Consider the following 128,349-nt stretch of genomic DNA (forward strand, 5'->3'; position numbering starts at 1 on the left):
TCAGCTACCGGAGTAGCAGCCTCTGATCAGTAGTACACACCCGACCTATTTAGGATGACCATACAGTTCATGTTTTCCTGCCTAGTGCAGGTCCTGGCAGCACTGTGCTCACACAGCCTCTGCACCACCTGCTTCCTACAACCGCTGCCCTGGCCCTGACAACAGCAGGAGGAGATTATGGTGGCAGTAATACGCACCCATCCAACATCGACCATTGCACACTATGGTAAAAGGTGGAATAGTATATAAGCAAAATAGCTCAAACCCATAGACTGAGTGAAAACATTCATATACTATGTGATCAGAAGCATCTGGACACCCCCAAAATCATACAGTTTTCATATTAGGTGCATTGTGCTACCACCTACTGCCAGGTACTCCATATCAGCGAACTCACTAGTCATTAGACATTGTGAGAGAGCAGAATGGGATGCTCCGTGGAACTCACAGACTTCGAACGTGGTCAGGTGATTGGGTGTCACTTGTGTCATATGTATGTACATGAGATTTCCACACTTCTAAACATCCCTAGGTTCACTGTTTCCACTGTGATAGTGAAATGGAGGCCGACCTCGTCTGTTGCCTGACAGAGACTGCCGACAGTTGAAGAGGGTCGTAATGTGAAATAGGCAGACATCTATCCAGATCATCACACAGGAATTCCAAGCTACATCAGAATCCACTGCAAGTACTATGACAGGCAGGAGGTGAGAAACTTGGATTTCAGGGTTGAGCAGCTGCTCATAAGCCTCACATTGTGCTGGTAAATGACAAACAACACCTTGTGTGGTGTAAGGAGCATAAACATTGGACGATTGAACAGTGGGAAAACATTGTGTGGAGTGATGAATTATGGTAAACAGTGTGACGATCCGATGGCAGAGTGTGGGTATGCCAAATGCCCAGTGACTGTCATCTGCCAGCGTTTGTAGTGTCAACAGTAAAATTTGGAGGCGGTGGTTTAAAGGTGTGGTCATGTTTTACATGGAGGGGGCTTGCACCCCTTGGTGTTTTGCATGGCACTATCACAGCACAGCCTTACATTGATTTTTAAGCACCTTATTACTTCCCACTGTTGAAGAGCAATTCAGCGATGGCAATTGCATCTTTCAACACGATCGAGCACCTGTTCATAATGCACAGCCTGTGGCAGAGTGGTTACACAACAATAACATCCCTGTAATGGTCTGGCCTGCACAGAGTTCTTACCTGAATCCTGTAGAACACCTTTGGGATGTTTTGGAATGCCATCTTCGTGCCAGGCCTCACTGACCAGCATCAATACCTCTCCTCAGTGCAGCACTCCATGAAGAATGGGCTGCCATTCCTCATGAAACCTTCCAGCACCTGATTGAATGTATGCCTGTGAGAGTGGAGACGTCATCAAGGCTAAGGGTGGCTCAACTTGAATTCCAGCATTACTGATGGAGGGTGCCACAAACTTGTAAGTCATTTGAAGCCAGGTGTCCGGACAGGGTTGTCAATTTCACATTCTAGCCAAACATTTACATACTGAATTGTCTTTCTGTTTAATAATTAACTACTAAATAACATGAAAAGCTAACTCCAAGACAAAACCTATAGGTAGTTTATTAACCCGTAAAGTCACATTTCGCAGCAGTTTACCACAAAAAATCATACTAAAAGCGCATTTTGGGGAGATCTTTAATGCAATGTATGTTAGCTTCCTTGTATGCTTTTAGTTTTTGGTATTTTCAAGTCTCAATTTCAGATGTTTAATGTTTTGTGCAATCAAACTGCAGTGTTTATGAGTTCTTGTGATGAAACAGTGATGTTTCGGTAATGTTAGGACTCGTATTTATTTAATTTAATTTAATTTATTTATTTATTTAGTGCCTGTATTATCACATTCATGATATTGTACTTGTCAAAGTAGAGAACAGTATAAAATATTCCATATCTGCATCATGTACAAAATCTTATCATTGGTATCAACACATCTTTATAACAAAAACATTATTCTGCTTAATTAGATTGCAAAATTATATATGTACATACAGATAGAATAAAAGTGAAACCCCTTGGTTGATTTTACTAAAACTATTAAATACCAGTACTTAGTTAACTAGGCATAGCAACATACGGCACAAAAGCTAGATGAATAATTAGATACATACATGGGTGAAAGAAGTTTGGTTTTATTTAGGAATGGTTGATAATTATGAAGCAGACCTACAGATTTGAACAAAATTCCAGGTATTCATTAATGCTGTAGAAGCTGTTGTTTATTAGTACATTTTTTAGTTCTTTCTTTAATGTATTGATGTTTGGTATTTTGTTTGGTGGTATCTGGTAATGCACTGTAGAGAATTTTTGGTTTGTAAACAGCACTGTCCTGATATATTGATTTTCTGTCCATATCCCTATGATAGTCATCCCTGTTCCTTGTTTGATAATTGTGGATTTCACTTTTCAAAGCTGAAACTTAGTTGTTTTTAATGAAGCAGATTTTTTCAAATATAAATACTGATGGTAAGGTCATGACTTCTTAATTCCTGAAAGATACCTCTATATGGTGCTCTGTTAGCAACATCACTTATTAATCTTACAGGGTTCTTTTGGGGCTTAAAAGACTGCTTTGCAAAAGAGGTATTTCCCCATAACACTGTACCATACTTCAGTAAACTATGCATGTATGCATAATAAGCACTTACCACTGTTTCGGTATTGCAGCAATCTTTAAGCACTCTTAATATGTAACAATACTTGCTTAATTTTTTGTTAAGCATTTCTACATGTTTTCCCATCTTAGATGCTCATCCACCCATAATCTTAAAAATATTATGTGATTCTCTTGCTGAATTTGGCTATTCGATAATGTGAATTTTACATTGGTCCTATTCTTGTTCCTTCTTGAAGTTCGTCCATACAGTTTTCTTGTCATTGACAACTAGACAGTTATCTTTAAACCATTTTTCTGCCACTTCTGCTGTTTTGTCGATTTTTTGCTGCATCTCAGAATCATTCTTCCCTTTTGTAATGAAGCTGGTATCATCAGCTAATAATATGGTATCAGCTGTCGAAAAGTGTTGTGGTAGGTCATTAATAAAAGTCAAGAATAACAATTGTCCTAATTCCGAGCCCTGGGGCCCCCATAATTAACTCTTTTTATTCAGAATGGTATACATTTCCATCCTGAGAAATTTGTACTTTTTGTTTCCTATCAGTTAAATATGACTTGAACCACTCATAGGAAATACCCTGTGCCAGTTTCCTCGACTGTTGCTTCATGGTTACACCACGACTGCCTTCTGCCCGCCCTCGTAATGGGGCCAGCTGTTCCACCTGCAGTGGTTACTGGGTTAGCCCCATCATGGATGCACCATGACCACCTTCTGCCCACTGCTGCAGTGGCACCGGCTATTACACCTGCGCCATGTTCACATTGTCAGGCATGTAGTTGGGACACACCATGCTGACTTTTGCACCTGCACACTCCACACCGTGTGGTACATGCGGCCGCCCCCCCCTCTCATAGACCTCAGGCGACGCACCATCCACTGCTACTGCACTCCCAGTGTCAGGGTCTTCCTGCTCTGCTGCATTACCCAGCAGGTTTCCTATGCTGCCTGCTTTCCAATAAGATAACCCAAAGACTTGTTTCGCATTAGTGGATCACCTATTGGATAACCACGGTATTTCAAATGACAATGCACATTTTGTCTGCCTGGTGAGTCACCTCCACTCTTATCTGGACCTCATCAGTGATCTGCTTCTCTCACCGTCCACCTCGTACAAGTATTTGACGGCAAAAGCACTGCTCATTGAGTGCCTTTCTCACCCCCCGGCAGAGCCTATCCACCACATTATTCACGACGAGCACCCTGACAACCGCTTACGCATGGCTGTCATTCGTCACTGATACCGCCTGTCACAGATGACTCCTCCATCACCGTCAGTTGGCACCTTCGGTTCCATGCTCTGCTGGCAGAGGCCAGCTTGCTCACCTAGGAACCTCAGCTGACAGTCAGGTTGGTTGAGTTGTTTCAGGGAGAAGACCAGACAGCGAGGTCATTGGTCTCATCGGATTAGGGAAAGACGGGGAAGGAAGTCGGCCATGCCCTTTCAAAGGAACCATCCCAGCATTTGCCTTGAGCGATTGAGGGAAATCACGGAAAACCTAAATCAGGATGACTGGATGTGGGATGACAGTCAAGAGCTGCCACCCAGCGCCCCACAGGAGGTACTGCCTGTGGCCTCCCGACAGCAACCGACCTCACCCGAGCAGCAGCCTGAGCAGCTCCCAGCCCCAACGCAGCCATCTACGGCCCCCTCCCACTCCACACTGCCTCGCCTCCCAACCTACCCACTGTGCTGGTACCATGCTACTTATGGGGACAGCGTATGCAACTGTTGCATGCCTTGCGCCTACCAAAACGATTCTGGTGGGCACGTTTATGTGCCACGTCCTGCCACGTTCCTCCATAGGGCCTACTGTCTAACACCGCTCCACTGACTTCAGCGGCATGACGCCTCTACACCACTGACTTGTCATCTGGCACTTGCTTTCTTGTAGACACTGACACCGACGTCAGCGTTAACCTGGCCAAGCACGCAGCCAACATACTTTCACCTGCTGACCTCATTTTGATCACTGCAAATCATTCTCCTATTGTGGTCCTTGGCTCCGTCAAGATGTCGCTTCGCCTATCACCAGTCCACACCTTCCCTTGGACTTTCCACATCGCCGACGTGGATGAACCTGTGATCGGGTTGGACTTCCTACACCCATCACGAACTTTCACCAGACTTGCAGGCTGCTGTGCTCTGCCACGCATCTGGTTCTACTGTTCTGTGCTCAAACGAGTTCAGCACAACTTTGCTCTCGCCTCCTTGGCTACGCTTTCCACATGTGCATCTCTGCTCGAGCACATTACTACATGGCTCTCTGGTTTGTCGGATGTGCACACAAATCGACGAACTCTGCACTCAGAATGATGTGTTACACAACCACATTGCCTGTGCTTCCGCTGAATTGTCACACAAACAGTGTACGATACGTTGCCTATCTGCAGAACCACAACAAGGTGATCCAGCACACGTCTCTAATGCGTCTTCTCACCAATCTGCTCCTGTCTCGAGCATTCCTCTGCCTGCTGTCGTTTTCTCATTGCTGCAGAAGAATATACAAGCGCGACTTCATGCTCTACTCCTGTACTGCGTCTTCTAACGCCACCCCAGTTCTGCAAGGTCAGTGAACAGACGTTGCCTGCGGACCCTTTCCTGACCCCTCTTACCAACCTGCCTTCGCAAGTATCAGCCATCAGTAATGACACTTGTCACAGGATTTGCACCACAGACCTGTACGTTATAAGGCCAGGTGCCTTAATGCTTCCAAACTTCTGTGCACCAAGGAAATCGTTCAAGATCTGTTGGCTTCGGGTGTGCTCCGCCCCTCCAATAGCAACTGGTCTTCACCTATTCACATTGTTCCTAAAAAGGACGCCACCTTACGCATGTGTGGGGAATACAGGTCCCTTAATGCTCACACCACTATCGATAACTTCCTCATGTCTCATATCCAGGATTTCACACAATTACTACATGATTCTAAGTTTTTCTCTGTTTTAGGTTATTCCAAGGCGTACCATCAAATTCCTATGCATCCTCCGGAAATTTTGAAGACGGTCATCATCACACCCTTTGGCCCATTTGAATACTGTTACATGCCTTACGGATTAAAAAATACCTGTCCAGATGTAGCAACGGTTCATTGATTCCATTTTGCTGCCCCGCCATTTGCTTATGCTGACTTAGATGATATATTGATCTTTTCCTCCTCTTCTGCGGAACATCAGGTTCACCTTGATGCTGTTCATTCGGCCCTTACTGCCAACGGCGTGGCGATCAACCATGATAAACCTCAATTCTGTTCCACATCTGTTACATTCCTATGCCAAACTGTCTCTGCCAACGGCCTCCGACCACCGAGTTCTCATGTCGGTACCATACTTGATCTCCCTCTTCCTGAAGATAACGCTCAGCTTCGTCGTTTTCTGGGTATGGCAAACTTTTACCACCGCCGTATTCCTCAGGCTGCCTCCATGTAATTGGCCCTCACTGACACCCTCTCCGGCAAAAACAACACAGGGAAACGGAAGTTGGGACTGGACCAAGCCCATGCTCGACGCATTTGTTAAGATTAAAGCTGCCATTGCCAAAGCCATTACACTCGCCCACCCTGACCCTGAGGCCCGTGTTTCAATCATGCCTGATGCCAGTGAATCAGATGTGGGCGCTGTTTTACAACAGCACACCGTTGACTCAACCCAACCGCTCTGCTTCTTTTCCAAGAAACTGACTAAGAGCCAGTGTTAGTGGTCGGCTCTCAAACGTGATCTTCTCGCTGTGTACGAGGCAATTAAACACTTCCGTAGTGACCTTGAGGGACGACCTTTCACGACCTACTCAGATCACAAGCCTCTTATGGATGCTATTCGTAATACGGTTCAAATGGTTCAAATGGCTCTGAGCACTATGGGACTTAAGATCTATGGTCATCAGTCACCTACAACTTAGAACTACTTAAACCTAACTAACCTAAGGCATCACGAGGCAGAGAAAATCCCTGACCTCGCAGGGAATTCGTAATCCGGCTAAGGACCTTCTGACGCATGGTATATCTGTGGCATGGAGAATTTTGTGGCAGACTACCTATCCCATATCTGCATGCTAACCACACCGGTCAACTTGGAAGAGTTCGCCTGACTTCAGGCTGAAGACAACGATATACAGCGATTAATTTTGGACAACGAGTCATCGCTCTCTGTCCAACCCCATATTCTACACGGGTCAATGACCCTGGTTCTTTGCGATATCTCGACGGGCACTCCCCACCCCCTGGTCCTTACCACTCTTCAGCACGGGGTCTTTACTGCTCTGCACAGCATGGCCCACCCAGGAACACAGGCCACGACGGGGCTAGTTACTGAGCACTTTGTCTGGCCCGGCGTGAAGCACGACTGCTGCACTTGGACCTGTGCTGTGTACCTTGCTTTGTAGTCTAATAAATGCATTTACGATATTTAAAGTGTGTTATTACCGATCTGTTTTACGTGATAACCACGGGTTGTTTCCGAACTCAAGGTATGCTGCTGATAACCGCCAGACTGTGAAACTCACTAAACTCATGTATAATACATTCGTAAAGAGAAACTTGCTAATAACGCTCGTTACCCGGAGTCAGCACGCAAGGAAACTAAAGAAATGGGACGTATTTCGCGCAAGGGGTATATTACGCTCGCTTTTTCCTCTGTCATTCGTGAAACTTTCGTTACATAGTGATACATATGTTATCGTACGCTAGTGCACTCCGGCAAGACATTTGCAAACTTATTCCAGCAGCGGATAGAATAGTCAATGGCGGAAAACCTGTCTGAAACAATGTCGAAACAATAATACTAAGTGTCAAGCTTAATAGAGACATACAGAGACAGGGATTCGTTAGTGAAGTTTCAGCAACTCTGATTATTTTCTTTTGATGCGAGCAGTTTAACGTGAAAACTGTGTGCAAGTTGGTACGGCATCCTTAGGCTGAAGCACCAGAGCCTTCGGGAGGCCCATAAGAGCTGAACTTCGAGGAAACCTCCTCAGAACCTTAATTAAAGGCTGCACAGACTGCGTTCATCCAGTGCCCTCCCTAACAGAAACTTCAGTACACACCTTTAGCCCATTTTCCACTTCTTAAATCATCATATATCTCCAAAACAACCTAATTCCATCAGATTTAGAGAAAACTCCAGTTCACTAGTACAAATGTTCCCCACTCAAGGCGTCATCATCCAGGGTTATGTTAATCATCCAACAATCGAATGCGATAGTTAACAGTCTTTAAGTGGTGGGCGTGACAAGACATCCTGTGAAACATTACTAAATGCCTTCTCTGAGAACTACCTAGAACAGGTCATGATGGAAATGTATTAGACCTAATGGCAACAAACAGACCTAAGTTCTTTCAGTATTTTCACGATGTAACTGGGATCAATGACCACGAGGCAGTTGTGGCATCAGTGATTACTAAAGAAAAAAGGTCAACCCAAACAAGTAGAAAGTTTTACACGTTCAGTAAGCTAGGTAACGAGCCAGTCATATCATTTCTCAAAGAGAAAAAGAAACATTTATCTCTAGGCAGAAGCAGGCAGGAGTGTTGTGACCCAAATACAAAAAAATTGTTGACCATGCACTGAACTGTTTATGTACTCAGTCGTTCATGATGGGAAGGATTCACCATTCTATACAGCATCTATAAAGTAACTTCTTAAGAAACGGTGAGTACTGCATAATAGGTGAAAACAAAGCTGAGAGCTATAAACAAAAAGACTCTGAGTGAAACGAGTTTTGCTGTTAAGAGTATATTGTGTGATATCTTCAGTGATTACACTGGCAGAATCTTATTGAAATATCTCTCAGAGAACCCGAAGAAATTCTACTCGTATTTATACCCTGTCGGTGTCACCAAAGTTGGTGTCTAGACACTCACGTGTACCAGAGGAACTGAAATTATGGTAGCAAGCAAATGCAAAAACGCAGAATTCGATTTTCAAATGTTCCTTCACTAACGAACACACAAGAATACTGACCGAGTTTATTTCTCACAACGCCAGAAAGACGAGCGATAACAGATCTCCACGTCAGTGTCGTTGGCACCTTGAACAAGGTTCCAGGGCCAGATGGAATCCCTGTCAGATTCTATACGAATTTTCAGCTGAGATAGTTCCACTATAACCACAATATATCGTGGATCCCTCGAAAAATGGCTGTGCCAATGATTGGAAAAAAAGTACAGGTCATAGCCGATTACAAGAATGGAATCAGAAGTGATCGAGAAATCTATTGTTCAAAGTATTGATTGATGTCTATATGTTGTAGGAATCCACGACGTATTCTGAGCTCAAACATAATGGGGTATCTCAAAAAGAATGACCACTTCCATATCTACCGGCTCTGATTTCGAAAACATCGATCAGACGTAACTCAACTTGCACTTCTCACATGACACCCTGAAAGTCATGGATCAAGGCAATCAATGGATGCTGTGTTTCTTGACTTCCAAAAAGCATTTTAGTCGGTACCGGAACAACGATAATGAGCAAAAATTTTATTGTGTGGAGTCTAAAAACAAAATTTGTGCCTGGACTGACAGGTTCTTGGATGCACAGTGATCAACAGAAGTAGAAGTAGTAACTTCAGGAATATCCTAGGGAAGAGTACTGGGATCCTCGTTGTTCATACTGTGTATCTACATCGACATACATACTCCGCAATCCACCGTACGGTGCGTGGCGGAGGGCGCCGTGTACCATTACAAGTCATTTTCTTTCCTGTTCCACTCGACAAGTAGAGCGAGGGAAAACCCCTCCGTAGAAGCCTTAATTTCTTATACCTTATCTTCGTGGTCCTTAAGCGAAATGTATATTGGCGGAAGTAGAATCATTTTGCAGTCAGCTTCGAATGCCGGTGCTCTAAATTTTCTCAGTAGCGTTCCGCGAAAAGAACGTCGACTTCTGTCCAGGGATTTCCATCTGAATTCCTGAAGCATCTCCGTAACACTTGCGTGTTGTTCGAACCTACCGGTAACAAATCTAGCAGACTGCCTCTGAATTGCTTCGATGCCTTCCTTTAATCCGACCTGTTGCCTATCCCAAACACTCGAGCAGTAGTCAAGAATATTTCGCACTAATGTCCTATATGTGGTCTCCTTTATGGATGAACCACACTTTCCCAAAAATTCTCCCACTAAACGGAAGTCGACCATTCTCCCTCCCTGCCACATTTCTCACGTGCTCATTCCATTTCATACCGCTCTGCAACGTTACGCCCAGATATTTAGACGACGTGACTGTGACAAGCAGGTCACTAATAATGTTGAATAATGTTGTATGCGAACCTTACGAGGTTGTTTTTCCTATTCATCTGCATTAACTTACATTTTACTACATTGAGAGCTAGCTGCCATTCATCACACCAATAACAAATTTCGTCTACGTCATCTTGCATCCTCCAACAGTCGCTCAACGACGACACATTTCCGTGCGCCACAGCACCTTCAGCAACGCTCGCGGACTGCTACCCACCCTGTCAGATCATTTATTAATATAAAAAATAGTCACGGTCCTATCACACTTCTCTGGGGCACTCCTGACGAAACCCTTGTTTCTGATGAACACTCGCCGTCGAGGACAACATACTGGGCTCTATTACTTAAGAAGTATTCGAGCCACTCACATATCTGGAATCATATTCGATATGATAATCCCTTCCTTAACAGTCTGCAATAGGGCACCGTGTCAAATGCTTTCCGGGAATCTATAAATATGAAATATGCCTGCTGCCCTTCATCCATAGTTCACAGCATATCAAGTGAGAAAAGGATAATCTCAGTTTTGTCACTGTGGAATATGAGTTTAAATGTGGAAATCATCACCTTCAGAGAGCTATTTGGAAACACTCCACAATGCTGTAAACTCTTCCAGCTGCCATGTGTTGCGATGTCGTCCACATTTTTGTCAACAGGAAACATCAACTCTGTTTTTTATTTCAACTGTCCTGTATGTTGTGGGAGCAGCTTACTTCACACCATGCCAAGTCCAGCATCCTGTGAGAGCCATGGATCAAATCATGTTAATATCGGTTTCCCACCAAACACAGACCTCAAAGTCATGGTAGAAGAACAAAATATATGGTAGTGTTCAAAGCTATAGCCATACACCGCTTGGAGACGTTACATCAAAAATAAAAAACCAAGGTATCTAACTGCTTATGAAAGAACAGCACAGGAACCCTCTCTTGTGATTGATAGTCTGTGGGGTATGGTCTTACTACAGTACAGATCTGTGGAAGTGACTTTAATCACTGGTCACCTACTCCAGTGGACCAATACGTGTATATTTAATGGGATCACCACATATGCTCGATGTCAACATGCAGACATTATGTGTCTTTGATATATCAGAAGAGAGGGTCTTGGAGAATCTTATTGCGTTCTCAACCAGGGGATGTTAATGAAGTTTTTATAGTCCATAGATTTACTCAGTTGAGTGCTATAAAAATAATGGCAAAGGGGGCGGCGGGGGGAGCGAGAGAGAGAGAGAGAGAGAGAGAGAGAGAGAGAGAGAGAGAGAGAGAGAGAGAGAGAGAAATTCTGTCGTATTTCTAAGGTAGTAAACATAAGAATACGATAAAGGAGGCTAGGGGATGTACAGGGAGCATTTATGGATAAATGTAAATGTCGTGTGACCAGGGCTTCCCGCCGGGTACACCGTTCGCCGGGTGCAAGTCTTTCGATTTGACGCCACTTTGGCGACTTGCGCGCCGCTGGGTATGAAATGATAATGATTAGGACAACACAAAACCCAGTCCGTGAGCGGAGAAAATCTTCGACACAACCGGGAATCGAACCCGGGCCCTAAGGATTGACATTCTGTCGCACTGACCATTTTTTTTTCCTTTTGTTCGTTATTGATCGTTGTGTTTGGTCGTTGCGGACGTCGCAAGACATTCTGTTCAAGTTCGGTGGTTGATCCTTCCACTCAGTTTTTTATTACAGAGGCCAACAGGCTCTCTGACCGAACACGCTGAGCTACCGTGCCGGCATCCATTCGCTACTGGGGGCGGACATTTATAGATAGTCATTCGGTATTGATGAATTGGAGGTGTTATGCTTCGTTTCTCTGTGCAGTCTGCGTATATTCTGCATTGTTGTGAACTTCCTCCTGTACGTTTCCTAATTTTCTCATTATGATAGCTCTCTACCTAGTCAGCGACAGGTGGAGAACTAGGCAGCCTTCTAACTAATGGAACAATGCTGTCAGAGCGTAATGGGATTTCGAGAGAATTGGCAGGGTTCTCTGACTTGGCGGGAAACATCTATTACTTCTAAAATGAGGTGGATGCAAATGCTGTGTATCAAAGACTGGAAGATTCGTGAGATTATGGCAGGTAAGCAATACTCTGGCGAAAGGGCAGCTGAGAAATGAGCTCTAAACCGCTTCTTCTAAGTTTTATAGTCAAATATGTTACAGCCTCTCACATATGTCCCGCGAAGTGACTGCAATAAGAAAATTTGGGACTAATCCGAAGATTTTCACTGAGAGACAATCAACATCAGGAGTTCCATCTTTTAATCTCTCGATAAATAATAGACAACATCCTTCTATGAGCGTTGTGTACATATAAATGGATGGCTGGATTAACAGGTAGACTAAATTTACATTTACTTCTAGGTACTTACTTCACAAGCCATCATATGGTGTGTGGCAGAGGGTACTATGTACTACTGCTAGTCATTTCTTTTCCTATTCCATTGGCAAGCAGAGCAAGGTAAAAAGACTGCCTATATGCCTCCATATGAGCGCCAATTTTACGCATCTTATCTTCATGGTCCTTATGCGAAATGTATGATGGCGGCAGTAGAAGGCTTCTGCAGTTGGCTTCAAATGTCGGTTCTCTAAATTTTCTAAATGGTGTTCCTCAAAAAGAACATCGGCTTCCCTCCAGGGAGTGTAATCCGACTGCAGGATAAAATTACTCACCATGCAATGTGACTCTCATGATCAATTTATTACTCAATCAATATACCAATGACGTGCCGCTAGGCACATGGAAGCCAGGGAGAGAGTACCACTGATATGATTCCTAGGTTGGAGCAGTAATCAGGCGTTTTTTTTTCGATGTGACGAGATCTTTTAATATCATTTCAATCTCCCTCCTACACAGGGAGGGATGAACATCACAATAAAATCAGCTATTTTGCCGAATTTATAAAGTGATATGTATCATAAACCTGATATTTTCAACTACCTGAGGAGACATCGTAGGTGACGAAGCATTTCGTTACTTTAAGAGAGTTCGAAGACGAGGAGGCATATTGTGACAGAGGTAGTGCATGCTCTCAGCACTTCTTCATGAGCCAGAAATGAGTTTAATATTCTAGTCCTATGACGCAGGACACAGTAGATCTTAAGCTGGCAACAACACATTTTCTTTTACCTGATGAGAGAATACTTAGAGGAAGCACAACCTAGGCCTTACTATTGTACAGCACTTTCACAAGAAGTAACAATACTTTAGTGATGTGAAGACACTTGTATGCTCCAATTTCTTCTGTCTTCAAGTTTAAATGGCTCTAAGCACTATGGGACTTAACATCTGAGGTCATCAGTCCCCTGGATTTTTTAAACTGGGGAGAATACACACTGAACTTCATTCTAATCCTCTCACAAGCACTGAAGATACACACATTTTTTGATGTGCTGCATGTTGAATTATTATGCAGTGTTTATTGTCATATCAGTTATTTTTTTTTAACATGGAAGAGACATGTGTGTTTTTCGGTGTGTTGTGATTGAATTATTGTGCAGGAGAAAACCCATGACATCATCAGTGTAATGCCACATCTACACCAGAGGGTGGGGGTGGGGAGTGTGCTGGGAGGAGGGACAGAGGTTTGACAACAATGTAGCTGGGGCAGGAGACAGTTTACTCCATTACTGATGGAATTTTAAAATCTCTTCTTGCTTACTTCTTTCCTTCTGAGTTCTGATGGTGGTATGGTTGCTTGTTGGAGGTTGCTGTTTAGCAATGAACTGGTGGGTGATTTGCTGTGCTGCGATCAATACACTGTTGAATAAGTTTTTAAATCCTACCATCGTAGCATGCTGTTGTCAAAAATATCTGGAATACTACTGTCACATCGCTCACGAACGGTGCTCTGCCTTGTCTGCAACATTTTCTTACGTCTAGGCTCTATACATTCAGTTAACTGATGTTCATGTCCAATTCAGATTGAGCTTTGACCTGTGCAGTGGCATTCCTAGGATAACTTCGACGTTGCATCCCCTCTCCACGTCCACGCCGACATCACACCACATTTTTAATTTTTTGTTAAATTCTCAATGACGCTTAGTCGATTCATTGAGATCAACTAATATTATTCTGAAGTAAAAGGTATATGTTTCAGCAATTTTGTTTTGTATGATACAGTTAAAAATACGTAAGAGTACACAGTCCAAAGTCTCTGTTTTCAACAATATCGCCAGTCATTTTCATTGCCAATCAGTGCGAAGCTGTACCAAAAAAATAACAATCAGACACAAAATAAACTATTTACACTTTGTTTCTGTTGTATCTTTTGACATAAAGAGAGTGATGTCATGTAGTAGCCGAAAACAAGGAAGAATCGTGTCTATACAAAGAAGAGGTACAATTACAGTGCATAAAAACTAAACTATAGCATCTGGTACGTAATGTTTATGAATGAGGCAACGATATGAATAATATCTCTTTCCCAAAAAGCCAGGCCAGCAAATTATGCCTCAAAACCCACCTTCTTGAAAGAACATGCCTTAATTTTATGATTACCCCCATATTCAGATGTTTACATTTAAATACACATTGTAAACATTGTTTCGTCCCATACAACGTTTGGCAATAGCTGCCTTAGGAACTTCTGCAGCGACTTGCTCTCTCTCTCTCTCGAATTTCTTCCGCAGGCCGGACTGAAACCAGTCGCGTGGGCCACCGGTAGCTCCCCTGTGGTCTACACTGTCTCGTCCGAATCTCGTTTGATTGCCTGTCACATGCTAGTGATGGGGACAACCGAACGAAAACTATCGATTCATTCGGTTGTTGGAAAACAATCGACTCATTCGGTTACAGTTCCAAGAGTCGGTTGAATTATTCATTCATTCTTTTGAGTGAAACCAGTCTGTGAGAGCAACTGAAAGAAAACATTCGACTCACATTCGACTCACATTCGACTCCGTTGTAGCTTTGCATATTAACAGAATTATTCAGTCTTTCTTTTCAAGTGAAAATGTTTGGTAGTTTTCCTGTCGGTTTCTTTCAACAGAAATCACTCTGACTGAGCTGGCCAGTCATTCTTCTGAGTGAAACCCGCCTGCAGTACTTTCATTAGTTGAACTAAACAATGCTACATTATAGCTCAAGATGCTGCCTCTATCCCCGAGGGGCAAGTGAAGAAACATCTCAGGGGATATGCTAAAGTTAAAACAAGCATTGTACATGTTCATTTAATTATGCGCTGGCTAGAGTAATTTGTCTTCTCAACGTTTAAAACTGATTCATATATTGTTGTTGATTAAGTTATTCCAAGCGCCATTAACGCTTAACTAATTAAGCTGGGGTATCGCTGCGGTAGGCCTTCCATAATTAAATTGATGACCCCAGACAAAAACTTCGAAAACCCCGACATCTGGGTCAAATCGGATTATTTTTCCGGACGCACACAGACTAGACGATAAGCTGACGGCCACGATCCCAGATCACAGGATTTTTATGTGATCTGGGACACAATGTAACGCCCGTTTCAGGGACATGAGAGGGGGAATGTTTCCCCGCCTGCTTTTCAGTGCTGACAACGCCAGCGGGCGCGTGTATTCTACAGACCAACAGCCGCGAATTACACACGAGAGTAACAAGGATTTGTGCGAGTGCAGTATACAGACCTTCATGTTCAAACGTTGTATTCATTTCCAGTAAGGAATATGAACGTAAATTAAACCAGTTTTAATACAGCTCAGTGAGTAAAAGGCAAATGACAAATATTCTGTTGTCGACGATCGCCGATTATTGGCGGTTTCTCATTGTCTCCATCAATAAGTATGGATAGTACAGGGTGTTCCATAATGATCTTTACAACTTTCACCATATATATTTTAGAAAAGGGAAGAGGCAGAAATGTGCAGTTTGTGACATGTACATAAACACCTGAAGCTCTAGTAGGCCCTTAACAGGACTCATTGTGTTAAGTGGGCAAATTTTCTAGACCAATATTCGGGCCACATTAAAAAATTTTGATATTGCAAAAAAAAAAAAATCTTAGTTAAATGTAGAAAATTCAGACTATCACTTTAACTTGTTACAAAAAGTACATTAATTTATATTTTATTACTACTTCCTAAGATCGAGTCGAATAGACAGACTGTATTTATCAGTGCTGTAAACTGGTGTCCTGAATTACTTTTGAGAAAAATTAGTGAATGTCACGAAAAAAAATGTGAGGTGAGGGGGGAGGGGGTGACAGATTGTCACCTTAAATGTGTGCGCCATCTGTAGCACACAGAATATCTGAGTGATATTTCACTTCCATGTCCCTTCCATGTTCTGGCGTGGCCTCGTTAATGTTTGCTGTTGCTCTGAAGGGAGCTCACATTTCCTGCAGGTCCCACCCAAAGAAGAAAATGTAGTGAGTGTAGCTCAATATGCGGTTTCGCCACACTCGTCTAGGTGAATGCTGAGCAGGTCAACATTTCAGACTCATTTACATGATACAAAAACGCTTACAACACGAAAAACATATCTACATATTAACAGCATCACGCAGACACATTTCAACACACGTTAAGACTGCCTTCCCAGGTAACCTTGGGTTCCGCCGTCAGGATTATTGTGTTTCGGTTGTTGTAAGAAGCTGCAAAATTTGAAATTTACAAATCTCTTTTGTTCATTTGTGCCGCTTAAATGGAAACAAATAATACTGCAAGTGGTTCTCATATACCAGAAGCCTGATGAAAACAAAGTAGCCTTAACTGTTGCATGAGTACATGTATATATGAATCAAAGTAATATTTACGAATGGGAGAAATCATATGACTGAGTAAGATACGACCCTTACGATAAATTTAATACTACAGGAATTACCTACAAGGGTAATTCACATTTATGAAACTTTATTAAGCAAAGAGATTCAGAGGAAATTAACGAATGATGACAAATATTTTTTGCGAAAAAATACTTCCTATAAGTGGCGGTATAAGTTTGAAATGCAACTGTTCGTCACCAATACAAAAAATTGTACCATATGTGACTTACGTTCACGTCACCTCAGCCTTTGCCGAAAAAGACTTATTCATATTGGGTACTAACGGGCGGGAAAAGAGAGATAGCTCTTCAGTAGATTTAAATTAAAAATAATTATTTAATTGAAAAACTTTTAAATTTTACCCTTTTTGTGAAACGAACTGGAATCTATCATATAAATTCTCCTAGTCCCATACAGATTCATAACGCCATGCAGATAGTCTTGAAAATTTGTGCTTGTGAATTTTTAATAGGTATGACAATACTTGTAAAATTTAAAACTAAAAACGTGGGGCATATGCAGTAGATAATGGATGCACGAATAGTTGACCCAAGCCGCTAAGAATTTTATTGCACTTCAAATGATATAAACTGTTCTGTGATTTCTCTCAACTACAATAACTATCCTCATTACTATTATCTGTTGCAAGCGCCCCACGTTTTTCGTTTTCAATTTTACGAGTATTGTCATAGCTATTAAAAATTAAAAAACACAAATTTTCAGGACTATCTGCATGGTTTTAGGGATCTGTATGGTGCTAGGAGAGATAATTTAATTGTTTCTACTCTATTTTAAAAAGTGTCATATTAAAAAACTTTTTATTTGAGTAGTTGTCTTCTGATTTTTATTCATGAGTGCATAAATTTTTCAATTGATTTCAAATATTCGGATGAGATTACAACAGACACGTGTTAAATTTCACGTTTATTACAGTTTCTCTTCAGTTAGGTCAACCAATACATTGCTCCCTCCTACGTGTACCTTGCAAAAAGGCCGCGAATATAAAAATTAGAGAAATCGAGCTCACAGGGCAGCTTAGCAGCAATCGTTCTTACCCGTGAAACCTTCGAGACTGGCTCAGGAAAACAGGGGAATAGCAGTGGTACACCAAGCACTCTCTCCCACACACCAGAAAAGAAGGTGAGTTAATATTGCATTGTAATTCAGTTTTGAGCTAAGTTGAAAGTTTCAAGTCTTCACCTTATCGGGGAGTTAGTCTAAAAACAGTTGCTAAATTTGTACCGAACAGACAGACAGACTGAAAACCAAGGTGCTCCCCGACACGCACCAGATTCGAAAGCGAATTAATATTAGTCTCATCTAGTTCTCAGCTGCTTTGAACGTTTGAAGTGTCTACCTTACTGGGAAACCAGTTTAAAATCAATGCAAAATTTGAACAGAAAAGAGACAAGAAACCGACCTAATAAAAATGTGTTTAAAATTGATTGTTCATTTATATATACAGAAATTTACAATGCAGCACCTGATATTAAACTTTTAAAACCAACCAAAAATTAATGTTTAATGCCACAAATACGAAAACTCCTATTTGAGGAAGTAAATACCACCATTTTGAAAATACTTTATTTTTAGATATATACTTTATATTCACCTCTCCTCTAAATAAGATACGTTATTTGCCTGTAAAAAAGGTTGTCAATCCTAGTCATGGTTCATGTATAACCGAAAGGCTGAAAAACCACTTAAACCCGGGGAGTGGGTGAAAACATTCATGTAATTGGCGCGGCTGCAGAGACTAGTCACATCCGGTTGTTTCATAACAATGAAAAAAAAACAGCTGAACGAAATAACAATCGACTGACCAATCGATTGTTAAAAACAGTCGGTTGTCCCATCACTATCATTTTTCTGCCCCCTTCGTATCTCAGAGCCTGCCAATCCTTGCCAGTCTTCTTTGCGGTGTTTCCAGATTGAGTTTCCTAAATCCCCCCATAGCAAACATAAAATTCCCCAAAATGATACTGTTTTGGCAGTTTTCCCCCAAATATCGTAAATAACAGTTACGTAAAATTATCATACAAATAAAAAAATACTATATAAACTAAAATTTTTAATTTGTAAATAAAAACAGATAACCTGACAAAAAAATACAAAACATGCCCTATGGGCACCACACTTACTTTCTTCTTGTTTTTTTTTTCATTGTCATTGGTTTACCGTTAGACGCTATGGAAACTTCAGAAATAGATAAAAAAGCTATTTTGTGGCTTAGTGAGTGAGAAAAGTACAGTAACCGCAGCATAATTTAAATTTTTTTAATCTTTGAAGCATTGACTATTACAAAATATAAATTTTCTCTGCCGTAAAAACTATATTACATTGATGTATTATTTTAAAGATATAATGGTACGTGGTACAGTTAATGAAATTATGACATGTAGGCCTATTATAATTATACTAATGCAAACACTGTTTATTATCATTTACATTGGATTCAAACAACAATAAAACCAGTACGATAAACATTTTATGCCAGAAGTGAGATGACATCGACATCACTGGAAGTGTTATATACATCCTCTGACTTAAATTTGGTAAGCATTTTAGTGCTTGGCTCGAATTTATTACAGCCTTGATTCTTGAAACTGTACTGCACTCTAAGTAAGTGATCTTCTTGTGTGCATTCCTTTCTCAACTTGTCTTTTACCACATTCATTCCACACTAGCATTGGAGAGTGGCAGGCTCAAAACTCCCGTCACCAACTTGCTGATAGTCGAGAATTTCCGCTCTCTAGCAGCGTCTTCAAAGGCCGGTACTTCGCTCCAAAGTGCCACTGTTGTTGAATTAACCTTATTCCGTCGTTGGAAAGGGAGAACTCGGTATTGATTCAAAGTGCTGTCAACATTCTCAGCGCCAAGCAATTCTTTAAAATTGGCCATTATATCCCCCTCATCAGGCTAATAGCTGAGTCAGGTGTGAAACTTTAGATTTTTTGGAATTGTCCTCTGAATTTCTTGGCATAATTGACAAAGAAATGATACACACCGCTCTTTTATAACTGTTCAGTCTTTTTAATCAATACCACGTGTTGCTTCATTGTAACTAAATAAATCCTAAACTGATTAATTCAGTATTCACCACATAATCCCTGAAATTGAAGCCTTTCAAATCTTGTCTCTTGACTTTGCTTAATCGTTCTGGGGGAACTAAAATTGACAGATAGTTCACCAGCAAAGTATGTAGTTCTGATAACAGCTTAAGATGTTTGACATTATCAGCCTGAAACGTGCGATTACAATCGGCGATTGCTTTCAGTGAGTGTTTGAAAAATATAAGATGTAATTTGTTGGGTTTCGATGATAAGAATCTAATTGATCAGGAGTATAGCATCTTTCTTTGTCATTGGCCAATTTAAAGTGAAGCTCTAAAGTATCCCACTGGTCTAAAATTTTAGTAATGGTTACTATGCGTGCCAGCCAGCACTTCCACGACAACTTGTCTATTTTGAGCCGTTTCTTTCTGGTCAATGTTTCATGCACCAGAGAATATTCAGTTTGCCGTTCGGTACTGCACGAAAAGCATTGTCAACTTCTGTGACAATGTATTCTAATGAGAAGCAATACTTCACAAGCGTTCTCTGTTCCAAGATGCAGTGAGTGTGACACACATTTCACAGCAGTAAGATGAGGCAGAGATTCTTTCAAAATTGAAGAGGATGATTGATACTCTCCTTTCATTACATTAGCTCCATCCACGCCTCGACGTATTAACTTATTTAAATAAAGGCTATCTGTAGATAGTTGCTTTTTAAACGCAGTAGATAAAGAGTCAGCATCACCACCTTCTATTTCCAACAATCCATTAACATTGTTATTATATTTTTTGTGTTTTGACTTAAATAATGCACAGTGACACACAACATTAGCTTGGTGTCAAAGCACGCACTCTCATCTATTATCATCAAATAAGAACTGTCGCCAATGTCTTCAAGGAGATCCTCAAGCAAACACGGTGAAATCACGTCAGTAATCAGTCCTGCACATAATAGTGTGACGTAACTTCACTCCACTGATAACAGTAGATGACTTGTCCAAAGCTGGCAACGGATCTCCTAGGTGGCCCACTGCTGATACCGAACACTGCTCCGCAATGAATGCCGCCACTTCCAGCTCTGCTATTTTTCTTTCTCTATGTATATTTGCACCATAAAATGTTGTTAATTTTGATTGCTGCAACCGACTTGTGAAAGTCTGAGGGCGTGTAAATGCTTCTAAAAATTTGCATGGCTACACAAACCTTTTTTATCTGCTTGTAGTGTGCATTTGCACAATTTGCAAAATGCTTTGCTTCCATCACCTTTTGAACTTGTTAGCCTCCCTGAAGCAAATATCGAAATTCACGTTATACTAATTACCCAGAAACGGTCAATTTTTATTTAATGGCCACTAGGATGTCCCAGAAATTTCTAAGTGGTTTTTGTTGAACGCATATCCTCTTAATTTATTTATAAGATGCGAGAAACAATTGTAAGTAAAACTTCGTAAACACAAGACTACGCTAAGCCGTGCCGACTTGTACTGAAACTACACGTCAGTATTCGCTAAGTAGGGCGTACGCGCACTAGTGCGTTGATGTGTTTTTAGATATTTTTGACATTGTCAGTCAGTGAACATGTCTGTGGAATTACAGTGCTGGCGCCATAAACTATGGTACATGGATCCGTGGAAGCAGAAGTCATGCACGGAAGTGAAAAATCACTGAGATGCTGTTCGTAAAAGGAACTGAAATCGTCATACGTATTAACGTATTTAATGCAGATTCTAACTGCAGCAATTATGCACACGTATCACAAGAAAAGGAAACAGTACTAAATACATTGAACTGCAACGGAGTAACACGGCAGACAACCTTGGCTACCTCATTTAGTGCCGTCATCTAGCTAATGTTGCTTGCAGCCAAAAACTAATGACTATCCGCCAAAGCCGTCCGACTGCACATGCCGATGCGCTTCTATTAATGAAGACAGGCCAGCCTGATCACTTGGCTGGAGTGAACAAAAAATTGGCTAATAAGGAGGAAAGGGGGCGCTCAGATCTATTAACTAAAACGACTCGCTAAATAGTTTTCTTCAGCATCATCTTATGAACCGTTGCAAAATAGTCAGCTTCTGATTCTAATGAAAATGATATGCATTTAGAAGAAGATTTTCCAACTCCGTTCGAGAACATACATCTAGGAACCTGTAAAACAACTATGCGGTGTGTGGTCAGTATATTCCGGTGCTATTGTATGTAACGTAACAAAAACTGCTTTTCTTCTTCCTCAAACGTGATTAAACGATGAGAGTTTTGTACAGGACTTAAATTTCGGCCGGTACCTCCCTGGGAGTTTATTTTGAACGCGATGGAGCAGGTCCACACCGGAGATATAAAATAGTATACGTGTATTAAATAGCAATGTAACTATAATTTACGGTTGCGCCGGCACCGGTGAATGTGAGAATGAGCGACCAACGCAATGTGATGAAATATCTTCAGTGTCACTCATCGCTAAGTGTTTTATTAATTAACACTGGACACACGTTAACCGAGCAGCAACAATGCAACTAGGCGAACGTCGTGACGGCCGCAGTTGAAAGCGTGATCTTGTAGCCACTAAGACTTCTGACTTTGGCCGATATATCGAGCAGAAATAACAAAGTGAGACCGCTTTGGACACCTGTTGTTTGTGTTAAATTTTGTGTTTTTTTTTATTTTGACTATAAGAAATTACCTTTTAGAAAACTGAAACTGAGAAAAAAACGATTTCTCATTGTAAGTTTTTTCAAAAGTGATTTTTATTTGTCGGTGGGGAGGGGGGGGGGGGGAGGGCGGGGAGGAGGGTTTGTATGCTTGATGAGGTGCGTTCAGGACCTCGGGCACCTAAAATTTTAAAATTAAGCACTGCTCTTTATTGTATCGTTCACTGCCGTCATCGTTGAATCTTTCTTCCTGACTTCTGGAAAAAAACATTATTTGGTCACGTAGTAGATCATTAGTGGAGAGAAATTGTAATCAATTTCAAGACGATTGAACAATAACTTGCTTCTGACTTGAATGAATTCGTAGATGTAATGCCACCCCAAAACAGCAGGGAATCTCCACCTTGCTGCACTCGCTGTACACTGTGTCTAAGGCGTTTAGCCTGACCGAGTGGCCTCGAAACACGTCTCCGACGATTGTGTCGTTGAAGGCATAAGCAACACTCATCGGTGAAGAGAACGTGATGTCAATCTTGAGCGGTCCATTCGGCATGTTGTTGGTCCCATCTGTACCGCACTGCCTGGTGTTGTGGTTGCAAAGATGGACCCCGCCATGGACATCGGGAGTGAATTTGCACATCATGCAGCCTATTGCGCACTGAGTCGTAACACGACGTCCTGTGGCTGGACGAAAAGCATTATTAAACATAGTGGCGTTGCTGTCAGGGTTCCTCCGAGCCATAATCCGTAGGTAGCGGTCATCCACTGCAGTAGTAGCCATTGAGCTGCCTGAGAGAGTCATGTCATCGACAGTTCCTGTCTCTCTGAGTCTCCTCCATGTCCGAACAACATCGCTTTCATTCACTCCGAGGCGCCTGGACACTTCCTTTTGAGAGCCCTTCCTGGCACAAAGTAACAATGCGGACGCGATCGAACCGCAGTATTGACCGTCTAGGCATAGTTGAACTACAGACAACATGAGCCGTGTACCTCCTTCTTGGTGGAATGACTGGAACTGATCGGCTGCCGGACCCCCTCCGTCTAATAGGCGCTGCTCATGCATGGTTGTTTACATCTTTGGACGGGTTTAGTGACATTTCTCAACAGTCAAAGGGACTGTGTCTGTGATACAACATCCACTGTCAGCGTCTATCTTCAGTTCTGGGAACGGGGGGGATGCAAAACTTTTTTTGATGTGGGTATGTGACTGGATCAGTTCGAAGTACGTCACACTAAGGTAATCCAAGATCACTAAATCCTTTAGTTTCAAAATAAGGTATGACACCTGAGACCTTTTTTTACGTGCATGATTGATATTTTCCTCCCATCGGAATGCAAAGTCAATATAAATACCTAAAAGTTTTGCAGACTTATTTTCTATTTCATTTGACGTTACCGTTATGAGCTGATGGGGCTTATTGGGAGTTTTTATTATTATTTTATTAATTCCTCTAACTCCTTATTCATAGGGCTGTAACAAAGGATCCCCAGCTTGCTCCTTCTTCTGCTAGTGTTTTCACTTCTTCGCATCCTATTCCTTCCTGTTGACCTTCTGCTTCAACTGATCGTATGCATTACAGTATATCCCTTATTATGTCTGTGTACATTGTTGTACGTATGTGCCGATATATTGTACTGAAGTGCAATTAATCGTGAAAAGAAAACAATTAAACTTGAAGTAATTATAACTTGAAGCTAATAGAAATGCATCAATGTCTAAATCTGTGTCTACTGCTCTACGCTGAAAAAGTTGGTGTTGTGAATACGCAATAACTCTCTTGCTAATGCTTGAAAGTCTGAATTAGTAGAGCACGAATTATTTTTCTTGTTGTACCTCCAAAGTCTTACAGAACAAGAGCATATACCCCATACTCCACGTCCGGCAGTAAGATTCTAACCTAGAAACAATATGAAATCTGTAGTGGTGAAATATCGTTGATCCCGTAGAGCAGAAGCAACTGCCGTCATCCTGCCGTCGCCTGTAAAACTTTTACTGTTCATAAATAGGAAGATGTATAGGATCCTCGGATACTGGTTCTGTGAGACTCAGTCCGTATTTGGTTTTATGACTCGTAGACTTTCGCAGATTTCTGTTAATAATAGAAAACACTTCCAAATTTCCCTTGACGGTGCTTGCAGATCCACCAGCGGAAATTATCAGCCAAACGTCCAATATTGCTATTGAAACCTAGTACAATTTACTTCCTCAAAATTCTCTTCAGATATTAACTGACATGAGTTGAATTACTTGTTTTATATATATACTCTCGCACAGGTTTTCAGTGATAAAATCTCAGGTATCTCTCTCTTTCTTTATACATCTCTGTACCAGTTTATTTTTTACAGAGTGGTGCTCAACAGTCGACAGTTATGCGCACCTGATTGCCATAGGTCTATATATTAAAACCATTTCTCGGTATCGAGTTCCTTTTTCCGATCGCAGACTTTTTGCTATAGCCGACCGCGCGCCACGGAGCGACTCTATTTCTCGGAGTAAACGCATCCCTTCCACAGGCGAAATGCGCTGACTCGACGTATTTTATGTTTCACTTTTAACAGTATGTGAGTTAAAAGAGCATTGCGCTCTCCTTTAAACATATGTCCGAAAGAGTCAGCCTACAGGAATTGTGAATCGAACCTTGTCGTCCAGGACCGCGTGCCACAAAGGGCGCAGATTCACCACGAGATGGGGAAACTCACAGTCGTCTATTGTCTATTGAGGCGTAAGCGCTGTAGCGGGCGAGGGAGACAGACGAGAACATACGTCATAGGGAGACCCAGTAGAAGGCTTTTGTGGCCAACGAGACGTAGCAGTGTTAAATATGGCGGACCTAAGATCGGCCATAAAGGAGAAGATTTATGAAAACTATTTAATTCTGTAGTAGTGCAGGGAGTGAACCCACAGTAATTTTAATCTGCCATCCTCCATAAATTTTCATGGTAATCCCAATAAAACTTGAATATTGATCATATCTACAACAGTTTATGATTTACTGTTAAAGTGAAATTAATATGTTTTGTAACAAAGACCTGAATACTAAAGTCTGAACGCTTTGGTCGATCTTAACGATCGATTTTTCATATGGAAGAGCATCGTTAAAATGAGAAACGTTATAAATATCAACTCTGTAACTTTATTTCTTTAAAAGATATAGTAAATTTAAACTGCCAGTATTTTCAGTTAAGCATCAGATCATCATTTCCTCCACACAAAACACATTGAACGATGAGAGCAAGACACATTATTGAATCATTAGGTAATCGAATATCTGTTGTAAAGTTTAGTGCATAATAGTTACTTTTGTTCTTTATTTATTTATCAGAAAGGACATTGGTGCAGGGCTACTGGCTGTAGCATTCAAAGCTAAGAAGGAAATTGTATTGGTTTTATATAAAAGAATTTAACGTTTATTATGTAATGGATATTATTGTTACTTTATTTAGAACGTGAAAGTGGTCAAGCTTTGATTATTTAAATATGTTAAAATGTAAAGTAATGTAGAATAAGCTGCAGCCAATCAGATGGACGGCTCCAGGAAAGGGAACTGCCCTAGTCAGTTGAGTGAGGACATTCGGTGGGCGGGAAACGCGGCCGGGGACGGGCAGATAGAGAGTGCTGGAGGAGACGAGAAAGCGGACGGTCGGTCTTTAGGTAGCTAGGAAGCGAAACGACTTAGAAAATTTCGCGTTGTGTGGTATCGCGGGACTTAAGTCTCTAAACGATGAGCAGCCGCGCGCAACTCGTGGTCGTGCGGTAGCGTTCACGCTTCCCACGCCCGGGTTCTCGGGTTCGATTCCTGGCGGGGTCAGGGATTTTCTCTGCCTCGTGATGACTGGGTGTTATGTGATGTCCTTAGGTTAGTTAGGTTTAAGTAGTTCTAAGTTCTAGGGGACTGATGACCATAGATGTTAAGTCCCATAGTGCTCAGAGCCATTTGAACTGTTAGCTTTTCGTGTAGTTTTGGAGGCTGAGTACTGGACTTGTGTTTCGCGATGAGATTGTGAAAAATCGAACTGGATCAAATAGATATGCGCTCGAGTGTAACAGTAACTCTAAATACGACCACTGTCGCTATTAGTTCGCTTTCTGAATAAACATTATTCTAACCAATTCGCAACTGTGTGGCCTACATCATTTATGGGTCGTTAATTTAGTTCCCGATATTATTATCATTGTTATTATATGTTATGTTAACATTGTATTTCGCAAATTTGCCATCAGCCAGACAATTTAACCAGAGGGTCGCAAGTGTCTAATTTAGGGCGTGTAATGCGACACGTGCGGGTCAACCCGTAGACGAGTTTGAGCCAAGACATTTCGACGCAGAGGAACCGCATGTGAGCCCGAACATCTGTGGGATGTTAGCTCGCAAGTAGAAGGTTCATTGATCCGTCAGCTGGTCGTGCCAGCTTAAAAAGGATAACCAATAAAATATCTCTGTCTAGCGCGGATTTGGTCGAGATATTATACCACGTCATTGTGGGCCAGCGGTATCTCCGTCGTCACTGCAGGATCCAGTACAGTTTTTCCTTCGCAATATGTTCATTTGGTCTCCTAACCGTATGCCCCAACCATCGCCAATTCCCGCTTGTTATTTGCAGTTCAGTTGGCTTCTGGTTGGTTCTTTGCCAGGGTGTTTCGTTAGAGATGACATTTGGCCACCATACCGCAGGATGTTCCTCAGACATCGGTTGTTGAATGTCTGCACCTTATGGATTAGCTGCTTTGTCGCTTTCCATATTTCACATCCATATAGAAGCACAGACACTACATTAGTTTCAGATATCCGCCATTTGGTCCTCAATCTCATTTCCTTTGATCTCCAGATAAAGCAGAGGATTGTAAAAGCGCCTTTTGCTTTGTTGATGCGGCTGTTAATGTCCTCTGTTTCACCACCATATGGTGTAATCATACTTCTAAGGTAACAAAACGTATCCATCCTTCGATTACCCGACTTTCAAGCTTAAGCATTGAGATGTTGTTACCATTTTCCCGCATGTCTTTTGGGCATTAATTTTCGAACCAATTTTCTTCGCCGCAGACTTCAGTATTTCTGGTCTTTCTTTCCTGTCTCTGAGGCTGTGGGATAGAAGGCAAAGGTCATCTGCAAAGTCTAGATCTTCTAGATGGGCTCTATTACGTCATTTTGTTCCTCTCACTTTATCCATTGTTTGCGTCATTACAAGGACAGTAGTTTATCAGCTGCAAATCAGTCCAACACCATATCAAGGGCTTCTATTATTATCCTATTCAGATCTGAAATTCTCTGATGCGTGCTAAGTAGAGTTATATTATCAGCATAACATATGACAGTGTTAGCTATGTTACTAGGCAAATCACTGATTGCTGTAATGAAGAAGTAGGTTCTGAGAACAGATCCTTGTGGAACCCCTGTCCTGGTTTTCATTAAGGAGGAATTTAAATTTCTGACGGAGACAAATTGCTTTATGTAGCCTGTAATCCTTGTGTCTTCACTACAAAACGGTTTATAATGAATTAGCAGTTTAACCAGCGAAGCTTTGTACGCATTACTCAGTAAAAGAAAAATACAAAAAAATGGTTCAAATGGCTCTGAGCACTATGGGACTTAACATCTGAGGTCATCAGTCCTCTAGAGCTTAGAACTACTTAATCCTAACTAACCTAAGGACATCACACACGTCCATGTCCGAGGCAGGATTCGAACCTGCGACCGTAGCGGTCGCGCGGTTCCAGACTGAAGCGCCTAGAACCGCTCGGCCACACCGAAAAATACACAGTATGAAGTTTTGGAAGGTATTCTTTCAAAGAAATAGGTTTCCACAGTTTTTTAAAAGCATAGGTTTGTACTTTAAAGTACAAAATACATTTTGTTCTGGCAGATTACTTTCATTTTCTTAAACAGGTTTTAATAATCGGACTAATGCAGTATTCAAAAATGTAGAGGTCTTCATCCGTTGCTTTTATATTCAGTAGCCGCAACATACACTTTAATCCATGCTTAAACTGGCACGTTTAAGGAGTTGTAAGTGCCATTGAAATATATGATGTGAGGCATCCAGAATGCTCCAAAATGCGGTTTTAGGTCCTAATTTCGTCAACTTTTTCAAGGGCGTCTCTCGTTTAGACCCTCTTCTGAATTATATTGTATCTACTGAATCGCTCCCCCCACCCTCTCCAGTAATTCAGTGCTTGTGACAGACATGTATCTGTATAATGAATATAGAGACTTCAAAGTGGCAGTTATATTCTGGGTAATCTGATTTTGCAAAACAGCGATCAAGAGTATATATCATGGTTCTCCGAAGCAGTTTGTGGTCGACAAGACAAAATTTTATAGATGTTATAACTGAAGGAAAATCGAAATACTACAAACTTTTCGTTACGCGAAAAGTTTCTGTACCCAGTGCACTTCTGCATTCGCTTATACAATGTTCGACAGTTCGAGTTTGTTACCACTGCGTCTTGAAGCACACATTTTCCAAGCATGTCCTATGAAAAGTAACACATTTTATAACAATTTCTAACGCAGTAAGCTATGTTTTTTGTCTGAAAACTAATTTGTCATTGAATTCATAGGGATCTTAAAAAGTTTCAAGATATTAACGGAATGAAATGCAGTTTGAAATTGTATTTTTTATGAAGTGTAATATATAAAATGGATCAGCATTGTTTTCTTAGTGGCAGCGCATTGCGCATCCTCAGTCCCTTTACAGTGCGCCTGTATTTACTACGTTTCTCGTCTTTCTTTTACTGAATCGGTAGAGGCTGCTGGAATTAGAGCTGACAAAATTTTGATTCCTCTCGCTGCCAGCTTTCGTGATCAAACAGGGCAAAAACTTGATAATGGCTCCCCCCTCCCCCCTAGAGCGTTTGAGATAGGAATCCAAAAATTAAAAAAAAAATCGATTTTTTAAAAACATGTTCATTTTGTAGCGCATATCTTCCACAAGAGTTTGATATATAAACAATTGTTGGAGGAAATGTAAGACATGTTATTTGGTTTTAAGTGTGCCAACGTGCAGTGCCACGCTTCTTCACACAGCATCCTTCTATCGCACGTCACTATATTTCGCTCTGTGGATGGAAGCCATCAAACCTGTATTCGGGACAGTGGAAATTACAGTGTGCTGTGGTGCCTCTCCTGCTCCAAGTTGTTCGGTTTACTATCCTACTCCCTTAAAAAAAACCATAATTAATACTGGGTGGGTTTATTTGTGATCGGGAGAGTAAGAACGCTTCAGAAAATTTGCACTTTCCATTGCCTGTTAGCTAATAACTATCTCTTTTGTGTGACACAAAATTATATATAGATAACAAACAACCAATAAAGATTAGAGACAACCAAGACAGTACACATTTCTTCAAGCCTTTCTCAGCATTTTGTCTCTCTGGCTTGTTACAGTTCTACGCTGTGTGATTTCCTTTCTTCGAAAGAATCAGTTACCTCATTAAGGTTCGCCACACATCTTGGTACGTGAGAAATCAAAATGTTGTTGTCTGATACTGAAAAAGCTGTTAATACGAACAGTACCCAAGACTGGCGTGGTTTCTCGATCTGAGTACGTCTATTTTGTCACTGTCAACAAGATAAAACGAAACAGGCCCTTCTAATGTTGAAGAAGTTGTGACACACGCCCAATAAGCTAGAATGTTTTGGCACAAATGATCATTTTTATGTACCTCATGTACATTAATAACGCAACAGCAAATAATTCACGAAATACCAGTATCAAATGCCTATTAGACCTACTATAAGCAAAAAGTTTTATGTTAGGAAATAGTTTCACATTTCATTTGTACGCTCCACTTTATCAAGCATGAGGTCGAAAAATAGTAATACAAAATTTTTATATACATTTGCAGTCGTCATATCCTTCCATATAGTTTGTTCGGTGTACCCGTTTCATCTGTTTCCTCGTTCTAACAAACAATCTTGTCATCACTAATTCTGTAACTACTCCTGCCGTTGTCACAACTTATTCTCCCGTTAATTTTACTAGCCCTACCGGAATCACCATTTCAGTTGCCCCGTGTTTATTCTCCGGCTAGGCGTTATTGTGTGTGCGTACAACGCGTTTTCCGCGCTACTCCGAGAACAGAACTTAAGCGATAACTAACCGGTAGCTGAGTGGTCAGCGCAACAGACTATAAATCCTACGGCCCCGGGTTCGATTCCCGGCGGGGTCGGAGATTTTCTCCGCTCACGGACTGGCTGTTGTGTTGTTCTACTCATCATCATTTCACCCATATCGACGCGCAAGTAGCCGAAGTGGCGTCAAATCGAAAGACTTGCACCAGGTGAGTGGTCTACCCGACGGGAGGCCCTTGTCACACGACATTATTATTATTGTTACCGACGACTGTACAACTGGCCCTTGGTTGTGTAGCGTTCTGGCAGAAATTTTCTGTCAAAATTTCATTTTCTTGGATACACCGAGAAGATAATGTATAATTTTACTCACCCGTTATTCCAGCCAGTCGTTCATTTCCACTCTGGTAGTCTGAATTCGTAGATTTCGCTAGTAATTACAACTACGCTGATCATTCGTAGACCCAATCAACCCCATAAACAAACAGCGATCGGCTTTCTCCTCTTCAGGTATATTCGGCGTAACTTGTATACCCCCTTCCCCTTTTGTCCGCGGGAAAGTTTTTCATTTCTTGATGCGCCGTGGATTCCCCTGGCAGAGACATCACGTACACTATGCACGCATTCAAAAATCAACTTATGATTCGTTCAGAAATTAACTTAAAATGTGTTCAAAAATGTTCAAAAACAAACTGGGATGCGTTTCAAAAATATATGAATAATCGATGGACCAACGTGCGCCGAATGTTAGACGCTTTTAGAAACAAGGTTTTTTTCTTGAAGAATAAAAGTTTCGTGCTCCCTGGAACTGCCGCCCTTGGCAGATACCCCGGTTTGTCCCCCTTCCCTCCTCCCCCCCACCCCCCCTCATAGATCCGTGTCCGGGCCTGTGATCAAATCAAATCATACTGCGAGCATAAACCCTATAGTTGCCATTGCTTAATGTTGTATTTCTTTTTGGTGATAAATAATTTATAGCAATCAGTATCATTTGTAAATGGCCTGTTATGGCGTTGCTTTTCCCCGGGGCTGACACAAGAAGTCCCACCGATTATTAGTTTATTATAAATTACGATATTTATTAATTACAAGGGCCCCAAACAAGAGCGACTTATCGTGGGAAATCTTGGGGCGACACCCCTGCAATCGGTCGCTCTGATCGACCTCACCACATACGAACGTTTCATCAAGCAGTTCAACCATTATTTTGAATGCCATTGTGTCGGGGAGTTTTGTTAAGATAAACTGCTACGATCAGCAGCAGTAACAGCTCATGAGCGTATGTCAGTCAGTTAACACCCAAAATAAACTATTCGGACCTATTATCTGACACCGACAAAAAAAAAGAAAAATAACAGAAAGTGTCTACAATTTTGGAAATGTGTATCTTCTAAATATTATTTATTTTGTTGCCGGAGATTTTTTTAAACAAAATAAACACACTGAATGTATTCGGAAAGATGGCTATTCAAAACATAAATTACGATATTTATTAATTACAAGGGCCCCAAACAAGATCGACTTATCGTGGGAAATCTTGGGGCGACACCCCTGCAATCGGTCGCTCTGATCGACCTCACCACATGCGAACGTTTCATCAAGCAGTTCAACCATTATTTTGAATGCCATTGTGTCGGGGAGTTTTGTTAAGATAAACTGCTACGATCAGCAGCAGTAACAGCTCATGAGCGTATGTCAGTCAGTTAACACCCAAAATAAACTATTCGGACCTATTATCTGACACCGACAAAAAAAAAGAAAAATCACAGAAAGTGTCTACAATTTTGGAAATGTGTATCTTCTAAATATTATTTATTTTGTTGCCGGAGATTTTTTTAAACAAAATAAACATACTGAATGTATTCGGCAAGATGGCTATTCAAAACACCATTCGGGGGTTCAGATTTAGGTTTTCCTGATTTCCTAAATCGCAAATGCCGGGATGGTTCCTTTGAAACAGGCATTATCGATTTCCTTCGCTATCCTTCCGCATTCCGAGATCTTACTCCCTCTCTAATGACCTCATCATTGACGGAACGCTACACACTTCAATTTTTGGACGTTTCAGTATTTAATGATTTTGTTTAGAACTTTACAATATATTTTGTTACGTAATTTAATCCTCTAACCATCCATGCCATTTGATGCTTATTTTACATGTTATTCTGATTCTATCTGTAGCGCGAGGTTTAGCATTTAATCCATTTACACAGGTTTACTTTGCACGATAACACTTTTAAAAGTAGGTAGACTGTGTCTAGGTTAATTAACACCACATGTGTTCTGTACGTCTTTGAATTATTTATTTCGCAAATACATTTTGAAACCGTAATTCCTTTTTCATTTACTAGCCTTGTGGTGTAACGACGAGTATTTACACAATGGCTCTGCAACTCGAAGAATCAACAGAAAGTAATCAATAGACTTGCTGCCCATTGCCACAACTGCTGCGGTCTGGATGGAGGAGAGGTAGACTATATAAAGTGAAAAAGGCTGAGGTGCAACTTTAGAATAGTAAGGCACTTAGAATTCTGCTATACTGCTCCAAAACTAAACGTGAATCCTTCTGAGATCTGGTCCATGGGGGCAGTATGATGTTTCATTTTCTTCTTCGCCCCCGGACTGCATGTGTACACCTGTCACAGAGACGCGAACCTCTGCCCACGTGCCAGGGCTGCACCACTCCTGGCCAGCAGCCACTGTGCCAGACAGCTGTTAATGATTCCAGACTCGCAAAATTGTCCTATCCTTCCCGGAAGGACAGGGCACTTAAATGTCACTGGGGTAAATACTGGGATGTTGAACGTTATGCTTCCCCTCATCCCTCCTTCAAACCGAAATGATCGGTGAGGGGTTTTCCAAATATCCCAATAAAAAAACCATTACACAGACTGCCACATCCCACGAGTCTGCAGACTTAGTTTTCCGTCATAATACAGCCCTGTAGAAACGTTGCTATTGCCTCCTGACAAATTAGTGGGCAGATGATTCGAGAACTCGAACGGGAATCCCTGGAGGGAAGATGATGTTCTTTTCGAGGAGCACTATTGAGAACTTGTGTTTGAAGTTGACCACAGAAGGATTCTTCTGCCGCCAATGTACATTTTGCATAAGGACCATGCAGATAAGATAAGAGTGATAAGCACTCATAGAGAGACACATAAGCAACCTTTTTCCCTCGCTGTATTTACGAGTGGAATAGGAAACTAGTAGTGTTACAAGATACCCTCCACCACACACTGTACGACAACTTGTGAAGTAAGCATATAGATGCAAATTTAGTCTATCTATTTACAGGTATACAAAACTCATGGAAGAATGTTGACTTATATTTATTGCGAAAACAAAACACGGAATTTCTGCTGCTGACTGTCTCTCTTTTGAGACCTTGATGTTAACCCTTAATTTTCTCATTGCAGTCACTTCGTGAGACATATGTGGGAGGTTGTAATATGTTTGCCCACAATACTTAGAAGAAACGGTGTAGAGCTCACCTCTCAACTTCCCTTTCGTCACAGTATCACTTACCTGCCATATTCTCACGAGTCTTCCAGTCTTCGACATATAGCATTTGAATAAACCAGGTTTAGATGAGTAAGTGATGGCCCCACCAAGTTAGAGACCCTGCTAATTCTCTCGGAACTCCATCACACTCCAAAAGCACTGTTCCATTACTTAGAAGGCTGACAGGCAAAGCTGCCGCAAATAGCATGCCAACCCACAGGAGGAAATTCATAACCCTTTATCGTATTCCTATGATTAGCACGCTAAAAATACGACAGTGTAATGGTGTCCGAGTCCTTCCTGACAGCAGAGTTTCTCTCTCTCTCTCTTCTCGTTATTTTTGTAACACACAACTGAATAAAACTACGAATTATAAAAACTTCGCTAACTTCACCCGCTAGAGAACTCGATAAGATTTTACCACATCTCTCTCTTCCGATACATTCGGAAACGAATATCCTGTGTGTGTTGGCATCAACCATACGTGGTGATCCCACTAAATATACATGTATTGGCCCACTGGAGCAGACGACTAGTGGTCGAAGTTGATTCCATGGACCTGTGTAAAGTTTTGTTGCCTGTACTGGAGGAAGACCATATTGACTATCAAATATACAAAATCCTATCACCAATACACTGGATTTTCAGATCTATAGTGTTAAACTTTCTGGTAGAAATGTTGTAAGCGATTTGGCATCATGTCTCTCCATTCCTATGGAGATGTCTTTTAATGATTACAGCCACTGGTGAATCATATTCGTGGCACTTTCATATCTCGAAACAAGTCACCTTTTTGGGACCTATCTCCTAAGGTCTCCTTACGGCAAAACTCCAGCGTGGTTTTAGACAGTCCCTCTGCATCTTGTAACTGTTCCTCAGTCTCAGTCTCTGCCCTGCCCTTCCTGCCACTTCGTCCATGTGATCATTTTAAGTCGTAACTGAGCAGAAGTCGGAGACCACTGTATCTAAGACTTCCTGCGTTCCATGAAGAAACAGGATGAGCTGAGCCAATGCGACAGGACTGTGTTTTGACCACTTGGCGGAAACGAGAACATGTTGTACTAGCTCTGCCATTCGTAATGCAACAGGAGCGTGTTTTGACCACTCAGTGGAAATGAGGACATGTTGTCATAGCTCCACGAACTGTGTACAATGTATAAAGCCAGTGCCACACGAAGCTTTCTCCTGCAATGGGAGGTAGTACACTAGTATGAACAGTTACAATAGTATTTCCTATTGGGAAAATTAGGAAGACTCCACATCATGCAGGAACTGGAAGAAGGATGAAGATTTTGCTACTGCATTGTGGTGCATCTCCAAACTACAGTAGATAAGGGTACTACAGTCCAAAGGAGATCCGCATCCCTAAGGGTGCATTCATGTCTGTCACCCAAACATATCTTTATTCTTGTTATTTTGTACCATCCAACAGAGAAAAACTACAAACTATAATAGCTCCACTGACGTCAACCAGTGGAGAACTTGATAAGATATTACAGAGTCCCTCTCTTCTGATATATTGTAAACAAATACCGTCTGTGCGCTGACATTGAGCATATATGGCGATCCTATTAAATATGTAGGTATTGCTCCACTGCAGTAGGTGGACAGTGATCGAAGTCGCTTGCACAGACCAGTGTAGAGTTTCGTCAAATGTACTGTAGGAGGACCATATTCCACTGACTGTCAATTGCAACAGAGCATACCTGTGTTGTTCTTTCATAAACAGTTTGATACGTTGTTTTTTCTGCTGTAACACTTCCGAGCAATGTATGACTGGAGCTTTGTACACTGCCGTATATTTTCTTTTTCTACCACGGCTTCAAGGTCTGCGTCAGGTACTAAACTGACATTAACAGATTTAAATCTATTGGCTCTCACAGAAAGCTGAGCATCAGATGGTACAAACTATGCTGCTCCAACAACACACAGTATGGTTGAAATAAAAGACAGGCGGTGTTCCTTATTGACAAAAATGTGGATGACATCACAACATATGGAAACTGGAAGAGTTTGCTGCATTATGGAGCGTTTCCAAAACGCTGCCCGAAGGTGATGACCTCTTCATTTAATCTCTCTCTCTCACAGTTGGGATAGCAGATGTCTAGGTGTTCCATTTTGAACAAACCAAGAACACTGATTCCTTATACTGCAGCCACTTACACTATCACTATTTCAGTGCTGACCAACCCCAGAAAGTCTTGTTCCTGCCAAGACTCTCCATCTCAAACGAGTGGTATCAGGCAATCATTATCTGGTAATCAACAGCGCACAAATGGATCGATGGGATGGAGAAGATGGTGTCGATTTTGCACAATGCACTGTAATAAGCACCAAAGTTGATAGTGTGATCAATTTTTGCTGTTTTAACCAGTTTTTCTGTAGTTTCAACACCGACCAACGACACAACAGTGTGGCTCCCAATTTCTGAATATCATTTATCCACCAATCCACTACTTTGCATATATCATATAATAGATTGCGAACATAGATTGATGATTGTGCAGCACGTCCATTCATGGTTCATTCTAGAATATATACACCAAAGTATACCAGATAGCATCATATTCCGATACAGTTAGGTTACCTACATATTTCTAGCACTTCAATCATAATGCGCAATTTACGATTACGATTGTCCATCTTTTCCTATGTGGATGGACTCACAGAGCATTCTCGCATTCTGATGATAAAGTTGGAGATTGGAAGATCTTCTGACTTTGGACCAACCCTCCCTACAACACTGTCACTGATTTAAGTTACAGCTGACCAGAAGTGGGAGGGTACTATATCCACTACATTCCACATCTCATGAAGGAACAGAGCAAGCCGAGTCCATTACTGCTGTTCACCGAAGACTGTTCTGCACTAGTCTTACTCACGGCACCCATACAAGTGCACAAGATCTCTCCCGACGCACTATAACGTTTCCTGGTAAAACATGCTTTATAGCTATGCAATTACGATTTTATTTATATATATGCATTGATTACGTCTGTGGACTATGAATAATTATAGAATAGAGACAATTATGTTATACTTTGTATTTGTAAAGGATTCAGTAGTGGATTTGTGAAATAATATCTGTGTCGGCGTGTTCTCAAACTGCCACAGAAAAGAATTCATAAAGAAAAACTCAAAGATTTCGTGACAATCAGCCATTGCGTAAATTGTAGTGTAAGAATAATAATGTCGTTGTCATCTTCTTGGAGCCACGTAGAGAAGAGGAACCTGTGACGCTATGTTTAACGCATAGGTAGCTTTCGTTTGTCAATATTGTAAGCAGGACGCCATTAGGCGCTGATTATAAAGAAAGGTGTGTGAACTTGTTATTATTCGAGTTTTAAATATAGTTATTTAATGAGAATTCGTATGGTATTATTAGGAAGCTTGCCTGGTATTTTATCCATTTATTGAAGACATTTTCAGCTTTTTAAGTAGAGTTCGTCGTGCAGAGCTGCGACACGCCGGAGCGAGCCGCCGCCGCGGCAGATTCAAATCTGATAATGAGGGCAATCAGGCCGCAATAAGCGGTCAGGTAAAAAGTGAATTTACAATTATTTCTTACAGAAGTTCGAGATCTGAGTACAAAGCAGCAGATTTTACGTTGAGTTTCACAGGCGGGCGCGGGCTGCTAATATTGTAAACTTTAACAGTGTCAAAGCTAAAATACTTTCGTGTTTCGAAAGGAAATCTTGCTATGAAAAAATTATGGGCTGGTAAAAGTTATAGAAAAATCATTTTCTGCTTAGCAATGATAGTCTCATGCTCTAGTGTTAGCCGTGGCACTGATTAATAATTAATTTTGACGAAAATCCACTGCAAGGTTTGAGGTTCTTTAAGCATTGCGTACGGTAACTTCATTATTTTTGATAACAGAAATAATTTCAAAACATTTTTACGATAGTTGTAGTAGAGATGGATATGTTGTGCATTCTATTGAGCTACAGTAACAAAACTGTTCATTTAATAAGAAGACAGCTGCAGTATAATAATAATTAATCTCATTTGTTCGCAACATACAATTAACCAAAGTAAACCAGTGTACAGAAGAAATATTGCAGCGCGAAAACACACATGTTGAGGAGGTTGGCACCCCTTATCGGGGTGTTGTAGATATGAGAGTGGTGTGATGAAATACAGTCGCCGGCCGCGGTGGTCTCGCGGTTCTAGGCGCGCAGTCCGGAACCGCGCGACTGCTACGGTCGCAGGTTCGAATCCTGCCTCGGGCATGGATGTGTGTGATGTCCTTAGGTTAGTTAGGTTTAAGTAGTTCTAAGTTCTAGGGGACTGATGACCACATCTGTTAAGTCCCATAGTGCTCAGAGCCATTTGAACCATTTGAAATACAGACAGTTAAGAACAAATCTGTGGTTTAATCATGATGAAGCTCCAGATGGAGGGAGTTTGAAGCATTTTACGTAAATCAACTGCGCTATCAATTGTGTTGTTCTAGTGTCTGGGGTCAGTACCAAGACGATACTGGAAAGAGAGAAATGAGCATAGAAGATAAATACACACACTCCTAAGGCTACATGTTTCTGCACTTAAACATACTATAACTTTGAAGCCATGTGCTTTTCGAAATATTAGTCATATGGAGTGCAACGCTCTTAATACTCTAATGCAGGATATATATGTCCAACATCTGACATACACCAATCCTCCAAGTTTTCTGTCCCACTCACTACAGTGACAAATTTTAAGATGGTAAAACTACTTCCTTCTAGACCAAAGAAAAACATCTTTGTGATACATGGACAGTATAGCTTTCCAGAGGTGTATAGCACCCACTGTTCACATCCAATCATGGTTCAGAAATTATACTATGCTCACATCAGTTATATAAAATGATTGTCAGCAGTGGAGAATGCCTCTTACAAGGAAACAGACAAAAGCATAGCAGCAGTGTCTGACACGTGAAATTATATGCCATGCAGCTCTAACTCCAGGAAGAGAACACAGTCTGTTTCACATACACAACAGCTATCAAGCAAATGTATACACAGGGATTGCAGTACCTGACAAAAACCTGCCACTAATTTAGAATCACTGTAAATATGAAACTGAAGACTCGATTTATGTCCCAGATGCTCCAAGGGAATCGAGTACATTGCATATATCTATGTTCATCTAGAGGAGGGTGCTGAAACAGGTTTTCCATTGAGGGACTTATTTCATCACACATGCGTTGGAAGTCTTCTGCTGACTGTGACATGGAGAGGTTTGCTGTTAACGATCTCAGGTAGATGGTGCCCTAAGTCACACACAGAACAGGCAGTTGTATTCAAGTTGATTACAGACTATACCACACAACGGATACACCCTGCGAGAACAATGGGAAAAAATGCTTAAACACATGATAAATGACCTGCAGCAACATCTCCCTCTCACTATAATGCATCATCAGTCTAACATTAAATCATATCTTGTTACAACCCCATCTCAACTGATTACTCCATCCATTTCCTATCATCCTTTAACGCACATCCAAGTCAATTTCGAGGCAGATGGTTCTCTTCGTTAAGAAAGCAGCAAAGACAGCAATCAACACTATTATCTCCATACACATACAGCAGAATGTTGTTAAAAAGCATACAGCAACTGTTCTGTAACGTATTTGTTAGCTGACACTGGATGGTTGTGATTGGTGGCGAGTACAGTGTAGCACATAATAAGTACTTTTTGTTAGGATTTAAAACACCTACACAGTCCTGCACAGGGTCAAACACGCGATCAATTCTGTAGTTGCATATTGCAGTTCCACAGCTGGTAATACAACACTCTGTAGCTAAGGACATTTAATAAAAATCTGTAAGGTAGTTGCCGATAACTTTGGTTTCACACCTGGGCTTATGATACGACATATATAAATTTATTACTTTACATTTGATGCTCATCCATGTTAAACATTCTATACCAGCTGTCGCTGTCAACGAAAAAGTCCGTTTCCATGTCAACTTTTTTTCATATTGGTCTTGCTGCCACATACTCATCCTCACGTACAAGAATTTTCTTGTAACAAGCACAAGACATGCAAGTACACCCTCATTCCGTCTCAGTTTCCCCTTATTTTGGTGTATTATCTCTCAGTTTATATCTATTTTCCGCCGATTTTCGCAATTTTATTGATTTTATGTCACTTCTGCCCAAGCAATCATGACATCACTTCTCGCCATGTATTCTAAAATGGTTTTTTTAATGTACGAGGTGCATTCAAGTTCTAAGACCTCCGATTTTTTTTCTCCGGACTGGAAAGAGATAGAAACATGCGCATTGTTTTAAAATGAGACCGCGTTCATTGTCAATACGTCTCAGAGATGGCAGCGCCGTACGGCAGATGGAATTTTACCGCCAGTGGTGAGAATGAGAACTGTTTTAAATACTTAAAATGGCGACGTATTCCTTACTTGAACAGCGTGCAATCATTCGTTTTCTGAATTTGCGTGGTGTGAAACCAATTGAAATTCATCGACAGTTGAAGGAGACATGTGGTGATGGAGTTACTGATGTGTCGAAAGTGCGTTCAGCGGGTGCGACAGTTTAATGAAGGCAGAACATCGTGTGACAACAAACCGAAACAACCTCGGGCTCGCACAAGCCAGTCTGACGACATGATCGAGAAAGTGGAGAGAATTGTTTTGGGGGATCGCCGAATGACTGTTGAACAGATCGCCTCCAGAGTTGGCATTTCTGTGGGTTCTGTGCACACAATCCTGCATGACGACCTGAAAATGCGGAAAGTGTCATCCAGGTGGGCGCCACGAATGCTGATGGACGACCACATGGCTGCCCATGTGGCATGTTGTCAAACAATGTTGACGCGCAACGACAGCATGAATGAGACTTTCTTTTCGTCGGTTGTGACAATGGATGAGACGTGGATGCCATTTTCAATCCAGAAACAAAGCGCCAGTCAGCTCAATGGAAGCACACAGATTCACTGCCACCAAAAAAATTTCGGATAACCGCCAGTGCTGAAAAAATGATGGTGTCCATGTTCTGGGACAGCGAGGGCGTAATCCTTACCCATTGCGTTCCAAAGGGCACTACGGTAACAGGTGCATCCTACGAAAATGTTTTGAAGAACAAATTCCTTCCTGCACTGCAACAAAAACGTCCGGGAAGGGCTGTGCGTGTGCTGTTTCACCAAGACAACGCACCCGCACATCTAGCTAACATTACGCAACAGTTTCTTCGTGATAACAACTTTGAAGTGATTCCTCATGCTCCCTACTCACCTGACCTGGCTCCTAGTGACTTTTGGCTTTTTCCAACAATGAAAGACACTCTCCGTGGCCGCACATTCACCAGCCGTGCTGCTATTGCCTCAGCGATTTTCCAGTGGTCAAAACAGACTACTGAAGAAGCCTTCGCCGCTGCCATGGAATCATGGCGTCAGCGTTGTGAAAAATGTGTACGTCTGCACGGCAATTACGTCGAGAAGTAACGCCAGTTTCATCGATTTTGGGTGAGTAGTTAATTAGAAAAAAATCGGAGGCCTTAGAACTTGAATGCACCTCGTAGTACAGCTGTCAAGTACACGTTTTTCTGGTCGGACAATGTAGTATAGCACTGTACTTGAATGCATCCAGTCACTTCCAGTCGCATATTCTACAGTTGCAGTGCATTTGCTCTGTTTTCTGTATGTCTGTGTCTGTATGTGTGTTGCAAATGGCTCAGGGAGGAAGTGAGCACAGCTTCTGGTCTGCTGCCAGCTCCGTGTGGCGTGATCGGTGTGTAAGAAAGTGGTCAGGGTGGTATAACGTCCCCAGTGCCAGATTACGAAAAGACAATATTTATAAAGAAGACATTCATAATTTGTAAGAGATTTTTTTTTCATGTAGCCGTAAAATAATAATTTCTCTGTGTAGGTTTAGATTGCAAAGAAATAATTTATGACAGAATGATCTAAAGAGACGCCCAGTTACACTCTTTTGTTAATTTTTTAGTCGACCTTACTTCTTCGCTTGTCTTGAATGTGTCTAGAGGGACATCTTGTGTGTGCTGACAAATGTAAGCATATTTGTATGAGTTAAACATATAATATAACTATTTAATATCATTGTGAACTTTTAATTTGTAAGAGGTGATCCCGATTTCATGTCCGCCTTCCTTGAATTAACCTGCATTCAAGTAATTTACAGCTCAACAATCGCAGCGGCCGATGCAGCCAACGACGCCATTACGTGGCGATATTAACTTATGAAAAATTAGCGGAAGCGGAAAACTCGCCCGCTATTAGCATAATATTAATTTTTCTCCACAGCCGCACGAAGTTGCAGAAATACTTAGCTTTAAGATTCTTATTTTCAGTACCATAGCCGAGACCCAGAGCCAGGACTCTGACTACAATACAATGGTTAACGGAGGTAAGAAAATACTCTCGCGCGTGTGTGGGCCGCAATTGTAATTAATAACTAAAGATCTTTTGCTTTAACGTCAACTGACTAGCCGAGGAAATTTATATGAAAAGTTTATTACATTGTTCAACTTAAATATCATTTTTATTAAGGCCCACCACGTAAGTCGGCAACAATAAAAAAAAATAATAATAACAATAATAATATATACATTAAATTACGACGGCCGACGGACGCGAGATTGGCGCCGCAACTTTGGGGCCCGATTAATATGATTCTATTGTAATGAATGTAATTATGTATGTGTATAATAATTGTAAAATATTAATGCTTGTATGAATTCTTTTACATGTACAACAACAAAACCACACCCTGAGGAGATCTGGAGAGGAAAAAGTGTAGAAAAGAAAAAGGATTGCGAGAAAGAAAAATAAGTAAGGTAAGGCCTATTGTGCAAGCATCCTGTGTAGCTCTGTGCGGAATATCGAACCCATGTGCACATGAGATACCTTCGGTGTTTTGTGTATTTATGTGTTTATTTTTGGAGGGATAATTATTCGTTTTGTGTATTTATGTGTTTATTTTTGGAGGGGATAATTAATCGTGTGTGTATCAGTGTTAAAGATTCGTCAGTGGCTTAAAGTGAATTTAGTATGGGTAAGATAGGACAACCTAAAGCATCCGTACCAGAAGAACAAAATTCTGTTAATATGGAAAGTGAGGATCATTTGCAATACGTAAACGAATCCCAAGCCACCGCCTCGGATAACATAATTTCCGGAGCGGGGGGCGAGGATCTGTGGACGGTGAATGACGCTCCACAGCAGAATGGGAATAGAGTAACAACTCCACTGCCTGGGCAGGGGGGCCAATCGAGTGCTAGATTAAGTGGGGCACCAGTATGCTCACCGATTGCAGACCCATTTGCAGAATTTCTGCGCAGGTTAGAAGAAAGAGATAGGGAAAGAGATCAGAAACTGGCTCAGATGCTACGTGAGCAAGAGCAGCGCAATGAAGCGAAACTAGATAGGATCCAAAGCGAACTTGCCGAGATGCGGGACGCGTGCAAAGAAATACCCGATCTTGTGCAAAGCTTAGCCGGAGAGATGCAAAAATTACAGATATCGCAGGCTAGGCTTGAAGACAATGTCCAGACTTTAACCAACCGCGTGGATAATGTGGAGATAAATGCACGGAAAAGTATTGACGCGTATTTGGAAGTGCAAGCTCAAAAAGTAGAAAAAGAATTAAATGAATGGCTAGAAGTAAAGGATCGCGAGATATCTGCAAAGATTGAAAGCGACGTAAAAACAGCTGTAGAACAAGCGACTGCGGCCGCGAGTGTAAATATTGACGCTAGTGCTGCAGCACTACATGCCGAATTAGCACAGATCAAGTCCCGTGTGACAGCGGAGTTGCCAAATTGGCAACAGGAGGTCGCGCGGAGACTGTCGGCGTTGGAAAGCAATGTAAACAGTGGCGGACAGATCATGAATCCGACTCCGCGCACTGATTACTGTAATAACGCTGACGGTATGCAGGGTACGAGTGCGCAACCGCAACCTAATGCGAATTATGAGCACGAACAACATGCGATACCGTGCAGCGCACATCACGAAGTGATGAATGTCCCAGAATGTAGCAATCAGACATGCAAAAAAGAGGACAATGTAATAAAACACAGGACATTCCAACCCTTCAATAGCGAAAAACGAAATGTCCACCCTGTTGTATTTATTAAGAGCTTCAGGAATGTGTTTCCCAGGACATGGACGGAAAGACAAAGAATACAGTTCGTGGTCTCCTTTATTCAAGGTGACGCGGCACTGTGGGCCACCGACGTGTCCGAAAAATGTCTAACGATGCAACAGTTTGAAGGTGCATTCTTGCAAAAATTCTGGTCCGATAGCGTCCAAGAAAGACTACGAAAGGAGTTGTACAGTCCAGAAATGTACAATCCTAAGATGGGAACGTTACGCAAATATTTCGAAAAGTATATAAACAAAACCAGGTACTGGGACGAGCCAATGTCCGATCGTGATATAATCAGATTAATAAAAATGAAGTTGCCCAGTGAAATTAAAAGATATTTCATCAATGTGCCGGAATACGATATAGAACAGTTCATGGAAATAGTGGATTCTGTTGACTTATTGATCGAAGATATGAAAACCGAAAACAAGTGGAACCATGCAGGCTGTAATCAACAAAAAGCCGATTACAATAGCAGCCACAGTAATGGTAGTAACTTAGTACCAAATGGTAACGGGAATAGGCAAGAGCACCGGCAACAGAATCGAGGCACAAACTATGGCAATGGTTATAACGGCAACGGTTATAATCGTCAAAATCGAAAGAGACATCATGATGGACGCATGAGTAATGGATATAATGGTAACGGCAATCCGCAATGGCGGAACAACCGAAACCAGTGGCGTGGTCGTAACGAACCGACACCACAGTGGCAACAAAACACAGCGCCACAATGGAACGCCAACCCAGGTCCGTCACAGAATATGTCAGGGAGTTACAACCGACCACCACAAAACCAGAGCCATACACAATATCAAAATACACCATCGGGGAGGCAGGGCGGCCAACCCAACAGTAGCAACAACAACAACCAGAACCACAATGTGAGGTTAGTGGAAGTGACAGACAACTGTCAACCCACTGATGCTCATCCGTTAAACTAAAGACAGCCACAATACGCTCTCCGTTGTTGGCTGCAGGATGGTGTAGTGAGGGCACATTCACAAATGACAGCCATAAACTTTGTATGCTGAGATACAATGAAGGAACAAAAATAGAAAAGGAACTTGTAGACATACCGCAGAAATGTAACCGAACCGACAAAAGTGTTGTGCAGGCTATATTGCAAGCAGATATGTATGGAGCACCAATACAGATAATAGTCGATACCGGTGCGTCAACCAATGTCATGAGTGCAAATTTTTACAAGTACTTGAGTCAAAATAATAGAATACCAGTATTGCCAGTGAAGAATTGTCGTGTTACAGGTGCAATAGGTGCACAATCTCATATCATAAAGCACCAGGTGCAAGTCGAGTTTACGGTAGGAAATGAAGCAATGAAAAGCTCGTTCCTAGTAGTTAAGGGATTAGGTGTTGCTTGCATCCTGGGGATGGAATTTTTACGCCAGAGGGACGCAAAAATCGACCTCTTGTGCGGGGAAGTAAGCCTTATGAATGAGGATAGACGTGTAATTTTGCCGTTGTTGAGGACACGGGAAGTGCACGGTAAATATTGCCGGAACTTTCAGTCGAGATTCGAAGGAATACAGGTAATGAATTTATATTCTGACTTAAGTACAAGACAGGTATATTTTAAAGATTTTATTACTGAAGACAAAGAGAAAAAAAAGGAAACTGATAGCCATGAAAGTTAGGGAGTCAGAACATTTGACTGAAGCACAACAAAACGAATTGACTCAGCTACTTACAGATTACGAGAATGTGTTTTCGGAAAAACCCGGTGTTATCGAGGGCTACACCTATAACATCGAAGTGGTACCTAACGATACTTTCTGTCACGCAAACTACACCATTCCGTGGTCAAATAAGGAGGCAGTTACCAAGGAAATAAGAAAAATACTTACAAAGACTTAAAGAAGTTTGCTCAGTAGAGCAACGTTTACATTTGTGTGTAGTAGGTTAAGTTTATAGTGTATTTTTTCTGTGTGTAAATGTTCCGATTTTAGTGTAATATTTAAAGACAATGAGGCACACAAGATTAGTGCGATTCAATTTTGTAGATGTTAAGCATTTTGAAGAAAAAAAAATGAACGTAGGGTTAAGAATATGTTAAAAATTTCATGTTGAAAAATGCTTTAAAAATATTTAAAAAAAAATCAATAACATGTAACGATGAAAGAATTTTTCATTAGTGTGTCATGAATATTTTTGAACTGTAGTAGTAATGCAACTTATGAAATTCAATATTATAGTGTATAAGTCGTTTCATGTATTTATGTCTATACCGATCTTGAAATATGCTCAATCATAATTTACTAAACAACATGAGTGCAGGGTGTACATCACCCAAGGTACCTCATGTGTTGTGGACAAAGTACAAAGCAAATCAGTAAACGCGCCTACCGCTAAGCACTGTTAAAATATATTGCCATCTGCTAAGGCAGAGATTTGCACGAATTTGTAGTGTAAACAAAAGTCACAAATCTAACATTAATCTAGGAACTTGCACGCTAGGCCTAGATTATAAAATGTCTACAATAATGCGAGAGGCAAAGTATTGTAAAGTCGAGCCTGGCTCTGGAGAGCAAGTACGCAATGAGTGGGCAGACATGACATGGGGACTTACCTCAGATGAGACGGAAATACAATTGTATAGTCAAAAAATCTGAAGGCAAGTACGACTCTAAGTGGAAAATAAAAAGAGATAATTAGTGCGAGAGACTGGTAAAATCCAGCACTAGCCAAAATCCAGTTCAGACTGAATGAAATACATTAGTGTTTGTGAACTAATCGAAACAGTTACTTTAAACAGTGTGAAAAACTGTGAAGGTGAAACTGTGATATGGACAGTGAAGTGCTAGTATTGAACGTTCAACAGCGGTGAGGACGCCAAACGCCAATATTACGCACGAAAAACTGTGAATTTGCCTATAAATGTGAACTGTTAACGTGAAGTGAACCCACAGTCAATATTTTTGGGACAGACTGTAGTTTCAGTGAGCACAATTATGCGAGATTGGAATGCGATGCGTGGACTGTTGCAAAACAGCGACCGCAGAAACGGCGAATGTTTGTGCTAAGCTCGTATTGGGACACTCACCAGTGCTTGCGAGTGCGGCGAAAACATAAATAATTTTATCAAGACAAAAACTGACGTGTAATGGAAACAGTATTGCATCAAAACTGCATTCACGGGAGAAGGTCCATGTCATGTTTTCTGCAAGACAGTGCTAGCTTGACACTCGGAAACTGGCGAAAACTTAACAACAACTGCCGCGCTAATAAATTCTTCTTTCCCACTAGCGTAACCATCTGCGGCGGGAAACAAATATTACGTTGGTTGTGTGTATGTTTCATGTACTACGTCGGAGATCCGTAGCAGAGCTGACTCCTGCCAACAAGAGCGGGGGGCGGATATCATCCCACTCCGCCACGCCTGGCCGAGACAGAAGCGCATCGCCAACCGTGCAGCCGATCAGCTGATTCTGACGTTCCGCGACGGCGAGACACACGCTGGCGTCGGGCGGGCGTTGACCTCTCCGCAGCCGCCGCGAACGCCGAGCACCGAACACACCAACCGACGTCGTCGCGAGCCAAACGCCGCGGCGTAGATCATCAACGACACCGCAATCAATTGTTATAATGACCTCATTTCTTTGCGTAGTGCAACAAAACATTATTTGTAATGTATGCACATCCTGTACTCCAATGACATCCCAGAAACGTTTAAGTGAAAGTGACCCAAGCAGTTAGTCTGTCGCTCCGCCAAGGTTTTCCCCAGGTTTTCCTACGGCCGCGCCAAATGGGGAGCGAACAGTTGACACCCCTGGGACTTCAAATATTCCGGACTAACTCGTGGTTGTATACCTTGAACCTCATCTGTATTACACTTTGTGGACAACACACCTCAGTAATTCAACGCTTTAAATATACGATGTGACATATGTAAACTGTGAAAGAAAAATCTGCGTGTGGACACGGTGGACATGAAAGAGGAAATATTTATGTCAAAAACACGAACATTTTTTATGACATAAACATTTCGGGGGGCAATATAACGTCCCCAGTGCCAGATTACGAAAAGACAATATTTATAAAGAAGACATTCATAATTTGTAAGAGATTTTTTTTTCATGTAGCCGTAAAATAATAATTTCTCTGTGTAGGTTTAGATTGCAAAGAAATAATTTATGACAGAATGATCTAAAGAGACGCCCAGTTACACTCTTTTGTTAATTTTTTAGTCGACCTTACTTCTTCGCTTGTCTTGAATGTGTCTAGAGGGACATCTTGTGTGTGCTGACAAATGTAAGCATATTTGTATGAGTTAAACATATAATATAACTATTTAATATCATTGTGAACTTTTAATTTGTAAGAGGTGATCCCGATTTCATGTCCGCCTTCCTTGAATTAACCTGCATTCAAGTAATTTACAGCTCAACAATCGCAGCGGCCGATGCAGCCAACGACGCCATTACGTGGCGATATTAACTTATGAAAAATTAGCGGAAGCGGAAAACTCGCCCGCTATTAGCATAATATTAATTTTTCTCCACAGCCGCACGAAGTTGCAGAAATACTTAGCTTTAAGATTCTTATTTTCAGTACCATAGCCGAGACCCAGAGCCAGGACTCTGACTACAATACAATGGTTAACGGAGGTAAGAAAATACTCTCGCGCGTGTGTGGGCCGCAATTGTAATTAATAACTAAAGATCTTTTGCTTTAACGTCAACTGACTAGCCGAGGAAATTTATATGAAAAGTTTATTACATTGTTCAACTTAAATATCATTTTTATTAAGGCCCACCACGTAAGTCGGCAACAGTCAAAAAATAATAACAACAATAATAATAATATATTAAATTACGACGGCCGACGGACGCGAGAGTGGAGAAAGGCTGGGTTTTTCCCACATGACAGGAAGTTTGCTTTTGTTTGGAGGGAAGCCCGAGCACTCTGCTACTTGCAGCATCTCTGGCCCTGGCGGCTGTGGAGCGGCCCAGCAACTGACACGTCACAACCTGGCAGATGCCGAGACAGATTGCCAGATATATTTTGTGCAATATGTGACAGTATAATTATGTGTTGCGGAATAAAAAATGTGCTACAATTCCACAAACTACTTTGCATCCCATAAATTGTTTAACCTGTATTCCACACACTGCAATTGATTTTCTACCAATCAAACAATATTTCCAGTATCCACCAAGGAAAACTGAAGGATATCGATTTAATTAATTAGTCAATAAATTTGATAGAGTTGGAGGTTGGCTATTTGACCAACCTGAAGCAGCTCATGAATACCAAAATTGGAAAAGTAGGCTGTTCCCTGCAACACGGATGAGGGGAGGCATAATGTACAGAACCCCAGTATTTACCCCAGAGACATTTAATCTCCCTTCTGGGAGGCGTAGGACAATTTTGCGAGTCTAGAATCATTAATAGCTGGGTGGCACTGTGAATGGTGGGTTGTCAGCTGGGGGTGGTAGAGCCCTGACATGCAGCCGGAGGTGCCAGTGACAGCTGTTCACGTGCAGTCCACAGATGGAGAAGAGAGGGAAAGATCATACTGCTGCCATAGACCAACAGATCTCAGCAGGATTTAGGATTAGATTGGGTGTAGTATACCAGAATTCTAAGTAACTTACTTCCACCAGCATTACAAGACAACCTAGGACTGAATGTGTATAGTGTAGGATCTCTTCAGCTATTTGATGATGGTTACTACCCATTTTAGTATCAGAGGATGTGTTTACATAGCCTGTGGGAGGCTTCCATGGATGCCACAGAAGTGCCTGTAACTGTTGCCTGGCGAGTGTAATCCGATTGCAGGAAACAAAATTACTCACTATGCAAAGGGTGTCTCATGATCAAATTAATTAATTAGCCTACCAATTTAATATCAATGTCGTCGCACTGGCTGGGTAAATCAGGCCCAGGATGTCAAACAGACGTTCTAAATAAATATGAACCTGGCCCTGCAAGGCAGCTAATATCAGATGCAGATCATAGCAAAATGCTGCAGTCACGTACCTAGAATGCATGAATTAATAAAAGTGAAAGTTTGCAGTCTATTCTAGAAATACAAAACAACTATTCTCTTTTTTATTCCACTTATAATTTTTCAACTGTTGCTTCAGGGGTCAAGTGCTAAACAACAATGATGTTCAATTGCTTTTGACACTCAATAACAAAATATTTAGTTCTTGGACATATTGAAATGACGATTATTAAAATCGTTATCTCTACACATGAAAATTTTATATCACAGGAAAGAATGATTATTAAATCCTCACCTGCTCATTTAAATCTACATTGTCGTAGCTAGTCAGTGACCTGAATTTGTGGAAAATAAATTTACTTTTTTGAACCAATGAAAAAACTCGTGTACTCAATGTGAGGGTATGTTAGTATCCTAGCTTTTGATATTCAGTGGTCAAAGCGTACTCAAGTTGCAGGGAGCCGAATTTAGACTCAACATTTACTGTCACCTAATGCATGATGGTACTTTATCAAGTGGCATCTGCAATGGCGTTGTCTCCATGCCGGATCTGAAAAGTTAATTCCTCGTTAATTCCTTACTCTGGCCTTGACTGAGTTCACTCAGTCGCAACTTTCCTGCATTCCATAGAACGTTAATCTTTCCCTAGTTGAAATAATGGCTATTGCACACTCGCTATGGGCTGGAGCAACGTGCACAATTTCTTTGTCTGCAAAAATTCCCGCAGGAATAATTAACTTACTGCTTTGCTATCTGTTGCCACGATATGTGAAGCGTATCATCCTCACTTCGCAGAAAGCAAACTCTCAATGCCTTCGCTTATTTCCACACACTTAGGCGGTCTGTTGCAAGACAGAGATAGAAATATTAGGTCTCAAATTGCTTTTATATAATGGGGATCTCCCCACCATGTCGCGTCTACATCGCCAAGTATGGCTGCAGCCAATCCCAGTCCCACTAGATGTGAACACATTTATATTTTTCTAGCTGGGTCGCAGCCTAGCTCTGTCAGTGACATGCAGCCACTTACCCTCAGTCCCGGCCTTATTTACATTAAAAGGAACACTGTATTATTCTGGCCTTATCCCTTTCTGCACTGAAGCTCACCATTCTCTTGCTAAATGGGAATTTTGCGATATCATTAACCATCTGCGTGGCTCGCCTCCAAAATGCATTTCACTTTAACTTGTTTGTTCATGCCAGTCCATATATTGGTAGATATTGTTTTGTTAGTTTTCGGTACATCAGATTAACTGCAATTGCCTTTTGTTGATATAATGTAATTATTATTTTCTGAGGATCTCATACTGTATTGTCCTGTCATTATGGATCAAGCTCATGTAAGGTCTGTGAAATTCGGACGCCTTACACTTTAAGAGAGTTCAAAAATGAGGAGGCATCCTCTGACAGAGGTAGAATGAGCCGAAAATGGGTGTAATATTGTAGTCCTGTGATGCAGGATGTGGTAGATAAGGTCATATTTTCCTACCCAATGAGAATTTTCACAACAGGTAACGATACTTAAGTGACATGTAAACATGTGTATGGTCCAATTTCTTTTATCTTCGAAAATAACTTGTATAAACGGGACGAATCCACATTTCATGTGAGAAGTTTGAGGTGTACTGACAAAACAACATCTGTGTTTCAGATATTTTTTTAGACTTAGGATTGTATATTAGGTATGGGGCTGCAGTTAGCCCGAGTCAGGCTGCATTGTGCTGTGGATGGCAGCAGCAGTGCTCAGGTGGCAGGAAGTAGAGGGTCAGCTTGGTCTGTCGTGGGCGGCAGCTCCCCAGCTGGCTGGCTCTTTGGGTACGCAATACACCCAGTAGATGTTGCTGGACTAGACTGGAGGTAACAGGTAAATTGGATGGGGAATGGGAGTGGATGTGGCAAACAGTGCTGTCTGGTGTTGGTGTTACAAATTGGGTCAGCTGGTCTCTGAACTGCATGGTGAACACACAAAATTTGATATTCCTGCTAGTAAATTTAAATTTTCCGCCATTTGTTCTCAGGCCATTATTTTGGACATTTCATGGGAGGGGAGGGGTAGGAGTGGGTATTGAGAGTTCGCTGAGGGTGACTCATGTGCTGGCTAGGGAACACCCATGATGTCATCAGGGGATGGAGTAATTAATTGACCAATTATTTAATTTATACAATTAATTTGATATTAGAAGTGTGTCAGAATCCACATTGACCCACTACTGTCGTAGTCTTCACCATGATCACAACTTTCTTACTGTGAGCAAATGAACTAGGTTTCTGCTACCGACTTGCTGTCTTTCAAAGTAGAATGTTATCCACATTTGAAGTAAGTAATGGTATCTTCCCATTGGTAATTTGATTATTGAAACATTTTATAAGTTGAGGGTAAAGTATATACCAAGGTGAATATCGTGATAACCATATTAAAAGTTAACGTTCCTGGTGTGCAATCCATAGAACACACATGAGTGTAAGCAACTGCAAACTCTGGACAATATGTACCAAGGGGCTCTGTCATTCTGGCCACGAAAGAACTGAGTTAGAACCATATGTTAGCTGCTGATAGTTTAATAAAGACACACAAAATATACAGGTTTTTAAAAGAATTTATTACAGTGTTAATCAATACAGAGTACAAAATTGACAGTATAAACATGGACCAGTTTATGAACATCATGTCGTTCGAGTGCTGTTGAAATACTCCAAGGGCACAGTCCTGGTCGTATAAATGTTGCCCATGAACTCTGACGATGCCTTCGGGCTTCTGGGTAGGTTTGGATCGTCAGTGTCCACTTTAAAAACTCCCCACCTTGGCCTGCAAGCAAACAAAATTACTCATGCTGACGTCATACAAACATAGTGTGAATTTTGGAGGCAGAGAAAGATAACACAGTGGACAATTATCATTACAAACAATATAGGTTATATACTCTTAAAGTAATATAGTAAAGTTTGTGATATTTCTGAGTCCAGTGTTACAGTATTGGTGACTTCGACAGCAGATATTCATCGGATTTTTTCAGGTTTTTCTTTTTTGAATATTTTGGCTTATGTAATTTATACAAGGTGGTTCGGTAATTATTGCAAAGCAGAAAGTACTTGTTAACGAAATATGGAATTCAAATGTTAGAGAACAGTTTTAATGTTACGAAATGGATTCCTAAATTGTGAATCTTGTGTGCATCTTAATGACATGAAAATTTGTGCCAGAGCTGGACTCGAACTCGGATTTCCTTCTAAACACAAGAGGTCGCCTTAATAACTTTGACTATCCATGCATACTTCCAAGACAGACACAAACCATCATATGTCATATTGTCCATATTACCCACACTCGCACTCTGTGATTCCTGCAGAAGAAGAGAGAAATTTTAGTATGCCTTTGGAGGCAGATAGACCAATGTGTTTCAGAATGTTTGTCTTTATACAGTTTCTGTATGTAACATTACGATGTCTTTCAGACGTGCAGCATGCATGTGTGCATGTTACAACGTCCTTCAGACATGAATTGTAATGTCACCTACAGATGCTGCAGAAACAAAATCCGTCTTTAGTGTGACGAAGCAGGCTGAGATTTTTAGGGTATACAGGAGAAGCTTGCATGCTTCTTAGTCTGGTAATGAGAGATGAGAGACTGTGTTATTTAGATAGAAACGTTCTTTTTTTTATTGTGGCCTACCTGAAAAAAGCTATACTTTGATTAGAATAATTTTGTGACTGAGTTTGAATGAGTGGAGTGGTAGGGGCCAGACAATAGGCAACTGCATCTCTTCTTCCGAAGAGTCCACGTGTTCACAGTGTTGCCATTACTGGGCGTAGGTGCAGAGCCTCGTCTGGGACTTTTTCCAACATCCGATTGGACAATCGGTTGTTATTTTCTTTCAGGTAGTTTTTTCTGTCTAATGAAAAAAAAAAAGACATCCAAAATGAATGGACACATTCTCCTGGCTTGAGTGGTTTCACTTAATGTGAGACAACTGGTTATTCCAGGTATATGAATGTTAATTATATGAACGTTTCCACTGAGCCTCTGGGTTTTTTTTCATTCATTCACCCTTTTTCGTCGAGTGTTGCAGGCGGGGCCGCGTGGCGCCGCCGCCGTAGCCTCTTCCTGCTTCTCCCTGGGCCAGAAAGACAGCCGGCGCGAGGAGGTGGCGTGTTGTCCGGCTCGGCACAGCAGTGCCGGGACCTACGCCAGGGGCGACTGGCCACCTCCTCGCGCCGGCTGCTACCCTGGCCCAGGCAGCAGCACGAGGCGTCACTCATGCGCTTGCTTGCTTGCTTGCTGGATTAATTTCTTTATCCTCACGCTTTCCTTCAGTAAAACAGAATGCAAACAGTCGCAAATTTTGGCAATATTCCTTTTTTCTTTGTGTACCCCTTTATGCTTGCTCAGCTTTTGTACTTCCAACGAAGCTGCTTTATTAGTTATGCATGCATTTCATTATTAAATAGCACCTGGAATACACAACAGTCTGTAAGTTTTAAATGGTGAAAACAACAATTAATCTTTCAGTGCATAATGAAATAAATATTTACATTGTTTACTTCAATCTTGACGTACCCATTGAAATGTCTCCTTGTGTACCCCTGTTTCTGTTGTATACCACTGCTTTACTTCACTTAAAGAAAGCACAACAGACTTCACTCAGAAGAATAACTAGATAACACAGTCAACTAAACTACTAAGCACTGCTTTCAGCTGAATGAACGAATGAATACATGCTTCAACCGACAGAAAAAGTGAAGACTGGTTTCACATGGAAAGAAAGGATGAGTAACTCAGTCAGTACTCGTAACACCACCGGATTGTGTCAACTGTTTGTTTTCATTTGGAGCATCTCCTCGCAGAGACTGCTTTCATGCGAAAGAAATGAATGAACTGTAATGCAACAGATACGTAAAACGACAGCCAACTGATTCGATGGTTTTCATTGGGAACCATCACTACCTCGTCAGTTGAGGTAGGTTTTGCGGTGTGCTGTCGGCAGAGAGAGCCTGGCTAAGCAGCATCCCGTGACTGGCGTGTTTCAGTCACAATTTTATTCTAGTACAGCTACAGAACGCTCATAAATCGAAATAGATTTCCAGGTAAAATTTCTTTTCACATGAAAAAAAAAAAAAAATGAAATGATCGTATGGCTTTGTTGGCCGGGAGGCCCCTTGCGGGGCTTGCTTGCCGCCGTATTGCAAGTCCTTTTTGTTGGCGCCACTTCCGCGACTTGCGAGTCAATGATGATACAACACCCAGTCATCACGAGGCAGAGAAAATCCCTGACCCCACCGGGAATCGATCCCGAAACCCGATGCGCCGGAAGCCAGAACGCTACCGCAAGACCACGAGCTCGGACTTTTGACACGAGAATGGGTGGAAGTCAGATAAGATTTTGTTCATTCGCTCCCAAGTGCCAAAGCACATTTGTGATTGAGTGCATTGGCCTAAACAAAGATGTTTTCAGTTTCTCCTTCGCTTCACAGGACTCTTCTCAAGTACTGTCTCATCGAGTGGGTTCAGAAGGCGTGCATACCGATCCTGGTTTTCAGTTTACCTTGTTGTCATGGTCTTCGGACCACAGACTGGTTTGAGACCGCTCTCCAAGCTAGTCTGCCCTCTGTAAGTCTCTTCATCGCTGCGTAATTATTGCAGCCTGCATCCACATGGACCTGTTGTTGTAACCAAGAGGATGCATCCCTCCACAATTTCTACCCTCCATCCCTCACACATCCCTCCACTGGTTGCTCACGATGGAACTAGTATTATTACTCTTCTTTTAGTCAAATTCTGCCACACATTTCTTTTTTCCTCCATTTGATTCAGCACCTCATTCGTCGATTTACCCATCTAATTTTCGCCATTCTTCTGAAGCACCAAATTTCGAAAGCTTTGATTTCCTTCTCTCTCTACTGTTTATCTTTCCTTTCCACATAAGGCTACAATCCAGACAAACACTTTCAGAAAAGGCTTCCTAACACTTAAATTTACATAACGTGTTTGCATATTTTTTTAAATTTTTTTAAGGAGTGTCTTTCTTGCTATTGGCAGTAGCTATCTATTTTATATCCGTTTTACTTCTGAAAACGTCATTTATTTTAGTAGCGAAATAGCAAAACTCATCTACCAATTTTAGCCTCTCATATCCTAGTCTAATTCCCTCAGTATCGTCCGATTTAATTCGGCGACACTCCATTCATTCCCCTTATTTTGCTGCTCTAGAGATTCATCTTATAATGTCTCTCCTTGACAATATCCGTTCCACTGAGTTTATCTTCAAAGTACTTAGCGTGTATTAGAGAATTATGTTGTCATTGGCAAACCTTAAAGTTTGGCATTTGAAATATGTCTATACAACTGCTGAAAATGTACTTCGTTTTATCGGTCAGTGGTAGCATTTCCATCCGTTTTCTGCTTATATCAGGTATTCTCGTCTGTACGACATTTCTCCAATATTCCCACCTTCGGCTCCGTTGGCTTTGGTGTGTTATCTTCTGATATCTACACCCAATTCCATATTTACATATGTACGCTGTGAACCACTGTGGATTTCATGGCGGAGGGTATGTGCCAGCTGTTAGGGTTTTATACCGATCCATTTACACCTCGAGCACGGGAAGAATTGTTTAAATGCCTCTGTAAGCGATGTAATTAATCTAATTTTGTCCTCAGGATCCCTATGAGAGCAAATTGTGGTGTTGTACTACTTTCTTAGAGTCATCGTTTGAAACCGATTCCTAAAACTTTGTTAGTGGAGTTGCCCGGGATAGTTTTCGTCTATCTTGAAGCGTCTGTTGGTTCAGTTCTTTCAACGTCTCAGTGACACTCTCGCGCGAGTCAAACAAACTGTGACCGTTTGTGCTGCCCATTACGTTCAATATCTTTGGTGTGTGTCCCACAAACTTGAAGAATATTCCATGACGTGTCACGCGAGTGATTAGTAAGCACTCTCCTTTCTAGACTAATTGTTTTTCCCTAAAGCGAACTCTACTACCTCATTCACCCACGACTGAGCTCATGTGATCATTCCATTCCGTGTCTCTGTTAAGTGTTACACCTAGGCAGTTGTAGGAGTTTATCGATTCCAACTGTGACTCCTTGCTATTATATTCATAGGAAACTATGTTTTTTCGTTTTATGAAGAGAGCTATTTCATATTTCTGAACATTTAAATCTTATCAAGGTCTGACTGAATATTTGAGCAATTTTGTTCAAACTGTACTTCATTGTAAAAAAAAGCATCATCTGCGAAAAGTCTGAGGTTACTATTAATATTGTCCGCAAGCCCACTAATATACGGCGTGAATAGCGAAGGACCAGATACACTTTCCTGGACTACACTCGAAGTTGCTTCCACACCTGTCGATGTCTCTCCATCCAATATAAAATGCTGCGTCTTCTCTACCAAGAAATCCTCAGTTCAGTCACAAATTTCGATTGTTGCCCCGTACGAATGTGCTTTTGATAATAAGAGTAGGTGTGGTACTGAGTCAAATGCTTTTCGGAAATCGAGAAATACTGCATCTACGTGACTGCCTTGATCCACGGATTTCGAGATGTGATGTGAGAAATGTGAGAGTTGGCTTTCACGTGATTCAAGTTTTAGAAATCCATCCTGATTGGCGTGGAGGAGGCGGTCCTGTCCGAGATACCTCATTATGTTTGAGCTCAGAATATGAAATCGATGTCAAGGATACTGGACGACAGTTACATGGATCACTTCTGCTACCTTTCTTGTAGTCAGGTTTGACCTGTGCTTTCTTCTAGCTGCTGAGCACCCTATTTTATTCAAGGAGTTTACAATAGATTATAGTTAACAGAGGGTCAAACTCAGCCGCAAGCCGGGTGTAGAGTCTGATAGGGATTACATCGGGCCCTTGGGCTTTGTTTACTTTTAACGACGTGAGATGTTTCTCAGCACCACTGACACTAATATCTATTTCACTCATGTTTTCAGTGGTACGGGGATTGAATTGGGACAATACACTGGATTTTCTTTTGCAAAGGGGAGTTAAGGATTTCTGCTTTTGCTTCGCTACTCTCAATTTGAGTTCGCTTCTTGTTCATGAGTGATTTGACATTAACTTTGGTGCCACTAACAGCCTTTATACACGACCAGAATTTCTTTGGGTTTTGTGAAAGACCTTTCGACAATAGTTTGCTACGGTAGTCACTGAAGGCTTCTCGCGTTGTTCTTTTTCGACTGCCACACACGTTTCATTCAGCATGTCTCTACCTACAGTCCTTTGCTTTTATATCTATTATGCAGTACTCTCTGTTTATTTTAGAGGTTTCTTTACGGTTATTGTATGCCATGCAGGATCTCTCTCATCATGAACTGTTCTATCCAGTGCATGGTCAACTAATCTTTTAAGCTTGAGCGATAGTTCCTCTTCGTGCTTCTGTGTTGAGGTAAAAGTTTCAATCTGCTCATTGAGATTGTTGCTGGTGCTTTTTTATGTAGTTTGTTGAACATATAAATCCTTCTATTTGTTTTTGTTTATCTTTCGTACTTGGTATTCATTGTCGCTACAACTGCTTTGTGGTCACTGACGCCGGTTTCGATGTGGACACCCTCAGAGAGGTCAGGTCGTTTCATGCCATTAGGTCTGAAATATTTCTCTCATGAGCAGAGCACCGAACTACCTGCTCTAGGTAGTTTTCGGAGAAGGCATTCAGTAAAGCTTCACAGGTCCACCTCTCACAGAGCTGTACTATCTCAAATGACTATCGGATGAATAAAGTCTCCCGCAATGACTGTAGTATGATTGGGGGCTTATCTACAAGCGAAATGAGGTTTTCTTTAAAGTTTTCGGTTACATCAGGAGGTGAGATTGTTGGTCTATAGAAGGATCCTATTGTAAGTAAGTTTATGCTCACCCTTTACACTGAGTCTTGCCCAAACAATCTAACATGCAGCTTTAATTTTCTATCTTAGTGGATATGAGTTTGTTGTCTACTGAGAGCAATACACCGCCTCCATTACTCTGACCTCTATTTCTCCAAAAATCTTACTACTGTCAGCTAAACGTTTTAACAAACATTCTGTGACATTCTTGTAAACAGGAGACACCTGTGCTTTCTTCCACTTGCTGCGCTCTCTCTTTTGTTCAATGGATTTACGATGGATTATAGTGAACAGAAGGGCTAACCCAGCCACGTCCTGGATATAGAACCTGATGTCCTTTAGGAGAGCTTCAAACTCTGCCTCTTTGTTGCGGATGATAGACAGTTAATAACTAGGACTTTAATACTCTCACCAGCGGGAAGGCATTTCTTTGGATCTCACTCCGTTATTTCCGGGATTCCTACAGCTAACGTTATCTGGATAGGATGAAGATTCGCCTGATCTACAAAAAGAGCCTTGTGTGCGCTCCACACACAGTCAGCTACCTGGACAGCTGTTTCTCATGTGTGTTGCATACCTGACCCATTTAGGTGGGTCCTACAACTCTCCATCCTATGGCACAATTCAAGGAACTCACAGAACATCGTCAATCTCTGGTTCAACCCTTCCACTAGCTTCAGAAATCAGGGGGCCGTGAGCTGTTCTGGGGACAACGCTGCAGACTGTGAGCATAGCTGAAAGTCCATGAGCAAAACTGGTATTCTCAACCTTCTCTACTTGTCGCTGGAATAAAGATGCAAGTATGACTTATGAGTGAAGACAACAGGCATAATGTGTTTCAACGTGCGTCACAGTCTGCATTTCGTTACACCCTGTCCCTCAACGGCTGCCGGAATAGCCTCTTCAGCATGCTGAATGAGGCCTCGAGGCATACACACTGAGCGAACCTGGTGCTCCCTCCCATCTCTTGCTGCCATTTCCCTAAATGGTACATCTGAACTGCCGACGGTTAATAGGTCCCTACCCCTTTGCGTTCGCTGGCCCTTGGCGCAGGATGCAGCAGGTTTCCCAACAGGTGAATCGAGTCTCACTGGTTCAGTTTCGGTTTCAGTGAAAGACACCACCGCTAACTCATTTCTTAGTCCTGAGTCCTTCCTGACCTCTGTATCCACCATATAGGATGCCCAGACCTACCCCTGACACGCCATTCACAGTCACATGGACGAGTGATGATAGGCCCCACATTTCCTGCAGGAGAAACAGACTCAGCAGGAGAGGATAATGCCGGGTGGTCCTAATTAAAGTGCAGCTACTGACATAGATTCATTGTGGGCTGTACTTATAGTACGGCAGAGAAGCTTGGTAGATATTCTAATGTGTTACTGTGGAACCACTTTACGCTGGAAAAAAAAAAATTAGTTCCAGTTTTGACCACCAGATGCAAATCTGGCGCTGTGAATGCAACTATTGTGACACGATATGTTACTTATTCACAGTAACTGTAAATCACTAACGCCGGCTTTTTACGAAACAGGTTATGCAAATCACTCATGGCTTACGAAAAGCTTTGCAAACGTCTGAACTTTTTAAAGATGTAGCTTTTTCTCCCAAATGTGTAATGGAATTTCGGAACTGTTAGTTGCGAACAGAAAAAATACGTTAAAATTGTACGTCAGTTTGTTATGTCTAAGTTTTCGAAATTAATTTATGTGAAGACAAAAGAAATACCGGTAGTTATATACACTCTCCCAGCCGTTATCGGTTTTCTGAACCTAGTAGCGCTACTCCTCGCTACTAGAATAAAATAACATACTTCAACAATTTATGGACATTAAGACACAGACAAGTATATGATTTTTGTTTAGCTTCATGTTATTGCGCAAGACCCTAAATAAATTTATGTTCCTTATAGACGGTATTTGCTTACCTGAAACCCTGACCCCACTCAAGATTGTCAATAATACTCCACGCCATGTACCCAATCACGTTACTCCCGTCAATATTGATTGCATTGAGTAGCTCGGCCAAGTAGTGCTAAAAAGAGAAGAAAATAAACAGGTAAGTCATACAGTGGCGGTAATAATAATTCTTGCAGGTCTCAATTTCTTAATCTTTTGATGGAACTACTACACACTGGACACAGGGGAAGAGAAAATGGTCACTCACGCCGTGGTAACTTATACGCTGGTCGTCCTGCGTTTCGCCCAGGTCGCTGAAGCCGTTCTCAGTCACGATGATGGGGTACTGCGGGTACGTGTTGGATACCCAGTTCATCAGCTTCCTGAATCCCCATGGCACCATCTGTGTGTCCAGAAGAGACAAATGACGGCGATAAATAAATATACCGCTATACAATGACCGATATACTCTTGGAAATAAAACTTGCATTTGCAGAATCCTTATCTCATTTACAACTACTTAGCGGTGTTAGTTTCTCAGATGAAATGAAATTTTTTACAGTTCCAAATGGTTAATAGTTAATTTAATAGGAGAGGCATAAATGGCATTGATAAGAAATTAATATTTTAATCTTTGAATCTTTGAAAACCTCACGAGAAATTAACGGAGAAATTATTAAATCTTCATCAGTTAGTTGGAATCTATAATTTAGTACACTGTTTATTAATGCCTATTTATTCTGTATGTACATCGTAAAAACCACGTATGTGACTTGTATGGGTTACTGACAAGTTGTGATTAACTGACTTCCACATTTGTGCAAAGCATGCAAGGTCCTTACCGAAAGCTGTACAATGGTTATATGTTGCGATCGGTGGCGTGATCGCACGCAATGCAGAAACACGGCAGCCCTCCGTCAGTCAAACAACTACAAACGTCAAAAAGCTAATGGCGCGCGATGAGCGGTCAGTCTTTAACAGCCCACAGTTAATTGTGCGTTCGATGATAGTCGACAGTGATGGTTAGCTCGTTCTTCGGAGTATCATGAACTTGAAAAATAGAAATGAGGGAGTCACAAAGGACTGTTACATTCTTGCCAAGAAGATGTTCTGTTCGAAGATGTTGTCACAATGGAAGAATGACACCGCTGCCTGATGAGTAAGCCAATCCGATATTTTTATGAAAAGTAATATCAGTTGACGTGCTGAACGAGAATAGTCACCAGTTATAGATAATAATTTATCAAATAGTAAAAATTAGTTTACAGACACAATTAAGACTACCTTTATTTACTATTTGTAATACTTTATTAAAAGTAATGCGGGTATGTGTAACACGCAACTCAGATGAAATTAAGATATTCATTAAATACGTCTCACTGATTTAATTTTGTTCCAAATCTGTTTTGTAAGTTAACGTTGCTGAAGCAGCCATTAATGGAAAAATAAAGAGTTAAGGGTGTTTTTGGAGGAAAGGTGTCATTTTCCCCGATACGTTTGTGTTTGCGGAGACACGATACACGGTGTAACAGGTTTCGAAAATGTTTACTTTAAAAATTAGATCAAATAATTTCTTTTGATTAAGAAAAGTCACTAGGATTCGTACTAGATGTGATCTCGTTCTACAAATTTGAACGAAACAACAATTACTGAAGTAAACTGACAACGTTTTCGATATTTAACGCTGTTTCAGAAAGACTGTGTTGAATGTTTTCTGGTTTTGAGGAAACACAGTGAACTGTTTGCTAGAGAGTGATTGTTGTTATGCCTGTTTGCTATTGGTACTGTATCGACCGTAAGTGATTATCGTCGTTCAGACTAACGGCTGTCCAAGAAATTAACATAGCGGAAAAGGCACACTTTTTTTTAGAGAAGACTTGTCACTTATCGTTAACGCAGACCAATCGGGCAAATTTGATAATACCCCACCATAAATAATATCAAGTGCTTGCTTGTTCCACTTCCGCTTTTTGTACATTGGAATTTTTGTCCTTGATATTAAAGCATGTGTATCGATTTAACGACACTGTTCGAAATAATTAAAGGCAGCTTCCGACACTGAAATAGGCAGCTGTATTTGCTTTTAGCCGAAATATAAATTAGCAAATTATGGTCTCAGTGGAAGTTCAAAATAATAGTAAAAGCCTGGGCAAAGTTCTGTTTTTGTGTAAAACCGAGCGTCATCTCGTCCAACATAATGTCAATGAACTTACTATGTGCAAATCGCATCCAGCGATAGGAAGCGCTGAGTGAAGCCGATCAGGACGTGCGTGGGCTGCAAACGAAATTGGCGGTCCGTCGATCGGTGGGAGCGTGTTTATGGCACGTGTTGTCATTAGGCTCATCTGCTCAAGTACTGGTTACGGTTAACAAAGCCAGTAGAAGACGATCCTTGCGCTTGATAACCTAATTGTACCGATTCGTGTTCGCTGTTTCTCTGTATGACATATTTCATCTACGTAACAGAGTGTTTGGATCTAACAGCGAAAGTGCACAGAAAAGTGGTAAGGCTATTACGATTCTGCAAAGGAAAATGAGTACTGCACGGCAACACGGGAGCGCGAGGGACGAGTGTTTGGTGCAGGTCACGTTTGTGCGTTTTTCTTGAATAACTCGAAAACCGTGGCCTCCAGCGAAAACGTATCCCGGTACAAAACTTAACTATACTAACTTTCTTACAAAAAGTAGCTTTCGCGTAGTAATCGAGAGAATAGGAAAATCCCGCGACTGGTTTATGAAGCCCAGCTATAATCATATCGGGTTGCATAAAAGGACGGTGAAGGTGGTAGGAGAAGCTGAAAAACGGTATATATATATATATATATATATATATATATATATATATATATATATATATATAAACGCACGTAAAGGAAAAAGAAGTGTGTTCCAATGCACTGCAGTGTGCTAAAAACCGAACACCTGTGTGCAGAAGAAGGAAGTGTGAAATAACGTGCAAGCCAAGAAACGTAACAATGGTCATTTTAAAGGTAAGAATTGTTTAAGACCTCGATTTATCAGAGAAACACAATCGTTACACTGACCGCTGAAAATTCTTTAAACAAAGCGCTACTCTTCTGGTCCTAATAATGGTTTATTACAGTCACTGAAGACGGAATAAATTTCATATTATTTATAAACTAATCGGTGTTTTCTAAATGTTGCTAAAAAGTGGTGTAAATGGAATGTGCTATAAAAGTGAAGGACAAAAGAAATTATTTACCGGACGCTTTTATTGAAGGTCAACAGCATATTACATGCCCTCGAAAATCAGTTCAAAGACTTATCTTGCAAAATGGTGAACGACACATAGAAAGCAGTTATTATTTGTTTTACATATTGTTTTTCCACCACTTCCTATTCTCATTGGTGAAGTTCCATCTTTCTCGTATTTTGTATACATTGCATTTTTTTTCCTGAAGTTTCTGTGAAACCAGGAGATAAAATTATTTGTTTATGTGACTGCTCTTTTGGTCTGTTTCTAGCCTCTTTAATTGAATTTTCTGCAAGGGAAACCATTACCCCTTTATCACAGAATGTGAGTTAGATGCATGGATCGGCCCTAAGTAATTCTCTGTTAAATGGTACGATAAATAATGATTAGTTGCCATTAATTGGTACAATTTTGGAGTTTCTCTGAGAACACGTTGTGATTCACACCATCAAATGCTTTAGGCTGGCCTTAGATCGATGATATTTCACATTTATATATTCAATTACTTGAGTGATGAATTAATATTTGATGTGTTCAGAGTTATGATCCTTATGCGAACTTAACTATGACAAAAAGTTACTCTGACAGCAACAACTGCGACTGTAAAATAAGTGTTGAAAGTACTGTGTTTCTGGGCTAAACATATAATAATGTAAAAAGGTAATAACTTGAGAAGTAATTCAGATATTTACTGACGGTATGTTTCTGCAAGTATTGTAATTCAAAATGCATTTTTACAGACCTAATTACACCTCGATATGCCACTGTTAGTGGTGCGACAGACATCTAATTTGCATTCTACTTCACTCCAAATTACTTGCAGCATTGCAAGCATAAAATTTGCGATAGCTGCACGAATGCGATGGCGCAGATCTGATGGACCTCGGCCTGTTCCTGGTACAGTTAATTCTTGGGGGGCCAAGCAAGCGATAGACTACATTTCCTGACCCAGCAATCTGCGATCCAAGAAATCCCTCACAGACTTCGCAAAATGACTTGGTGCGCCACCTTTTTGAAATACCAAGTCACGAGGATGTTGTGGTTCTCTCCGCGAAAGAAAGCACGCAGGATACCTTCTGCTGTGGACACCACACGGATACTGAAGCGCGTTTACGTGAACAAAGCAGGTGCTCGCATGTGCACACGGTACCAAATGCCGCAAGCAAACATAGAAAATATTCTGAGTTGCCATACTTGTAGAAACAAACCAACAATAAATACCTCAATTATGCCTCAACTTATTCACATTTTATACTATTAATTGTCTAACCCCGTATTTCGAGCACGTCCGGAAAAAATACTTGAACGCCCTCAGGGCATAAGGCGTGCTGTCTGCAAGCGAGAGACTGTGGTTTCTGGCATCAAGTTCCGCAGCAAAAAGTGTGTGTGTGTGTTTTGGGGACTGTCTTCGCCATTATTGACATCAGCTTTCGCACAAGTGTGCGTAGTTTATTGCCCGTGTCCATAAGACTCCAACAACACAATAACAAGCTGCGGAAATTATTCTGCAGTGCTCCGTTTGTCCAGTCTGCAGCACTATCAACGACCGTCATCATTTATTCGTTCATTTTCATTTTTTATCAGACGTAAACATAAACAAACGCAGCATTTAGCAGAAAGTTATTGGCATGTCTACAGTTACGTTTAATCAGGTAAGCAAGTCTAGCCACGTAACACAACACGAACAAGAAGATGGTACAAGCAAAGTATCTGTTGTGCACTTTGTGTTGTAAACCTGAGAAAGCATGATTCCTTACGTAGACGTAGCCGCTGGCGCCGACAACCCAGGAAGGATCCCTGGACACGATGACGCCCTGGTCGTGAGCGAAGGACGGAATGCTTCCCGTCTCGCCCAACGTCACCAGACCGGTTCCGTACGTGTTGATGCCGATGAAGTCCGTCGTTCCTGTCAACACAGCCACAAAAGTTGCAGTTCCTCTCCAGGCTGCCTGTTTGGAAAAGCAGAAGGCCTTCTCCGATGCTTTCGTTATTAATTAATAATATTGTACGTTAGTGCTTCATTTGAGTAATTAGAGCAGTAGAGTATTAAAAGGTTTACTCAGGTGATCACACAAATAATTAATCTTTACAACACACATGTCAAAATGAGGAACTTCTTTCCGATAGTGTACCAATTTTTTGTGTAGAAACTCGCCAATGTTGGATATAATGTTCGGTTGATGTTCTTATGGCGGTGGTCTCCATTTCGAGGGCTGGTTTGATGCCCCTCGTTACGGTGGTCTATACTTACGAGCCTCCTAATCCGCACACAACCACAGCAACCTGAATCCACCTACGGTCACCTCCTACAGTGTTTACTGCACACCCTTCCCTCCATTCCAAGTGAACTATTCCTTGATGCATCAGGATGTCTATTAGTCAAGTCAGGCTACAAATTTCTTTTCTCCTCTATTAGATTAAGAACCTCTTCATTATCAACTGACTTTGTCCACGTAACCTTCAGCATTCTTCTGTAGTACCAGAGTTCACGTGTTTCTATTCTTTTCTCGTCTGCACTGCCTTTCGCCCACGTTTCATTTTTCTACAAGGTTAAGAAGGAACGCCTTGAGTGCGAGGTCACAGGTTTTACCTTAGAGTAACGCTCATTTGAAAGCGTTGTGTTAACAATTATGACAGGAAAAATGTTAGCTGCTAATTACTCGCCATGTGCACCAGGAGGGCGGCAGAAAATGGACCGAATGAAAAATGGCGCGACACAGTGACCACAAAGGTCCGTACTATGAAGATCGAAGCCGAACCCCTTGGGAGTTACGAACCGTGCACGACGTTCAGCTGGGTATTCGGTCTTAAAAAATGGATATAGGATTATATTGGTGTAATGGGCTGATGAGAAATCGCGGAATGTGATGGCATGCAATCGAATGCGAAACACACTGTCGGGAGCTTATCGTGAACTGGCTATTCTGTAAGGTGTAGCTGCAGATAGTGCGATAACATGTTTTATAGGTACGGGAGAAACAAACATCGAGAGTCTGAGTTTGTCCAATGGTTTCGGGTGCTATAAACAGCAATGTCACACAAACATCGAGAGTCTGAGTTTGTCCAATGGTTTCGGGTGCTACAAAACAGCAATGTCACACAGTTTTCAGGAAGAGTAGTTTGTCCTAAAGGAGTATTTTCATACGCAGATCAGCAACCAAGCAAAGGCAAGTTACATTGACCAGCTATTGGCCAAAAGCAGTACTGCTCATGCCTGTGGCGGATACACATGGGGAGCGCGCCCTCCCCCTCCCCCTCTCCACCCCCCCCCCCACCCCCCACCCTTGCGGGGCCGGCCGCATTGCCACCCGCGCCGCCGCCCCCACCAATCAGCCGGCACGCTATTCGTTCGTTTCTTTCGTCAGTCGACTCGACTAAGTTGAGTTATCGACTAGTGTACTTTCCTATGTAACACGCGTGTCAGCGTCATCGTATTTTATACGTTTCTGTCTGGCACATAGATAACTAACACATACCTACGAGAAAAGTCGCGGCCATTCTAGTGATCTCGACACGTTATTCTGTCTGGCATTTGTTCGAGAAAAGACGCGAATATTCTACTGTTTTCTTCTACAGAGAACCTTCGATACGTAGCGTTATAAATACGGACTATTCGCCGAATAGGAAGCTACTTAAATTGATTATCCTATTGACGATGTAATTAACCAATTTGCCAGGAAGAATAGGCGTATAGAATTCATCATTTATGGAAAAGAACCGCATTTGTAACTTTCGTTATGTCATAAGATGGCATTGTCTTGTATATGTGTATGGAAAGCAAATGAAGTCAGATGCTTCTTGACAGAGTGTAGGAGAACGATGCGGGAGACCATCACCGCCGTATTAAACAGTTTAAATAAAACTTTCGTAAATTTTGCATGTGACTTTTTATTTTTCATTAAAGTAAAAGGAAAGGTAGCTCAAGCAATCTCTAGCGCCCCCCTCCTTGAGGTTTTTCTGTATCCGCCACAATGCCACAGTTGTAGTTCTCTTACGCCCGTTTCGCCACTCTTGCTTGCTGTGACCTAAATGTTCCCTACTGCCCTTGCAAGAACACAAACACGAGAAACAATCGTGGGGGGCAGAACACCTCCAAGTTCTGGTTGTACAGTAAATAACTTTCCAGCCAATTCACCATGCAGATTAACAGTCGATATAATTGTTTACAAATGCATTAAGATACTGATGTTAGTGGTCTCGATACAACTGTCTTGGTTCATCTAATCTCCAGGGTTTCTTTGATATGCTTTTCTTCTTCAAACCTCGATTGATCGGACTTGAAAACAAATTATTTGCTGAACGATGGGATGAGTTTGTCTATCTCACCTACAGATTTTCAGCTAGATTCCGCAGTTTGCCGTGTATCATCAGTTGGACGCGTTGTTTGAAATTTCATTATCTTACATATCGCAATTCTGTAGCTATGTTTGAAGTTATGCAATCGTCCACTGCTTCCCTTCAAATCATTGTAACCTACGCCGCGTGCAGTTTGTTGTGCATAACGTAGAAGATCACAGTCATACACATCCTGTAAACTGTATCGATTGTCCTTCAAATGCTCAAACATCGGTTCTTTGTAACAAGTGTATCTTGTCCTCCCTTGAATATCCGTAGGTTTTCTTATGCACAACACGGTAATATTGCTACAATCTTATTCGGAAACTGTTCATAATTGTTTTTTTACTATGCTGTGGATGATCTTCCGTGTACGTAATTATGTTTAGCACCCGCTCCTCGGACAACAAATGTTCTTTTTGTTACGTTTCACTAGGGACGAGACTTGCGGCTCCATGTTGGACGAGCAGTGGCGGCTGATCAGAGGAGGCAAACGGGGTTGGACCTGCTCACTTTTCTGTGGTGGTAGTAGTAGCAGGAGTAGTTGCTTTCACAGTAAACCTTTATGCACCTTCGTCAGCATTTCTTCTAAACCCTCAGGAGTAAAGAGCAAGTCAAAATGCGAAAGCAGCTGGAGGCGCGAAGCATGTGCCCGGGAGGCCAGAACCTTTCCACGTCGCCTGCAAACGCTGGGTTGCCATGGTAACCTGACGTCACTACACGAACAGGAGAAGGGATGGAGGCTGTCGTAGACACACAGCGGCGCGCTTGGGGGGTACGGGAGGCCAGCAGCTGTGGTAGTGCCCCTCAGGGTTTCTTTTTAATGTTAGTTGTCGCGTGTGCAGTGAATAAGGAGACCTAAATGGGCCGTGGAAATTTAGTTTTGCGGCAGCGCTGTTCTTGTATAACACCAGTAAGAATTTCTTAAGGGGGGTAGGACGTCAAACGGGACGACTTGGGGCAGGAGAGGCACCACAGGACATTTTATTTTCTACTGTCTATACTTTTACAAATAAATTCATAAAACTTTGTCAGCATGACCAGGAAGGATTCAGGATTCAAACTCATAGCAGTGGAAGTGCAAAAACATAACAAAATAATTGTTTTTAGATATAAAATTTCATCATTTTTTCACTTACTATTGGCTGCATTTGTTGCTATAAGTACATTTTTATTCAGAAATAAGAGAGATTCTTTGATGAATTTTGCACAGCATACAAACCATACTTACAGGTGAATAAACTCTAGAATTTTCCAAATCTATTAAAAACTGTGGTAAAAATTGAGATAATGAACTAAAAAATTTGATTTTTTTTCTAAACATAAAGGTTAAAACGTAACAGCTCATTCATTTTTTCATAAATTAAAAAGATTCTAGAGTTTCACACACCTGTAAGTATGGTTTGCATGCTGTGCAAAATTCATCGAACTGCCTCTCTTACTTATGAAGAAAAGTGTACCTATAGCAAAAATCAGCCAATAGTAAGTGAAAAAATGATGTCATTTCACATGTAAAAAAAATTATTTTGTTATGTTTTTGAACTTCCGCTGCTACGAGTGTGAATCCTGAATCCTTCCTGGTCATGCTGACATAGTTTTATGAATTTACTTGTAAAAGTATAGACAGTGGAAATTAAAATGTCCTCTGGTGCCTCTCCTGCTCCAAGTCAGCCCGTTTGACGTCCTACCCCCCTTAAATTTAGTTTTGCGGTAGAGATGTTCTTGTATAATACCTGTAAGAATTTCTTCCACCAGTCTTCCAAACGCACGGCAATTCTCGACAGAGAATTCAAACAGGTGTACTTGGATGTATTGGACAATATTGTAACACAGCTGCAAACAAGATTTTCACATGATGATGAACTTCTATTCGTTATATTAGGCGATGCTTCGTTATATTAGGCATAGGTATGTCTACATGTTCAGTTCGCCATTAGTTCTCAGCATCCATTGTGGTGTGTCTTTCAGTCGCTCGCAGTTGCGCTCTGTCAGTTTAGGAGACGTTAGCAAATGAATGATTGAGAATGGGGTAGATAAAAATCTTCCAGAAGATTTCAAACTGTTTTGTCGAAATGCTTCAATTCGTGCTACAAGTGTTTGAGCTGATAGGAGTTTTCATTGACTTAAACGCGTAAAAACGTATTTGGGGAACAGTGTGGCCCAGGATCGCTTATCAGCTCTTGCTTGGACGTCAGTTGAAAAACCAGTACAGCGAATACTTGGAAGCCGAGATAGAAGATATGACGATGTCGTCGAATGATTCGGGAAGAAGAAGGTACATCGAGTTTGCTTGTTACAAGTAACAACTCTCAAACGCTCAATCTGTTAGTTCGTTTGTAAATAAAAGTGAGTGTCTTTAGCAGTAGTAGTAGTTATGGTGGTGGTCGTCGTCGTCTTGTAGTAGTAGTAGTAGTAGTAGCTGCGGTGGTTAGGGATGCTAGGTTCTTTCTTTCGCTTCTGTCTTTTTCCCGCAGGTTGGCAGGGTCGGCACGGTTAAACGGATTTGGTGATGTTAGTGGAAGGGGTGGCCGGTTTCCCTTCCTGCCGCCACCCTGTACCCCTCTGGACGGAATTTGTGTATCCCAACTCTCTGCGATTAGTGTAATCCATGGAATAGTGCGAAAGTGTTCAAATGTCTGCGAGCCGTGTAACTGAGGCGAGATGTGGGGACCAGTCCGGTATTCACGTAGGGGGATGTGGAAAACCGCCTAAAAACCACATCCAGGCTGGCCGGGCACACCGACCGCCGTCGTTAATCCGCCGGGCGGATTCGAACCGGGGCCGGCGCGGCTACCCGATTCCAGGAAGCAGCGCATGAGCGCTCTCGGCTAACCTGGCGGGTGGTTAGGTATGGCTACATGAAAGGAAAGAGGATTTTCCAAAATGTTTCCTGACCTCCCCAGTATTTAGGCCCATGATCCACGACGACAGACAATGATGATGAACTATAGGGCTCAACACCTGTTTCAAAATCACTTTCACTTATTGAGCACCTATCATCACTACACTCCTCAAGTACATTGTCCGCACAGTCGAGCGCACACGACACCACACATTCCACTGATTCATCTTGCAGAAACGATAATGTTTGATCTGCCACTTTTTTCTCACTCTGCGATAATCCTTGGGTTCCATTCTGAGAAAATCGTATGTGGGATTTCGACTGTCATAAAGATCACAGGCCTTTTGCGACCCCGCCCTCGAGGGGTTGCTTGTAAATTCTAGAGAAATAAGTTCAGAAAAGCCTCCCTGACAAGTAAAGTTATATTTGTAGGCAACCGCCAAACGCGAGGTACTTCCGCGCTGCCTCTCTCTTTCCATAGTTCAGACTAGTCCATATACGTGTAAAAGAAGCGCGGTTGAAAATAAAAGTACGTGGTTGGTAAAAGTGGACTGTATGTTTAGCACTCCATAGTGGGACATAGTTACAGGTGCGTCTGCCCGGTTTGTCGGTCAAGACCTGTCTCCCCTAGCTCTGCCCTCGGCCGGCTGTCTCGCTGTGAAGCCGTGGCCAAGTGGAAATCGTTACTTGCAACCACTGTCCGATCGCTGCTGTGACCTCGCGAAGGCACCTTGCACCAAGCCAGAGCAGTGTTAGATGTTAACATAATTTTTTTTTTTCAGAAATGAATTTCTTACTGTTACCAGTCTACGTATTACTGTTGCCATCATCGGTTATATTGAACCCAAATAGCAAAACTCATCTTCTAACTTTATTGTATTATTTCCTAATCTAATTTGCACATCATCACCTTGTTTCCTTTTTCAGATGTTCGTCGTATAACCTCAATTCATTGACGCACCGTTCCGAATTCTTTGCCATCTCTGACAGGATGAATCAGAGAGAAACCTTAGTTTTTATTTCTTCTCCCAGAACTTCAATTCCTTTTCTTAAATTCCCCATTAGTTCCCTTTTTCTGGTTGCCGAGTGTACATATTGAATAATATGAGGATAGATTACAGCCCTCTCACTATCTTCTCTATAAATACCTCTCTGTCATGTCATTCGATTCTTCGAACTGCAGGCTAGTTTCCTGACGAGCTATGGATAAAGAATATTGAATAAAACTGAAATTTTATGCAATATCTTTGGTTAACGTTACCGGTCTAATAGCGAACTCATTTTATCACTAAAATTATCGAAACCTGCAATAGGTTAGAGAGAAACGCTGAAACAGCGATCATTTCCAGTGGATCATCCTGTGAATGTTTCACCTCTGAAACAGCTGTCCTGAAACTGTTCGTAATTGAGTCACGGTTATCTACGTCTTTCAAAATATACTGTATAATGTTGAAAATTTTTCTGCGAATGTTTCACATCCATCTCACAACTCAGAAATGTTCCACACCTGAGGAAATAAGTCATGTAAGAAAATGTATGTGTTCAGTTTCAGATTAAGTGCACAAAATAATTGATCACTTACAGTTTCTAATTCATAAATGTCGTATTTTAGTAAATTTTACGAAATACGTAATCTGATCTCTTTTGTGATGGTTTGTGAACGATTCCATGTGCGTATCTCCCTTTCCAAAAACTTTTGGCCAACTGGAACGCTGCCTAGCAGCGGTGGTGACTGCAGCAGCTGCAGATTGCACTGAAAGTGGTGGGATGTGTGTGACTATCTGGATGTTTGTACTGGTCCGGTGGGGTACGTTGATCGGCTGTGAAAGGTTGAGATCGCACTAGGACACTTGGCCCCTGTGCAGAAATGTATTCCCGTCCTCAGACTCTGGGAGAGTCCACACATCGGTTCTGGAGGGGTGGCCGCCACAGTCTGCTGTCAGCCAACTAGCCGGCCACTTTGTCCGTCACGAGCGAAACATCCTCTGTCCACTTCAACTGCACTGCGGCAGTGGCGGAATGTGCATGCTGCCTACTCTGCAATGTTTCCCGAACCATTTGAAGGAAACTATTTGGTGCAAAGATGATCCTCTCTGATCTCGGAGCCTCATTCAGCAGCTTTACAATGAAGTGCCTATCCTTCAGTTAATGGTCGTAGGACTAGTGATATTTGGACATTAAATAAGCTACTGCACAAAATTCGATCAGTTTGCAATGAAAAATTGGGCTCACTATAAGTTTTCATTTGGTGCAGGTTGCGTCATACATTGCTCTGAACTAAATTTAGGTAACATATTGAATTCTTCTTTAAATTTGAGGCAGGATTGTCTATTTACAGTCCAGAGAAAATGTAATGCACTCACTTCTGATCACCCGTGCAAATGACAGAGTGAAAAGAAATGTTCGTAACATCCCTCATATCTCGTAAAAGTCTTGAGTTACTTCAACGACTTTTTAACAAATGATAGCATGCAATCTAGAGTGTTTTTTAATAAAGTTAACATGTAAAACTCTCTTATCTAGTGTTATGTGCGAGTAACTTTAGAATTTTGTCAATAAAATTTTTCAATTATATTAAGGGCCATTCCTAGCTGCTAAAATGAGAATTAGTATGGGTTTACAATAACATAAGTAAAGGAATCACACATTTATTTGCATTCAGAGCGTGAGCTTTTCATAAGCTATTGTTTGTTTGGTAACGGACTGTTTCAGCATTCTGTCACTATTTTAACCATGTTAGCACGTTTTTGAGGTGAAATTATGTAAATATCGCTGTATTTTGACAAGTGAAACTAATTTTAATATGGCAACAAGAGAAAGAAGAAAAAGCTTGAAAGTCGTTTGAAAATAAATCGCTGTTTCTGTTGCAATTTCAGCATAATCCTGTGGCCCATTTCGTTTTCAATAATAAATGATTGACTTGTCAAATTATGGGTTATACTGGAATAAGTGTGAATACTATCGTTTTTAGACTCGCTAGTGTACCATAGAAGGTCTGTGACATAAGTGTTTGTGTTAAGGCTTCAGCAAAGTTGTAGAACTACTGTAGGCCTCCATAGACTACCACAAGTAAGTGCAGACTGTAGCAGTTTTCCTATTTGCTTTGGTCACTTGATACATGAAATGCATTTGCCATTGCGAATATGGACAAGCATCAGCTGTAGAGTGGACTGACGACAGTGAAAATGTGTGCCGGACCGGGACTCGAACCGTCATGCCCCATTTGTCGCGAGCGCCCGCCTTGCCGTTTTTACTCGTAATCGTTCGTCGTGTTTTTGCTGTGGTGTCTGTCTATTTGACATGAGATATGCCTGTCACTACGTCAGGTTTTTGTACAATTTCACTGGATAATTCGATATTGTTGATCTTCAGAGGAGTAGGAGATGCTTGTAATTAATCTGTTGTACCCTACATTCGGGATGATGGTTTATAACTAACAGATGACTAATGGAAGAAATAAGCACTTGATGTTTAAAATGAATTTTATACAACGTTTTTGTTCTACATACTCGTAGTTATGCTCCTACAAGTTAATTTAGAATAAACACTATTTATGGCAAAACTGAAATTGCCATTGTTTAATTCGAAAATTATTGATTTGTAATTTGAAACAGAGGGATGTTGCAGTAAAAATAAAGAAAACAATGCAGATTTCTCGTTGAGCGCTAGAAAACGGGATTTCCTAAAAAAAAGATAAAATAAAAAGAAACGGAAACTAAAATATATCAAACGTAGCTTCAATACTTCGTAGAACTTGTATAAAACGTGTTTCTGTTATTCATAAACAGTTTCGTATTTATCAGTAATAACAGGAAACTCTTACTGTTGACCATGATGAAGAACGTTCTATTGAGCAGAAAATAACGGCAATAATTATGTGCATTTTTTATATAAACGTAGGCTTACGCTGCCATCATCAAACCCAATAACATTTTTCTGGAGTCACGTTTGAAGCTGCGAAATATGGATGAAATTTATTTTTTCTGGGATTGTGACCGCTTTGTCAATATATAAAACTGCCGGCGTTTCGGTCCCTGTTGCAAGTGACCTTCTTCAGGGTGTGTAAACTGAAACACATGCAACAGGGACCGAAACGTCAGTAGTTTTATATATTGACAATGCGGCCACAAACCCAGAAAAAAATTACTGTACATTTTTCTATGTTTGTGCATGTAAACCGCACTTGTAGCAATAGCAAACACTTTGGTTACATAAAAGCGCAGAAGTTACACAATCAGCTAATTTTTAGTACTTATAAAATGCAATTTACTTTCTGTAAGGGTATAAAATACACAACGGACTGACACTGAATGATGTGCCGTTCTAATTACGTGCAAAACAAACAAACAAACAAACAACCAAACAAAAGAAACTTGTCGGTTCCCGTTTTCTCTCGTACACATCCATTTACATTTCTTTCCCTACCAGTTATACCACCATTGCCATTTACTACGTCATTCTACATTTCGGTAGTTTTAGTAGAGCGGAAATCTAGCTTCAGCTGTAGAGCTACACCTGGCTATTGCTCTGGACCGTCCTCAAGGAAAGCCCCACCACTACCGTCGTCCCTCGCCTACCGTACCGTCTGCGCAAGAGGGGGGGGGGGCGGCATGTAATTTTCTTGGAACTCTAAATGAAATTTGTGGTGCTAAACATAATTGGCTCCCCGCATAAGCTAAAATTTGCTCAAACTTTCTTCATTCACGTAGCTGATACAGTTGAGTGAAATAGGATGAATCTACTCGAAACTCCACGTATTGTGGTTGACGATGAAGGAACTGGACGTAACACAGTAGACGATACTCACCCCTGTTGTACTCAATCTCCTGCTGCGTGAACGTTGGCAGCCGCGAGCGGGGCCGGCCCTCGGCGGCGCTGTTGGCGTCTATGCGCTCCCTCATGACGGGCGGCCAGTCGCCCTCCGCCGTGAACAGGGCATGTCCGAAGGCGCCGAGCTGCGGACGTCAAAAAGGAGTGACTGTTTTGTCAGCTTTTACCGACTCAACTTTAGCTGCACTGTTTCACCAGAGGGACTGTGAAATTGTTTCCAGGCAGTACGCGGGACAATATAAGGTACTGCAAAACGCCAAGAGAATTGTCACACCCTTCTGGAAGAGCGATGAGATGATTAACGCGATGGGCGCCACAGTCTTCCCTCTGCGACGTACATCGGTATCGAAGCAACTCTGGAGGAGGGTGTCGTTGTGTGTAGACACTGCGACGCCCGCTGCTACGTACACTAGATGGACAGTACTCGTTGTTGCAAGACAACAGCTCCCGAGACAAAAAAAAAAGAGGAGCTCAAGGACTTTAGATCTGGTCACGAGACTTGATGGCATCTGCAGTCTTTATTTACAAAATCACATAAAACTTTTTTGTTTTTTATTTCCGACTGACGTCGAAAATTGATGGGCATCCACAGGTCGAGAGTTCGACAGGGTGACAGAAAATTTTGGTCTCTGGAGACTGATAAGCGCTGGTCAGTCGTTTTGACAAGTCGACAATTCTCCGTAGTCGTACTCACGGAAGTACTGCACATTCCATAAATATCAGAAAATCTTGAGAGATTACAAACTGATTGCCGTAGTTAGCAGCTTTTTATAAGCACCAATCATATTGTCGCTTCCTGCATAATGTCTCTTATATTATACTCATTGATAGGATAGGTGCTGCTGTCTTGCTGATTTCGAGCATGAATGGCTCCTTCCAGCCTCCATATTTCCTAAGGAGAAATGACAGATCGTTTCCTAAGGAGAGAACTTGAGGACATCAGTGTGCTACATGGATATCGCTATGATACATGGATATGTCGTGATGCAGGACCCTTTGGATATTCTGATCTCTTGCATTTGACCACCAAGGCCTTTTCAGGCTCCTAATAGATATCCACGTAAATAATTGTGAAACTTTCTGTGGAGTGTGACACGTACTATGGAGTTGAAATGCGACGCTTACAATGGCGAACTTACGTCCCCTGTGCATTTGGTCGCAATAAAGCGAGACTGGTGTTCAACTGGCGCATCCGTTTCAGACTGCACACTTTGCTTAGTGACACTGTTCTTTGACTTGGGGGGGGGGGGGGAGATGCGTGGGTTGAAAGTTTCAGCCATTGCTGGAGACTGCTGATTGTGTGATTCCGAGTAGCTAAAAGCAGACATTATAAAATATCTCAAGCGACAGACATATCGGACAAAGTGGTACTGATTGTCAAAACCATCATTGATGGGCCTGCATCAGTATATCTTTTATCACACTAACATGCCGATGTGGCGTTGTTGTTCCGATACAAGCAGGATAAATGAGAATTAGAAAGAAGAACATACAAGGTGAACCAGAGCTCCACCGACTAACTTTCAGAGCTGGTGGTATGAACCAAAACAACAAAAAAGTGTCTAGTATGCATGGGCTGTAAAAGGCGTGCTTATTCATCCTCACTGCTGCCGTACACATCTCTTCTAAGGAAAGCCCTTTGCTTTACATATTTTTGCCGGCCGGAGTGGCCGTGCGGTTCTAGGCGCTACAGTCTGGAACCGAGCGACCGCTACGGTCGCAGGTTCGAATCCTGCCTCGGGCATGGATGTGTGTGATGTCCTTAGGTTAGTTAGATTTAATTAGTTCTAAGTTCTAGGCGACTGATGACCTCAGAAGTTAAGTCGCATAGTGCTCAGAGCCATTTGAACCATTTTTTTACATATTTTGAGAGATGGTAGTACGGACCAAAATAAGAAAAATTTTCCAGTAAACATGTTCTAAAGAGCTATGAGCACCTGTTCATCGTCCCCATTGTGAGACACATCTCTTCTACAGATAAGTGTTGATAGCTCCTGAGGTATGCGTTTAGAGCCCATGTTTACTTGATATACTACCCACCCCTGACACTTTGTCGGTGGAGTTATGTTTCACCCTGTATTTGTCTGTAGTTGGTAGTAGGTATCGCTGGAGGCAGATGGTAACAGCTTTCTTTCCCTTGAAACTTACCCCAAACTGCAGACTCCTCTCAGAAGCCTCCTGGTCGGTGGGACTTGACGCGTTGAGCGGCTCGGCCCAGTCGCTGTTGAGCGTGATGCCCACGTAGCCTGCAGCAGGGCGAGGCGACAGTAAGGTGAGAAAGAGCGAAGGCAGAAAAGGGCGCAGCTGTCGCTGAAAACGCATTAGCGCGCAAACGGTCTGCAGCACACTTACACTGCACGCCACTTAGAACTGCACAGGATACGTACATTGCACGCCACAAGAACTGTAACACCGTCAGGACGACATACAACACCATGAAACTGGCATGACATCGTTAGTAATTAGCATTTTAGCGCGAGCGTATGTTTTGGTAGGACTGGCCGGCCGCAGTGGCCGAGCTGTTCTAGGCTCTTCAGTCTGGAACCGCGCGGCCGCTGCGACCGCAGGTTCGAATCCTGCCTCGGGCATAGATGTGTGTGACGTCCTTAGGTTAGTTAGGTTTAAGTAGTTCTAAGTTCTAGGGACTGATGACCTCAGATGTGAAGTCCCATAGTGCTCAGAGCCATCTGAACCATTTTTTTTTGGTAGGACTGATGCCATCTACAGTCTACGTATAAGGAAAGACTGCAAAGCGGGTTACTCATTCACAAATGGCTTTTTAAATGTCGCTTGGTCGTGAGAAGATCGTGTGGGTCCGCGGTACTGTTGCTCGCGTCGCTCGGAATGCAACGACTCTCACGCAAATATGAAATCGATGGGTTTCAGGAAAGCCGTACCCAATGCCGTGCAGGATCTTAACGGCCCCGCACGACTCTAGGGTAAGTTCGTAGTGTTCGCTCGACCGTGCGCTATTGTACAGTCACGTCACATATCTTGAGTTGACGAGTGGCACTGTTTGCAACAGACAGGGCGATGACGTCTGGACCACCAGGCATTGTCAGCAAGGTGACCATTGTTGCGGCTTGCGTTGTGGTCACGGCAGAGAGAGGCGTGCCTCTAGTGGTGCCGCCGACAACAGTGGACACAGGAGGGGCTGTATACGTCTTACCAGACAAGTACCGGTCTGCGCACAGCACCGCCATGCACGTATCCGTATGAGGGAGCTAAGAGGAGAACGAACGTTATGCAGGCTGCGTTCTTCTGCGCAGTACGGGCGCAGCTCTTGGAGTGATGACACGCTATACGACCACCTCTCGTCCGCATAGCAGGTAACAATGGACAGCAGGCATTACATCTCTGCCGGTGGCTGCACTGTGTGATCCAAGTCCCGGTGACGTTATCTTTCAATAAGACCGCAGGCGCTCGTTTCGTCCTGACCTATACCTCAGTACGTACGGGGTTCGTATGTCGTCGCGGCCAACATATTCTCCAGATCTTTTGCACACTGAAAACTTCCGGTCATACAGGTAGGTTGCCGATGGGCTGCCAGTCGGCAAGCACTACGGTACTATTTATGGGCTCTGTTACAGAAATTGTAAGGTGCCCCTGCTGTTAAAGCCACATTTTGTTTCCTCATTATCCAGTTTCGCAATGTTTTATCGCGACTGCAGATATCATGCAGCACTCAGTGAGCAAAGCGCACACAGGCGAGAGTAACATTTTAGTTCTCATCTTGCTGAAGGAGCCGGTGGACCATATCGCGTTCCCAGAAGACTGTGGTGTGAGGCGCTGTGGCTAGACATGAGAACGCCCGCTACGTTAGTAGCCAGGTACGTAGGGAAAGGACAATTATTCTATCTGGAAGCAAGTAATGCCGCTTAAAAAATATTTGCTAATAAAAGTCGCTTTTTCTAATACAGATATCAGGAGAAGCTACAGGTCATAAGCACTGTCTTACATCGACATGTACAACGCCAGAAATCGATCATCTTAATAAATAAATGAATAATGTTTAAGGTAACAAAAATGAACAAACGGTTACTGTAAGTACGAGCCACAGGCTGCGCCACATAGTCGCCTGTCGGCGATAGGATGCCTTCCGAGCTAGTTTTGCCGTAATTCCATGCTCTCAGGAAGTAGTTAGTTTCCATTTAATCATTATTAATTCTGTCGATATTACCAGCTTATGGTGTTCAGTGAATAAATATATCATAATGGCATCCCTTTTGAACGTTAATCTGAATAATATAGCTTCCCGCTTCATCACTTGCAATCACTGGAAGTAGACTTGCACTTTACAGGGAACCCGAGGTACCGATACTGCTTCTGCGAAGGACATAAACTTCGATAGAAAGCTTCTCGGCAAAACAGGTAAAAGGAATCCTACTTGGAGACAGACTAAGTAATCCAAGGACTGATTGTCTCCATCGGATAGAAAAGTACGGCCAGTCACAGTATAAGCCTCTTATACCGTCCTCTACGGAGTCACTGGCTAAACTGAAACATTTCTCGAGGTTTAACACAAGTGGGAGTTTCTTGCAAGGTGAAGTTGCAGGGAATGACTCCACTGCTGAGGTGACATCTCTATGCGCTGAATTTCGCACAGTGTGTGTGCCCAAATCACCTAAAAATTTAATCTTGTCTTCCTCCTACTGTTCTTCATATTTGATATTTTATGGTGCTGCAATTTTAATCACGTCCTGTACACCCCAAGTAAGTTTTTTCAACCTAACTATTGATATAATTATAGTCCATTCCTAGCTATCGTATTTTCTCATCTATCCACAGTATTTTCTTGAGAGGTTTGGAATTCTGGCCTTTGCTGTTAAAGAGATTGCCAGCTACGGGATACTATGTGGTGCCGTCTGAAGAACGACGTAGCATGACAAAGTTGGTACCTCTCGACGAAAACACACGTAAGCAAGCTCGCTGCCAGATGCAGGGACGAATGAGAGACGTCGGCGTAGACATACTCCCAAGAGTTTCCGCGGCTGCTGAAGACTTGAACATACCCCAGAGCGAAGTGTCGCTCAGCCCCACTCTCCGATCGTCGCCGAAGACGACACTTCCATATCACTACGGAGAGTTGTACGAGGTGTGGTTGGAAAGTTTTAAGAATGGATCCGCTTCTGCTTACTGGTTGGCAGGCAGGTACGCAGAGGGTGGGCTGTGAGCCATTGCCTTGTCCTTGAACGACCTCTGACAGCGAACTGCGTTTCCTTTATTCAGTTCGTTGTAGCAGATGGTTCAGTGTGGGTCTATTAGGGCTTGTTGCCGGATTCTGTCAGCGTGAAAGTGGACGTAAGAACGGAGCAACGAGTTTGCGTGAAATTTTGTTTCAAAACCGGAAAATCAGCTTCTGAGACTTACGAACTATTAAAAACAGCTTTTGGAGATAATTGTATGAGCCAGTCAAATGTTTTTGTCTGGTTCAACAGATTTAAAAATGTCTGCGAATAATTCGAGGATGAACCACAGTCCGGCCGTCCTTCCACGTAAAAAAAAAAAAAAAACAAAAAAAAAAAAACTGAAAATGTTGTGAAAGATCGCGACTTGGCGCACTCGGATCATGGGGGATATCTGATGAACTTAGTTTAAGTTTCTATGCAGTTCAGTCAATTTTAACTGAAGATCTGAACATGCGTCCCCGCAAAATTCATTCAAAAAGTGTTGTCAAGTGACCAGAGAGAATAGCGACTTGAAGTGTGCCAAGAACTGATTAATCGGACTAAAAATGACACAGATTTGTTAAACAGGGTAATTACAAGTATGAATCGTGGCTATATGGATATGATCCTGAAACCAAAGTGCAGTCTTCGCAGTGGAAGACTCCAGGTTCACCACGACCGAAAAAAGCACGGCAAAGTCGATGAAGACAACGTTGGTGATTTTTTTTTATTTTACCGGTATTGTGCATCATGAATTTACTCCTAGAGGACAGACAATTAACCAGGAATACTACCAATGTGTCCATGAGCGTTTGCACGAAAAGGTGTGGAAGAAAAGGCCTGCATTGTGGAGAGACAGGAGTTGGGTGCTACACCATGACAATGCTCCGGTCCATCGTGCCTTCTTCATCGTTGAATTTTTGACCAAATTCCTGTGCTTCCACAACCGTCATATTCCCCTGATTTGGCCCCTGCAGACTTCAACTTGTTTCCTAAACTGAAATTTTCACTGAAAGGGAAGCGATTTGACTCGATTAAAGACATCCAGGCAAATACGGAGACTGTCCTTAACACACTTCCGGAAAAAAATTCCAGGGATGGTTCCAAAAGTGGAAACACCGTTGGAGTCGGTGTGTTAAGTCATGAAGGGACTATTCTGAAGGAGATGCATCACAGTAGCATGTAAGCACCACCATTGTACAATTACAAGACCATTATTGAAACTTTACAGTCACATTTCGTATTAGAACGAAGTTTATGGAGACTATTATTCTGTAGTGTGTGAAGTGATACATTAGTGTTCAGTGAAAGTAACAAATATACATAGACTGTCCCATGGACATGGATTGTTTGAAAGCTATGTATTTCATATTGTACAAGTTATAATAAAATGATCCTATATTTTGTGTGTGTTGTGGTATCTAATTGGCGTCCTCCAGAAGTAAATGTAAGAACCCACCACAGTGCCGACGAGTTTTTTATCGTCCGACGCAACACATTAAAACCCTAATAGTCCTTTCTTCAAAAAGTTCCTTACGCTATCCATCTAAATTATCCCAGAATAAAAACTACCAGCAGGCTTCAAAGTCACACTGATGTATCCATTACTGATGTAGCGCTAAGTGAGACAGGTAAGCATTGTGAAGGGTCTTGTTGCAAAATCCATCAGCTGAAGAACGATTTACGGACTGCACACAAGATATAAAACTGGGTGACCAGAATGCAGAATAAAGTTTGTTTCTGTCAAATTGTAATACAGTTTGCGTATCATATCGCTCGGAGTACATTACCATAGTAAAGTTGTCTGTAATGTGGCTATGACACTGGCGCTGTTTGCGTTAACAGATATCCTTATTATACTTTCAATGGGGCACTTTCCTTTGTGCAAATGCGAGTACTGTGTATTAAGTGAAACTGTTTGATGTAAACGGTAGTGGTGTGTCAGTGTGGACGTTAGTGTTGTGTTTTTACTATCACCCACGTTCAGCAAAAATAGAACACGTAGAACGCTTAGCATTTTAGTCCCCTCAGTTCAGCATATGTCCTGTTGCCTACGCTCAGTCCGGAACCGCGCAACTGCTACGGTCGCAGGTTCGAATCCTGCCTCGGGCATGGATGTGGGTGATGTCCTTAGGTTAGTTAGGTTTAAGTAGTTCTAAGTTCTAGGGGACTGATGACCAAAGATGTTAAGTCCCATAGTGCTCAGAGCCATTTGAACCTGTTGCCTAGTAGGCAGAGAGTCCGCCAGGGGACCTGATAACGTTTTCCATGCGTGATGGCATCGACGCTTAGAAGACGCGAATGGCGTCCTGTGGTATAACCATCCGTGCTGCATTCGCCTGTTTCCAAGGTTCATCTGTGATGGTTGTCATTTGGCAACACCACTGCACCCATCATTTCATCATATCCCGCAAATTTTCGTTTGGCGACAAGTCTGGTGATATGGCGGGCCAGGGCAAATGGCTGATATCCTGTGACACCAAGAAGTCATGTGTTCGTGCAGCAGAGTGTGCCCGTGTATTGTCTTGTTGTCTTATTGGAAATTGGCGCCTAGGGTGTTGTGCAGAAAGGGTATGGCTGCGGATCGCGGGATGTCATTCATGTAGGCACACCATTTACAGTACTGTGGACACGCACCAACTGTGATTTGAGGTTGTACCCAACAGCACCTCAGAACATAAGGCCTTGAGTTAGGGCTGTATGTCTTTTGCGAATGCAGTCACTCTATGCTGCACCTCCTTTCTGTGGCGATCCGACATGCGACCATAATTTTCAAAGATACAGAACCTGGATTCGTCCAGAAACACTATCTGATGCCATTCCTGTTGCCAGTGACGTCGTTCCATACACCATTGCCGTCTAACATGTTTCTGTACATTTGTCAAAGGCAGTCGGAGAAGTGGACGACGCACACGTGACACATGCTGTAACTAACGGTGACGGACTGTCACCCCTGATAGTGTACGATGTGTTACACTGTTCCAATGTTGCGCCAGAGCTGAGGAGCATACAGGTGTGTCCTGCAATGCCATTCGTATGAGGTGTCGATCTTATCGGGGGTTGGTCTGGGTGGTGCGACCTCGCCCATCTCGTCGTGTTCTATGGCCTTCCGTGAACCACTCTGCACATAACCCTGGCATTGCCGAAACGTTTCGTCCCACAGGAACTGCAGTTACCCAGATGGATGGATCACATTCTCTCACGCCAATAATGTGCCCTCTTTCGAACAGTGATTTGACGGTATGGTTCGTGCATACGTCTGCGACGCGCACGTCTGCTCCAGTGACACTGATACATTACCAGCGGTTTATTGCGACAACGAGAGCTGCAGACACATTTTACTGGTAGGTGATGCTGCGCCGCTATATCGATAGTGACCTCGAACGCGTTGGCCGACAATGTTAAACTGCTAATCATTTCAAGATTTTCATGATCTCTATGTATATGAAAATAGTCAATTACGCAGTGTAAAAAAAAATGTAACGGCATTCTAAGATACTGCTGGTATGTCCTCATAATTTATCTTTGGAACGGGGAAATGTTACAATACTTCTTTCACTGGAATAAGATTTGTGTCGCTTCATTCTCTGGCTTCATCTTGGCTGGAAGCATATTGTGGTACTCACGAAACCAATTTTTGAATGATTATTGAATAATCTGAATAAAAAGTGTTTTATTTGGTAGAAATGTTTCAATTACCCATTTCCATGCCATTATCTAACCAAAACTGTAAACTCTCATGTACACAGAAGATCGTTTTCAATAGGACTGCAACCTACACCGTTCAGTGACGGGACGATTTGAGCTTCATGTGTTTTGTTTTCGTTAATCATTCTCGCATTCGAGAAATAACTTATCTTTGTATGAAACAGTCTGATCATATTAAGTTTTCTCCTGTTTTACATTTTCACATTGTAACAATTTCATGAAAGTTTCACGGCCAAAAGGTTTACTGATCAATGTTGAGAGCCATCCATTATGCATTCGCCTAACATTCAGCTATGGGAAAAAAGTAAATACAGTTATTTAAGATCCAAATATTTTTTTTCTTGCTGAAACTACTGAGATAATGAGAAACAATCACATAGTAGTTGGAATGTGCTTTCATGACGTGGCAAAATATTTATTCGAAACATTTGAGATACTCTTATATTTAAATGTTGCGTGACTGGAGTATTTTTCCTTTGACGTAATCTTCTCTATCTTGAACGCCCATGTCAGCATCTCGTTGTTATTGCAATAGACAGATAACGCTTGTACGTCAGACTGCAGCGACCAGCCTACGAGCTGCTGCGACTTCTCCTGGCCTGGCTTTAGTAAGCCCAGTGCCCGAACGTACTGTACTCATCCCGAATAGCATTGCCAGTTATTTCACATGTCCTCAATAAATGAGACACTTAAAGGTAGTCTAGTGATTAGGAACTTTACGTCACCACCTCTTCTCCCCTTGCACACCAAATACTTTTTCCTTTTCTCGTATCTTTGTTCCGCATCACTGCAAGGTCTACATGGTTCTTAACGGACTTTGCATGGATAATTTAAGAAGTGGTCGGATTCCCTTTCTGTCTCAAGGTGTCGCACAGCTCGCAGTGTTCAGTTGTGGGTCGAAGAGCACCAGGATGAGTTGACCACATCCCCTGGCCACCATACTCCGTGGATTCAAACCCAGTCGAGAATCTGAGGGACCACAGTTCACGCCATGGATCCTCAACAGCAAACTTTAGCGCATCTGGACACAGCACTGGAGCCCGCAAGGCTCCAAATCCCCGTCGGTACACTCGAGAACCTAACAGACTCTCTTCCTGCACATCTCGGAGCCGTTCGCGCTGGAAAGGGTTGTTATTCAGGCTTTTGACAGGTGGTGACATTAGTGTGGATGGACAGTACATCTGCACCGTGCTGTATGTCTGCTACCACTACCCAGCAGCGCTATCCAGTTGCTCCTGGAGCACTGGCCACTCTTCGTGTTCTGCAGTCACCGTTGACACAGATAGGTCCCTGTCACTGTAGTTGTACAGCTTGTCATGTTTCTGATCTTGTAGTTTGTCCTGTTTTTCTGATGGTAGATTGACAATAACATGTGATAAGGTGGAAGAAACCTTGTGTTTTGTGAGAAAATGAATAAAACGAATTTTGAACGATTAAAAAGAGCGACAATAAAAAAATGAGTATTTTAACATATTTGAAAGAACAGGAAGCAAGATTCCAGCCTCAGAAACAATGAAAAACTGTATAGTGTATGGTACAGGTCAAAGTACATGCACAAAATTGCTATGGTCTCATAAGAGGCAGAATAGTAAACAAAAAACGACTGAAGAAAGCACAGAAAGTGCAGAAACCTTTTTGGGTCAAGGAAAAATAAAGAAACTGTATCTTTTGCACAAGGCGTAATTTCTTTCAAACTTTTTCGTTCAAAATACGAGGGGACTTCAAAATGTAAGGTACCACATGTTGTCCTGCTGTAAGACTACCGCGCACCAAAAAGTGGCATGCTGTCAGAAGAGAGTACATCCTTTGGGTTCCCTGCAGACGCAGTTCTGCTGCGGTAGGGTTCACAGGTGCTTTACAATGTTGGAGCGAAATGGCGCGGCAACTGCGAAAGTACTTCAAAGATGAAGTGCGTGGGCCAGTACGATTCTTGGGGGAAAAACGTGTAAATTGCCCACCGGTACACCGTGAAATTCTGGCGCCCTGTGGACGTAATGCGATGTCACATCTAGTCATTGGAAATGGTGCCAACAACTTGGCCAAGACCGCACAGGCGTAGGTGATGCTGGCCAGGAACGAGGGCCGGCGACATCGAGCACAGAAGACAATGTCCAGGTTACCGACGAACAGATTCGCAGCAGTCACAGAGTATTGAGGACGTCCAGGCAGTGGTTCTCGATTAGTTCCACGACAGAGGAGCAGATTTCTGGTGTCGAGGAACTGAATGATTGGTAGAACGTCCCCACCGTTGTTGACAGAGACTTGCTAATCCAGTTGGAAAATACTGTCATGTGTCTGTGTGACTATAAGTGTGGTGTGGCATTCAGTAAAAGTGGCTTGGCCTGTCACATTAACGTGCAACTTACGTTTTGAAGACCCCTCGCAGCAAAGATTTGTAGCATGGTATGTGGTTCTGAAGCCAGCACGAAGGTTTACTTGTCATACAGTATGGCTCGTGCAGGGTATGGTGGCTGATGCTCAGTGACCAGTTTCAGTCCAAAGCGCTGGCGAGTTCATTCGTTTGTTCGAAAGGGGAGGTGGACACGTGTTTTCCACCTTTTGGCCAGTCAGAGATCACAGAATAAAGGTGCGCACCCTGCAATCTTTCTCAGACGATTTTACAGAAACTATTCGGTAAAAAATTTCATTTTTGGTTTACTTGTAGCTTTATGGGTCAGGTTCATGATGACATGCCCATTGTTTTGTTAATGATCATACACTGCTGGCCACCGTAAATGCAACACCCTGAAGGAAGCATCCGAATCAAGTGAAATTTACACCATGAGTTTGCAGCGATGAGATATGCAACTGATTAGAATTTCAGCGCAGACGCACATCACGCGCGCCTGTGGCGCCACCTCATAGCGCCATTTAAGGCTTGGCGATTTCGACGAGTGTACGTTCGGCACGTGTATTTACCTTGTGGTTGTTTCACAAGACGATCAGTTATGCCTCGTAGACAACAGCGAACATCGTTTGATCAAGTGTCCGAGTTCGACAGAGGAAGGATAGTGGCTTACCGAGATTGTGGATTATCATACAGAGAAATCACTAGTCGTGTTGGACGAAACCAAACAACTGTAATGCGGATATGTGACCGCTGGATGCAGGAGGGTACGACGGACCGACGTGGTCGATCGCGTTCACCTCGGTGCACCACTGCACGTGCTGATAGGCAAATTGTGCGCATGGCAGTGACGGATCGCTCAGTGACATCCCGAACCATAGCACAGCACATTGCGTCTGTAACGCATCATCCAGTGTCTGCGCGTACCATTTGACGCCGTTTACAGCAGAGTGGTCTGTCCGCAAGACGTCCATTGCTTCGTCTACCATTGTCGCAGAACCACAGACGTCTCCGTCGCCAATGGTGTAATGACAGACGGATGTGGACGGCATAATGGAATGACGTTGTCTTTACTGACGAGGCACGCTTCTGTCTGCAGCACCACGATGGTCTGATTCGAGTGTGGAGACACCGTGGAGAGAGGATGCTGGACAGCTGCATTATGCACCGCCACACTGGTCTTGCACCGGGTATTATGGTATGGGGCGGTATTGGATATTACTCTCGCACGCCTCTAGTACGCATTGCCGGTACTTTAAATAGCCGGCGCTACATATCCGAGGTGATGGAGCCAGTTGTCCTTCCTTACCTTCAGGGCTCGGCCACAGCCATATTTCAACAGGATAACGCGCGACCACACGTGGCACGCATTGTCCAAAGGTTCTTCGTCAATAACCAGATTGAATTGCTTCCCTGGCCGGCTCGCTCTCCGGATCTTTCGCCGATAGAAAACATGTGGTCCATGTTTGCTCAACGAGTGACCCAGATTACGTCCCCAGCTGCCACATCAGATGATCTTTGGCAACGTGTGGAAGCTGCCTGGGCTGCTGTACCCCAGGAACACATCCAACGTCTCTTTGACTCAATGCCGAGACGTGTGGCAGCGGTGATCTCCAACAATGGCGGCTACTCTGGCTACTGATTCTGGCAGGAACCACATGTCATAGACGTCTGTAAACGTAATCATTTGATACTTGGTCAACATGTTACCTACAAAATAAATTTTGTTGTGCTACCTCTTGTCTTTCTTGGTGTTGCATTTACGGTGGCCAGCAGTGTAGTTACTGTGATATTTATGTGGAAGTAAGACACTGTGCACAGTGAAGAATAGAGGTCAAGAAAATTGATCTGATTTAGCACACTCATTTGCGATCGCGTCATGCCAGCAATACAGCCAGAGTGAAATATTCAGATATCGAAATGAGATTTTGGCAAATGATAGCAAGCAAAAGAGGAGGGTATTTTACCCTATTGTTGCTATGTAAAACTTCATTATCTACCATGTTATTCCAATAACTACAGACGTTTTTAGTGAAAGAATGTAATTTTTAAGGGTCACAAATAGTTGGTGAAATGAGAAATGGTAGGGGTTTTGGAACAAGATGTATCAAGACATTACAAGTTTTTCTGTATTGAGGATGTGCATTTTCATAAGCTACTGACTTTACTTTTCCACTGTTCCTCACTTAATAAACTTAATAAACCACTGTTTCAGGAATCGCTCGCAACTGTGTCTGCACAAAATGTTAGTTAGGTGAGACAGTGTAAACTCCACTGTGTTTTGGTAAAAGAAGCAAATTTTGACAAGAAACCAGGGAAATGTGTAGGTTGTACTCAAAATTCACCACTTCTGACGCTTTAATGAAAATTACAAATGGCTAAAAAGCCAGGCAAAAATAAATTGCTGCATTTTCGGCGGAATTCTTTTTAGGTGCTGACGAAAGCAGAGATGACATTGGATCTTTTTTAATGGTCACTATGCAAGCGTGCATGTGGAAGGGCCCCACTTAATATTTATAAAAAATGTGAATGTAGGCTTCAATTTAGAATGGCACTTCCCCTGCAGCGCTCGTCATTTCTCCTACAGCGCTCTGAGCTAACCCCCACCACTGCCGCTCTCCCCACCCTTCCCCTGCCTACTGCGCATGTAGCTGCCGTGGCATTTTGCGCGCACTCGTACCTTGCTGCGTGGCCCTGTACGTGTCGTTGTAGAGGTGCCAGACGCGCGCGTGCGCGTTGATGACGGTGTAGTAGGTGAGGTAGTCGCCGATGCCGACGGCGTTCTGCGCCGGTGCCTGGCCACCCGTGCTGGCGTAGCCGCCTGCGAACACCGACGGTTCGTTGAACGTGATCCACCACTTCACCTGCAACAAAGCGGAAGTGACATCACGAGGTGTACGCCAGTACTAGAGTCGTTAAAAAATTAGCGGAAGCGAAGTACAACTGAACACACAGGTACAGACGGCACACAGAAATCGTGATAAAGCACAATGGAAGCAGCAGAATGAGCGCTGTGCTATTCCGTATCACTTGACTATCGCTAGACTCAAGTCTGAACGCCGTATGTCAGGGACACTTTGAAGCAGTTGTCTTTTAACGCGCATTTAGTCGCTCCTTTTCGTGTAAAACAAGAATCTGTGTAGATGTACAGACTGCCTAAACTCGTTACCCCCACCCTTCTGCTGCATGTTGCAATGAACCGAAGGCAAGTCTGTGCAGGGTGATTTTTTCCACTGTGTACAAACTCTAGGGATTAATCGACGAGAGAATATGGAACAGAAAAGTTCTAATGAACTTCCATCCGGAAATGCGAGGTTTCCATGCTAGAGGACGGTACTGTTACTCATATGTCATGCCCTACCGCCCTCTCCTGCCATAGTAATTGGTAATGTTTTGCCTGACTCACTTCTGTAGATGAATCACCTTGTAGTCGATGTGATACAGCATTGCACACAATGGTTCTGTATTCGAATCAGAGCTTGCCGACGTGGTGTTTACTTACGGAAATGCTAATGGTAATAGGCGGCGAGCAGCAGGGTTGTATTGGGAGACCGATCCTAGCAGATAACAGTCACAGCATTCAATGTTTGCAACAGTGTCTCGCCGTTTGTCTGAGACAGTCATTTCAGGAAGCAGGAAATCATGAAGGATGTACCCGAGATGTTCGGACACCAGACTTGGAGGAAAATGTGATAAAACTGTGGAAGACGACCGATGTGGCAGTCAGTATCAGACAATTGACCCGCCAGTACAGGGTAAACCAGAGGACCGTGTGAAGCACTCTTCATGACAATTGTTGCTACCCTTATCAATTACAGCGTGTGCAGGGCTTACTAGCGACAGGCTTTCCACATCGGAAGCAGTTTTGCCACTGGTTTCTTCACCAGGCAACCATCATTCCAGGATTTGTGTCATCCATCCTATTCACAGATGAGGCTACCTTCACACAGAGTGGTGTCTTCAACTTTCATAACAGTCATCTGTGTGATAGTGTGCAGAACCCCTATGGTATGCTGACAGAGAACCATCAGCATGGGTGCAGCTGGAATGTATGGGCCAGGATAATTGGCGACCAGATTTTGGGACCAGTCTTCCTTCCACGTCAGCTAATAGGCCGGAACTATCGGAGTTTCTTGGGTGACTTTGCCTCCCCTGCTGGAAGAAGTGCCAGTGATGATGAGAAGGGTTATGTGGCTGCTACATGATGGTGCTTCAGTCCACTTCGCCGTTATCGTCCGAACGTATCTCAGTCGTGTCTTACCTGGTCGATGGATCGGACGAGGGGGTCCACTTGCATGGCCTTCTCGTTCACCAGATCTCACCCTGTGTCATTTTTGGCTATGAGGGCATCTCACGGGTATGGTGTATGCAGAGCGCATTGCAGGTGTGGAGACACTGAATCTACGCATTCATGCTCCCTTTGAAACTGTTCAAGTGCAACCTGGCCGACGTGAATGTGTACTACGGCGCGTACACGCGTGCGTTGAGGCACTCGGAAACCATTTTCAGCACACACTGTAACTGTGGCTGCATGGTACAGCGCGTATTAGACTGCAGTCTCTGTAACGATGTAAGACTGAATAAATGGTCTGTGGTGTGGAAACCATAGATTTCCTGACATAAGTTTTCTGTACGTTTTTTTTTTTTTGTTCTGTGCCCTCTCATTGATCAGTCCCTAGAGTTTGTACACTGTGGAGAAAACCACACTGTATATGTGCCCGTAGACACATCCGATGATACACAAATGTTGCCGGAGGGACCGATGACCATGGCAGTCTGGTCCCTTTAATCCCCCTAACCAACCAACCAAATGTTGCCGGTAGCAGCCAAAGCGTTGAATTACAGTCTCTGCCATGAAACACTGTCAACAGAGCTGATATACACAATCCGTCTCAAAATTAGCACATTCCTCCTCTGTTAAATCTATTTGTGTCATTACATGACGCACCTCGTTGTAGCGAATGTTTTCAAAATAAACATTTCGCTACCGCTAGCGATGACTGAAGACAAGCAAGCAATGTACCCACTCACGTGCGTACTTTCCAGCAGATAAGACGTCTGTTTCATACATGCGGCGCACTAACAAACTGATTTCGAGAAGAATAAACGTAGAAGTTAGCGACTTGCTGCAGAGAACGCGTGAGTGTTTTAATTAAACAATACGAACCGAAGCCGCGTTGTTTTGACATCAAAAATAAAGGTTATTACAACAGCAACAAACGTGATACAGCATCAGTCGAAATATTGTGCTTATTAAAAGAGTGTAGGCCGCAGACAACGGTGGAGGAAATAATAAAAATAAGAACTCGGTGTTCACAGTACTGCCGAGAAACATGTGGCACTGTGACCCGAAGAGAATTGATACTGGCAGTGAGGGTGTTTACGTAACGAAAGTACAGTTACCTGACAGACTTCTATTCAGAAGTAGAACCTTAAGAGCTGCCGATTACTTCTCAGAGAAAGTAATCTCGCTTTTCTCACCACAGTGTCATGCTACGTTAATTTCTGTTGGGCAAGGTCCAGTAGGATTTAATAATTATGTTCGGTCATCCCCAGTTAATTTCGATACAGGTCTGTCCTCTGAACTTATTTTAGAAGAAATGTCAAGCTTTTCCTCTCCTCTTGACTGCTCAGCAGCCTTTTCGCCCATAAAGACTCTTTCCTACTTTTAGCGCTGTTGAGTGCCATAGCGTATAATGCAGCGGCCCCCTTGTAGGACGCGACGCCGCGACAGCTTCCTCCTTGGCACACAACAAAGTCTGTCTCGCCGACAACGCGGAATGGCCGAGGTGATGCACTGGATGTACACTCGACTCAAAATCAGGGAGGTAGGGGTCAAAATCCCCACCCAGCCATCCAGATTTAGGTTTCGCTAGATTCTCCTATATCACTTAAGGTAGCATACATCGGATTTCCTTCCTCAACCTGAACTTGTACTCCTTTCTCGCTGCCGACGGGGCGTGAAACCGTAATCTTTCTACTTTCCTTTCGTGCCAATTCGCAGACAGATTTTCCGTGTACGTAGTACTGTCAAGTTGAAACAGCGAATGGTACTGATTGCAGCGAATATCGTAGCCCCGGTACAGAAACGCATTGTCGTTCTGATTACGAGTGATGCAAGAACAGACAGGTTTTAATTACCCATTTGGGCAGTCGACTGATTTTTCACGCAGTCCGTTTTTTCAGTGGAGTGAGACAACGGAATGAAGCTAGTCCCTGTGGGCACATCAACCATATCAGTGTTTTGCGCTCACCCTCTTGGTGCGAGTCGTTTCCCTTTAACATAAGACAATCGACTGATCCAGTGTCTGACGGCACGTCAGTCATATGAATATTTTCCTTCGGTCTCCAGATAAGAGTGATTTCACTTGCAGCTTGTTCAGCATTTCCAGTTACACACAGCCATGATTAGGCTTGCCAACAGATTTGGAGATAAATAACGTATATTATTAAAAGGATAGGGAAATAAAAACTGTATTTATAATAACGAAGTATTTTCAAAATTTTTATTTATTTATAAGAATCAGTGAAATAAAAGCTAGACAAATAAGTAAACTGTTTATTATTTCTCCATAACTATTAACACATTTACCCCACTGTGAGACAAAACAGTAAATGCCTTAAGGGAAATACGGTTGGACTTGTCTACGGAACCGTTATCGTACTGAGGCGTGCACCTCTCCGTACGAAGCAAATCGACGGCTGCGAATGCCTTTCGTCAGGGCTCCAAAAATGTGGAAATTGCATAGGGAGAAATCGGGACAGCATGGAACTGAAGCAGCGCAGTCAATACAAGAGGCACACCAGTTCCTGGAAAGTCAAGATGACCTTTTCCTTTAACTGTAAGAGCTCGCTGGTCGGTGACTTTTTGGAACAAGGCGTCACGATTAACGCTCAGCGCTACGTGGACACACTGCAAGAACTGAAGCGCGCCACCGAGGTTGACAGACATCACTCTGTTGCAGGACAGTGCCCGCTCGCATGTTCCGAAGATTGCTTCCTTCACGCTGCAGCTGTATCGCTGGGAAACCCTGACACATCCTCCATGCAGTCCCGATCCCGCCCCAAGCTATTTCTGTACTTTTAGAGCCCTGAAGAAAGACATTCGTGGCCGTCCATTTGCTCCGTACGAAGAGGTGCACGCCTCAGTACGATCGTGGTTCCGTGGGCAACCGCAAACATTTCCCCATGGAGACAGTGACCGTCTTGTCTCACAGTGAGATAAATGTATTAACAGTTGCGGCTATTACTTTTGAAATAATAAACTGTTTACTTACTTTTTTCTCGTTCCCGTTTGACTGCCCCTTATACTTAAATACGAATTGAATATAAATGTTTGGCTGGTTTGAAAAGTTTGATAACTGGTGCTATATAGTAAATTTACCTTTAAATAAATGACCATTTAATTTTTTAATTTAAATTTATGAAAGTTCTCTCTCTCTCTTTCTCTCTCTCTTCCTGTTCGTTTGCAACCATCACCGATAATTATCTTTTGGTAAATGGCGAAGTATTTGGTGACTTAATCATCATTTTTAAGCATATGCTATCACTTGTAGAAGTATTTTTTTGCACAAAATATTTATTGTCATTGGACAATTTTCTTTTAATCTTTAACAAGCTCAGCATTCACATCGACGATTGAGGCGAACTGTCGAAAATCACGCTCAGATTAGACAGACAAACAACAGAAAGACTGCAGACTGGTTTCACTTGAAAATGAAGTATGAATAGTTCACTCAATATGGGAAACTACCACAGACAGTACAGACTATTTTCATTCGGTTGCTTCCACGTACTGATTTCACTCGAAAGAAATGAATGAATGAATGAACGAATGTACAATAGTCCAACTGATATGTAAAAGTACTACTGAATGAATCGACTCTTTCTCAACAATAGATAGAACCCGTTGTTTCAATTCGATTGTTCTCATCACTACTCATTGCTGAACAGTTTGTCAGGAGACTAATAGATAAATAGCAGCGGCACATAGAAAGTGCCGATATTAAAGACGTTAATTCGATTAATTGGAGAAGATAAGTCTTTAAAGGAGGCATTTTGTCACTACGATTCGTGCCACACAAGTTAGGCTTTACGCACGTGAGTTTTTTTTTCTTTTTGTTTCTCTTTTATTTATATGTTTTAATGCTCGTATAATTAACACTGTGTAACACTTCCCAGATGATAAAGGTCATCAGATAACGGGAAGGCGCTACTTGAACTTTTAGACATACGAAACAAATATATCCACTTTTTGAATAAAGTGAGAAATTATCGTAAAAAGAGCAGATCTGTCATTTATGAATTATTCACAGCTCTGAATCTAGACCCAAGACGTGTGGTCAGACGAATCGAGGGAAGGAATAAAAGCGCCTCTTTCAAAATGGTTCAAATGGCTCTGAGCACTATGGGACTTAACAGCTAAGGTCATCAGTCCCCTAGAACTCAGAACTACTTAAACCTAACTAACCTAAGGACATCACACACATCCATGCCCGAGGCAGGATTCGAACCTGGACCGTAGCGGTCCCGCGGTTCCAGACTGACGCGCCTAGAACCGCACGGCCACACCGGCCGGCTCTTTCAAAAGAACGTCTCACACTCGTAAATATCTTATATCATGTGAATGAATGGTTGTGCAGGATGCAATAATGTTTTCGTCTATCGAAAATAAGTAAATGGTTCTCACTACGGGAGGAAAGTAAGGTTTTACTCCAAATGGACTTGCAACGTTCAAGCCAGGGAGTAAAACGTAAGAGTACCATGTAGCAACGAAGGTAATTATTTGAGCCGTTGCTATTCTCTTCGTATATGTGCGTAAAGCGGTATTGCAGTTCGCCTGATTGTCTATTTTCTATCATATGACTGGAACAGAAATTAATACTCAACTTACCAAGTAACTCCATTAACGTGCTTGAAAATGCCAGTTTGGACTTTTGTATTAGTTGACATATTGGTGGTATTAATATAACATGAACATTGGCAGACTAGTTAATTGGTGCTTACAAGTTTTGTGAGACGTGAGTTTGTGCAAAGGCAGCTACGTCTGACCTAGAGCTGGGAACAACCCAACGGCTCATCACAACATCGTAGCAAGGCTATCACTGGAGTGATGCTCTACAAAACTAGTTGGGTATGCACTTTGCCATTAGCTGTTATACTCTCACGATTTTACATAGAACTGTATCACTGAACTTAATGCTCATGCATGTCTTAATGCTAACGCATGTCTCACAGTTTTGGTATCGCTCAGATACAACCGTTTGTGCTCTGACGCTCAAGATAGCACACACTTTGACCATCGAAAATTACCGGCTAAAGATACAGGATGAGTTGGGCGCTGTAGTGGTATCCAGCCGCAGAAATGTCAGCATTGAGTGACGAATAGGAGACTGTAGCGATTTCCTTAGGTATTCAGAATGGAAACCAATTTTCCGAGCTTGAGTTTGCGAATTTTATTTTTGTCACTGGCTACCTTTCCCTACCACCCACTAAGAGCCTCTTCATTTCCAAGTCCTACAGACAGTTTCGTGTCTATTTTAGCGTGTTAACAGCTTGCGTATCCTCTGGATGAAGGAATAACTGAGGATACCTCTCAGAAACAAACCAGGGCAACGGCTATTATTTCAGTGCAGTGGGTCAGTGTGAAGTTGCCTCCCTTTCTTGTGGCGCGAGATAACATTGGTCTGTACAATCATATCCTTATTACTGTTACGGTATCCATGCCACTTAAGTCAAGCAGGCACCCATCATTTTACGAGCAGATTAAGAGAGTTCACCTTTGTGTAGAAAAAAAGAGGCGAACTCATACTCACCCTGTCGCCGTAGGTGTCGAAGAGCAGTCTGGCGTACTCGACGAAGTAGTCCGCCATGATGGGGTTGGGCCAGCCTCCGATGTACTGCAGAGCCTGCGGCAGGTCCCAGTGGTACATCGTCACCTGCACACCAAATAACGTCCTGGTGAGAACCCTGTAGCAGAGCCTACAGATCAGTAGTAGTATAGGTCCATCGAATGGAAAATTTAATTGTAAAAAGCACACCTGTACTTCTGAAACTCGACGTTTATTAGTCTGCTTAGGACATAAATACTGGTTATGATCAAAAGTGTATTATAATACAGTAACTAGCTTTTTGGAATGACGATGTAATATTGCGGCTATACGAGACAGCCTATCGCCCATATACAACAGCAGCCTGACACTGAAGCAGGCAACACCGTGCAGCTTGGAGCCAGAGGCCCTCCCACGGCCACTATCATGTGTCTGAACAGGTATCGAATGTGTCGTGGGTCAAACCGCATTTTGGCATGCTGAAGAAGCAGGTGTAAAGGCGATCTTCAAAAGCAGAAATGACAAACAGACGCAATCATTGGACACGAGATGTTAATACTTATCAGATGATATGAAACTAGACAAATGAGGGAATGACTTCCAGTAATAACGTTACTGGCGGTTGAGTGTGGTCTTACCGTGAAAACTGTTTGTGGTATTCAACAGTTAACAAAGCTGTTGCAATATGATCTGCCCGATAAAGAACGTAAGCTGAGCACCTGGGTGCCCGACCGTGCCCGCAGAGAGATCTCGGCAGAACTCTGGGAGAGAGGTCGACCTTATGGAGAATTTGACTTCGAAACAGCAGAGTAGCTGCTTTATTGTGAGACCGCACAGTACTCCTGGAGACGCCAGAGGAGGGACGTTGACGAAGGCCTTGGCGAGACTTGGCTGCTGCCACGCCGCCCGTCCCACCCAGATCGCCGTCGCCGCTATTCGCTGCCAGTCGACCGCAGCGAGAATTCAGGCAGCAGTCATCCATCGCAGGTAAACGACTTTCCACTGCAACGCTCTCATCATAGTCCGCCTACCAGATCTCTCCTAGCAACCATAATTTCAGGCCCTGGTAACGACCTTCAGAAGTTCTTATCGATAATAGGCACACTGCTTTTTATTTTACTTCTACACTGGTGTGCTAACCTTAAGGGTGAAAGTAGCTTTCGCATGATGTGCCACTGCCAAGTAAATACGTTGAAGATATTTGAACCATACATAGACAGAACTGTCACAGTATAGTACAGAAGGTACTGCTGTTGTTGTCGTCTCCAGTCCAAAGACTGGTTTTATGCAGCTCTCCATGCTACTCTATTCTGTGCAAGCCTCTCCGTCTCCGAGTAACTCCTGGAACCTACGTCCTTTTGAATTTGCTTACTGTATTCATCTCTTGGTCTACCTCTACGATAACCCCGCCTCCCTCCCAGCCCCCCCCCCCTCTTCCGCGCGTTTCCCTCTATTACTAAACTGGTGATCCCTTGATGTCTCAGAATGTGTACTACCAGCCGATCCGCTCTTCTAGTCAGGTTGTACCACAAATTTATGTTTTCCCCAATTCCATATACACGTATAATCTTCAGCATTCTTGTGTAGCACCACATCTAAAAAGCTTGTATTCTCTTGTTGTCTAAACTGCTTATTGTCCATGTTTCACTTTCATACATGGCAACCCTCCATACAAACACTTTGTGAAAAGACTTCCTGACAGTTAAATCTATACTCGATGTTAACAAGTTTCTCTCCTTCAGAAACGCTTTTGTTTCCATTTCCAGCCTACATTTTATAATCCACCCCCCATACTTTGACCATCATCAGTCATTTTGCTTCCCAAATAGCAGAGATCATCTACTAATTTAAGTGTGTCTTTTCCTAATCTAATTCGCTCAGTATCACCTGATTTAACTCGACTAGATTCCATTATCCTCATTTTGCTTTTGTTGATGTTCGTCTTATTGCTCCTTTCAAGACACTGTCGATTCCATCCAACTGCTCTTCCAAGTCCTTTGCTGTTTCTGACGGAATTACGATGTCATCGGCAAACCTTAAAGTTTTAATTTCTTGTCCCTGGACTTTAATTCCTACTCCAAATTTTCCTTTTGCTTCCTTTACTGCTTGCTCAGTATACAGATTGAATAACATTGGAGATAGGCTACAACCCTATCTCACTCCCTTCTCAAAGGCTTTCTCTAAGTCTACAAATGCTATCAACGTAGGTTTATCTTTCGTTAACGTGTCCTCTATGAGACGTCATAGGGTCAGTATTGCCTCCCTTCTTCCTATATTTCTCCGGAATCCAAACTTATCTTCCCCGAGGTTAACTTCTACCAGTTTTTCCATCTTTATGTTAACAAGTCGCGTTAGTATTTTGCAACTGTGAGGTATTAAACTCATAGTTCGGTTAACTGAAATAATTACGCGATGAAAAGGTAAAGAAACGACAATTTTGTTCAAAGATAATGATATTACAATGAAGCCATCGCGTTTCATGATGTCCCCTGGACGTTACAGAAGGTGTGACATGGTTTTAATGCCACCGATGGCAATGCGTGCCCTGCAATGTGCTACTATGTGGCCACGGCCTTGGTAAGGAGTTGTTGCACCAGGGCGTGCCACTCCGCCACCACCACGGTTGGCAATTGCTGGACAGTCGCTGGTGCATGTGCACGTGCTGCAGTTCATGTCCCCAACACATCTCACACGTGCTTTATGAAATTTAAATCGGCGAAACGCCAGGCCAGTCCACTTGCCGAATATCCTCCATTTCCAAGATTTCCTTCTTTTCGATGCGGTCGCTCATTGTCACCCATAAAAATGGAGCCAGGACCGAATGCACCCCTCAAAGGACGGATATGGGGAAGGAGTAGGTTGACCCCTGAGTGTACGGTGTTCAAAGATTTGGAGGACAGTACGCCCGTGTAACATTATGCCCCCGCACCATACCACCTGGCCGACCAAAACGATCATGTTCGACAATATTCGTTGGCGCATTAAGTGTTCCCATTTCTCGCCGTATGAGCGTAAGTCAGTTGTAAGGTGGCAGAATAAATGGTCAGATTCACACCTTACATGGGACCTTTACAAATCGCAGTGAGAAGGTTAAGATGACACCTAACGTAAATCGACAGTTATGAGAACATTTGCCTATCAATATGTAATGCAAAAAGGGGTGACAGTCAATCGACGGTAATTAACACACAATTCCTATACAATGCATGTCTTTGAGCGGAAGGCAGAACAGGGAACGCGAGTCTAGTCACTTTTAGTATGAAAATCCAGCTTCACAATGGCGTAGCAAAGCCGTGCTGTGGGAGTTACGCCGGCAACCACTTAAAGGGGTGGCAGAAAGGAGGACAGCTTCCCTGGGCCAGGTGATTCAAGCTGGAGGGCTGCCTGTAGTGAGGGCATCGGTGCAAGAGCAGAGAAGAAGCTTTAGAAAACTGCATTTCGAAATTCCAACGGGATGCGAACAAAAGCAAGTGACACATTTTCCTCCACTGAGTGCGACACACAGAAAGGTCAATGTACTTTAGGCATCTGGAACGGGCACAAAACGTCCGATTGACGGAAACTCACGAGGAAGGAGAAAACTACTGAAGTTTCGACGCAGTTTGATAGAAGGGACGTTGCGATTGGTAGAGGGTGTTTCTACAAAGTGGGAGGAACGCTCCTATTGGTCGAAAAAAGCCGTGACATGAAAAAGGAACCCAAGTGGAGGGAGGCAGTTCTGCCATGAGAGGACAAGAGAGAAATTTTGTGTGAGGGACTCTTCTCTGAACTGGCGTCAAGTGCAGAATGGAACGCTTAACTCTCCGTACGACGCAGAGACGAAATTGGTGTGACACTGCGTCCACAGCGGCTGCATTCCAGCTAAAATTAGCTGTAGCAACGTTTAGCTCCAAATGTGGAGAAACGAACCAGCCAAAGTAGCTAACTGTTCTTGCGAGAACTGAGTGGGCACTATAATATGCACGCTGCTCCAACCATGCGCGTGTTTGTCGCCATACAATAAGACTAGGGTTGAGTACATGCTTTGTCGCAATACGAGAAACATAGGGAAAGTTTCTACTGGAAAGTTCAGCAAAGGCCAGGTTAGTTTTGTAGGAATTTCAGTGGGAGAGAGAGGCCTTGCAGACAGCAGCACGTCGCAGCTTAAGGTAAATACCGCGTGCAAAGGCGTAAACTTTGTTGGTTCACCAGCTTGCGTCCACTGTAAACTCGAGCGGCCTTGGGTAGCCTTGCGCTCAAATTTGTCACTTGACTAACCATCCACCGTAGACTTGATTGTCATCCTAAATAGTACCGAACTTCGAACCGGAATCGGACGATTTTCGTAGTACTGACCAACATCATAACGTATGTGTAGGAGCGATTTTGTAAAGAAACGTCTAATTAAACCTTCATATTATTGTGCTTAGGATTAATGTAAAGAAACTTCGAATTAAACTTTCGTAATATTGTGCTTAAGATTAATGTTCTTTCAGAGAGTTAATATTTAACATTGTTGTGTATGAACTTATTTCACTTTTTGATGTTGGCAAGGTGCGTTATCCATTGCGCTGTTTTTATGTTGGCGAGTTGAAAACTGTGTGAAAAGCTGTAATTTGGTGAGAAATATTGCGAAATTAAACTTGCCATTTCACCTCACACAGTTGTTCTCAATTCAAGAATAGGCAATAACGAAACCCCCCACACTCTTACACAGTCATTGTCGAAAATGATCGTTTTGCTGGTGCAGGTGTTATGGTAAGGAGAGGCATAGTGTTACATGGGCGTACTGATGTCGAAACCGTTGAACGCGGGACACTTAACGGTTAACGCTGCTACGACACTGTTGTGCACGTCTTTTCAGGTATGCGTTCGGCCCTGGCTTCACTTTTATGAGTGAAAACCCCGACCGCATCGAACAATGCTGTGGAGGATCTCTTGGAACGAGACGGTATTCAGTGAATGGACTGGCTTGCTCGTTCACTCGTGAGCACGTGTGGGATGCTTTGTGCAGATGTATCGCAGAACCTCCACGTAAGCAAATGACGGCCTCGCTGTTGTCAACCACGCTGATAGAGGAATGGAACGCCCTGGTACAAAAACTCCTCACCAAGCTTGCGGCCAGCATGCCTGCGCAGAATGCATTGCAGTCCCAGGTGATCACATGGCGTTTAGGAACCAAGGCCCACCTTTCGTAGTGTCCAGGACACCGCTATGAATCGGGATGACTTCAGTGTGGTTATCATCTTTGAATAAAAGTGTTATTTGTGTTCGTCGTACTGCGCATTTCTTTCAGTTATACTATGACAGTTCTTTCTATGTGTGGTCCAAGTTTCATCGCGCTATGTTACCTGGCAGTGACACATCATTCAAAATGTTCAAATGTGTGTAAATTCCTAAGGTACCAAACTGCTTAGGTCATCGGTCCCTAGACTTACACACTACTTAAATTAACCTATGCTAAGAACAAGACACACACCCATGCCCGAGGGAGGACTCGAACCTCCGGCGGGAGAGCCCGCGCACTCCGTGATACGACGCCTCAAACCGCGCGGCCACACCGCGTGACGACAGATTATTCGAAAGTTTCTTTAGTTCTTATGTATTGATCATTAGCAATGGAAAGAGGTCAGGTATTTTCTAACAGAAATTTGTTAGGTTTGTCTACTTTTGGCCCAAAGCACTTTCGTTTGTCGAAATAAATGTCTGCGACAATCTGATTACGTTCTTGCAACTGGCGCACTCAATCCCTTTATTTGTATTCCAGGTGCAAAACAATTCGTAACCAATCAACGTCACAGAGTAAAAATACAGTCACTATAACGTGTGATTACTTCTGTCCGTGAATTACGATTGTCATGATTTTAACCATCCTGATTTCCAGATCGTCACTCCATGTATGTTTCTGATTATGGTGCAATGACATTATTTCTACATATTTATAAATAAGGACTACTGAATAGTAGCCATACCATGTACGTTTTCGATTATGATGTAACCACATCAAAAATGGTTCAAATGGCTCTGAGCGCTATGGGACTTAACATCTATGGTCATCAGTCCCCTAGAACTTAGAACTACTTAAACCTAACTAACCTAAGGACATCACACAACACCCAGTCATCACGAGGCAGAGAAAATCCCTGACCCCGCCGAGAATCGAACCCGGGAACCCGGGCGTGGGAAGCGAGAGTAACAACATCATTTGTACATCTTTACAAAGGGATCTATCATATATTTGCTTTCCTATTCGAAGAAAGAAGAATTGTATGGCCTGTTGCTTCTACTCTGTAACATACACTACACCGCCCTAACACAGTATGAACGTAATAGATCAGTCAGTTTCTCAAAAATATGGTTCAAATGGCTCTGAGCACTATGGGACTCAACATCTTAGGTCATCAGTCCCCTAGAACTTAGAACTACTTAAACCTAACTAACCTAAGGACATCACACACATCCGTGCCCGAGGCAGGATTCGAACCTGCGACCGTAGCGGCTGCGCGGTTCCAGACTGTAGCGCCTAGAACCGCATGACCACAGCGGCCGGCCAGTTTCTCTTAACTAAACGAAAGCGTTAGTAACAACACACCATTTCAGCATCTATAATAATTGTAGTTGAAAGGCTTCACGACCTTACATAACAGCGTATCTCAACAACGCCACAGAAAGTTCCAGCATTCTGCTGCATGCTTTACAGAGAACAAACATTACCGCTACCAGTATAAATCAGAATCGCGCAGAAAATAAGTATTATACTCAATAAAGAAACTGACCATATATGGTTACAAATTATATACCGCAGAAGAAAGGATTAATAATGTGGAAGCATCAAGGATCCACTGGTAAAATGCCCTCCTTGTTCTGAACTTGATAGACTAGCCTTTAAAAATGTTAAATCTCTTCGTATTATGTTTCCAACTGTTCCTTGGTCTTTCTATATTATTCTGCCTGCAGGTTTATAAGCTAATACTAAAACGGGTAGATAAATGTCACCCAACCTCGACATGTATTCATGTTAGATGTTGCAGTATATGATTAGACTATATTGTGCTGATTACTGTTTTAGACTTTTAAAAATCGGACAAAATTAATGAATAAGTTTTTAAACCGACGGTAAAGTTGTTTTAATTGAGTAATCAAGACATCAATTACACAACCTTATGTCACGCTATCTGGCGGGAAATCAGGAAAAGATCGGCAACAGAAACTGATTCCTGCCGGCCGCGGTGGTCTAGCGGTTCTAGGCGCGCAGTCCGGAACCGCGCGACTGCTACGGTCGCAGGTTCGAATCCTGCCTCGGGCATGGATGTGTGTGATGTCCTTAGGTTAGTTAGGTTTAAGTAGTTCTAAGTTCTCGGGGACTGATGACCACAGATGTTAAGTCCCATAGTGCTCAGAACCATAGAAACCCATTCCATCGTAAGATACGAGCTGCCAAACATTGATACAAATTTGTGATGTCAAGATTTATGATATATGTTGACGGCAAATTGTGATAAATATTCATTACACTGGGCACATATTCTGCACCTATGGTGTTGTACACCCCCCCCGCCCCCAAAAAGAAAGATCAGAATCAACGTGTTTCAGCGTGGAAGCCCTTTAGATCATGAGAAACAGACAAGCGAACCTAGTGATTTATTCATATCTGCCACTATATGGAAAAACTGGCCCTTACAAAAGCATAACTTGTGGCCTCGTCATACTACTTAACGAGCTTTAATTTGGCATGGCTTTATGTAAGACTCATATCTATAATCCCGTAAAAATTTCCTCCAACTAGGAGAGGGTCGAGTGACGATCTCATTTAAATTCTGGGCCATTTGAGATGAAATGACGCTATTAGGAATACAACGTTTTAAAGATGCGCTGTACAAGGCTAGACGCAGAAATTTCGAGAGCTATATTGTGTAAGCGTTTCATTCCGACACCCAAGTAAAGCGTCATATTACTCCAGTTTTTAACAATTCTTGAAAGCCTTTGAAAACGTACGTCGTCTTATTCTTAAGAAATACTGTTTCTACATTATTAATTGAGACACAAAATTTTCGGATAATTAAGGATATAATAGTGTAAAGGGGGGCAGTGGTGTGTCACAAGATTTTTTATGCAGGTCAACAGCTTTGCTTGGTTTGTATCAGTTATCAGCAGCTATAAACGACCGAAAACTTTGTCTATCATCTGGTCGCTTGTAGAGGACAATCAAATGGGACAAAGCAGACCGCATTCAGTTTCTGCCATAGAACACTCATAAATCTGAAATTTTGTTGACACTTATTGATCATGTAATGAGGAAACTCGTATTCCCTAACTCGTAGGACTGTAGACAGATGAGAAGCTTCCTTAGAAATATCACATTCATAATATTGTACGGGAACTGAATGCTGCTACCTTCGATACGAGAGTAGTCTCTCGTTTGCTGATTCACACTTACGGGAAGTTTTTCCTTCCGTAACTGTATGCTTGTACCCATGTCAGTTTTCCTATTGAATATGATACACCCTACACATTAACGCAGCTAATTGTTTTCTTATTTTCCATATTACTTGATAATATACGGGAAAATCGTCGTCTCTTAGCGTAATATATCACTGTATCCAAGGGGCACTGCGGTGTTCCGCAGCACAGCTGTATCTGCAGGGCTGCCTGCTCGCCAGGCGTAAACGGCACAACCAAAACGTGGCACCGGCCAGACTCACGGCCAAGAGGCGATCGTTTCACGCATTGCTTTGCAGTGGCAGTCACGTGCGCTGAACTAGAGCGTGCCAGTATCCTTCCGCTCATCGGGTATTTAGAGAGCCGAATGGTCCACCAGCAGAAAGTTTTTCTCGCTCTCTCTTCTAGTTACTCGTATAAGGTGTGCCGAAATGAAAAGGAAACTACTGTTATATGTACAGAAATTTTTAAGAACAGTGTTACAGTTACACTTCATGTGGAAACCGTCGGGTTGCTGACGAATCCAATTTTCCACGGTGTCGTGTACTTCCTTGCCACAGATGAACCTCAGACATTTCAGAGATTGATAAGCGAGCAACAGGGGGAGGTATCGACGCTGTAAGGTGGATGCTCCAGGAACTCCCATCGGAATTTTTGAAGGAAGTAGAGGTCTTCTTGGCCACATGTGGCCTATCGTTGTCCTGGAGATGTGATATCTCATTCGAGAGCTTGCCCCTAAGCTTGTTGTTTAACCTCAGCAACACGGTGCGATACTGCTCAGCATTAACTTTTGCACCTCGTGGTCGCCAGTGGATAAGTAGACAACCTTCTTCGTCCAAAAAGAAACTAAGCATATTTTTTCTCGCCTTGGAGGCAGTGTGGGCATTTTTTGAATGAGGGGAGCAGGGGATGCCGCCATTCCATGCTCATTCGTTTGGCAACATGGTCGAAATGTTTGACGCAACGTTTCATCAAATGTCATAGTCTGAGCAACGAAATCCGTTCCTTGTTCGAGGTATATCAACACATGGGCCAGGTAAACATCCACTGTCACAATCCTTTGATTCTCTGAAATATACTTGTGGACCCATGTGCACAGCCTTTGCCATAACCAAACTTCTCGTGGATTATGTGCCGCACAGTTCCTTTGCTTGTGGACAGTGCAACAGGAATGTTACGTGTGGTGATCCGACATTTCGTCAGTTTGAGTTCTTCCACAGCCGAAACTGCGCCACCAGTGGTGACAACGTGTGCCTGCCCAGGGCATGGCGTGTCCTCTGTGTTTACAAATCTCGCTTCATAAGGCTGACACCACCGAAATATTGTGCATCATGCGAGATACTACTCTCCGTACACCTCTTTCATCCTGCGATAAATTCGTGAAACATGCTACCCTTCTGAGCGAAGAAATTAGATAACCGCTCTTTATGCTTATCAGGAGGAATCCGTCATGAAATGAACTGCGGAAACAACTCTCCAGAAATGAGGAAATTGCTGCGAAGCAAATGCGCCTAAGCAACTGGGAATACCACCTCGCCATCTCTCTGCAGACAATCACTCACTGGGATCATATATAACGCCGCTACAGTGAAGGTCTACTTCTCAAATCCGGCATACCTTTTATCAGCGGGTTGTCTGCAAGTTGTACACGAATGTGATCAACTGCTGTACACGGATCTACAAGTGTTTACTTTCTGGACGACCCCTGCTGACCAATGCCCCTCGAATGGACTTAATATATGGGACGAGTAAAGTAATTTTCCTTAGGACTTTGTGATCATTAGTGTAATTGCATATTTTACGTCGATAAGATTGTGCAGTCAGAATTGTATTTGCTGCTCTTGTAGTGAATGTGCTGAGTATGTTTCAGCTGTGTCACTTAATAACTGTGTACCTATCTTCACAATCTGAGGCAATAACTTCTGAGCGTAATGCAGAGCATGGTTATGACAGCCACAGGACATATCTTACTTTCTTAATGCAGATCCGATTTTGCTTTAGTGGTAACGTTAATTGTCACTGCCCGGTCCAAAGTTTGCGGAACATGTACTGAAATTCAGAACCACGTCTTATTCGCAGCGGCGTAAGAGGTTTTGTGGGACACAGCTTCCGTGAAGTAGGTCTAATATGAGAGCAGTGCTCAACTTGCTTTTTGACACTTTGTTTAAAAAGCATTTTCAAGCAAACGAAATATCACTGTCGGAGACAAAATACTTTGAACAGATAATTTGGTTCATCCAAATGACAATTTTGTAATTAATATTAATTAATTGAAACATCGATAAAATGCCTATGTAATTTGAGAGATACCTTGCTTTACTGCAAACAAGATCAGGGTACCCCCTTCATCTTAAACGTATAATTTTCTGAGGCACAAAACTGTTATAAGTGGAGCCGAATTCCACATGATTGTAAACTACAGAGATTTTGCTTAAGCTGAGGGCTTACCAGAGGCTGGATGTTGTTGGCGAGCAGCAGGTTGATGAGGTTGTTGTAGTAGTCGATGCCGGCCTGGTTGATGTTGTCAAGGTCTCCAGTCGGTAGTATCCGCGGCCATGAGATGGAGAACCGGTACGCGTCGGCCTGCAAGAGAAGTGAGCATCAACTATTTAACAGAGATGGACGCCTACAATCTACATCTACATCTTACTTCGCAAGGAAAGGTACTTTATGTGCCACTGTCTCTTCCCCCTTTTCCTGCTCCAGTCACATATGGTTTGCGGAAAGAACGATTACTGGTAACACTTCTCGCTCGCTAAGGAAACAGTCGAAAACCCTCTTTATAGAGGTGGATCACAACAGCATGCGTAACATATGGAAATCTTTATCGCAATGAAAGGGATCATCACGAAAACTAGCAGGTAGGCCATACAACTATTGGCCTCAGCATATACTGGCTGCTGACTAGATTACCGACTATGCGAACTAAGGTGATAGTGTGGCGTATCCAATGGCATCCCATTACTACTACGCGAGGTACTGGGCCCATTGGAGTTCTTTTCCTTTCCTCCAATTTCTATTTTTTACTTCCCAGAGCTGGCACTACCGCTATCCTTCCTATTGCTACAGTTATGTAGATTGCAGGGTCTTGGGCAATGTCGGGAAAAGTGTTTACATACATTTGTGTCACGACACTCAAATTGCTGTGAGTATCGAGTAAGCAGGTAACGTTTTCCAGACGCTTTCCAAACCCAAACGGTTCCACCAAACTTCGCAGGGTATCTCGCGATTCCTCACTCCAAATCACTAGATTCCAGGCATCCACTTTCCAGTGACGTCGCTCTTTACAGCACCTCAAGCGTCGCTTAGCTTCGACTAAAGAGATGTGTGGCTTATGAGGAACTGCTGCATCACTGTATATCATTGTTTTTAACTCCCTACACACAGTCATTGCGCTAGCGGGGCTACTGGAAGCACTTATGAACTCACAGGTAGGTCCTTCTGTTGATTTCGTACGATTTTGTGGAACCCCTGTCCACAATGATCGACAGTCGTTGTCCGTCGCTGTATGAGGTCTGCCTGGTGCTGCTTTGGCTGAGGTTGTTTCTTCGAATTTCAGCTTCACAGTCACATCCGCAGCTATCGACTTGGGCAGCACCAGGAGCGTCTGAAATGTCCCTGGTGGTTCTGTTTCTCAGGTGACATCCAGTGACTGGTCCACCTTGGGAATCACTAAGCTCTCCTGACTGGCCCATTCCGCTCTTATTGCTTCTCTACCGAGAACACGCTACACCCTACCTTCTTCTATATTGGCGGTCCACATCTTGTGGCATCTAGTGGTCCGATACAAATCACAAAGGATTGTCCGGATACTTTTGATCAGGTAGTGTTTGGTCAGGAAAGTTGAGTCGCCGCTCCAAGAGCATCAGAACTTACTTTTTTCTTTTCTAAGTATTGAAGGATTATGGGGACCGTGTTATTCATATATTTGATACATTTTTATCATATTGCAAAGTTACGAGTTGACATGGAACAGGGCTTTAAGTAAATTATAATAGCAAGCTGTGTCACAATGTAGGAAAGAAATGGAAGTGCTAAGGTGACAATGTTCATCAGACTGTCAAAGACAATAAAAAACCAACCGCTAAGAGAATCTACGTAACCTTAAAACAGCTGCACGTCAGGCGGATGAAAGCCAGCTGTAGGTGGCCAGCGACTTACCGAGGCGTTCACGAGGCACTGAACGTCGTCGGCGTACTTGTGGTACGAGTCGCAGGCCACGTCGCCGTTCTGGCCGTTCCAGCCCCACTCTGGGTGCTCGTGCAGCATGTGGTCCCAGATGCTCTCGCCCTTGCCTGTGGGAACAAATCAGGAACACCACTTTAGCACCGTATCCAAAAAAAAATGTCAACATTGTTACCAAAGGACCACTTTAAACATGTTTTGAAAACATTGTGCCCCCTCATACATGTTTCGGTGACGTTTCATCATTTTTGCTGTGTTTGACTTTATTTTTCTGTCAGACAATTGTACGTTACGTGAAAACTGAACTATGGGAGCAAGCGAAACATTTAGAAAGAACAGAGAAATTAATGATAGAGAAACTGAAGTCCACGTTCGAAATCACTGAGTCCACTCTGCTGTTAGTGCTTTTCTGCTGACAACAAAATACTTCCTACCTCCTTTTACACAGGGCCCTGTCACCTTAATGTGATCACGGCCTATGTTCGACGTGAACGTGCAATAATCACTCACCTGGGTGGTGGCACCACTAGCACTGGAGGGTACCGGGTGATCAAAAAGTCAGTATAAATTTGAAAACTGAATAAATCACGGAATAATGTAGATAGAGAGGTACAAATTGACACACATGCTTGGAGGGACATGGGGTTTTATTAGAACAAAAAAAATACAAAAGTTCAAAAATGTCCAACAGCTGTGTCTTAATCTGATCAGAATAGCAATAATTAGCATAACAAAGTAAGACAAAGCAACGATGATGTTCTTTACAGGAAATGCTCAGTATGTCCACCATCATTCCTCAACAATAGCTGTAGTCGACGAATAATGTTGTGAACAGCACTGTAAAGCATGTCCGGAGTTATGGTGAGGCATTGGCGTCGGATGTTGTCTTTCAGCACCCCTAGAGATGTCGGTCGATCACGATACACTTGCGACTTCAGGTAACCCGAAAGCCAATAATCGCACGGACTGAGGTCTGGGGACCTGGGAGACCAAGCATGACGAAAGTGGTGGCTGTGCACACGATCATCACCGAACGACGCGCGCAAGAGATCTTTCACGCGTCTAGCAATATGGGGTGGAGCGCCATCCTGCATAAACATCGTACGTTCCAGCAGGTGTTTATCAGCCAGGCTGGGGATGATGCGATTCTGTAACATATCGGAGCCGGCCGAAGTGGCCGTGCGGTTAAAGGCGCTGCAGTCTGGAACCGCAAGACCACTACGGTCGCAGGTTCGAATCCTGCCTCGGGCATGGATGTTTGTGATGTCCTTAGGTTAGTTAGGTTTAACTAGTTCTAAGTTCTAGGGGACTAATGACCTCAGCAGTTGAGTCCCATAGTGCTCAGAGCCATTTTTTTGTAACATATCGGCGTTCATCTCACCCGTCACGGTAGCAGTTACTGATGTTTTGCTGTCCAGCGCCATTTGTCGGACATTTTGTGAACTTTGTTTTTTTTTTGGGTGGGGCGGGGGTTCTAATAAAACCCCATGTCATTCCAAGCATGTGTGTCAATTTTTACCTCTCTATCTACATTATTTCGTGGTTTATTAAGTTTTCAAATTTATACTGACTTTTTGATCACCCGGTATATAAGGAGTTTTGGGGAGACGTGGTAAACAATGCAGTCGTTGCCGTAATGCCGAAATGGAGCGATTTACCTGAGGTACAAAAGGGCATGATAGTTGGGTCTTGGGCCAAGGATGGAAGCAGTTCGAAATGGCTATGTTTGTAAATTTGGTGGTTAAAGTACAGCGTGATTCTAAAGTCACTACACATTTCAGTGATATAGTAACGGAATATTTGTTTCTTGCAGGTACTACGACAGAATGCTAACGAAAGAAGAACGAATCACTGTTGTTTCTACTCGTCTTCGTGGAATGACGTATGAACAGGTGCGGACAAACTTTGCCCGTCGATTCCGGAAAACAGGCCCCACCAGACTTGCTATCAAGACCCTCGTCAATAAATTCCAGCGTACTGGTAGTGTTGCAGATGACGAACGTCCAGGAAGGCCGGCCATAACGCCAGACACCGTGCAAAGTGTGTAGGATGCGATCACACGTAGCCCTTCCGCATCTACCAGAAGACTTAGTAGGGAGCTTGATATTCCTCAAACCACTGTGTGGACGGTTCTTCGTTACAAGCTCCACAAACGTGCGTAGCATATCCAGGTCGTACATAAGCTTGAAGCGGAGGACTACGCACCCAGACAAGTTATGTGTCATGACCTGCTACAAGCTGTGGAAAATGATAATTTGATGCAAAATGTGTTGTTCAGTGATGAAGCTACATTTCATACCTGTGGACATGTGAACAGACACAACTGCAGGGTCTGGGCAGACGAACAACCAAGTGTGCTGCAGGAATGGCAATGGGACAGAGCAAAAGTGAATGTGTGGTTAGGGATAACGAGGTCAATAGTGTACGGGCCCTTCTTCTTCGCAGAACAAACCGTTACTGGAACCACATACCTAGATATGTTGGAACTCTTTTTGGAGCCCCAGTTGACATCTGATGGGATTATGGATACTGTTGTTTTTCAACAGGATAGTGCACCACCCCATTTTGCCCTCGTTGTTCGGGATTATCTGAATCACGCATTTCCCGGCAGATAGATTGGTCGTGCCTCTCCACGGATGTGGGCACCCCGCTCTCCTGACTCGACACCCTTAGACTTTTTTGCATGGGGGTTTATCAAGTCTAAGGTATACCAGGTGAAGATCCGCAACACTGAACACTTAACACAGCGCATTCGAGGCGCAGCTGCTGAGATTACACCAGATAGGCTTGGGCAGGTTTTTCGGTCTACAGTGGAGCGCTGGGGGGATGTGCCTAGACATGCAAGTTGGTCACATTGAAATGTACTGAAATTAAGTCCTATTGTAACATAAGTTGCAGTGCCATTACATATTGGTTAATAAAATTTGTTTATGTACAAAATGTACAGTGACTTTAGAATCACCCTGTATACCGTACATGGCAAAACGGCGCTATCCAAAACCGGCGCCACAGCAACTGTGGTTCAACACGGGCCGTAGATGGCAGGGGTGAGCGACGGCTGCGGAGGTGTGTACGGGCGAACAGACGTGCAACTGTTGAGCAACTGGCCGCTCGCGTGAACCAAGGAGCTGGCAACAGTGTCTCCTCAAAGACCGTTCAGCGAACGTTGCTGCACGTGGGCAGCAGACACCCAGTTCATGAACCTGTGCTGACTACTGTCCAGGGTGGAATTTGCACGCCAATACCGCAACTGGAAGTCCACAGCTGGTCTTTTCAGGTGACACACCGCCTTTGTCGTGTTCGGCTTCTGACAGCAAACACCCCTTAACAATCGTCAGAAGGGTCCAGGCCGTAGGAGGGAGCATTGTAGCGTGGGGAACGTTTTAGTGGCATTTCTGGGTGGCCTCATCATTCTGGAAGACTCAATGTATCCACTCAGGGACGCATCTGTCCTTCGGGACTATGTCCACCCATGCATGCGTTTACTTTTCCACGGCAGGATGGCATCTACCAGCAGGACAATGTAACGTTTCACAAAGCTCGCAGTGCACGTGCGTAGTTCGAAGAGCTCCAGCACGATTTTGCCGTATTCTTCTGGCCAGCAAACGGGCGTTTACCTTACTCCCCTGGCTACCAAACTCCCTGGATTGAAAACCAATCGAGAAATTGTGGGATCACCTCGACTGGGCTGTTCGCGTCAAGGATCCTCAACCGAGGAACACGGCAGTGGAGTCGGCACAGCTGCACATCTCTGCCGGTACCTCCCAGAATGTTGTTGACCCTATTCCTGCACGTGTCACAGCGGTCCTCGCTGCAAAAAGGTGGTTATTCAGGCTTCTGACACGTGGCTACCATAATGTGACTGGATACTCTACTAGCGGGTCCAAGCGACATTAGTGGTCAAGACCGTCTTACATAGCAACGTCCGGATACGTTTGACCCGATAGCTTAGTTGCTGCTAAAGGGGTGGCATAGATTAAATGCTGGCCTTATAATTTTGACGCTCTATAGCGTCTTTGGATGACGTTTAACAACAATAATTTTCGTCCTCGGTTTGGTTCTCAAGACACCATAAACTGCCTTTCGAAGCTTCTCCCACCCTGTGTTCAGTTTCCAACGCTGTGAAGAGTAAAACACGTAGAGACGGAAAAAATTTAATTGCTATTATTTTTTAAGATTAACAATCTTTTATAAAAGATTGATAACTAAGAATTTACATATGCAATGAAAAATGGATTTTTGCGCAATTTACAACTTGAAAGAAGAACAAGACGTTCATTAAATCGTGAATTTGTGAGAGATGTGTGAATTAGCATTTAGTTGATGATTTTACATTTAAATGACGTTGGAATTCCAACTGAACGAAAAAAGAAAAAATGACCGAAACAATATTCGATCCAGAGGTTACTAGTCTAAAGAGCTTCCGATTTCTTTTCATCTTCACGGAAATGCTCGTGGAACATGCACCTTTGTTTAAAAATTTGATTCGTCGGGCATCGACCTGAGACCCCCCAAAGACAAGCAAGCTGTCTACTGCAGAGCCACATTCCTTTTCGAAAAATTTACGTTATTAAATGTGCTCGGCAAACTTCAAAGTAGATTTTCTCGAGAATGTTTGAGAGTTGCATCGAACAGCTTTGGGCAACTGATGTCTCACGTGCCATAAATGTAAAAACAAAATTACTGAAATCGGGTTAGCGTGTCGTCTCCCTGTAAGCCTGTAACAGTAACTGTGAAATACTCCTATGTACACATACCAGGTGCCTAGAAACAGTTCCTGGCCGAGCGACTCTGTGGTGTGGTGCTTGGATGACGTTTCCTTACAGGGATTCATATCCTCCCTTTGTTCTTCTGCATATCCTCTACATGCTCCAGAGGTCTGTCAATATAGTTTTGTTACATCTGCATCTACGTAGATGCTGGCGGAGGGTACCCGGTACCACTATTTGTCATTTCCCTCCTCTTCCACTCGCAAATACAGCGAGGGAAAGACGAGTGTCTATATGCACGCGTATGGCCCTAATTTCTCGTATCTTATCTTCGTGGTCCTTACGTGCGATGTACACTATCTGATCAAAAGTATCCGGACACCTGGCTGAAAATAACGTACAATTTCGTGGCGCCCTCCATTGGTAATGCTGGGTGTTGGCCCACCCTTGGCCTTGATGACAGCTTCCATTCTCGCAGGCATACGTTCAATGAGGTGCTGGAAGGTTTCTTGGGGAATGGCAGCCCATTCTTCACGGACTGCTACACTGAGGAGAGTTATCGATGTCAGTCGGTGAGGCCTGGCACGAAGTCGGCGTTTTAAAACATCCTAAAGATGTTCTATAGGATTCAGGTCAGGACTCTGTGCAGGACTGTCCGTTACAGGAATGTTACGGTCGTGTAATCGCTCCGCCATAGGTCGTGCATTATGAATCGATCGTGTTGAAAGATGCAATCGCCATCCTTGAATTCCTCTTCAACAGTGGTAAGCAAGAAGGTACTCAAAACATCAGTGTAGGCCTGTGCTGTGATAGTGCAACGCGAAACAACAAGTGATGCAAGTCCCCTCCATGAAAAACACGACCACACCATACTTTTGGCGCTACACACGCTGGCAAATGACGTTCACCAGGTATTCGCCATACCCACACCCTGACATCGGATAGTCACATTGTGTACCGTGACTCGTCACTCCACACAACGTTTTTCCACTGTTCAATCGTCCAATGTTTACACCAAGCGAGGCGTCGTTTGGCATTTACTGGCGTGATGTGTGACTTATGAGCAGCCGCTCGACCATGATGTCCAAGTTTTCTCATCTTCCGCCTAACTGTCATAGTACTTGCAGTGGATCCTGATGCAGTTTGGAATTCCTGTGTGATGGTCTGGATAGATGTCTGCCTATTACACATTACGACCCTCTTCAACTGTCGGCGGTCTCTCTCAGTCAAAAATGGTTCAAATGGCTCTGAGCACTATGGGACTCAACATCATCGGTCATAAGTCCCCTAGAACTTAGAACTACTTAAACCTAACTAACCTAAGGACATCATACACATCCATGCCCGAGGCAGGATTCGAACCTGCGACCGTAGTGGTCACGCGGTTCCAGACTGAAGCGCCTAGAACCGCTCGGCCACACCGGCCGGCTTGGTCTCTAGATACTTTTGATCACATGGTATATGTTGCCGGCAATGGAAGTGTTCGGCAGTCAGCTTCAAATGCTGGTTCTCTAAATTTCCTTAATAGTGTTTCCGAACAGAACGCCGCCACCTTCCCTCGAGGGTCTTCCATTTGAGTTCCCGAAGCATCTCCGCAACACTTACATTTTGTTCGAACCTACCGCTAACAAATCTAGCAGTCCGCCTCTGAATTGCTTCGATGTCTTCCTTCAATCCGACCTGGTATGGATCCCGAACACTCGTTGAGTACTCAAGAATAGGTCGCACCAGCGACTTATATGCGGTCTCCTTTACAGGTGAAGCACACTTTCCTGAAATTCTCTCAATAACCGAACATTAAACGGCTTTACTGTGTCAAGCTGGACACTAGTAATACGGTACCCGAACATTACAATTTGATCTTCGTACTCATCCTCATTAACTTACATTTTTCCGCATTTAGGACTAGCTGCCATTCATCACACCAACTGGAAATTTTGTCAAAGTCGTCTTGTATCCTCCTACAGTCATCTTACCTTACACCACGGCATGATCAGCAAACAACTGCAGACTGCTGCCTACCCTGTCCGACAAATCATTTATGTATATAGTGAACAACGGGGGTCCTATCACACTTCCCTGGGCACTTCTGACGGTACCCTTGTCTCTGATGAACACTCGCCGTCGAGGACCACATACTGGGTTCTATAATTTAAGAAGTCCTCGAGCCACTCAAATATCTGTGAACTTATTCCATATGCTCGTGCCTTCGCTAACAGCCTGAGATGGGGTATCGTGTCATATGCTTTTCGGAAATCTAGAAATATGGAATCTGCCTGTTGCTCTTCATCCGTATTTCATATGAGAAAAGTGCAAATTGAGTTTGCACGAGCGATGCTTTCTAAAACCTTGCTGATTCCGGACATAAGCTGCTTAGCCTCAAGAAAGTTTATTATATTCGAAATGAGAATGTATTCAAGGACTCTGCAGCAAACAGAAATTAGGGATACTGGTCTGTAGTTTTGCGGATCCGTTCTTTTACCTTTCTATATAATGGAGTCACCTGCGCTGTTTTCCAGTTGCTTGGACCTTTGTACTGGTTGAGAGATTCACGATAAATGAAAGCCAAGCAAGGGGCCAATGCCGTAGAGTAATCTATATAAAAACAAACTGGGATTCCATCTGGACCTGGTGATTTATTTGTTTTCAAATCATTAAGTTGATTCTCTACGCGAGGTATACTTATTTTTATGTTATCCATACAGGAGACTGTCCAATGGTCAAATGACGGTATGTTTGTACAATTCCCCTGCTCGAACGATTTCTTGAACGTTAAATTAAAACTTCGCCTTTCGTTTTGCTATTTTCAACTGCCGCACCAAACTGGTCAACATGGGACTGAATGGAAGCCTCAAACTCCCTTAGCGATTTTACGTACGACCAGAACTTTCTCGTGTTATCTGCAGATCTTTTGCTAAGGCGTGACGGTGATAGTTGTTGTATGCTTCACGCATAGATCTTTTCACAGACGCACCAACCTTCGCTTGTCGTCGTTTGTGTGTCCCCTTTTGAACGTAGAGTGCAACAGTCTTTGCTTAATCAGCATCTTCCAAATTTCTTTATTAAGCCATGGTGGGTCTTTTCCATCATCTATCCACTTACTAGGGACATAATTCTCCAGACCATGATTTACAATGTGCTTAAATTTTACCCATAATGCCTCTATGTCCATCTTACTGGAACTAACTAATGTCAATTCACTGTCTAAGTAAGATGCTAACAACTGCTTATGTCTTCTTTCTATGAGGAACACTCTCCTGCCCTTCTTGACTGATTTATTAACTTTCGTAATCACAGTTGCTGTAATGACATCATGATCGCTAATCCCTCCCCTCTCCCCCGTTTCTATACTGTCATTGTCGATAAGGTCCTGCCTATTTGTAGCTACAAGGTCTAAGATATTTCCACTGCGTGTTGGCTGCCAAGCTAGCTGCTAAGAAAAGCTTTCAGAAAACATGTTCAGTGAATGGATAGACATTCCAGTCTATACTCGGCAGGTTAAAGTCACCTCAGGCGCTTCAGTCTGGAACCACGCGACCGCTACGATCGCAGGTTCGAATCCTACCTCGGGCATGGATGTGTGTGACGTCCTTAGGTTAGTTAGATTTAAATAGTTCTAAGTTCTAGGGGACTGATGACTTCAGATGTTAAGCCCCATAGTGCTCAGAGCCATCTGAACCCTTTTTGAAAAGTCACCTCCAACCAGTAATGTATAATCAGGATATTTTCGCGCTACTGATCGTAGACTTCCGTCGAATGGCTCTATAATCCCAGCAGAATCCCGTGACCGGTAAGAACATCTAAAATTAACTTAGTTTCACCTGCACCTGTTAAACGCGACCAGGCGACTTCACTGTCACACTCAACTTCGACACCAATAGAGACAATATTTTTGTTAACTGCAATGAAAACTCCCACTCCTATGGCCTTTAATCTGTCTTTCCGATACACGTTTCGTGACTCGCTAAATATCTCAGAGCTCTCCTCTTCGGTTTTCAGCCAGCTCTCAGTCCCAAGAATAATTTGAGAGCGAGAAATTTCCTGGAGGGCAGTAAATTCGGGGAATTTATCGTGAATACTTCGACAGTTTACTGAAAAAATTGTGACAGTCGAAGTGTCTGTATTCCTAACACTGCGGGAGTTATGGCGTACAGACAGCGATACTAGAATTCGTTTCAATACAGAATATGCGTGCCTTACTCTGCCATTACGTTCATACCCCACACCATCATCGGTGCTGTGTGTGTGTGTTCGTTACGATCAGCTACGTGCGACTAAGGAGCCTGGGAGCTGCAGTACGCACCATCCTCATTCCAGGCGCCCTCCACTTGGTAGGCGGCCGTGGCGTAGCCCAGCATGAAGCCGTCTGGGAAGCGGTTGTTGATCTCCTGAGCGGAGGCCGAAGCCGCCGCCAGCACCACCAACAAGCACAGCGACAACATCTCGGCCGGCGCCATTGTTCCGGTTTGTCGCGAGTTGTGCTCTTATACTGGTGCAGGTGTCCGTATCACCGCTCTCCATCTAATCTCCGTGTGAATATCTCGAGCGCAGACCGTTGTTTACACGAGATCTTTCAAGTATATTTTCATCTTTCGACCGTTGATCACCGAAAATTTCCCGCTACGTGACCCCGCTGACAGCAGGGTAATTTGAACGAGTCCTGTTTCTGCGCAGGTGGCCTGTTATTCCACAGCTTTGGTAAACACTTTTCTCGGCGACCTCTCTTATCGTGTTGCTACCTGAACAGTGTACTCTTATCGGCATTTCTCCTTTCATCAACCGGCATAGAACGTGACTCACCACCAACCCACCCATGACGAACTTTCTTTGGAAATATCATCGACAAACAGCTAGTTGCACGTAGCAGAAAGGAGAAAGGGAAGAATATTAGGGTTTTGCTTCAGGTCATTAGAGACAGGATGAGAAGCTGAGAATGGGGAAGATTAACCGTGCCTTCACAAAGAAACCGCCCGATTTAAACGAGTCACGAGCAACCTCAATCTGACCCGCTTTGCTCCCTAATATCAGTCCATTACGCCGCCTCCGTGTGCCCATAGTCCGCCTGCTTAGCTCGGTGGTAACGTTCTCGCCTCCCATGCAAGCGGGCCCGGGTTCGATTCCCGGCCGAGTTGGAGATTTTCTCCGCTCGATGACTGAATGTTGTGTTGTTTTCATCATTATTTCATCTCATCATCGGCGCGCAAGTCGCCCAATGTAGCGTCGACTGAAATAAGACTTGCCCTTGGTGGCCCAACTTCCCCGATGGGGCCTCCCGGCCAACGATGCCATACACACATTTCATTTTTTTTTCTGTCCATACTGTCGCATGTTAGACCTAAAATTTAAAATACTTCTATTATGGCTAGAAACTCAAAATGTGGTAGGAACGTAATTCATTATGCAGCCCATCATACAGAAATGGAACAAAAAATCTGAAATTGTAACACATATTTACAAAATATTTTCTATTCATAGTCTATAATTAAAATTCTGTGTTTTAACCACCTATATACATCAGTAGGTTACATACTTTGTTCATAGATGGTGACATTTGTATATTCCAGAAAGTGCAGGAGTGGCCTGAGATCCAAGGGTGTATTGTGTCCTGTATTTAAAGAAATATTGTAATTTGTCCGTTACGGTTTAACGGCACGCGTTACTATCGTCGAACGAAACTTGACACGGATTGAATTGGGTTTTGTGCTGCACTGACACTACTTAGTTTAGGGATGTTGTGCGTGAGCTGTGGAAAAATGTTGATTACGGTTTCCTGACGTGCTGAGGTTCTCGGGCGATGGACTGCTTCACAGATTTTAGGGCAATGTTTTTCTGACGGCCGTTACCCATGATCATAGGCAGCTGCGACACGAAACTGGGCGAGGGGATGAAATAAAATTACTAGTTTTCCCAGCTATTGTGCCGTGGTCTTCTGGGATCTGGTAGATGACCCAACGTTTCCTCCCCGTCTGGAGAGAATATCATCGTCGTGGGTGGGGGGAGGGGTGTGTGTGAGGAGGTCGATGTTGTCGCGTAGCGCACGCCGGCACACAATGACTGACGGTAAAGTATTCTGTCGGATACCGGGCAGCGTAACATCACGTGAGTTACGAATGCGGGCGCTGTTCGACCGTTGATGGTTGTCGCCGTCAGTGTCTTTGTCACCCCATTGCTGAAGGCCTGTGCATTTCTTCAGAGCGCGAAGTACTTTTAACCTGTCCAGCTCTGATACTTTGCATTTTGGAAGGAGTGGAAGGACTGTTACCTTGCACACCGCTACACCTGAGGTGCCTGCTGTTATAAGTGGCTGTTTCCGGCTGCCAAGACCTGCGTTATGCATTTCTGCCGGCGACTCACTGTTCACCCTGCGCAACGGCTTTATCTTGACGGCGAACCTCTTGCTGTGGTGGAGACGCATCGGTTTTTGGGATTGGTTTTAGATGCCCGGTTGACTTGGCTGCCTCATATTCGGCAGCTTAAACATACGTGCTGGCGGCATCTTAACGCTCTTCGTTGCTTGAGTTACACCAGCTGGTGTGCCGATCGGTCTACCCTTCTACGGCTGTACAAGGCGTTAATTCAGTCACGTCTGGATTATGGGAGCCTGGCTTACGGTTCGGCATCGCCTTCCGCATTGTGGTTGCTGGACCCCATCCTTCACAGCAAGATCCGACTCGCCACTGGAGCTTTCCGGACAAGCCCTATCAACAGCATACTTGTAGAGGCAGGTGTCCCTCCATTGCGGTTCCGGCGCTAACGATTACTGGCTGCTTATGCTACACACGTTTGTAGCTTGCCCAGGCATCCCAATTATCGTCTCCTGTTCCCTCAGTCCGCCGTCCATCTTCCGGATCGGCGGCCCAGGTCAGGGTGTACGATCGCGGTTCGCATCAGACCTCTTCTCTCTGGCCTTGATGTTTTCCGTCTTCCACCGCTTTTCCGGGCCCCTCTGCGTACATCACCGTGGTGTGTGCCCCGCCCATGCCTTTGGCTCGATTTGGCACAGGGCCCGAAGGACTCAGTCCCTCCTGAGGCCCTCCGCCGCCGCTTTCTTTCAATCCTTGCTCGGTTTCAAGGTTCTGTCGTTGTCTATACTAACGGTTCGATGGTTGCGGGTCGTGTCGGTTATGCTCTTACTCTAGGGGATCATTATGAACAACACTGATTGCCGAATGGTTGCAGTGTTTTCACTGCCAAGCTGGTCGCCATCTCTGGCGCCCTAGAGTATATCCGCTCCTGCTCAGGTGAGTCCTTCGTTATCTGCAGTGACTCCCTGAGCGGTTTACAAGCTATCGACCAGTGTTTCCCTCGCTCTCGTCTGGTGATGGCTATCCAGGAGTCCCTCCATACTCTTGCCCGTTGCGGCCGCTCTGTGGTCTTTGTGTGGACCTCGGGTCATGTCGGCATTCCGGGAAATGAACGTGTTGACACGCTGGCCAAACAGGCTGTCGGTGCGCCAGCCTTGGAGATATACCTTTCGAAGAGTGACCTCGTGTCAGTTTTGCGGCAGAATGGCGCACCTTTCCTTCACCCAACAAACTTGGGGTCCTCAAGGAGGCTACCGGTGCGTGGCGCTCCTCCTTGCAGGTCTCTCGCAAGGACTCTCTTGTCCTCTGCCGCCTACGCATTGGCCACACCAGGATAACACACAGCTATTTATTGCGCTGCGAGGACCCACCTTATGTCGCTGCGTGTCAGCTTTGACGGTGGTCCACATCTTGTTGGACTGGTCGCTTTTAACTCCGCTCAGGCAGACGTTTGCGCTGCCTGATACGCTTCCTGCGCTTTTATCGGATGACGTTGCGATGGCAGATTTAGTTTTTAGTTTTATTCGTGCAGGGGGTTTTTATCGGTTGATTTAAGTGTTTGTCCTTTTTTTGTGTTGAGTCTGGTCGTTGGCCTACGATTTTAGACAGGGGTTTTTAGTGAATTTGTTGGTGTTTGGCTTTTCCTTTTTTGTTTCTATGGTCGGCCAACCACTGTCACACTCGGTGTGATTTTAATTCCTTTTGTCTGGTCCCTGTCTGTGTCTTTCTTGTCCTGTGTCGTCTCTTGTCATCTCCATTGTTTGTTCTTATACTCGTGGAAAAAGGGACCGAAGGTCCTAGTAGTCTGGTCCCTTCAATCCCACAAACCTTAACCTTTAAGTGGTATTCGAGACATTTTTGTGGATCATCCGTTACTGTCTACGTTGGCTCGTGCAACTGCAGTAAGGATATCAGCGGAAAAACGGCGACCTGCAGTAGAGTCGACGAAATAAGACCTCTGACAGCTGTCAGCCTATTGCCAGCTTTCAACTGCGAAGTGTAAACTGCTGCAGGCGAAAACAGTAGTCGACTACAGAACTGCGGCAACACTGAGGCGCTGCCATAGAGACATGTACGTGGTTAGTTGCGGCAGGCACGCGAAGCATCCGTGCCAAGCCTGCTGAAATTGTCAGGGATTTTCTGTCGCCGGGTCTACTATGGGAGAAGTGAGTAATGGAAGCTGAGCACTAGTCGATGTGGATGAGAAACTAAAGGCCAAAAGAGAGCTCACGTTCATGGAGGAACTGTTGGGAAAGCCTCCCAATACGTTAGCTTTCATTTAATCTTGTTTCATTAGCGAACTGTGCACTAATTATTAAATAAAAGTTAAGCAAGTGTAAGCGAAGGCAGTCGGGTGAAGTTGAAGTTACCACTTAGACTCATTTCTGAATAGCAGCGATCAATCCTGTTACGCCTCGACTAGCATAACTTTGTCACTAATGTTTCAGCGAGTTGAGTAATAAGCGTCAGCCGGCCGCTGTGGCCGAGCGGTTCTAGGCGCTTCAGTCCGGAGCCGCGCTGCTGCTACGGGCCTCGGGCATGGATATGTGTGATGTCCTTAGGTTAGTTAGGTTTAAGTAGTTCTAAATCTAGTGGACTAATAACCTCAAATGTTAAGTCTCATAGTGCTCAGAGCCATTTGAACCATGTTTGAAGTGATAAGCGTCAGCTGCCACTCAGTCGTAGCACTTGATAACCACCGCTTCGGTTTTGCGCCTTACCTTCGTAGCGCAGTCTTTAAAAGGTGTTTTTAAGGAAACCATTGGGTTAATAAATTGGTTAATTATCGTATTATACTTGCACTGTGCTGCTTGATAATGATCAGGCTCTATTTTTGCTATCGGTCATACTACTATGATGCTTCGATATTAAGTAATATATCGTATTCTTCAGTGAAACATGTAGTCACTGGCACTTTGGTGCAGTTTTGGGCATACATTTCTGCACAGGAAATGCGACTAACGTAAAGAAATTTTAAAACTAGAATAAGAGCCACATCTGTCTCCAGCATCCAGAATAGCATCTGAAATAAAGAGTGGAATAACTTATTAATCATGCAATGTAAGCTTTCACTGCCGGTATTGTCTTCACTTAAAACTTCCGGGCTGATAGGCCGTGGTCGAAATATAAAACTGTCTCCTGACGTTTCGTCTCCAACTGCGGGAGTCATCCTCGCAGGTAAAACGGCGAACGGCAGTTGGAGACGAAACGTCAGGAGACAGTTTTATATTTCGACCACGGCCTATCAGCCCGGAAGTTTTAAGTGAAAACTTATTAACCATTTCACAGAATGGTCAACTTGGCTGTAACATTAACGTCACTTATTGTATGGGCATATCACGTATGTGGTGTTTCTCTTTACTTAACTGGCTCTCACCTTACATTTCGTGACTGCTGCTTGCCCACCTCCCGTCCCTGAGCACTTAAATATTAATATAGTTCTGGTTCAGGTAAAACATATAGTAACAGAACATTAACACACAAAATCCGTCCCCCCCCCCCCCCTCCCACATGCGCCATCGATAATTGACTAAACCATTTGCGGTTCTAAAAGTGCCTCAGAATCTGCATTTAATAAAGCTCTTCCTCAAGTAAACGTTTACTGTCCAAAGAATCTCTGTCAATTACACAGACTACATAATTCCTCCCCAGTTGGCCGGCCGGTGTGGCCGTGCGGTTCTAGGCACTTCAGTCTGGAACCGCGTGACCGCTACGGTCGCAGGTTCGAATCCTGCCTCGGGCATGGATGTGTGTGATGTCCTTAGGTTAGTTAGGTTTAATTAGTTCTAAGTTCTAGGGGACTGATGACCACTGATGTTAAGTCCCATAGTGCTCAGAGCCATTTGAACCATTTGAACCTCCCCAGTTCACGCAATATTCTTAAAGTGAATAAAAAGCACTGCAGTCATGCAATAAATTGGAAATCCACACAGTCACTGATACTTTCTCCAAAATACCAAGAAAGCAAGCGAATTACGAGGATAACAAACTACGACGTATATTCTTGAAATTAAACATTACAATCACCGCGCCTTCCTGGCTAACTCTTAAATATTTCACTCAGTATTGATAGCAAGGCCATTCGTATAAAGTGGCTTGTCGCAAGTAATATGATTACATCAGTCCAGTACTTATACGATGCAGCTGCTGAGCCATACGCGGCTTAGATCAAATCTTCATGCTTCCACACGCTCTGTTCTTTGCAATGCACGCTGCTACGGCCAGGAACTGTTTTCCCCAGAGATTCGAATTGCTCCGCGACGGCGCGTTTTTCACTAAAAGAGTTTACAGGAATACTGATGGAAGCTTTATCCGCCACTTGTGATTTAATTCTGTAGCTCAGCAGCATTTTTTTCACTTCGTCCTAACCTTATTATTTAACAGGAGAAAAAATGGTGCATGGACGGCCGATGTAGGCGGACAGTCACATTTATGAAACCTAGTTTTTTTGACTAAGATCAACCAAAATTCGTATTTTCACAGCAAAATAACTTGCTTATTTATTTCCCAATTTGGTATGCAACACGCAACGCTGTCAAAAACCACACGCTAAATTTTCATATTGTCTCGCTCGCTACACATGAAATGCTAGTTCTACAGAAAAAGGGCATTTTTGCAGGAAGTTTAATGTGGTTAAATTTTATACTGGGACATGTTTACACCAGAGCCCACAGTTTTCGATTTATTCAAGAAAAACGCGATTGAAAGTCACTTTTGGACGTTTTTCTTGAATAATTCGAAAACTATGGCCTGTACCGAAAACATATCTCAGTGCAAAATTGAAGTACATTAAATTACGTACAAAAAGATCCTGTTCATTCTTTCTGTAGGGCTAACAGTTCGCGCATGGCGAGTGAAAGAATATGAAAATTTGGTTGTGGTATTTGTAGGAGTTGCAGGTTGCATAATGCCCGTAAGTAGGAGCAGCTGAATCATTCCGTGTACAACCGTATAACTTGCTAACCCCGTCGTGGAGCTTCTTACGTCATCCGCTATATCATTTACATACATTATAAACAGTATCGGTCATATCACACTTCATTGGCGTACTCCTGCTGTTACTTTTATATCTGTCAGGTTTGTTCCGTTGAAGAGCGATGATGTAAGTTCCCTCTGTAAGGATCAAATCACAAATCCGATCCGATGCTCAATAAGCTCTTATGTTTATCTTTTGGTTCTTTTGGTCTTTTCTTCCATGTTTTCAGTTAAATTATAGGAAATAGATTCAGCCTTTTTGGAAACACACTGTTTTTTCATTTTACCAGACATGTCTCAGCACCTCTGTGCCATTATTAGTGGGTTTTTGTTTACTGAAAACTGTAAAAAGTGAACATACTTTAAGTCGTAGCTGATCCAACAAATTGAGGCCTAAACAAAGTTTTTGTTCGTTTTGCCTCTAACCGCGTTCTGCGAAGTAGAAAGGCGTTTACAAAAAACGAAATTACACAAAGTACATTAATATGTGTGTGCAGTGTGCTCAGAACGCAAAAGAAGAAGAATCAGTCACAACAAAACGCGAGTAATAAGAAATATATACGCAAAACATTTTGACTCGCCAAAATCACGTTTTTTTTAAAAAATCAAGGGATGTGTTAACTATATGATGAAATTCACATTTACATCGTTTGGTTTGCAAATGACAAGCTATCAGCGCAGGACACCACACAGTTGTTCCTGCAGAACCATGTAATGTAAAATCATGGTAAGAAGCAAAGCGAACAAAAACTTTCTTTACTGCTAAATTTGTTAGATCAGTTACCATATAAAATATGTTCATTTTTTACAGTTTTCGATAAACAAAAACTCACTGATTATGGCACAGAGGTGCTGAAACATGTTTGGGTAAAAAGAAAAAAACAGTGTGTTTGCAAAAAAGCTCTAATGTTGTTCACTGAACGAAAATGCGAAACTTCATGAAATCCCTTTCTGCAGTCAAGAAACACGGAATCAACATGGGCGCCTTTGTTGACGAAGCCTTGTACCTTATGGACGTAAAGAGCGAGCTAAGTTTCGCAAAGTCTGAGTTTGGAGAATACACGTTGATTTGTATAAAGGAGAATTTCTTTCTCCAAATGTTTAATAATACATGAGCATACAACGCGTTCCATAATTCCACAACAGGATGACGTCAGCAATATACACTGTCTGACAAAGAAAGCGAAGTACCCAGAAGAAAAGCGTACATGTCAGTGTAACTTTGTACACGTATACACCACCGGTACGGTGGCATTTTCTATGATATGCAGAATGGCCATCAGAGTGCATTAATATATTTCATGTTAATTGTTGTTACCAGCCCTGGTAAGGTGTATAAGGGACATAAACTGCATCACATAGTGAGCCACCACTGTCAAGCACACGGACATGCGATATACCTGTATGATACAGCGTCATCGGAACTGACAGAGTTCGTTAGGAGTATCATTGTAGGCCTCCATTTGGCCGTCTGATCGAATTGTGCAATATCCATATTTCTTGGCCGTCTTATGTGACAGACAGTGGACCGACACTGGACTGCACACGAACGTGGGGGCAGGCATACTTGTCGTCAAGGTTCAAGTCGACAGAGTCTGATCACCACAAAGGAGAGTAGCTGTATTGTGTACCAGCTACAGTGCCCGTAAAATGCCGTGGCCGCTAGATGCGCAGTTGGCCAGGGATGTGTGGGAAAAGCGGCAGTGGTCGGGGGTTAGTGTGATTTGGGGGGGGGGGGGGATGCCAAGCCCTGGAGGGGAAGTGTCGTTCTAAACTGTAGCGTGCACTCACATTTTTGGTAAATATTACATGGGTCCCCTCCACGTCCGCACCTGCATGATGATCATTCAAAATGATCTGTCACATCTCCTTTTGTTAGTATCTAAAACGAATTCCACCGAAATTGCAGTGATTTATTTTCACCTTCTAACAACCCTACCACAACAAAGGTCAAAATTTAGTAATGATTGTGGTGTTGCTCACGCTGCTAAATACTGCATTTTCGGGCAACAACATAGTTATTATGTGGCAGGTGTCATAAGAGCACAGTTAATAAAGTCATTTCATGTAATAATGAATAAACTAGCCACTCATCTTTTCGTGTTTCTCACGCTGGTGTCGTTGTAAAATCATGGCTCAATCGTCGAAAATCTAGGTGGTGATGATTCCAAGCACGGATGCAAAGAGGCCTAGGTTTTATTCTGCTATATTCAAAAGTTTTATAGATGTGTTTCACAAACCGTTCTTGAAGATTAAACCTTTGAAAGTTAGCACAATGGTGATGTTAAAAAATAATCGGCACTCCGAATTTAAGTTACACTTCGTTTTTATTGCTTTTGTTGCAATATCGCGTAACACACAAAACATCACTTCACAATACAAAACATACTTGAAAACATCTTCCTCACTGTTAAAGTTTACATTTTATAAGCTGACTACGTTATGCGTCTTTCCAACATGACGTCCAAGACTTGACTTTCTCAAGGTCCGACTCTCTAACTAACTAATAATCGCTTACGCGCCCAAAAATCAGAGTTACAAGTACGACAAAGATCGTAGTGACAAAAGAAAGAATACACATAAGAATAATATCATTGCAACATAAACATATCGATGTATCAAAGTATCTCTACATTAATGAAATCAAATCTAAATGTTGTCTCAGAAATATGTTAACTACTTTACAGAAACACAGTAAAATATTGCTGGCATCGAGAGGTTCAGGTGACGTACCATAATGGTTACGTAATTCAAGTACCATTACAACCTGT

At 42.8% G+C, this 128,349-nt stretch overlaps 1 protein-coding gene across 1 annotated transcript; it reads right to left on the bottom strand.

Moving 5' to 3' along the window:
• Window positions 1–52,648: 52,648 nt before the first annotated feature.
• On the bottom strand, window positions 52,649–118,756 carry LOC126413273 (myrosinase 1-like). Its single transcript, XM_050083173.1, has 11 exons — window positions 118,603–118,756; window positions 109,567–109,700; window positions 107,854–107,988; window positions 96,973–97,095; window positions 89,838–90,021; window positions 78,083–78,180; window positions 75,912–76,059; window positions 65,685–65,833; window positions 60,982–61,116; window positions 60,743–60,849; window positions 52,649–52,790 (listed from the first exon to the last, which is right to left on the bottom strand). Exons 1-11 carry the CDS (start codon window positions 118,754–118,756, stop codon window positions 52,649–52,651), a joined length of 1,509 nt encoding a protein of 502 aa, XP_049939130.1.
• Window positions 118,757–128,349: the final 9,593 nt, after the last annotated feature.

This window comes from Schistocerca serialis, chromosome 7 (genome assembly GCF_023864345.2).
Source record: "Schistocerca serialis cubense isolate TAMUIC-IGC-003099 chromosome 7, iqSchSeri2.2, whole genome shotgun sequence".
NCBI lineage: Eukaryota > Metazoa > Arthropoda > Insecta > Orthoptera > Acrididae > Schistocerca > Schistocerca serialis.

What these genes read in the sequence shown, in the direction of transcription:
- LOC126413273 (XM_050083173.1), bottom strand. Translation starts at nt 118,756, where the DNA reads ATGGCGCCGGCCGAGATGTTGTCGCTGTGCTTGTTGGTGGTGCTGGCG. An exon ending in AGTGCCTCGTGAACGCCTCG is followed by an intron (nt 107,989 to 109,566) that starts GTAAGTCGCTGG and finishes CTTCTCTTGCAG; the next exon opens with GCCGACGCGTACCGGTTCTC. An exon ending in CCAACAACATCCAGCCTCTG is followed by an intron (nt 97,096 to 107,853) that starts GTAAGCCCTCAG and finishes TTTGGTGTGCAG; the next exon opens with GTGACGATGTACCACTGGGA.